This window comes from Dendrobates tinctorius, unplaced genomic scaffold (genome assembly GCF_039654945.1).
Source record: "Dendrobates tinctorius isolate UK_male_01 unplaced genomic scaffold, ASM3965494v1 ptg000256l, whole genome shotgun sequence".
In the NCBI taxonomy this organism is placed as follows: domain Eukaryota; kingdom Metazoa; phylum Chordata; class Amphibia; order Anura; family Dendrobatidae; genus Dendrobates; species Dendrobates tinctorius.
This window is the reverse complement of record NW_027361923.1, coordinates 522964-667142: the sequence shown is the minus strand read 5'-3', so window position 1 is coordinate 667142 and position 144179 is coordinate 522964.

Below are 144179 nucleotides of genomic sequence, written 5' to 3'. Positions count from 1 at the left end.
ATGTGAGAGCCATTTTACTGTGTGAGCGCTATCAAAATGTGTTAGTGGCTGTGGGGAACCATCACACTGTGTGATGGGCTATGGGGGCCACTATAATGGGTGAGGTGCTGTGTGAGGCCACCATAAAGTGTGAGGGGTTGTGGGGGCCATCATACTGAATGAGTGGAAATGGAGCCCTCATTTTGTGTGGAGGGCTGTGGGGGGGGCTTCATTCTGTGAGGGGGCGCTGATACTAATTAAGCGGTTGTGGGGCCATCATACTGAATGGGCTGTGGGGGTCTTCACTTTGAGAGTGGGCTGTTGGTTTCACCATACTAAACGAGGGTTGTTATACTGCGTGGGGATCATCATAATGACAGGACATCATGCTGTGTGGAGGCCATGATACTGTTTATGTATGTAGGAGGTGACCATAACTATATCATGCTATGGGGGAACACTATAGGGGCATCATGCTATGGCGGTATTATATTTTGTTGGTGGCACTGCGGGGACATCACAATGTAAGTGTGAAGTGACTCTGTGGGAGCGATTCACGTGGGAATATCAAAATCCGTGTGTGTGGGGGTAGGGGCATTACTATAAACATGTTTTATAATGGCCATAAAAGGGGTATCGCTGATGAGGACAATAAGGGGCTTCAACTGGAAAATAATTGCTGTTTATGTGTCATAATACATGTTGGGACATTGCCGAATATGTATATGTATGTGTGTGTGTGTTGTGTATAAATATATATTATGTGTATATTTTTATGTAGGTTGTGAGGGAGTGGGGGCAAGTAGAATGGCTGCCTGGAATCATATGATGACACAGTTCCCAGAACACCGCCCCCTATCAGTGGAAATGAGAGAAAATCCAATGATAACACCAAATGTTTTAAGATTTTATCCTCAGCATTAGAATATATGGTTAGATGGATCTTTCTATACAGAATGAGAAGATAAACGAAACTGTAAGAAAAAGATTAAATGTGATATAATGTCATAAGATGAGAATTGGAAATAGGAAAAGCTCAGCCAATCCTCTGTAACCACGGCTGTAATCTTTTACCTGGAAAACTGCCAGGATTTTACTGTGTTTCATTCATGCCTATGTGTGCCGCCATCATTATTAGCTGCTTTATAAGGGGCAGACAATGAGAGAAAAAGTATCGGTTATTGCGCTGCATTGTGACATCATCACTTTCCTTATATGGAAGCGGGCAGTGATGTCACACAGGTGAGTGATGTCACAATAGAGCGGAACCTATAAACACTCCGTCCCATCTCACTGGCTCAGACTTGGTATTTGTTTGTCTCCTGACTGCACTTACCTAGATCTTCTCCTTGTGGATTAGTGATTTTACTTGCGAATTACTTGTGAATTAGCGGATTACGTCTGTATTAGAGAATTACTTCTGGAATTTCCTGAAGATCATTGACTGAGGACTTCTCCATCTGGAGGTAAATCTATTGTGTGCTTTTATTTATGAAACTAGAAGTTTTTGTCTCATTAGATTTCATGTATTCATGAAATTTTTCTCTTATGGAAAAACATAACAATCGCATGAAGGATTGTTCGGGAAAATGAGGAAAAAATTCCCAATGCACTAAAACTGAAAAAAACAAACAAACCTGAAATGTTGCCATTGTGCTTTGGGTTTTAATTTACAGTGTTAATTATTCAGTAAAAATGACCTGGTAATAGTGGAGTACTGGCAATCATGCCTGGTCATGCCAATACTATGGGGCCTGTTGGGTGAGGAGGCCCGGAGAATGTAGAATTAAATAGTGGGGACATTTCTGTAAGCACCATATAGTAGAATTGCTATAAAATGGGCGAGAAAACTAAGGGGCCTTCAACAGGAAAACAACTACTGTTCACTTGTAATACATTCCCTTCCCCTTGTTTTTGAAAGTTGGGGCTCCACCAAAATTTTATATATATATATATATATATATATATATATATATAGACACACACACGTATAAATATGCGTATATACATATAATTTTTTTCTAGGGGGTGAAAGAGTGGGGTCAATTAGAACTTTTGCTATGAGGCCCCAATATGCCATCACTTCTATCATGGAAATGTTATCATCCATCTAATAGACTATATGAGGAGATGAGGTCCTGATGATGGTCGGACTGGAATCAGATGATGACACAATTCCCAGAACTCTGCCCCCATCAGTGAAAATGTGAGAAAATCCAATGACAGCACCAAATGTTTGAAGACTTTATCCTGAACATTAGATTATATAGTTAGATATATCGTTATAGAGAAAATGAGAAGATAGAGAAAACTGTCAGAAAAAGATTAAATTGATATAATGTTATATGATGTGAATTAGAAATAGGAAGAGCTCAGCCAAACCTCTGTAACCACCGGCTGTAATCTGTTACCTGGAAAACTGCCAGGATTTTATTTCATTCATCCCTATTTGAGCCGCCATCATTATCAGCTGATTTATAAGGGGCAGACAGTGAGAGAAAAAGTATTGGTTATTACTCTGCATTGTGACATCATCACTTTCCTTATATGGAAGCTGGCAGTGATGTCACACAGGTGAGTGATGTCACAATAGAGCGGAACCTATAAACACTCCGTCCCATCTCACTGGCTCAGACTTGGTATTTGTTCGTCTCCTGACTGCACTTACCTAGATCTTCTCTTGTGGATTAGCGATTTACTTGCGAATTACTTGTGAATTAGCGGATTACGTCTGGATTATTGTATTAATTCTGGATTACCGTAATATTTCTGGATTTTTCTGGAGATTTTTCTGGAGATCATTGACTGAGGACTTCTCCATCTGGAGGTAAATTTATTGTGGCTGTTATTTATGAAACTAGAAGTTTTCCTCCTGATTATTTTTCTTGTACCTTGGTGTATGGGAAGCGGCCATTGCCCCTAGAGATGAGTAACTCGTCCCGCAAAATCATGGCACAATACAACAGAGAAACCGTTTTCATGAATTTGGTTTTTATTTGCAAATCAGGAAACAAATCCAGTCCTCAGTGATAAAAGTAGGAATCGCCGACAGAAAACCAGGGAGCAAATCTCCATGTCCAGCTATTTACAGGGGGATGAGGGGATATTTGTTTTAGAGATAAATACTAGTAATAATAATGGCAGCCAGCTCTCTACCTGTAAGGGGCATAGCGAGCTGCACCATGGAATATGGCACCATGTAATATGGCTCCAATGTTTTCTCATCCCCTTCAGATCTCCCTCCTGACTCTGTCTGGTCCAGGACCACAGAGGGGACGTCAGTCACCACCTACAGAAGCTGAGAAGGGAACTTCAGCGTGTACAGGACTCAGCCGAGCCGGACATCTTTAGAGTGAGTATAATGGCGGAGGTGCCGGTTTGTGGTGACCGGGTATACCATCGCTGTACACAGCGTCAGACTGGAGCACCTTGGGCTCACCAGAGAAAATCATTCTTGGGGCCCACTTGTATAGCTACATAGAAATATATGCAAGACCAACAATTGTGTGGTAAAACACACTTGTGTTATGGTATAACATAAGGTAGTACATGTCTTAATGATATAGCAGGAGTTGGGGTAGCCCCCCTCATGGAATATAATGTAGCCCCCCTCATAGAATATAATGCAGCCCTCCTCATAAAATATAATGCAACCCCTCTCACAGAATATATTGTAGCTCTCCTCAGAGTAAAATTTAGCCCCATTACAGGGTATAATGCAGCCCCCTATAGTATATAATGTAGCCCCCTCATAGACTATAATGCAGCTACCCATAGAATATAATGTAGATTCCACAGAGAATAATGAAGCCCCCTCATAGGGTATAATGCAGCCCACCATAGAATATATTGCAGCCCGCCATAGAATATAATGTAGCCCCCTCATAGGGTATAATGCAGCCCTATATAGAATATAATGTAGTTTCCACATAGGGTATAATCCAGTCCTACAGTTTTATGGCCACCAGTACCCACTCGTTCCCCTGCTGCTCTAGGATCTGCTCCGTTCTCAGCAGCTACACTGCTGTCTGCCCGACACACATCTTGCGCGATGAAGTGATGTCATTGTGCACTGGCTGTGTCAGAGGCAAAGGGAAATGATGGGGGAGGGAGAATCATCTGACGCCCTCTACTCCATTATTGTTTTCAACTGTATCGACATCTATGATTCTCCTCCATTATTGTTTTCAACTGTATCGGCATCCATGGGCACTGGGGAGACCACCCTGTAGGGGAAGGGGCTGTAAGCCCTGAAACATTTTAGTATTTATTACCCATTATAAATCAGTTTCAAATATTTCTGAAATTTGAGTGAAAGAAGAACAACATCTGTAATGTGAAATATTATATTATTTGCATTTATATTGTAGAAATAATTATCTTTTAATTATAATGAGTATTAATTTCATTGAGAATTTCATGACATTTCCTCAAACATCATATTCCATTTTTGGCAGATTTGCTCTTCTGATTATATGATGAAGCCTTCCAGCATGGCATCCAGCGATCAGGATAAAGGCCTGTTGGCTTCGTTGGACCTGCTCGTTGTCCCACTCCTGGAGGACACTATTCCAGGCATTATCAAATCATATGAGCCTGAAAAAATGAAGACCATGACCAGCATGCTAAAAAATCAACTGCATGATCTGGATGGACAGGATTTGGTGAATGTCCTCCTGTTCTTGTCGACTATAACATCTGCCAGAGCGGACGCTGACAACTTTCTGTCTAATGAGCTCATTGACAAGACCTATCAACACATGCTGAAAGCAGAAAGTGAGAAACATCAGGGAATAACTGGTGCAGCTATGACGCTCCTGGCCAATATTGCTGTGTATCGCTTCAAAGATGTCATGGAGCGCTTGGAAAGTGATGAGGAGCATCCACAGAGCAGTGCGCTGAAGACATTGGATCTCATTTCCACCAAAACCATCACAGGTTGGAAAGAGAGAAGTGCAGCGCAGAATATACTGACAGTGGATGACTTGATTACCCCTACACAACATCAAGCTGGACCACCTGACGGATTTGATTTTTATTATCATCTCCTGCACCCTAGCTATGGGTTCATAAATCACCTGGATAACGCTGATGTCCTCCATGACACAGACACAACCCAGGCTGGGATGTGTCCTTACATTACATGTGTCTTACCTGATGAGGAAAGAAGAAAGATCATCCATTACCTGCTTATAGCAATGAGATCTGCTGTCAGAAAGAGCAGTCTCATCAGTGTCATGTTCCTCTCGGAGCTGTTACTCCATCATCCTGAGCTCCTGGAGGAGAAAATGGCAAAAGATTTAATCTTATTAATGGCTTCAAAGATGGACAGCTCGGACGAACTTGAGGTCAGTCTTGCTTTAGAAGCTATGGGAAATGCCTGTATAGGTGCACCAAGACAGGTGCATCAACTGAAAGACCTCATCTATCGCTGCCTTTACAGTAAACTAGTGGGTCGTCAGAAGCTAAAAGTGGTCATCGAATGCCTAAAAGCAATGTCAAAGTTTGTCACCCTGCTGAAAAGATCAAAACTTGGCAGTAAATTTGAGAGAATTGTCCAGCGTTGTACAGACTACCTAAACCACCCAAACCCGCTGGTTCGGACATACTCCACTTCACTATTTGCAGACCTCGCCAAGAACTGCAACAGGGACAAGAGAGGCTTCAGCCACCATGTCAGGACATTCCTACCTGAGTTACTGATAAAATTACACAGTAAAAACCAGCCGGATAAGGCATCCGGTATTGCAGCGTTGTTGCATTGTCTACCTTACATCGGATATAAGAACGTTCAAGAGCTGTTATGTGCTGATGGCGAAAAAGCCTACAAAATATATGAACAGCTCGGGCAAAAGGAACCTGCCCTTCTTGTGAGGATGATGATCCACAGCACTGAATATATTAAGCCATATCTGGCAGACGAGGTAGACGCTGTCATGATACACCTCACTATGATAAGAGACGCTTTACCTTATGAAGAACTCTATCCGTCAGCATTATCTGACGTGTTTATAGGGTTGAGGAGACTCAATTCTAAGATATATAATCCAGTGGTGCATGAGGCAAGTATCCGCGCCATTGACATCCTGGGCACCAAGTGGAAGAGCATCAGCACTGTTAAAGCAGTGAAAGTTGGAACAGAGAGTTTCCTGATCTATGAAAAAGTGAAAAGAGTGGAAGTAATATTTTACGAGACTTCAGTGTGAAACATCCATCACCAGATGTTACACTAAGGGTCAATGAATGAGACATCCTGAATACACTTAGATAAAACTCTTGACTATTGAAGACCATCTCAAGAACAATCCCCACATACCACAATTTTCTTATGAAAAACTTAAAATAAAGAACATAAAAAGAAAACTTAGGGTGTTTCTCTGCTTATTGTAACTGGATGAAATGTTTCTGGACTGTTCCCATAAGTATTTTGATCATAATCCTCTATATATAGCTATATATCATGATACAGCTCCGTCTTAACATGTCTATGTTTGCTAAGCTCTTAAATGGGCTTTCTAGACTATGATTTTGATGACATAGGTCATCAACATCAGATTAGTCCCGGTCTGACATGCGAAACTCCTAACGATCAGATGTTAGCAGATCCCTCAGTCAGCAGAAAGCACACAGTGCATTGAGCTGGAGCAACATAGCTTACGTGTCATCAGTACTGTGGTTCCTGTATGATCCGCAGTCTGATGTTGGCTGGTAATAACAACTCCTGGTATCTCCTGTCTAGCTGACTGCAGAATTCTGACTCCTTACAGCGTGTGCACTACACACCCTCAGTGCTCTCTAGTGTTGCCGGCGACAGTGGCAATTGGATGTCTTTGGCCTTTCTCAATTCACTTGCACTCAATTGAGTGGATGTGGTTCTAAGTATGCAAATCACATATTTGCGCTCACATGACCACCTGCTCTTGCCGGCGACACCTGATAGCAATGTCCGCATGCCATGCACATGCTGTAAGGATTCTGAAGTCTACAGTCACAAGAGTGATTACAGGAAAGATGTATATCTTTGTACCGTGTTAGCCAGTGGATAGAAAAATATTCAGGATTGAGAGTCCTCAGTAGTTGATACCTTTTAATGGCTAACTGAAAAGATGGTAATACATTGCAAGCTTTCGAGACTACTCAGGTCTCTTCATCAGGCTAGACTAATACAAAATCTGAAGTCACATATTTATGCACAATACAGCCTAGAAAAAATGCAATAGATAAGACAAGTGACGTGAAGCAGAACTATCAATATGGGAGAGGGAGAAACATAAATATAAACATTGGACCAGTTCATAGATAAGGAGTCTGGATGTTTTATGGTCCTCTGATTGGGGTCTAGTTCTGTGTTGCCCCGCAAGGTTTTAAAAGGAAATTCCTTAATTGATGTAAAAAGACATAAGTCCATGCGACACATTCATTCCAGCACTGAGAGTGTCAAAGGTCGTCATAAATTTGTACTCCCAAACTCGTCTCTCTCTCTGAGATGTGAAGTTACCTTTCAATACCAGTAATTTCATATCCATGCTGCTGTGATCAGGGATACAGAAATGTTTTGCCACAGGTAGATCCATTCTTTTTTCTCTTATTGTGTGACGATGAGCATTCATCCTTGTTCTAAGCTTTTGCCCTGTCTCCCCCACATACAGACCCCCAGTTGGACATTTAGTACAAATAATTAAGTACACCACATTAGATGTAATGCAGGTGAAAGTACCTGGGATCTTGTAGTCCTGATGTGAATTGGGGACCTTTATCTTGTCCGTGGTCATTATAAATGGACAGGTTTTACATTTTTTCTGGTTGCAAGGAAAGGTTCCTCCAGCTGTTGGAGAGGACAGGGAGCTTCTGACAATGATGCTTCTTAAATTTGGGGGCTGCCTAAAACACAGAAGTGGGGGGTCTGGAAAAATGGATTTTAATCGGGCATCTTTTTGTAGTAAAGGTTGTAATTTCCGTGCAGCTCCCCTTAGCACCTCCAGATTTGGGTTGTAGGTGACTACTAGAGGCACTCGGTTATTTTCTTCTTTAGCTTTGTAATGTAGCAGGTGATTCCTTGACAATCTGGTGGCTCTTGTAATTTGGTTTTCAATTGTTCTTGGATGGTAACCCTGATTCAAAAAGGTCTTTTTGAGGCGACCAAGGTGTTTGTCTCTATCCATGGGGTTGGAACATATACGATTGTATCTGATGGCTTGGCTATAGATAATAGAGTTCTTTATGTGTTTTGGATGGAAACTGTCCCATATAAGGTATGTTGGACGGTCGATTGGCTTCTGATACAGGGATGTCTCTATTTCATTGTTTTTTAGCTTAATGATGGTGTCCAAAAAATTAATCTCGGTACTGGAGTAGTTGAGTGTTAAATTGATGGTGGGATGAAATTGATTAAACTGTTCGTGGAATGTCTTTGTCACAGGACTTCTGAGAGACTAAGGAACCACCTTTTACATGTCTGCTACAGCATAAGGAGTAAAGTCCAGGGGCAATTTGAAACTCTGAGGAAAACACTTACAGAAAGCACAGAGCAAAAATTACAACAATACTACAACAAACTACGGACCTTTCTGGTTCATAACAAGGAAAAGAAACTACACAGACTGCGTCTCAATTCAGGACTCTATACAAACAGATACAAAACAAATCCAAAACCTGACAACTTGGACAACCACTCCACTCCAGACACAAAAGCATCTAACTGTGTCATCAATCTCTTAGATTATAAACCCAACAAAGTGGAACTGGCCGTGCTTTCTAGAGGACTCTCATTTTGTCCCACTAAGGCCCTAGATAAAACTGAACTCTGCAGTGATATGGAACAGTATTTCAGGAGACTGCGCCTGAGGGAATATTTCAATGATACAGAAGATTCAGAAAACACTCAGACCGAAGGAAAAGGGATCGTAACAACTAGGAAAAGGTCAGACTGGACACCTCCACCTGGACGCAACCCTCATTTGGATAAATATATAGACTCCTTCAGACAGTTGATAAAATCCACAATCATAGACACTAACAGGAGACAAGCATCCAACATCAGTGCCCAGGAGAGAAAGGCCATACAGTCTTTAAAAACCAACAAAGAAATCATCATTAAACCTGCTGACAAGGGAGGTGCAATAGTCATGATGAATACGTCAGACTACATGAAGGAAGCAAACAGGCAACTTATGGACACACGCTACTATAGAAAATTGGAGTCGGATCCTACACAGGACTATTACAAGGAACTAAAGAAGTTGGTTTCTTGTCTGCCTGACCAGTCCATAAGAGCTGGTGATGACCTGATACCAGAGACTCCAAGAATAGGGACATTCTACATGCTTCCCAAAATCCACAAATCTGGAAATCCAGGAAGACCAATTATTTCATGTGTGGGCACCCTCACTGAGCAGGTATCTGGATGGGTAGAGGGTATTCTTAAACCACTGGTGAAGGATACATCCAGCTACATTCAGGACACAACTGACCTATTGAATAAACTAGCAGCAATAGGTCCTCTACCAGAAGGAACCATCCTGGCCACCATGGATGTGGAATCTTTGTACTCTAATATCCCACACCAAGATGGTTTACATGCCTGCAAATTCTTCATGGAAAACACAGGGACTGATGCTGATGCTGTGGTGAAACTTATAAAATTCATCCTCACCCACAATTACTTTGAATTTGACAACAGGATCTATCTACAGGAGACTGGCACAGCTATGGGAAGTAAAATGGCTCCACAGTATGCAAATCTTTTCATGGCCAAGCTTGAAAGCGATTTTTTGTCCTCATGCCCCATCAGGCCCCTGGCCTACTACCGCTTCATTGATGATATTTTAATCATCTGGACGGAGTCTGAGCAACAGCTAAAGACATTCCACGAACAGTTTAATCAATTTCATCCCACCATCAATTTAACACTCAACTACTCCAGTACCGAGATTAATTTTTTGGACACCATCATTAAGCTAAAAAACAATGAAATAGAGACATCCCTGTATCAGAAGCCAATCGACCGTCCAACATACCTTAAATGGGACAGTTTCCATCCAAAACACATAAAGAACTCTATTATCTATAGCCAAGCCATCAGATACAATCGTATATGTTCCAACCCCATGGATAGAGACAAACACCTTGGTCGCCTCAAAAAGACCTTTTTGAATCAGGGTTACCATCCAAGAACAATTGAAAACCAAATTACAAGAGCCACCAGATTGTCAAGGAATCACCTGCTACATTACAAAGCTAAAGAAGAAAATAACCGAGTGCCTCTAGTAGTCACCTACAACCCAAATCTGGAGGTGCTAAGGGGAGCTGCACGGAAATTACAACCTTTACTACAAAAAGATGCCCGATTAAAATCCATTTTTCCAGACCCCCCACTTCTGTGTTTTAGGCAGCCCCCAAATTTAAGAAGCATCATTGTCAGAAGCTCCCTGTCCTCTCCAACAGCTGGAGGAACCTTTCCTTGCAACCAGAAAAAATGTAAAACCTGTCCATTTATAATGACCACGGACAAGATAAAGATCCCCAATTCACATCAGGACTACAAGATCCCAGGTACTTTCACCTGCATTACATCTAATGTGGTGTACTTAATTATTTGTACTAAATGTCCAACTGGGGGTCTGTATGTGGGGGAGACAGGGCAAAAGCTTAGAACAAGGATGAATGCTCATCGTCACACAATAAGAGAAAAAAGAATGGATCTACCTGTGGCAAAACATTTCTGTATCCCTGATCACAGCAGCATGCATATGAAATTACTGGTATTGAAAGGTAACTTCACATCTCAGAGAGAGAGACGAGTTTGGGAGTACAAATTTATGACGACCTTTGACACTCTCAGTGCTGGAATGAATGTGTCGCATGGATTTATGTCTTTTTACATCAATTAAGGAATTTCCTTTTAAAACCTTGCGGGGCAACACAGAACTAGACCCCAATCAGAGGACCATAAAACATCCAGACTCCTTATCTATGAACTGGTCCAATGTTTATATTTATGTTTCTCCCTCTCCCATATTGATAGTTCTGCTTCATGTCACTTGTCTTATCTATTGCATTTTTTCTAGGCTGTATTGTGCATAAATATGTGACTTCAGATTTTGTATTAGTCTAGCCTGATGAAGAGACCTGAGTAGTCTCGAAAGCTTGCAATGTATTACCATCTTTTCAGTTAGCCATTAAAAGGTATCAACTACTGAGGACTCTCAATCCTGAATATTTTTCTAAGAGTGATTACAGTCTTTCATCAGAAGACCGGACAACCACTTTAACAATGGGAAAAGAGATACTAGGAGTTGTTTTGTACTGATGGTAGTTCTAGTGATGTAGTCACGTACTAACGGTGGTTCTGATTATGTATCCGTGTACTGATGGTGGTTGTAGTAAGGTAGTCATATACTGATGGTGGGTGTAGTGATTTAGCTCAGCAAAGATCATGGTTCTGGTGATGTGTTCGTGTACTGATGGTGGTTGTAGTGATGTATTCATGTACTAATTGATGGTTCTGGTGCTGTATTCTCTCATTAAAGATAAAGAAGAAAAAAAATGGTACAGCCAGATCAGTAAAAGATTTGGATATCCAAATTGTCAAAATATAAAACTATTTAGCCCATACGGTAATGAGAAAAACATAAGCATTACAAACCAAACATTTTTTTTTAGCAAAATAAAGAATTCAGGAAAGTTTGGTCCAGCTGTAATGACACTGACCTGTAGAATCATGTCCACGGGTCTCCTTTATCAAATAATGAATAATTTAAAATCAAATATAAAAAAAACTATGATTTAATTGCATTTGTTTACTTCAGATTTATATTGTACTGCAGGGACGAGAGCAATTTCAATTTTCTCCTTAATTAGCAAAAAAGCTAGAATTGGCCCTGGCTGCAGTCACTACTCTGTTGTTACTTAATGTCTTATACTCTAGTCACATCCAGAGCAGCAGTAACCATTCTCCTCCTGTATCAATTTTTATTCTTTTATCACACCCAGAGCTGCAGTCATTTTTCTGTATTAAATCTTGTTTTATACTCTAGTTATATCCAGAGCTGCATTCACTATTCTGCTGTTACATCATGTTTTAAATTTTAGTCCAGACCTGGTCAAAGTGTGACCCATGGACCACATCAGGCTATTTGGTTGTTTCTATCTGGCACATGGAGCGGGACAGCCCAAGGGCAAGAACCTGTGCCATCCCACACCACATGGCCTACCCCTGCCTGGCATTTCAATTTCCCAAGGATGCAGATAGCCATGTGTATACAGTTTGACATTCCATGCAGTATGATTGCCCATAGCTCCCATACAAAGTCTGATGCCACATAGCCCCTATATACAGTATGATGACCCATATCTCTGACCTAGTATGGTACCCCATAGCCTCTATACGTGATATACTTTCCTTTAGTCCCTTATACAAATTATGATGCACCATATCCTCACTTTTCACAGCATGAGGTCCCAAAGCCTCTATGCCGAGTATGATGGCCTCCAAAGTATATTCCTCCATATAATGCCACCACAGCTCCCTCAACTCCTAGGATATCCAAAAAGCTTATACTCACCCAGCCTTGGTTCAATGTCCACTGCAGCCTCCATCTCCCCTTCCAGCTTGTATAATAATGAGCAGAAGCTGCCCGTGCCTGTCAGTGTAACGTGGAGCAAGGAGCAGATGGCTTTCTGCTCCTCAACAGGGTTTAACAGTATCAGTGTCCAAAGGATACTATTAAAAGTGTTGCATGCTAATGCCGTCCACTGACCATTTGGCATTTGTCGGAATTTCCAGTCCAGCCCCGCTACATCACATTAGAATAACTTCTATGCCAGTCTGTTATTTATCAGAGTCATTAACCCCTTTTTGACCTATGACGTGCCGTGTCCATCATAGGTCACCTGCCCCTCTTTGTTGCAGGCTCCAGAGCCTGATCTCATCAGCTGTCATGTGCCCCTAACAGCAGTGGGTGGAATCGCGATCCACTCGCGGCTGTTAACTAGTTAAATGCCACTGTTAATCTCGGCATTTAACTCACGCAAACCGGATGCGTGTCTCAGCTCCGCCCATCTGCGCCCGTGTGACATGACCGTGGGTCACTGAACTGCCATTAGCATTTTTGTTACACATAGCAGTTCTGCAGCCCTGCTATGTGTAACACAAGCTATCAGATGATCGCAGCTTCTAGTCTACCATGGAGACTATTGGAACAAGTAAAAAAAAAAAAATTAAATACTAAAACATTTTTAAAAATGTAAAAATTCAAATCACCCCCATTTGGCCCATTCAAAGTAAAATAAAAAATACACATATTTGGTATCTCAGCATTCAGAATCACCTAATGTATCAAGATATAAAAAGATTTAATCCGAACTGTAAACGGTATAACGAGAAAAAATCTAAAGGCCAGAATTAAGTTTTTTAGTCGCTGCAACATTGCAATAAAATACAATAACGGGTGATCAAAACATCATATCTACCCCAAATAGTGTCCATAAAAGCATCAGGTCGGCACGCAAAACATATGCACTCTCCCAGCTCCAGATCCTGGGAAAAAGGAGACGCTACGGGTCTTGGAAAATGGCGCCATTTCTAAAGAAATTTGACAAACTTTGGATTTTTTTTCACCACTTAAATAAATAATAACCTTTACATGTTTGGTATCTACGAACTTGTAATCACCTGGGGAATGATAATGGCAGTTTTCCTGAAGATAGTAAAAAAAAATCCAAAACACTATTGTGGAATTGCCCTTTTTTGCCATTTCACCGCACTTAGAATTTTTTTCCCCCCATTTTCCAGTGTACAGTCTGGTAAAAGCAATGGTGTTGTTCAAAAGTAAAATTCGTCCCGCAAAAAAAACAAGCCGTCACGTGTCCGTAGCGATGGAAAAATAACAAAGGTTATGGATCTGAGAAGAAGGGGAGCAAAAAATGGAAACGCAAAATCTTAAATATCATTGGTCTTTAAGGGGTTAATATGTATGTGTTTAGGGTTTATTAGTGAATCGCTAATTACTGGAATAACTTACTTTGACTTGTCATTGCTTCATGACTGTAAATTTGTCACAAGAGCACAATTAACATTCACTCGACTTGATACCTTCAGAAAATCTGCAAGAACGGACTTAAGATTGACTGGGCAGCAGTCATAGTTATTCACAGTAGACGTTGTGAGGTAGCGCTGTCATTCAAGTAGGGGATACTCGCTCAGCAGCCACAAAATCAGATACGGCACAGGTTTTCCATAAACTCATAAGAGTCCATGCGGTTTATTCAGCAGCATAAACCCATAGAAGCAACATAAAGTTCATATAACAGCATAGCGTCCATGACAGAGTTCAGCTCTGTAATCCCTGTGGTCACACAGGTTAAACATATACAGGCTTTCTAGCCTTAGCGTTATCTCACCCACGTCAGGGTCACTCATGGTTCCTTTAGCATACTGCAGACGTCCATTCCCTCCAGGGAACTATCAGGCACGTGCAGCCATTACACACAGCGCTCACTGCTGTCAGAAGGCAGCCCCCATCTCTCTCTCAGACAGGGCCTTCCACACTGGACCAACCAGGTCCCAGCATTCACCCCATGTGACCTACCCTGGCCACATTATATGGTTCATAGCCACGCCCACCGGGTCACAAGACTCTGACCTCATCACAGGTCCTTCATGCCTTTACACACTCTTTACAACAGTGCTTTAAACACACCCCCTGGGTGGGTTTGTAGGTAACCAGGCTCGCCCATCTCTCTAGTTACCTGGAGATTCTCCCTTACACATTGAAACAACACCTCAGCAGTATCACTGCTGATCAACACATAAGTCTCATCCCAAAGCCACCCACTTTGAGATACATAACGGCCATTCAGTATTCTGCCATTCATCCTTTCTCCTGGGACATCCACACAGTGCCCCCTAGCGGACTCAGTGGTTACTACACCACAACATAGAGTAAAGTGCTTCATAGATACTTGTGGAGATCTTTGGCCTTTGATTTAAGGTCAGACATCAGTTCTTAAAATATTTCTTAAAAATTGTCATTATGTCTCATATCTGTGCACTTGAATCTGATTTGGCTGAGAGATAAGTAATGGGATGAAACTGAATGGGAGGAGACACAGATTAGATATTAGAAAAAACTTTTTGACAGTTAGAGTGATCAATGAGTGGAACAGGCTGCCACGAGAAGTGGTGAGTTCTCCTTCAATGGAAGTCTTCAAACAGAGGCTGGACAGACATCTGACTGGGATGATTTAGCGAATCCTGCATTGAGCAGGGGGTTGGACCAGATGGCCCAGGAGGTCCCTTCCAACTGTATGATTCTATGATTCTTCTATGAATCTATGATTCTATAATGGACCACTGACTGAGTTTAGACTGTATATAATGTGATCTGCCACTTTACTAGAAAAAACAGCCGTCTAGAAACGTGTGGGATCTAATTTTTTTGATTCTGCTGCCATCAAAACTGCAGCAATTCAGTGTGGCATAAATGTGAAAAAGTGATGACATTGTAGTGCAGGAATATTGGAGATAACGACATTATAGCTACTCGCAATTGCCACAGATTAGATAGAAGCCTCAAGGAAGGACTGCTCTTCATATGTCCATCCACAGATATCAGAGGAGCAGGGTGTACAAAGATAACCTTCCCCGCACCAATATTACACTTATGTCAGTCTGCAGGAAGGAGTCATCCATCCGGTATCTGAGGAGCTAGGGTGCACCAAGAAAGCATTCTCCCACCATTTCTCCACCCTATAAATGTTCAACAAGGGGTCATCCATCCACAGGAATAACAGGAGTTAGAGAGTGCCAAGAAAACAACCCCATCATTATTCTAACCTACTAGCTTGCAGGAACGGGTCATCTATCCACAGGAATCTGAGGAGCTAGGGTGCAATAATAAAACATTCCCCCACCATTACTCCACCATACCAGCCATTGGCAAGGGTTCATCCATCCACCGGTATCATAGGAGCTGCAGGGAGCCGAGACAACATTCTCCACAACAATACTCCATCTGCATGCCAGAAAGGGGTCATCAATCCAAAGGTCTCAGAGGGGTCACAATGTGCCAAGAAAACATTCCATAGCCCATAACAACCAATCAGAATCCAGCTTTCATTTTTTAAGCAGCTCTGGATAAATGAAAATTGTGCTGTGATAGGTTGCTATGGGCAACAAAGATAGTTTTCTTTTAGACTGATGTAATTACTAGGCCCTCACCTCAATTAGATCAGTGACGATACTTATACTCTAAACAAAGTACAATGCAGTGTGAGAGTTTTCATTGAAAAGCAAATCATGAAGAAAGACATAGTATAGCAAATAAAAATATGTGAAATAGACAACATCAGAGGAGAGGATAGCGCCTGCGCCCATCACTAAAACAAAGGGTTCTTCAAAACGTCAAAAGGCAGGATGCCATTTTGCTGGAGTCTTATGAAGGCTGAAAGATATAAAAATGCTAAAATATTATGTACATTTACTATAGACCCTCCGTTCACCTTTCCAGAGAGGCCTTACTGGGCCCTGGCGTAAAAGGGAGGCCGACATGACAGGGTTTTGGGAGGAACATTAAGCGAATAGGAGGATTAGTGACAGGAAGGGTTAAGAAAAGGGGGAAGATAAGGGGCAGCATTTGAGTGGGATGGATGTAGGTGGGGGGATTAATAGGTGAGACCGTTAGTGAAGGGGCAGCCATTTTAGGCACAGCCTAGAGTGAAGCAATCTCCTACCATCCTCCCTTTGTTAATGGGCAATTTTACTAGGGGATTCATTTCTAAAAAAAACCAGTGGCAGTTTTATATTTATTAGTCATTTGGGAAATTTCAAAATCTTTGACGTTGGAGGATGTGGCTAAAGGTGGATCAGTGGGGGCAGGGCCGGCTCCAGGTTTTCGTGGGCCCCAGGTGAAAGACTCTCAGTGGGCTCTTCTAATATATACTTACCTTGTAATGTCTTCACATCATGTTCCGTCCAGATGCCTCCGGATCCCAGAATTCCAATCGGCTTAAGTCCACCGACCGCCATATTGGGACACTCAAGTGATAGGTGTCTCAATTTGGAAACTGCTGGTGGTACCAGCCTCTTGCGCGGTACCATCAGCGGAACACTGTCGCACCACATGCACTGTATACGCCGTATGCACCACACACACACACAGACTCTGTATATGCCACACACACACACTGTATAAGCCGTATGCAGCCTCTTGAGCGGTACCACCAGCGGAACACTGTCGTGAACACACCGCTGCCGGGATCAGCAAGATGATTCACTGATCACTGCCATCTTTGTACAGGAGAAGCGCATGCATAGTGTGGTACAGGTGTTTTATTAGATGGGAGATACATTTCTCCCAGCAGATTAATGTTTGGCCGGGTTTTTCCCTAAAGACAGGACCTGCGATGATGTCATGGTCACGTGATCAGCCCATGTGATGTCTACCTCACTGGTGGGAGGGTTTATGGGCTATGTAATGGAGGTTGGTATATGGCACATGGGGAGTGTGTGTCTGGAAGTTACAGGAACTTGGCTGGACTTAGCCTGAACTTGTATACAGGATCCCCATGCCGCACGACTATGGCAGCAAGACTCTCAACAGCCCTGGGAATGGCACCTGGAGGATGCCACAGGACCTTGCAGCCACTTAGTTAAGCTCGTCCTGTGCAAGGGGTGATTCTGGGACCAGTGGTTCTCCAAGCTGGAGTACATTTATGTCTTTCCCTTATTTTCTGCTAACCTGCTGTTTGCAAAGTGACATTAAACCACTGAAATTAGACTTTAAGCCTGTGTGTTGCCTCGCTACTGCAGCCCTGCCATTACCTACCAGAGTGAATTCCTACAATAGTTTCAATGTGACTGCCACTATCTTTCTGCACAAAGATGGCGGCGGTCTGATTTACTGCACATGGGGGGAGATATTCTCAACGCTGCAAAGCCTGCCCCTATCGTGACATTACCGCCCTCCCCATGCAATAGCAACGGGCCTCCATCTAGTTTTACATAAACTACAATTAATGATGCACAGATATGGCAGAAAAATAAGGGTACATTACAATGCCAAAGATTTCACTCACTTCTTATATTACATGAGTGATATCTATTGTAAATTCTACTTGAGGTCAAATGTCAGTTCTTACAATATTTCTTAACATTGTCATTAAGTCCGATATCTGTGCACTTAAATCTGAATCTGATTATAAATCCCAAGAAGAAAGATTTGCTGACAGATAATGGACCATTGAATTATTTTAGACTGTATTTAACGTGATCTAACACTTTATTAGAAACAGCCGTCTAGAAACATGTTGGATCAAATTATTTTTATGTTCTTCTGCTATCAGAACTGCAACAATTCGGTGTGGCATAAATGTGAAAAGGTGATGAAATTGTTCTGCAGGAATATTGGGGATGGCGACACTATAGCTACTCGCAATTGCCGGAGAAGAGATAGTAACGCTTACATGGTCTGAATACCCTCTTCTACTTTGTCCCCGGATTAATGTCTGGGGATTGCGATGGCCAGATAAGCAATATACACTCACAGTTACGCTACTGGAAGCAAATCATGACTACAAGACTCTTGTGTCACAGTCCATTGTCCTTCTGCCATAGGGTAAATGGCTGCCATGAAGGGATAAAATTGGCTGGCCTCAAGGAAAGACTGCTGTTCATATGTCCATCTACAGGTATTATAGGAGCAGGGTGGGCAAAGATAACCTTCCTTGCACCATTATTACACTTACGCCAGTCTGCAGGAAGGGGTCATCCATCCAGTATCTGAGGAGCTAGGGTGCACCAAGAAAGCATTCATCCAGCATTATTCCATCCCAGGGGTAATCAGGGATAACTACAGTCCTTGGGCAGCTCCCCTGGTGTTAGTCAAAAAGAAAGATGGTACAATGCGCATGTGTGTAGATTACAGACAGCTTAACAAAATTACTCACCAAGATGCATACCCCTTACCTAGCAGAGTCTCTAGCAGCATTAAGATCAGCTAGGTTCTTCTCCACTTTGAGCTTAACCAGTGGGTACTGGCAGGTTCCTGTTGCTGAGGCAGACAAAGAAAAAACTGCATTCACTACTCCTATGGGGCTATGCTAATTTAATTACATGCAGTTCGGATTGAGCAGTGCTCCTGGGACCTTTCAGAGAATTATGGAATGTTGCCTGGGACATATGAACTTTGAGACTGTGCTATTGTACTTGGACGATGTGATTGTATATTTCAGGACCTATGAGGAACATCTGCAACACCTGGCAGAGGTCTGAGAGGCGTTATCCAACTTCGGCTTAAGGGTAAAACCATCTAAGTGTCATATCCTAAAGCCCAAAGTGCAATATTTAGGCCATGTCGTGAGTGCAGAAGGAGGAGCACCTGACCCAGACAAAGTGACTTTCATAAGAGACTGGCAGGTACCCACCAACATCCAAGAGGTCAGACAATTTCTAGGCCTAGTGGGATACTACAGACGCTTTATCAAAGACTTTACTAAATTGGCAGTCCCCCTTCAAGATCTCCTAGTTGGCCAACCCAAAAAGGCCAAAGGCAATAGTCTCCTGATTGAGTGGAATGCTAAGTTGGATGAGTCATTCAACAGCCTTAAGCAAAAACGTACTGGAGAAGAGATCTTAGCGTATCCAGACTACGATCAGCTGTTTATCCTGCACACCGATGCCAGCAATGTTGGGTTAGGAGCCGTCCTATCTCAAGTGCAGCAGGGTAAGGAGAAAGTCATTGCTTATGCCAGTCAGAAGCTTTGTCCTACTGAGAGGAACCCAACCAACTATAGCTCCTTCAAGCTAGAATTCTTGGCTATCGTTTGGGCAGTGACTAGAGGTTAAAGCACTATTTGGCCTCATCTAAATTTACCATCTATACAGACAACAATCCTTTAGCCCATCTGGAGACTGCCAGGCTCGGTTCCCTGGAACAAAGATGGATGGCTCGGTTGTCCAATTATAAGTTCGTCATCAAATACCGAGCTGGCACTAAAAATGCCAATGCCGATGTCTTGTCCCGTATGCCAAATGCTCCTGATCCAGCAGAAGATCTACAAGACCTGGAAGAAATAGAGATGCCGGCGTTCCACTGCCATGGTGCCTCCCAAGACTCAAACCACGTGACAGGGAGTCTTGCCATTAACGAAGTTTCCTTTAATCCACTACCCCACCATGGTTGGGCAGAGACGCAGAGCAGTGACCCGGCTATATGTATGGTCAAAGAACTCCTTAGTGAAGCAGATTCGTCTCCAGCTCCTGATGCGCCTGCAGATGTCCAACAGTTGTGGAAAGAGAGAAAGAAGCTGTTCCTTTTTGAAGGCAAGTTAATCCGAAGAGCTATTAACCCACGTACGCATGAACTGGTATAGCAGATCGTGGTCCCCAAAAAGGACGTGCCCATGGTCTTGGAAGCTTACCATAATCAAGCGGGACACTTTGGTTTGAAAAATCTGGAAGTAGTCATCCGCGACCGCTTCTTCTGGACGGGTATGAGCCGGTCCATTGAATAGTGGTGTAGGAAATGCGGCCCATGTAATCTCAGAAGAAAGATTTCTGCCAATCAAAGGGCCCCTTTGAAGCCCATCATCACTAAACAACCTTTGGAACTGGTGGCCCTAGACCACGTGCAACTAACCCCAAGCCGATCAGGGTATGCCTTAAAAATAGTGGATCACTATTCCCGTTTCCTGGTGGTCTTTCCAGTGAAAGACCAAACAGCAAGAACAGCTGCAAAGGCATTCCAGGAATATTTATGCAGACCCCATGGCTACCCAAATCAAGTGCTGACAGACGGAGGTCCAGCCTTCGAAGCAGAAGTCTTTCAAGAATTTTGCTCCCTCTATGGATGTAAAAAGATCGGAACTACACCATACCACCCACAAGGCAATGGACTTTGCGAAAAACGGAATCATCTGGTGATCAATTTATTGCAGATCCTACCACTAGAAGAAAGGAACCAATGGCCTGAGAAATGACCTGATTTGATTGAAATGTACAATCATATCCCAACCAGTGCAACAGGATATGCCGCAACTTACTTGATGCGTGCACGTCCAGGTAAACTCCCCATCGACCTAGAAATGAGAGTCCTAACTCCTGAAACCATATCCAGCCAATTGGACACGGATTGGAATACAGAAAGGCAACTGCAGTATCAAAAAGTTCAGCAATGTGTAGAGGAAAGTCTTGCTCAAGCTAGGCAAAAACAGGAAAGGAACTTTAATAGACATGCTGTGGCAACCCCCTTACCAACAGGTGAACAAGTGCTGAAGAAAAAGAGAAGAAACCACAAGTGAGATGACCAATGGGAGGCTCAGCCTTACACTATTCAACGTCTAGGTATGACAACAGCAAAGTGTGTACCATCTCCAAAGACTGTGGAAAAACGTGTGCTCCCGTATCCAGAGACAATCCATAATAATAATAATCTTTATTTTTATATAGCGCTAACATATTCCGCAGCGCTTTACAGTTTGCACACATTATTATCACTGTCCCTGATGGGACTCAAAATCTAGATCCCCTATCTTTGGAATGTGGGAGGAAACCGGAGTACCCAGAGGAAACCCAAGCAAACATGGGGAAACATACAAACTCCTTGCAGATGTTGTCCTCCAGTACTGCAAAGCATCAGTGCTATCCACTTAGCCACCGTGCTGCCCTAATCTGAAAGTATGTCCAGCACAGCTGCGTGAAAGAGTTGAGACTGTTGTGAATTCCCTTGCTCGAATTTCTGAGCCGAAGCTCCCTCTGCTCCCTCTGGTGGTTACTGAGAGAAGTGGAGCTGGCCAGGTGGATGGAAGTTCTCCACCTGATGACAATTATTGGGAACCTGGGATTACTGGCTGGGAGCATATAATTGAGCTGGCTGCTCTTGGAGGTTGTTGGTGATTTCCTCTGTGTTCATTTAGAGTTCTTTTGTCCCCTACCTGATCTGCATGGTTCAGCTATGTGATTCTTTTGCTAATCCTTTGCATCAAATCTGGTTGTGTCTTTTTTTGCTTTCTGTTTTGCTGCTAGGGTTCAGCGTGCTCCCTGCTGGGAGCAGCGCTGGTGTTGTGAGCTCATTTTTGGGTTTGCCTCTGGTTTCTGGTGAGGGTTATGGAGCTGGCTGTGCTGACAGAGGAGTAGTGAGTTCTCTATCTGGACTCCCTCTGTTGGTGAAGGGAGGTAATGAAGCTGATCTAAATGGCAGAGACCGGCCACTTGAGGAAGAGGACTGCGATTGGACATCAGGAGTTTTTGATTGGATTTAAGGCAGCCGACTCCCTAGCTTCTTGCTGGTGATTTTTCCTGACTGTGGCTTCTGGTTTCCAGTTTGGTTCTTGCCTTCTTAAAGCTAAGTTTTCTCTGCTATTGTTCATATGAGTTTTTGTCTGGTTTACTTAGTTTTTGTGTTCAGCCAGCCCTGGCTGGGACTGGGCTGAATCCCCATTTTGTCTCTGATCAGTTGATCTCTTTTGCTCTGTCTTCAGAATATACCTGAGTGCAGATATAGGGAATTGAAGTCTAGCGAATTCAGGGCTTTTTTTCTATCAGACGTGTTGGACAGGGTTTTCTGCGTGATTGCAGACAGCAGCTTTTCTTTCCTGTCCTTTCTAGTTAGTGAGGGCCCCATCGTTTGCTCAGCCTATCTTTCTATCTGTGTTTGTGTTTTCATCTTGTTTCACCGACAATACATGTTGGGGGCTGTCTATTGCTTTGGGGTCTGCTCTGGGGCAGTTTAGATTTTCCCTTTCTTTCTTTAGGCTTATTTAGTTCTCCTGCCGTGACGAGGCGTCTAGGACCACCGTAAGCACACTCCACGGCTACTGCTAGTTGTGTGGATAGGATCAGGGGTCTGCAATCCGCTAGTTACCAACCTCTCCGGTTTTCTGGGCTTAGCTTGCTTTTTGTTTTTTCCTCCTCGGTGACTCATTCATAACAGCTGGGTCTTGCTTCATTTGTTCCAGCTTGTTTATTCCCCTGTTATGTTAGTATCTTTTTGCTTTGCTGCCAGTTATACCAGAGTGCTGATCTAGCAGGGTTTTGTCTACGGCGCGACGTCAAGAGTTCTGTAGGCGTAATAAGTTATGCTTTTTTGTGGGGACGCCTGTCATGTTATTTCTGTCTGCCCTAAATGAGAAAAATGTTTTGCTCATGCATTTACGGTGGGCAGTGTACAGCCTAAGTTCCTGTTGGCGGTTACCTTGATCTGCTCCCTTGCTACTTTTTCTGCTAAGGCCTTTGTTGATTCAGGAGCAGCTTTGAATCTGATGGATCTTGACGATGCCAAGCGTTGTGGTTTCCCCATGGTGCCCCTGAGAACCCCTATTCCCTTGAGGGGGATTGATGGTACCCCTTTTGCAGGGAATAAACCTCAGTTTTGAACCCAGGTGGTAATGCGGGTCGCCCCGGACCATCAAGAGAATTGTAAATTTTTGGTGTTGCACAATTTACATGATACTATTGTTCTGGGTTTTCCTTGGTTGCAAACCCATAATCCTATTTTAGATTGGAAATCTCTGTCTGTGGTGAGTTGGGGTTGTCAGTGTGTTCTTGGTGACACTCCTGATTTCTCCACCTCTCCCCAGTCTCAAGACTTTCCTGACTATTTGGCTGATTTTTCTGATGTATTTACAATCAATGATCCGTAGGTCACCGCTTCGGCAAATTATTGGCTGCAGCATTCACACAACCATTTCTGTTGGAAGAAGAAACTATGAGACTGGTGGTGACCAGTCATACTTGGAGAGACCAGTACCACTCATACTTGGAGAGCAATAGTGAGGATCAGTAAATGCATGTACAAGAAGCCACGTACATCTGCTGAAGATATCTCCTTTTAACCTACATAAACTTTTTGTTTAGGCTTCAATCTGTTTCTGGTGGCTGCACATGAGTTTGGCCACTCCTTGGGACTCAATCACTCTCAAGACCGGCAGGCCCTGATGTTTCCAACCTACCGCTATGTAAATACAGACAATTACCGCCTGCCACAAGATGACGTCAATGGAATACAGTCACTGTATGGTCGAAGGCGCAAGTAACTCCTATAGAAAACTGCCAGAATGGATTTTATCCAAGAGCGGAAAAGCTAATTATTGGTATAAACTATAAACGTGCAATAAATATATAAATATAAGATAAGAGTATCTGACAGTACAATATAGATTACAGCAACGTTAGCGTGCCGCATTTGCAATATAACAATACCAATTATACTAATGATTTGTATAAGGTAGATCTCTACTTATGTTGTATCTAGAAGATTTGAAAATGAAGGTTCAACTAATTTGTATCTCATTTGTATTGTCGGCCCAAAAGAAAGATCTTTTATATCAATGATGCCTTGCCGAAAAGGTTATACCAAAACATACCAATGACATGATAAAGTGCTTTCCCTTATTGTCCAGGAACAGAAAAAAACTGTCAACAAAGAGATTTTCAAGAGGTTTTTGGAGCAGTATCTGAACTCCCCAAATCCTCCTCTAAATCTCAAAACACCTCAAAAACAGTGAGTTTCCGTTCGGCTACTGCTTCGAGAACTGAGCAAAAAGACTCAAATAGAAAATAAGAGTTTAGTTCTTCTTACAGGAACAGCAGCACTTTTGTCGTAGGCTGAGACTGATATTGCAGCTCAGTGTAATTCAAGGGATTAAGGATAAATTGCAATACGAGGGACATACCAAGTACACTGGAAAATGCAAACCCCATCTAATTTGTTACAACTAGTGATGAGCGAGTATACTCGCTGCTTGGGTCTCCCCGAGCATGCTCGGGTGTCCTCCAAGTATTTTGGTGTGCTCGGAGATTTAGTTTTCATCGTCTCAGCTGCATGATTTGTGGCTGCTAGACAGCTTGAATACATGTGTGGAATGCCTGCTTGTTAGGGAATTCCCACATGTATTCAGCCTGTCTACAAGTCGCAAATCATGCAGCTGAGACGACGAAAACTAAATCTCCGAGCACGCCAAAATACTCGGAGATCACCCGAGCAACAATGCTACTCGCCCATCACTAGTTACAACTGCTTGAAATGTGAAAAGTAACGCAAGTAAAATTCTAGTGCAAATTAAAAAATATAAATAAAATATATATATATATATTGTGAGGTAGCGCTGTCATTTACTTGGGGAATTCTCGCTTGGCAGCGAACAAAACACATCCGGCAGGGGTTTTCCATCAAACATAGCAGTCCATGCGATTTATTATGCAGCATAAACCGATAGAAGCAATCAGCAAAACTTCACATAAAGAGCAGAGCGTCCATTATAGCTTCCCTCAGTAAACCCAGTGTTCACACAGGTTGCTCAATGTCCAGCATACAGGCTCTCTTAGCCTCATTTATCTCACCCACGTCAGGGTCTCCACATGGTTCCGTCACTCATGCTGCAGACGTCCATATCCCTCCAGGGAACTTTCAGGCTCTGGCAGCCATTACACACAGCCACACACCGGCTGTTAGCCAGGAGACAATCCTGGGCACGGGACCTTCCGCCCTGGCCACATTATATGGTCTACAGCCACGCCCACCAGGTCACGTGACTATGACCTCATCAAAGGTCCTTCACACACTCACATAGCCTTTTACTACAGGCGTTTTCAGACACACCCCTGGGTGGGTTTGTAGGTAACCAGACCCCCCAACTCTCTAGTTACCTGGAGACTTCTCCCTTACATATTAACGCATCTCAGCAAAGACCTTGCTGATCACACATACATAAGTCTCCATCTCAAAACCACCCCCTTTGAGATACCTAACGGCCATTCAATATTCTGCCATTCATCCTTTCTCCTGGGACCTCCGCACAGCGCCTCCTAGCGGACACAATGGTTACTACACCACAACATATATATATGGAAAAATTTAAGCTGGCGCTACTGCCCTTATAACCATGTGTATGGAGTTATGGGGCACTTACAAACCACAAGTCAATGGCTACCTATAGTGCCGCCACAATGACATTTCAGAGCTAATCTACTTTTACTATCTTAAATTCAGAATGGCTTCCTTTATACTAAGAGGAATTTTTTCTGTATCGTGCTTTGGTTTTCTGTGCAAATGCAATAATATAATAAATTGATAAAATATTCCTTTGAAACTCTCGAATCTGTATCTACACTTTAGTACTTCTGTAGGGTCTGACCATCTGGCATGACGTGATGCTTCTGTACGCCGACAGGTTCAAGCGTACCACAACAGTGTTGAGCTTGATAGTCTCCTTTAACCACCCAAGGTGCAGGATGTTCTCGCCACACTGGAAGGCCTAACCTAACCTCACAAGACAAGAGAAGAGATCACATTTTTTATGTGACAGCCTCAGCATTCTCAGAGCCCGCACTACACATAACACAGTGGGGGCGACGTACTGATCCTGTCTATTATTTATACAGTGTAAACTAATGTGCACTAAATGTTTCTGTGATTCATGCTGAATAATATGTAAATTGTCTCTTCAGGGAGGAACAGTACTAGAACTCTAGTCCCATCTAGTCCTCTGCATATTTAATTTCCCAGAGGAGCACGCATGGCTTATAAGTCTGACATTAACCCCACAAATATTATCCCACTTGCCACTGCACCAGGGCAAGTGGGAAAAGCTGAGCAAAGAGCCAGAATTCTGCTTCAGGACCAAGCAGAAACTATCAGAATTTCTCCTAAACGCTACAGAATTGTGAGTGTGACACCGGTGTTCTACTGTGTTAGGGAGTAGAGCAGGATTCTTTAGCTAGGATGCTATAGCAGCATGGCCTGATTATCGGAAGCCAGATAGGAAGTTAGAAGAGAGTAGTTTATAGAAATTTTTTATACTGTCTGTATTGAACTTTGCATTGCCATAGCTGGAGCACAGGTTGTGTAAAACACTCTAGCTACTTCTTCCTGTATCTATTATTGTATTATCATTGCAAGAACCTTTAGTCTTATTTTCTGACATAAAATCATTTGCCTTTTAATAAAGCCGGTGTTTTGCTTCTGCTTCTTCGTCCACTGTACTGTATTTGAATCCTGCCTGGCGGTGTCGTTCAGTCACCGCTACACAGCCTAAGACCAAGATCAGATGGCCGTATTCCATGGTCCTTGTATGGAGCACAAAGCCCAGACTGATCGCCAGCCTCCTGACCTAGACTAAACCTCTTAGGCTGCTTTCACACATCCGTCTTTTTTAATCTGGCACGATGCGGCGAAAAGTGTGAAAATCGGATCCGGAATTGGATCCGTTTTTTTCACATAGAATGTAATGATCGCCGCATCGTGCTGGATAGACATGCGGCGCCTCGGTTTTTTGCCGGATATGGCAAACATGCGCCCTCCGGCGTCTGCAAAAAACGTTGCCTGCAACTTTTTTTGCAGCGCCGGAACGGCTTTTTAAACAGCGCATGCCCGGACACTGTGAGTTTTAACCCCACAAGTGCCCGGTGAATGCGTGTCTCTCTCACTCCTTACCTTTCAGCGGCTTACTCTCTCGTCCCCCGGTGCTGTGCTGCAGCTCCTTTAAATGTTGTCCAAGCCGGTCCGGCTTTTCGCCGCACGCCGCTGGACCCAAGACACCGGATGTGTGAAAGTAGCCTAAGTCATACACGAGACTGAAGAGCTGAGGTCAGGAGATCTGTGGATGATCCGGTTATTATACTCTGTACATGGACTGTGTAATGCTCCTCTCAAAACCTGTGGTGTTATTAGGGGCTATTTTATTTTTCTTCTCATGGGGCAAAGATCTTACAGACAGGTACTTGCTAACTACTTGCCTGTTCTACCCGGCACTGTCTCTGAACATTCACTGGCCGCTCTTGCCAGCAATTCAGCTGCTTCACATAAAAGAGCTGCTCTTTTTCTTCTAGGCTGCTCTTTGGGCGGTGTGTGACCACTGATGTCATGCTGATTAGCAGCCAGCTCCCCACAGTTAGGCCCCGTTTACATGTCTCATATTTCCGGTGCTAAAAAAAAGCACAAGTGAGGTCTGTGGTCTGTATCCATGTGTCAGTGTGACACCATCTGTGTGGCATTCGTATGTCTGTGTGTACATGTCAGTGTGTATACATGTGTACCATCTTGGTGCTGTCCATGTGCTGCCCGTGTGCACCATCAGTGTGACAAATACTGGAATAAAATGAAAACTACAAATGACAAATGTTTAGGTATTAGATATGCAAAGATAAAGATGATAGATAGATAGATAGATAGATAGATAGATAGATAGATAGATAGATAGTGTGACAGGGACACTGGTGTCATACGTGAGGGTAGATATGTGTCACAAAGGTTGCTTTCCTGCATGATGTGGAAGCCATAAGTGTTTTCTCCAGCATGATATGTGCTGAGAGCATTCCAGTAGCTATATGGGTCTGTCTTTCATGGTGGGTAGGTTAGAGATGGGTGGGATGCCTACCCACCATATCTCCACCTGCAGGGTGTGGCTGGAGGGAGTTAAAGGGAATCTGTCACTTATTTTTTGGGCTATGAGATGCGGCCACCGCTATGAGGGGCTTATTTACAGCATTATGTAATGCTGTAGATAAGCCGCCGATGTAACCTGAAAGAGAAGAAAAACGAGTTATATTATACTCACCGAGGGGCGGTCCGGGTCCAGTTTGAGTCCGGAGGGTGTCACGGTCCGGTCCGGCGCCTCCCATATTGTAGCGATGATGTTCTCTTCTTTGCTTCCCAGCACAGGCGCACTGCTTTGCCCTGTTGAGGGCAGAGCAGAGTACTGCAGTGCGCAGGCACTGGACCTCTTCCAGCTACATCGGGGGCTTATCTACAGCGTTACAGAATGCTGTAGATAAGCCCCTGATGGCGGTAGCCATATCTCATAGCCCAAAAAATAGGTGACAGATTCAACTTTAAATGTCCAGCTAGCTTTTTTTCTCGGTCTGTGCTGTGTGGAGGAAAGGAAGCCTCCATATTGAAGCTCCTGAGAGAGCTGCCACATGTGATGTCCCAGAAGTACTGGGCAGGACTGTGTATGAACTGATTACTTTATTTTGAGCCAGAAAAGTGTTTTTCTGTTACCAGTTTGGGTTTTTTGGTTTATGAAGTAATAAACCATCCAGAGACTTTAACCAAACGTGGTGTTTCGGATGCAGGCAACGTTCCAGAACACAGGTAGCAGCGGTAGATAAACCGTGTGTCCTGGGTGATAGTGGCTGCAGGGTTGGAACAGCGGTCGGACAAAATGAAGGACCTACTCAAGCACCTGAACCTGAGCCAACAGCAGCAGCACCAGGTACAGCAGGAGACTAATAAACTCTTGATGTAGCAGATTCAACAACTACAAAGACAGATGGAACTCCTGGTGTGAGATGTCAGCAGCAGAGAAACCGGCCCTCCCCCTCATCAAGGTGATGACTCCTGCATCTGGAAAGCGTTAAGACAAGTCATGTGATAGATGACCCGAGGGGATGCTATAGAGGCATTTTTGACTGTGTTCGAGCTGATGGTGGAGCGTGAGAAGCTACCACCAGAGCAGTGGGCAGATGTACTGGCCACCTATTTGACTGGTGAACACCAGAAGGCCTATTATGATTTGACATTACAGGATGCCAAGTTGGAAACAGCGATATTGGCATGCTCAGGTGTCACTATGTCTGTCGGAGCACTAAGGGTTCATCACTGGCCGTATTATGGTTATAAACCTCCCCACTAACAAATGTTTGACTTGTTGCATTTGGTCCAGAAATGGTTTCAGCCGGAGTCCTCCACTCCAGCCCAGATGATCGAGCAGGTCGAAATATTCACTCCCTCCCCTGGTCGCTGCAGACGTGGGTTGCCCAGGGAGACCCCCGGAATGTGGATGACCTGGTGGGTCTCTTATAAAGGTACCAGGTGGTCAAGAGGTCCCTAAGGAAGCTGGGGGTGGTACATCTCCATACTGGGGTATCCAGCATGACCCCAAGTCCCAAAAGAGTGGTAACAGAGCCACCACTGGGGGGAGTCCAAGGTCCCCAGGAGCCGCTGAGGGGCTACCAAAGCTGCTGGTAAAGACCTGATCTTTTGGTGGTATCACAAACCAGGATACATAGCGGCCTGTTGTCCTATGTCTTCCGAGCAGATGGACTGTAGCCTAAGCAGTCGTTGTTCGTATTATGCCTACCCAGCCTGCAGTGTGGGCTTTCAGCCCAGAGAGGGGCCGCAGTCATGTCCCGTGACCATAAACGGAGTCCTGGTGTTAGGACTCTTGGACTCCGGGAGTTTGGTGACCCTGATAAGGGCCACGCTTCCCCACCAGTTGATCACAGGGACACATGTGGGCATTTGCTGTATCCACGGGGATGCCAAAGACTACCCTGTTGCCAGAGTATAGATTAAAACGAGCCATGCTATGGGGTTCCATGAGGTTGGGGTAGTCAGAGACTTAATACACCCCATGATAATCAGGCGGGACTTCAGCCTGTTCTGGGACTTGTGGGGAAAAGCAGGGGTGCCCAGTGTATCAGGTAGGAGCCAGTGCAACCCTGATGAGTCCCCGTAGCAGTAGAGGATGAAGGAGTTCCCCTTGTGTGTCCTAGCTCGAGATGAGGAAGAACTGGTGACCAGTGAGGCCGAGGTTCCTGAGCTGGGAGTTTCTGGGGAAAATTTCAGGATTGCTCAAATGAGAGATCTTACCCTAAAGGGGGCCTTTGAAAATGTGTCTGTGATTGATGGAGTTACTCAAGAGTCGGGGGCTGACACCCACACTTTGCAGTCAATAGCGAATTGTTGTATCGAGTGACTACACTGAGATAAGGTGAAATAGTGGAGCAGCTGTTGGTTCCAGGGCCATACCAGCGGAAGGTTCTAGACATGGCCCATTGGCATGTTTTGGGGGGACAGCTGGGGGTGGAGAAAATGCAGGAGAGAATATTGCAGAGGTTCTATTACCTGGGATGTTAACAGGAGTTCTTGAATTATTGTAGGTCCTGCCCCACCTGCCAGATAACTGCTCCCTTATCTCACTTTCAAAGTCCTCTGGTCCCGTTACCAGTAACTCAGATCCAACTAGAGCAAATTGCTATGGATCTAGTAGGTCCTTTAGCAGGGGCGTAACTAGAACTGATTGGGCCCTAGAGCAAACTTTTAAACGGGGCCCCCTCAAAAACACACCCCCTTCAAGACATTCCCAGAGGTCCATGCGGCAGGCAGCTCTGCAGAGAGCTAATAGACAGCGAGGGCTCAGGGAAGGGGCAGGACTGAACTAGTCTGAAGCAATACACTCTGTGACTGGCTGCAGGCAGGGAGGCGGGCCCAATATGTGCTTCGCTCCACACAGCAGGCACAGAAATGCAGCGTAGGCTGCGAAATCATAGTGTACATTTTCCGCCGGGGCCCCGGATCCCTTACACTACACGCATTGGGCCGGCGGGCCCCCAAGACAGCGTTGGCCACCCACAGCACCTGCCGGAGCGCCGCAGTAATGTACTTAATTAAATTGCACTACTGGGTAGCACAGGGGCAGACACTGACAGCTTGGGACCCCTGTGTAAGAAATGTGTCTGGACCCCCTCCTTTTATGGCGTCAAAGCTATATATATATATATATATATATATATATTATATAGCCACACACACATACATGTATATATATATATATATATATATATATATATATATATATATATATATTACATAGTCTCCTTTATTATGTAAATTGCTGTCCCTTAGACGGTGCCCTCTCTTATGTACAGTACCGTCCCTTACATATTGAATTATATAGAGCCCTGTTTCTTATTACATACCGTCCTGTCTTGCTAGCTGTATAATGCAATGATGGCTGATGGAGCATGGGAAAGCTTCCTTTATAATGGAGAAGCTTCTGTTTGGAATGTGGATACCGCGTTCAGCCCTGCACACTTGCAACCTACTTGTATAAGCCCCATATTAGCCTTAGGCTGCCGGTCTTACCTGCACACCTGCAAACTACTATTATATGCCCCATACGGGCCTTTTGCTACCAGTCTCAGTACAGACATTTTCTACAGGTATATTTTTACACCGGTCTCAGTACAGACATTTTCTACAGGTATATTTTTACACCGGTCTCAGTACAGACATCTTCCACAGGCAAATTGCTTCAGCAATCCAGCGGCAACCTTTCCTCATTTCCTTATGGAATATATTGCATCCAATTGAATTACCAGCACAGCACACCTTAAGGGTAGCTGGAAGCCTGCTATATGCCTACACCATATTTGGAAGCAGGAACTTACAAAAAAATTATTTTGCTCGTGGATATACGTTTGTTCATACTATATAGACAGCATTTGGACTGACGAAGGCCAAGTGTAGGCCGAAACGTCTTTTTTTAAGACTGCATATAAATAAAAACTTCACTTAAAAAGGACAATTCAGTTAAGGGCCAAGTTACTTTATTATTACCCAGTATCAGTGGGTCAGTGCAACAACAGAGGTAGCAGTGACAGCAGTAGTGGGAACTGGAACTGCAGGAAAAGACACAGCAGTTTAGACTGGCAGGTCGCTCATCATGTGGCATATCATCGCATGGGCTGATGCCCTCAAATCCAGGGCGAAATGGCTGAGGGAACCCCCAAGCGCAGAGATTCTGAACAAGGAGGATGCTGAGGAACCGTTTGATACAGTCCTACCCGGGAACGTGCTGAATAACCAGGAGAGAGGTACAAGGAAAGAGGAGAAGCACTATGCGAAAGCTGATGATGATGCTGTAATGAATATGGATGTGCTGTTTATGAAGAACAGTAAAGTTATGCGTTTAAAAGTTGAAATGGACTGTGTCTCAATTTATGCAACACGGACAGCGGGAGCTTCCAGCTGCTAAGAGGAGACCCCAATGGTGAAGAAAGTGAAGCCACAGGTATGCTGAGTAATGGACATTGTTTCTATGTGACGGGAACCCAGGGCATGAATACACAACCAGCCTCTGTCATGACTATGGCCCTGGCATTCCCATTTCCTAACACTGCAATCGCTTCAGCGGTATCCTAATCCTGAAACCGTGTCAGCGGTACCTGTACCTATACCTGGCCTCTTGTCCTGGGGTGACCAGTCCTGTGCCCACTGTCCCTACTCCTAGTGCAGCCAGCTCCAGAACTGTTCCTGATATCTATGTGTGTGAACAAGAACCTCTCTTCAACATCGAAGTTGTCCGTACAGTCTGGCAGCCTCCGTATCTTGCTAGTCAGTGACCTTGGTCATGTCTCCCCGTCTCAGTGAACCTGGGATAAGCAGCTGCAGTATTGGTGCCTGCCTAGTAGTGGTACTTAATGGCTACCTGCAGCACAGTCTGTCTTCACATCAGGAGCTCCAGAGAACACCAGGTAGCCGCTTAGTTACTGTTAGGAACGGCGACACACTAAATAAAAATATAAATAAAGTGTGTTCGCCGCTCGGGGTCCACCGTGCGATGGATGGAAAAAACGCAGCTAGGTGATGACAGAGCAATATGGCGGTAGTGTGCACAGGGTTTGACGTCACCCAAGTGCACAGAGCAATCTACACTCACTGGCCACTTTATTAGGTACACCATGCTAGTAAGGGGTTGGACCCCCTTTTGCCTTCAGAACTGCCTCAATTCTTCGTGGCAGAGATTCAACAAGGTGCTGGAAGCATTCCTCAGAGATTTTGGACCATATTGACATGATGGCATCACACAGTTGGCGCAGATTTGTCGGCTGCACATCCCTGATGCGAATCTCCCGTTCCACCACATCCCAAAGATGCTCTATTGGATTGAGATCTGGTGACTGAGGAGGCCATTTGAGTACAGTAAACTCATTGTCATGTTCAAGAAACCAACCTGAGATGATTCGAGCTTTATGACATGGCGCATTATCCTGCTGAAAGTAGCCATCAGATGTTGGGTACATTGTGGTCATAAAGGGATGGACATGGTCAGCAACAATACTCAGGTAGGCTGTGGCGTTGCAACGATGCTCAATTGGTACCAAGGGGCCCAAAGAGTGCCCAGAAAAAATTCCCCACACCATGACACCACCACCACCAGCCTGAACCGTTGATACAAGGCAGGATGGATCCATGCTTTCATGTTGTTTACGCCAAATTCTGACCCTACCATCCGAATGTCGCAGCAGAAATCGAGACTCATCAGACCAGGGAACGTTTTTCCAATCTTCTACTGTCCAATTTCGATGAGCTTGTGCAAATTGTAGCCTCAGTTTCCTGTTCTTAGCTGAGAGGAGTGGTACCCAGTGTGGTCTTCTGCTGCTGTAGCCCATCTGCCTCAAAGTTCGACGCACTGTGCGTTCAGAGATGCTCTTCTGCCTACCTTGGTTGTAACGGGTGGCAATTTGAGTCACTGTTGCCTTTCTATCAGCTCGAACCAGTCTGCCCATTCTCCTCTGACCTCTGGCATCAACATGGCATTTCCGGCCTCAGAACTGCCGCTCACTGGATTTTTTTTCTTTTTCGGACCATTCTCTGTAAACCCTAGAGATGGTTGTGCGTGAAAATCCCAGTAGATCAGCAGTTTCTGAAATTCTCAGACCAGCCCTTCTGGCACCAACAATCATGCCACGTTCAAAGGCACTCAAATCACCTTTCTTCCCCATACTGATGCTCGGTTTGAACTGCAGGAGATTGTCTTGACCATGTCTACATGCCTAAATGCACTGAGTTGCCGCCATGTGATTGGCTGATTAGAAATTAAGTCTTAACACACAGTTGGACAGGTGTACCTAATAAAGTGGCCAGTGAGTGTATGTTGAATCACAGAGCTGCAACACCAAAATAAACACAATAAGTCTGAGCCTGTTAATGTCACAGGTACTCAGAGTAACACACGCGGTAATGCGGTCACAGGAGTAGCCCTAGATGGCGGGACTACTTCCGTCTAGACCTATCGTAGCTATTCATGTGTCGAGCGTTGCAACCGCAGACCGAGCGTCGCAACCGCAGACGCCCAAGTAGGCTGCTACTGCAGCGCGGCATGGACAGTGCTGCAGAGTGACACCGCTGAACAGCAGGCGCGATGTCTGACGCTAGCAAGTGTGTCTGGAGCAATGGCGCACTGGTGCTGGTACTGGCTAGATAACTCAATCCCACACACAGTCGTATTATCCAAGGAAAGGGATTTCAAATGAGTCGTTCACCAGATCATGCATCCATCAACATACACACTGCAGCAAGTATGACTATACTAGCGCATGGCGGAACGGCCATGCACACTTTTTATAGCAAGCGGGACCTTATGGAAGTCTCCAGAACTCTGAGCTGAACCAATGGGATTAGGAGCAGGACCTGAGCACCTGACTCCCGAACACCAATGGGGACTCGTTCCACGAGCATGCTCAGAAGATGGAAAGAAGGACTTAGCCTCCGGAGCGAGTTGCTGCAAGGCAATCTCCTCTGCAATATCTTTTGCAGTAGACAATGAGCAGGAGACTGCAGAATGTGAGGGTCTAGATTCCTGCATAGTAAATCTGCCTCCTAACAGTTACGTCCCTTCGTAGGCAGATCCGGCCTTGTGGCACAGTGGGTCCACAAACCATGTGCGCCACCTGCGAGCATGACACTGAGCAAGATAAATGTAATATATACCATTGATGGAGGCTTGCAAAGATGGGAGTGGAGATGCAGGCTTTAAAATGGGTGCTGATGGTAATTCCAGAGGAGGTCTAAGCTGGTTATTGAGTCAGTAGAACATTGGTGACTTTTCTGCCCTCTGCTCCTAAGCACTTGGTGATCCCATTTTGTAGTTATGGGGTCTCCACTTTGTGGCTGAGTTGCTGCGATTCATTTCACTTCTTAATAATATCACTTACAAGTGATTAAGGAAGATTTAAGAAGCAAGAAATGTCATGAATGGACTTGTTACAGCGGTGGCTCCTATTACAGGACCACGCTGGTATCAGGGAGTTATGCACCACCAGCCATTATGTCCCATGTTAATAAAGGTGGAAGGCATGTCGGGGGGCCAGACATTACACACCGGGGAGCTGGATTTTATAAAACCTGAATTCAGTGAAGCTCTGTTGCGCTTCTCTAATGGACCTCAGTCCTGGTTCAAGAAGGATTCTCTACTGTGTTTTCTCAGACTTTTTAAAGCTCTAATTGACTTTACCTTTTCTTTTACCATATGGGAAAGCAGTCTTAACAAAGGTAGTCAAGGGCCAGCACATGCCACTATATGTCTCTACTTTCTGCTTTCATATCTAAATTAATTAAATTAAAATGTAATTTCTTTAGTTTAGTTACTATTGTATTGTGTCTTTATAATGTACTAATTTAGCATTACTGTAATATAGTTTAGAAATGCAGAAGAAAGTGGAAGATGTGTTGTCCATTGTACAGTTTACTTTTATTCCACTAGATGGCAAAATTGTGACTTAAAAGGGCTTTCTTCCAGAATAGAAAAAAAATCACAAAAGGAAATATCATTACAAAGAATATCCTAAATACATTTAAGTAGCAAATCAAAATTGTTTTGTCTTGAGAGGTCATCACTATTGAATTAAAATGGCCGGAAACATATACTATATAAATTAAAACCTACGTGCTAGCTCAGACCCAACGAGTGAGACAAACAATCCCTGCAGTTTATGTAAAATAGTGTAACTTTATTGAAGATAATTAAATAAAATGTCAGTACATGTACAACACATATTCTTGAAAAGTTGGGATGTTGTGTAAAATGTAAAGAAAATAAGAATATAATGATTAAATCTCTTATAGACATATTTTATTCTCAACAGAACATAGGACACAAATCCCAAGGTGGATGTTGGACATTTCTTCATTTCATTTGGAAAAAAAGTACTTATTTGTTAGTGTTGTTTAACATTTTTATAAATGATCTAGATAAGGGAACTGAAGGCAAACTAATCTAATTGTAGACGATGCAAAGCTAGGAGGAATAGGTAACACTAGAGAAGGCAGAGAAAGGATTCAGAAGGATCTATATAAGCTTGAACAATGGGCAGTCACTAACAGAATGGTATCTAACATGGAGAAATGCCAGATTCTACATCTGGGCAAGGAAAGCAAAAATTACATCTATAGAATGGGAGGAATAGAACTAAGCAACAGCACATGTGAAAAAGTCTTGGGTATACTAGTAGATCACAGACTGCACATGAGTCAACAGTGTGATTGTCATGGTCCCCGCTGGTACTTACCAGCACGATCCCGTGCCCGAGCACTTCCCGACTCCTCTGCGCGCCTCCCGGCGCGCTCCTGCTCCCCAGCGCGTACCCGCTCCTGACATCCGGGGCTCCCGGCATGTCGGTCCTGCACGCTTGCGCACTGGCATCTCCTCCGGCGCACAGACTCCTGGGAGCTGTGACCCGGTGGCCCCGCCCCCAACATGGCAGCACCCACCGGGTATTTCTGCGCAGCGTCGGGCCAGGTAAGATGCCTGATTTTCACACGGGGTGGCGCTAGGGTCCTTTGCTAGCGCTCGCCCTGTCCTCAGGCCCCAGTGCTTCTACCTTGTGGTCTCTGTCTGAGCTACTACTGTTTAACTCTTGTGTCCCTGTCCTTCCTGCCTTGCTCTGTGTCCCTGCCATTTCCCCTGCGCCTCACCCTCTTGTCCTGTCACCTCTGGCTGTCAGTCGGGTGGCTCCTGCTGTCCCATGTCTGTGTTGGCACCTGTCCTGCCATCCTGAGTCCTCTGTGTCCTCTGCATTATTACTACCTTCTGCCTCTCCCTTGCAGCCTCCAGCCTCCGTCAGTCCCAGGTGCTCCCGGTCCCGTTTGCCTCCCTTGCTCCGCAATCCCTGAAGTCGTCTGTTCTTTAGCGGCACAGATTCCTCTCCGCTGCCTCTCCAGTGCTTAGCCCTAAGTCACCCCTTTGGCTACAGACATTGCGGTTCCATCTCCATTGGGCCTGCCGCTAGCACTCCCTGAATAGGGGGTGGTTCCACCTGGTCTACTCGCCCTCGGGGGCTCTGGAGCCGTGATCCAGAGGGTCCACTTCGGGGTTACCCCTAGCATCCTACACCGTAACAGTGATGCAGAAACAAAAAAGGCAAACAAAGTTCTAGGATGTATTAAGAGACAAGAATAGAGTCTAGATCACGTAAAGTAATTATCTCCCTCTACTCCTCCTTGGTCAGGCCTCATCTGGAATACTGAGTCCAGTTCTGGTCTCCACCTTTTAAAAAAGACATTGAAAAACTGGAGCAAGTTCAGAGAAGAGCTACCAGGATGGTGAGCTGACTGCAAAGTATTCTCTTTTAGGATCCGTTAGAGGATTTGGGAATGTTTCGCTTGCAAAAAAAAAAGGTTAAGAGGAGACTTAATAGCTGTCTACACATATCTGAAGGGAAGTCGCAGTGATCATCCTTATTCTCATTTGCACATGGAAACATGAGAAGCAATGGAATGAAACTGAAAGGGGGAAGACACACATTATAAAACATTTTTTTTACAGTGAGTGTGATCAATTAGTGGAACAGGCTGCCACAAGAGGTGGTGAGTTTTCCTTGAATGGAAGTCTTCAAACAGAGGCTGGACAAACATCTGTCTGAGCAGGTTTGGTGAATCCTGCATTGAGTATGGGGTTGGACACGATGACCCTGGAGGTCCCTTCCAACTCTAACATTCTATGATTCTATTTTGAAAAACAATGATGACAGCATATAACCTTATCCCAATTTTTTTTTACAAAAACATGGAATAGTAAGTGGTACTAATGAAAAACAATGGAGGGTCAGTTGCAATTTTACTATGAGGAACATTTTTCTGAAATTGATGACCTCTTACCATATGACAGATTGGTGATCTCTGACCATCATTTCTTCTGATAGACTCTGCCTCTCCAACATGTTCTTATTATATACAGCCATGTTACTTAATTGAAAACGGACCCTCCAGTTGTGTATCATTAGTACTGCTTACTTTTCCAGTCTTTTGTTAACCGTATTCCAATTTTTTTATGTGCGGTCTTCAACTTTTACATAAGTTTATTTTTTTAAATGAAATGACGAAAGATCCAACGTTCACCTTTGGATCGGTTTTCTATGTTCTATGGTGAATAAAATATGGGGTAATATGGGGGGGCTGGTGGGAAGAGAACTTAGTGTTTCATGACTCTATGGCTGATTGGAGTGAGAAATTTGTTTTGGTTACGCTACATAGACGATGTGTTCGTCATATGGAGAGGTACCAGAATGGATTTTGATAACTTTGTGAGAGAACTAAATGTTTATCAGCTAGGACTCCATTTCACCCATGAGACCAGTGAATGTGAGCTGGCGTTTCTTGGCATCCTTGTCCAAAAAAGTGAGAATGGTGAATTGACAACTAAAACATATCAGAAGCCCACTGCCACAAATTCCCTTCTAAGGTGGGAATGTAGCCATCCAAAATCCCCGAAGAGAGGCATACCTAAAGGACAATACCTAAGGGTCCGCCGAAATTGCTCTGATATACGCAATTTTAAAGAGCAGGCGGACGATTTAAAAATGAGATTCCTTGAAAGGGGGTATCCAAATAGTGTTTTGAAAGAGGCATATAATACCTCTATGGCCACAAACCGTAAAGATCTATTGAAGCCTACATTGTCCAAAAAGGAAGAGAATGTGACACGTTTTATAAGTTCTCTAACGGGGCAAAAGAGATTAGAAAAATATTTGAACGTGACTGGTCTATTCTACGCATGGACATGGATGTCAGGGAAACAGTGGGCCCCACTCCTCAGATCACCTTCCGCAGGGGTAGATCACTAAGGGACAGGCTTGTTCATAGCCACTTTCAGTCCCAAAAGAACCAAACATGGCTGAGCTCATCACCAGCAGGATGCTTTAGATGTGGCAAGTGCAAATTCTGTGTGCATGTTTCTCCAGGTAAAACCTTTGTGGGTAACAACACTGGAAGGATGTACTCCATTAGACAGTTTATTAACTGCCAGAGTGTGGGTGTTGTGTATAAGGCAACCTGTGAGTGTGGGATGGAGTACGTAGGAAAAACAAAAAGAGAGTTCCGTAGAAGGATAGGAGAACATGTAGGAGATATTGTGAACAGAAGAGACACATCAATAGCCAATCATATCAACAAGTTTCACCAGGGTGATGTCAAGATGATCACGTTCAGAGGGATTGACAGGATTAGTCAACCTGTGAGAGGTGGAAACTGGGACCAGAGGATCCTACAGAAAGAGACTAAATGGATCTTCTGGCTACAGACTGTATATCCAAAGGGCCTTAACGACCAACTTTCCTTTGTTTCCTATATGTAGTGTAGGGACTGTAGGGCTTATAGAGAGGGAGAGCCGCCGCTGAGTGGGGACGCCAATGCGCAGGTTCTAGGGTGCCAATCTTCGCGTGAGGTAGGGTTAGGTAGACTAGGGCCTGTAGGGTATAATTAGGGCATCTATCTCCTTTTCACCCCTCGGTGTTATATTTCCAAGGAAGTGGATGGTACATAAAATTTACCATCACTATAAGAAATGTATATTTATCTTAGATCTATGTCCGACTCCTGTGTATCTAGCTGCTCATGGACTTACATTTATATGATATGAGATTTTTTTGAGACGGGTGTCTCTTTTCTGTATTGACGTACATCTGGGATCTTTCATGATATCCAGGGTATCATAGATATTTCTATGTTTGAATTGGAACCTGCACATAGTTATTGGTAAGAAAATTGTAAGGGTCAATATTTCTGATTTGCTTACAAGTTTGGAGAGAGGCTTCATGGGGAGATAAATCATTGCTGTATATTAATGACTATTTCCCCTGGTTTTAAGCGTCTAGGTGCGGCGCATGCGCTGTATCTAGACGGTGGGTGAAGACATTATGTCTCCTGCGGGAGGCATAAGTTAAATGATGTCAGCGTACCAGCCCCCTCCCACAATAGGAGCAGCGCGATGTTGCGCATGCTCTGTTATGTTTGTCCGCTCACTTCGCGCCGAGTGTTCCACGGGAACGGGCGGTTCAACCACAGTAAGTGATGAGGAGACCGGAAGTGTTTCTTCCGGTAAGCAAGGCGCGATTATATAAATGAATTACGCGCTATTACAATGTTCATACCATGACGGTCTGAGTACAAAACAGCCACTCATGACGCTTGGCTCCTGCAACCCCATGTGACTCCCCTGATGAGTGTAATGAAATGCGTAGGGAGAAGGGGTAGTGCATCTGGCAATATGGGCAGTATATGATTGAAGCCTGAAAACTGGTGGGACCGTTCCTTTTTTATCATGGGGTTGTCTTCTCGTGTTTAACAATCCTTAATTATGGAATGCGGTGTAAGTAGGAGTCTGCACGACAGAAGACACATCCCATAATGTTTATAACATGGCCCGCATGCATATGCTTACCAATGAATCCCTCTGAATTATGAGGGACTAAGCTGATTGTGCTATGGTTTTTGTATATTATAAATGTGAAGTTTCAATATATGGCGGATATATTTCAGTATAGGCATTGGAGGATGATATGCAATACTGGATTACAAGTTAGATTGGTACCGCACTTTATAATTGAATTTGTATTTGTATGCAACATCCCTATATTGGTTGTGATAAGTTTAATACGAAGTGGTTAATAGACCGTTACAACTAGGAGGTACCAAAGGCCTACGGGTAGTTGCAATACATTTGTCTATACAGGTACCGGGATAATTGAGTTTATGGTGTGATTTGACACCTAGTAGATGAAAAGGGCTGATGTTTGGGCATATATGTACTACGCCTATTGGCATATTTCATTATAAGGCACCTGTTCCAACAAGAGGAGAGTATTTGTTGGGTTTGCATTATAGCACATCAACTATTTTATGTGTTGTTTGTTTGTTTGTTTGAGCACCTTGTATTTTATCCTCAAATAATAAAAGTTAGATTTTAAAATATCCGATTGCTACAATACGTATATATAGAGGTGGATATTTCCATTGCTGAGTTTGTGAATATTTAGATACTATGGCAGGGTTCCTTTCAACAGGAATTGACACAAATATTTGGATATCGGAGGCCAGGGAGGTTTTTTCAGATCGTGCGTTTGTACAGAAGAGATACACCCCCTCATACAACGCCGCATTTAAAGAGTTAACAAAGACCTATAAGGACCAGATTGCGTCGTGGTGAGAAGTGCAGAGTTTAGACAATTATATTAGAGCTGGAATAGTCCCAAGGCACCTTAGAATAACTCTTGCACCAGGCTATAGATATAAGAGCCCAGGTTTAATAGCCAAGTGGGAGAAAGAAGCCACTGATAGTTCCATTAGGTTGATGAAACTGTTATTGGAAGAAGAAAAAACTACTCTAAGTAAGCTAAATGACAATTTGAAAGAACAGATTGAGGTCACAAAAAAGTTTGTGAGCGAACCCGATTTTGCAGTGAAAGAGCTGAGCTTACAAAATAGTATTGAGAGATTCCAATACCACTTGAAAGATCGTAAACACAAACTTTTTAATAGAGACTTATTGGAATTCGGAGAGAATAAAGCCTATTCTGTATCTTTGGGTCGCAATTTCAAGGTCCCTGAGACCGATATCTCCTCTTCGGAGGCAGAAGTGTCTGATACAGAGACAAGACCGAGGTATCAGAGAGGGAGAGGTAGAGGGAGAGGTGGTCGGGGAGGTAATAGAGGAGGGAATAAGAGGTCACCACAAAGGGATTTTTTAGATCAAAGTTACCCTCTGAGGAATCGACAAAATACTCACAACGCCCCTTAGAGCCACAGGTCCTCAATCTCTCTAAACGTCCTCTAACGGATACAGAAATGAGTGTTCTAAGTAAAGGATTGTCTTTTGTTCCCACCACGGACTATGATTGTTTTGAAGCAATAAAAGATTTATATTTGTTTGCTCGTAAACTCAAATGGCATAAACATTTTGTTAAAGAGTACAAAAGAACCTCGAACGAATTGGGTATAGATGATAGTCTTTTGGCGGATGTGCGTTTTTTATTCAATCTGGGAGACCTGAATCCCAATGACAAAGGGGATGGTCCCTTTACCACCTTAAAAAATAAAAGCACGAGGATGCCACCAGTAACCGGAGATTTAAACTCTATCAATGTATTCGTTAATTTAGTATCAGAGGAGCTTTTGGAGCTGAAAGGTTCTACCAAGGTTAAATTTCATAATCTCTCAAAAAAGGAAATGAGCAGTCTTAGAGATTTGGAGTCGGACAGCAATATTACGATTAAGCCCTCCGATAAAGGGGGCAATGTAGTGGTCATGGACACTTCATTATATAGGACGATGTGCACCACTATCCTGGAAGACAAAGAAAATTATGAAATACTAACATGTAACCCGACCAGTAAGATTGTAGGTAATCTCACTAGGCTAATTAATGATGGCTTCGATGCAGGGGTGATCGATACAAATGAAAGGGGTTTCCTTATCCCTGCATACCCCGTAATGGCCACATTTTATTGTCTTCCAAAGGTCCATAAAGGGGTAAATCCCCTGAAGGGGAGACCAATTGTGGCAGGTATTGGGAGTGTAACACAGAACCTAGGTCTATACCTAGATCAGGTACTTAGACCTTTTGTTCTTTCCCTTAATTCATATGTACGTGATACCACCGACTTCCTTGGAAAACTGGATGGGATATGCTTAGAAACTGATATGATATTGGGGAGCATAGATGTGGAGGCATTATATTCGTCAATTCCCCATGAAGTGGGTCTGAAAGCGGTTGAAAGCTATTTACAAACTAGGAGTTTACAGTTTCATAGACACAATGAATTTTTGATCAAAGCATCGGATTTTTGTCTTACCAACAATGTTTTCCTGTTTGATAATAAATTCTTCCACCAGCTCAGGGGCACAGCGATGGGGAGCCCATGTGTGCCCACTTATGCAAATTTGCTCCTGGGCTGGTGGGAAGAGAACATAGTGTTTCATGACTCTATGGCTGATTGGAGTGAGAAAATTGTATTTTGGTTACGCTACATAGACGATGTGTTCGTCATATGGAGAGGTACCAGAATGGATTTTGATAACTTTGTGAGAGAACTGAATGTTAATCACCTAGGACTCCATTTCATCTGAACTACAGTAAATGATGAAGTGACTTTCCTTGTCTCCTGCCTTATTACTCCGTGCCTTCTACTTCCATCACAATCTCTGGGGGTCAGCCCTGGTTGGAGAGGGTTAACCATCTGCACTGCCATCACCATCTAGCAATAAACATGCTAGAAAAAGGAGGAAACCACTATGGTTAAATAGAGCTGTAAGGGGCGCAATAAGAGACAAAAAGAAAGCATTTAGAGAATTAAAGCAAGTAGGTAGTGATGAGGCATTAACTAAATACAAAAAATTAAATAAATTCTGTTAAAAGCAAATCAAGACAGCAAAGATTGAGACAGAGAGACTCATTGCCAGAGAAAGTAAAAATAATCGAAAAATATTCTTTAACTACATAAATAGTAAGAAACTAAAAAATGATAGTGTTGGCCCCCTTAAAAATAGCCTGGTTGAAATGGTGTCGGGAAGGAATTTTTTCCCCAATGTGAAGCTTACTGTTTGCCACATGGGGTTTTTTTTGCCTTCCTCTGGATCAACATGTTAGGGCAAGTTAGGATAGGATATGGTTGAACTAGATGGACTTAAAGTCTCCCTTCAACCTTAATAACTATGTTACTATGTAAAAATGTATGTATATAATTTAAAATCAATCAACTTTTCCCAGGATGTTATCAGATCTAAAATATAAAAAAAGGAGCGTACTTGGCATTGTTGCATTCATAATTGTCCAAACTAATGAAATAATATAATATTTATCCATAATGGTGAACTGCAAAAGAAGCAAAAAAAATCAAATAACAGGATTATTGTTTTTTGGTCACTTCAACCAGAAAGGCATATGGATCCCTAGATGGTAAAGACAAAACTACAGTTGGTTTCAGAAAAACCCCAAGCCCTCACATAATTCTATCAACCCAAGACTAAACATTTTAGAGCTCTTGGAAAGCAAGAAGGAAAAATAGAATTGAAGAGAGGCCCAATGGGAATCTGTCACCCAAGGGCATGAGTGGGGTGTGCACCAGTCACCCACACAGTATAAGGACCCCACTGCTTCCCACTCAATATAATGGCCCTCACATCCCCCCTTTCATTATGATGGTGCTCACATCACTTCACACTTTATGAAGGCCCCACACAGCACCTCACATAGTATAGTGGTTGGCATATCCCCTCACGTAGTAGACTAGGCCATTATTTTAAAGTGGGAGGCTGGTGAGGCCTTCATGCTGAGTGGGCAATTATACTGAGTGGGGAGATGTGAGAGCCATTTTACTGTGTGAGCGCTATCAAAATGTGTTAGTGGCTGTGGGGAACCATCACACTGTGTGATGGGCTATGGGGGCCACTATAATGGGTGAGGTGCTGTGTGAGGCCACCATAAAGTGTGAGGGGTTGTGGGGGCCATGATACTGAATGAGTGGAAATGGAGCCCTCATTTTGTGTGGAGGGCTGTGGGGGGGCTTCATTCTGTGAGGGGGCGCTGATACTAATTAAGCGGCTGTGGGGCCATCATACTGAATGGGCTGTGGGGGTCTTCACTTTGAGAGTGGGCTGTTGGTTTCACCATACTAAACGAGGGTTGTTATACTGCGTGGGGATCATCATAATGACAGGACATCATGCTGTGTGGAGGCCATGATACTGTTTATGTATGTAGGAGGCGACCATAACTATATCATGCTATGGGGGAACACTATAGGGGCATCATGCTATGGCGGTATTATAATTTGTTGGTGGCACTGCGGGGACATCGCAATGTAAGAGTGAAGTGACTCTGTTGGAGCGATTCACTGTGGGAATATCAAAATCCGTGTGTGTGGGGGTAGGGGCATTACTATAAACATGTTTTATAATGGCCATAAAAGGGGAATCACTGAAGAGGACAATAAGGGGCTTCAATTGGAAAATAATTGCTGCTTATGTGTCATAATACATGTTGGGACATTGCCAAATATGTATATGTATGTGTGTGTGTTGTGTATAAATATATATTATGTGTATATTTTTATGTAGGGTGTGAGGGAGTGGGGGCAAGTAGAATGGCAGCCTGGAATGATATGATGACACAGTTCCCAGAACACCGCCCCTATCAGTGGAAATGAGAGAAAATCCAATGATAACACCAAATGTTTGAAGATTTTATCCTCAGCATTAGAATATATGGTTAGATGGATCTTTCTATACAGAATGAGAAGATAAACGAAACTGTAAGAAAAAGATTAAATGTGATATAATGTCATAAGATGAGAATTGGAAATAGGAAAAGCTCAGCCAAACCTCTGTAACCACGGCTGTAATCTTATACCTGGAAAACTGCCAGGATTTTACTGTGTTTCATTCATGCCTATGTGTGCCGCCATCATTATTAGCTGCTTTATAAGGGGCAGACAATGAGAGAAAAAGTATCGGTTATTGCGCTGCATTGTGACATCATCACTTTCCTTATATGGAAGCGGGCAGTGATGTCACACAGGTGAGTGATGTCACAATAGAGCGGAACCTATAAACACTCCGTCCCATCTCACTGGCTCAGACTTGGTATTTGTTTGTCTCCTGACTGCACTTACCTAGATCTTCTCTTGTGGATTAGCGATTTACTTGCGAATTACTTGTGAATTAGCGGATTACGTCTGGATTATTGTATTAATTCTGGATTAGCGTAATATTTCTGGATTTTTCTGGAGATTTTTCTGGAGATCACTGACTGAGGACTTCTCCATCTGGAGGTAAATTTATTGTGGCTGTTATTTATGAAACTAGAAGTTTTCCTCCTGATTATTTTTCTTGTACCTTGGTGTATGGGAAGCGGCCATTGCCCCTAGAGATGAGTAACTCGTCCGGCAAAATCATGGCACAATACAACAGAGAAACCGTTTTCATGAATTTGGTTTTTATTTGCAAATCAGGAAACAAATCCAGTCCTCAGTGATAAAAGTAGGAATCGCCGACAGAAAACCAGGGAGCAAATCTCCATGTCCAGCTATTTACAGGGGGATGAGGGGATATTTGTTTTAGAGATAAATACTAGTAATAATAATGGCAGCCAGCTCTCTACCTGTATGGGGCATAGCGAGCTGCACCATGGATTATGGCACCATGTAATATGGCTCCAATGTTTTCTCATCCCCTTCAGATCTCCCTCCTGACTCTGTCTGGTCCAGGACCACAGAGGGGACGTCAGTCACCACCTACAGAAGCTGAGAAGAGAACTTCAGCGTGTACAGGACTCAGCAGAGCCGGACATCTTTAGAGTGAGTATAATGGCGGAGGTGCCGGTTTGTGGTGACCGGGTATACCATCGCTGTACACAGCGTCAGACTGGAGCACCTTGGGCTCACCAGAGAAAATCATTCTTGGGGCCCACTTGTATAGCTACATAGAAATAAATGCAAGACCAACAATTGTGTGGTAAAACACACTTGTGTTATGGTATAACATAAGGTGGTTCTTGTCTTAATGATATAGCAGGAGTTGGGGTAGCCCCCCTCATGGAATATAATGTAGCCACCCTCATAGAATATAATGCAGCCCTCCTCATAGAATATAATGCAACCCCTCTCACGGAATATATTGTAGCCCTCCTCAGAGTAAAATTTAGCCCCATCACAGGGTATAATGCAGCCCCCCATAGTATATAATGTAGCCCCCTCATAGACTATAATGCAGCTACCCATAGAATATAATGTAGATTCCACAGAGAATAATGAAGCCCCCTCATAGCGTATAATGCAGCCTGCCATAGAATATAATGCAGCCCGCCATAGAATATAATGTAGCCCCCTCATAGGGTATAATGCAGCCCTATATAGAATATAATGTAGTTTCCACATAGGGTATAATCCAGTCCTACAGTTTTATGGCCACCAGTACCCACTCGTTCCCCTGCTGCTCTAGGATCTGCTCCGTTCTCAGCAGCTACACTGCTGTCTGCCCGACACACATCTTGCGAGATGAAGTGATGTCATTGTGCACTGGCTGTGTCAGAGGCAAAGGGAAATGATGGGGGAGGGAGAATCATCTGACGCCCTCTACTCCATTATTGTTTTCAACTGTATCGGCATCTATGATTCTCCTCCATTATTGTTTTCAACTGTATCGTCATCCATGGGCATTGGGGAGACCACCCTGTAGGGGAAGGGGCTGTAAGCCCTGAAACATTTTAAAAATTTATTACCCATTATAAATCAGTTTCAAATATTTCTGAAATTTGAGTGAAACAAGAACAACATCTGTAATGTGAAATATTATATTATTTGCATCTATATTGTAGAAATAATTATCTTTTAATTATAATGAGTATTAATTCCATTGACAATTTCATGACATTTCCTCAAACATCATATTCCATTTTTGGCAGATTTGCTCTTCTAATTATATGATGAAGCCTTCCAGCATGGCATCCAGCGATCAGGATAAAGGCCTGTTGGCTTCGTTGGACCTGCTCGTTGTCCCACTCCTGGAGGACACTATTCCAGGCATTATCAAATCATATGAGCCTGAAAAAATGAAGACCATGACCAGCATGCTAATAAATCAACTGCATGATCTGGATGGACAAGATTTGGTGAATGTCATCCTGTTCTTGTCGACCATAACATCTGCCAGAGTGGACGCTGACAACTTTCTGTCTAATGAGCTCATTGATAAGACCTATCAACACATGCTGAAAGCAGAAAGTGAGAAACATCAGGGAATAACTGGTGCAGCTATGACGCTCCTGGCCAATATTGCTGTGTATCGCTTCGAAGATGTCATGGAGCACTTGGAAAGCGATGAGGAGCATCCACAGAGCAGTGCGCTGAAGATATTGGATCTCATTTCCACCAAAACCATCACAGGTTGGAAAGAGAGAAGTGCAGCGCAGAATATACTGACAGGGGATGACTTGATTACCCCTACACAACATCAAGCTGGACCACCTGCTGGCTTTGATTTTTATTATCATCTCCTGCACCCTAGCTATGGGTTCATAAATCACCTGGATAACGCTGATGTCCTCCATGACACAGACACAACCCAGGCTGGGAAGTGTCATTACATTACATGTGTCTTACCTGATGAGGAAAGAAGAAAGATCATCCATTACCTGCTTATAGCAATGAGATCTGCTGTCAGAAAGAGCAGTCTCATCAGTGTCATGTTCCTCTCGGAGCTGTTACTCCATCATCCTGAGCTCCTGGAGGAGAAAATGGCAAAAGATTTAATCTTATTAATGGTTTCAAAGATGGACAGCTCGGACGAACTTGAGGTCAGTCTTGCTTTAGAAGCTATGGGAAATGCCTGTATAGGTGCACCAAGACAGGTGCATCAACTGAAAGACCTCATCTATCGCTGCCTTTACAGTAAACTAGTGGGTCGTCAGAAGCTAAAAGTGGTTATCGAATGCCTAAAAGCAATGTCAAAGTTTGTCACCCTGCTGAAAAGATCAAAACTTGGCAGTAAATTTGAGAGAATTGTCCAGCGTTGTACAGACTACCTAAACCACCCAAACCCACTGGTTCGGACATACTCCACTTCACTATTTGCAGACCTCGCCAAGAACTGCAACAAGGACAAGAGAGGCTTCAGCCGCCACGTCAGGACATTCCTACCTGAGTTACTGATAAAATTACACAGTAAAAACCAGCCGGATAAGGCATCCGGTATTGCAGCCTTGTTGCATTGTCTACCTTACATCGGATATAAGAACGTTCAAGAGCTGTTATGTGCTGATGGCGAAAAAGCCTACAAAATATATGAACAGCTCGGGCAAAAGGAACCTGCCCTTCTTGTGAGGATGATGATGATCCACAGCACTGAATATATTAAGCCATATCTGGCAGACGAGGTAGACGCTGTCATGAAACACCTCACTATGATAAGAGACGCTTTACCTTATGAAGAACTCTATCCGTCAGCATTATCTGACGTGTTTATAGGGTTGAGGAGACTCAATTCTAAGATATATAATCCAGTGGTGCATGAGGCAAGTATCCGCGCCATTGACATCCTGGGCACCAAGTGGAAGAGCATCAGCACTGTTAAAGCAGTGAAAGTTGGAACAGAGAGTTTCCTGATCTATGAAAAAGTGAAGAGAGAAGAAGTAATATTTTACGAGACTTCAGTGTGAAACATCCATCACCAGATGTTGCACCAAGGGTCAATGAATGAGACATCCTGAATACACTTAGATAAGACTCTTGACTATTGAAGACCATCTCAAGAACAATCCCCACATACCACAATTTTCTTATGAAAAACTTAAAATAAAGAACATAAAAAGAAAACTTAGGGTGTTTCTCTGCTTATTGTAACTGGATGAAATGTTTCTGGACTGTTCCCATAAGTATTTTGATCATAATCCTCTATATATAGCTATATATCATGATACAGCTCTGTCTTAACATGTCTATGTTTGCTAAGCTCTTAAATGGGCTTTCTAGACTATGATTTTGATGACATAGGTCATCAACATCAGATTAGTCCCGGTCTGACATGCGAAACTCCTAACGATCAGATGTTAGCAGATCCCTCAGTCAGCAGAAAGCACACAGTGCATTGAGCTGGAGCAACATAGCTTACGTGTCATCAGTACTGTGGTTCCTGTATGATCCGCAGTCTGATGTTGGCTGGTAATAACAACTCCTGGTATCTCCTGTCTAGCTGACTGCAGAATTCTGACTCCTTACAGCGTGTGCACTACACACTCTCAGTGCTCTCCAGTGTTGCCGGCGACAGTGGCAATTGGATGTCTTTGGCCTTTCTCAATTCACTTGCACTCAATTGAGTGGATGTGGTTCTAAGTATGCAAATCACATACTGTATTTGCGCTCACATGACCACCTGCTCTTGCCGGAGACACCTGATAGCAATGTCCGCATGCCATGCACATGCTGTAAGGATTCTGAAGTCTACAGTCACAAGAGTGATTACAGTCTTTCATCAGAAGACCGGACAACCCCTTTAACAATGGGAAAAGAGATACTAGGAGTTGTTTTGTACTGATGGTAGTTCTAGTGATGTAGTCACGTACTAACGGTGGTTCTGATTATGTATCCGTGTACTGATGGTGGTTATAGTAAGGTAATCATATACTGATGGTGGGTGTAGTGATTTAGATCAGCAAAGATCATGGTTCTGGTGATGTGTTCATGTACTGATGGTGGTTGTAGTGATGTATTCATGTACTAATTGATGGTTCTGGTGCTGTATTCTCTCATTAAAGATAAAGAAGAAAAAAAATGGTACAGCCAGATCAGTAAAAGATTTGGATATCCAAATTGTCAAAATATAAAACTATTTAGCCCATATGGTAATGAGAAAAACATAAGCATTACAAACCAAACATTTTTTTTTTTTTAGCAAAATAAAGAATTCAGGAAAGTTTGGTACAGCTGTAATGACACTGACCTGTAGAATCATGTCCACGGGTCTCCTTTATCAAATAATGAATAATTTAAAATCAAATATAAAAAAAACTATGATTTAATTGCATTTGTTTACTTCAGATTTATATTGTACTGCAGGGACAAGAGCAATTTCAATTTTCTCCTTAATTAGCAAAAAAGCTAGAATTGGCCCTGGCTGCAGTCACTACTCTGTTGTTACTTAATGTCTTATACTCTAGTCACATCCAGAGCTGCAGTAACCATTCTTCTGCTGTATCAATTTTTATTCTTTTATCACACCCAGAGCTTCAGTCATTTTTCTGTATTAAATCTTGTTTTAGACTCTAGTTATATCCAGAGCTGCATTCACTATACTGCTGTTACATCATGTTTTAAATTTTAGTCCAGACCTGGTCAAAGTGTGACCCATGGACCACATCAGGCTATTTGGTTGTTTCTATCTGGCACATGGAGCGGGACAGCCAAGGGCAAGAACCTGTGCCATCCCACACCACATGGCCTACCCCTGCCTGGCATTTCAATTTCTCAAGGATGCAGATAGCCATGTGTATACAGTTTGACATTCCATGCAGTATGATTGCCCATAGCTCCCATACAAAGTCTGATGCCACATAGCCCCTATATACAGTATGATGACCCATAGCTCTGACCTAGTATGGTACCCCATAGCCTCTATACGTGATATACTTTCCTTTAGTCCCTTATACAAATTATGATGCATCATATCCTCACTTTTCACAGCATGAGGTCCCAAAGCCTCTATGCCGAGTATGATGGCCTCCAAAGTATATTCCTCCATATAATGCCACCACAGCTCCCTCAACTCCCAGGATATCCAAAAAGCTTATACTCACCTAGCCTTGGTTCATTGTCCACTGCAGCCTCCATCTCCCCTTCCAGCTTGTATAATAAAGAGCAGAAGCTGCCCGTGCCTGTCAGTGTAACTGGTGGAGCAAGGAGCAGATGGCTTTCTGCTCCTCAACAGGGTTTAACAGTATCAGTGTCCAAAGGATACTATTAAAAGTGTTGCATGCTAATGCCGTCCACTGACCATTTGGCATTTGTCGGAATTTCCAGTCCAGCCCCGCTACATCACATTAGAATAACTTCTATGCCAGTCTGTTATTTATCAGAGTCATTAACCCCTTTATGACCTATGACGTGCCGTGTCCATCATAGGTCACCTGCCCCTCTTTGTTGCAGGCTTGCAGGCTCCAGAGCCTGATCTCATCAGCTGTCATGTGCCCCTAACAGCAGTGGGTGGAATCACGATCCACTCACGGCTGTTAACTAGTTAAATGCCGCTGTAATCTCGGCATTTAACTCACGCAAACCGGATGCGTGTCTCAGCTCCGCCCATCTGCACCCGTGTGACATGACCGTGGGTCGCTGAACTGCCATCAGCATTTTTGTTACACATAGCAGTTCTGCAGCCCTGCTATGTGTAACACAAGCTATCAGATGATCGCAGCTTCTAGTCTACCACGGAGACTATTGGAACAAGTAAAAAAAAAAATTAAATATTAAAACATTTTTAAAAATGTAAAAATTCAAATCACCCACATTTGGCCCATTCAAAGTAAAATAAAAAATACACATATTTGGTATCTCAGCATTCAGAATCACCTAATGTATCAAGATATAAAAAAATTTAATCCGAACTGTAAACGGTATAACGAGAAAAAAATCTAAAGGCCAGAATTAAGTTTTTTAGTCGCTGCAACATTGCAATAAAACACAATAACGGGTGATCAAAACATCATATCTACCCCAAATAATGTCCATAAAAGCATCAGGTCGACACGCAAAACATATGCACTCTCCCAGCTCCAGATCCTGGGGAAAAGGAGACGCTACGGGTCTTGGAAAATGGCGCCATTTCTAAAGAAATTTGACAAACGTTGGATTCTTTTTCACCACTTAAATAAATAATAACCTTTACATGTTTGGTATCTACGAACTTGTAATCACCTGGGGAATGATAATGGCAGTTTTCCTGAAGATAGTAAAAAAAAATCCAAAACACTATTGTGGAATTGCCCTTTTTGGCCATTTCACCGCACTTAGAATTTTTTTCCCCCATTTTCCAGTGTACAGTCTGGTAAAAGCAATGGTGTTGTTCAAAAGTAAAATTCGTCCCGCAAAAAAAACAAGCCGTCACGTGTCCGTAGCGATGGAAAAATAACAAAGGTTATGGATCTGAGAAGAAGGGGAGCGAATAATGGAAATGCAAAATCTTAAATATCCTTGGTCTTTAAGGGGTTAATATGTATGTGTTTAGGGTTTATTAGTGAATCGCTAATTACTGGAATAACTTACTTTGACTTGTCATTGCTTCATGACTGTGAATTTGTCACAAGAGCACAATTAACATTCACTCGACTTGATACCTTCAGAAAATCTGCAAGAACGGACTTAAGATTGACTGGGCAGCAGGCATAGTTATTCACAGTAGACGTTGTGAGGTAGCGCTGTCATTCAAGTAGGGGATACTCGCTCAGCAGCCACAAAATCAGATACGGCACAGGTTTTCCATAAACTCATAACAGTCCATGCGGTTTATTCAGCAGCATAAACCCATAGAAGCAACATAAAGTTCATATAACAGCATAGCGTCCATGACAGAGTTCAGCTCTGTAATCCCTGTGGTCACACAGGTTAAACATATACAGGCTTTCTAGCCTCAGCGTTATCTCACCCACGTCAGGGTCACTCATGGTTCCTTTAGCATACTGCAGACGTCCATTCCCTCCAGGGAACTATCAGGCACGTGCAGCCATTACACACAGCGCTCACTGCTGTCAGAAGGCAGCCCCCATCTCTCTCTCAGACAGGGCCTTCCACACTGGACCAACCAGGTCCCAGCATTCACCCCATGTGACCTACCCTGGCCACATTATATGGTTCATAGCCACGCCCACCGGGTCAAAAGACTCTGACCTCATCACAGGTCCTTCATGCCTTTACACACTCTTTACAACAGTGCTTTAAACACACCCCCTGGGTGGGTTTGTAGGTAACCAGGCTCACCCATCTCTCTAGTTACCTGGAGACTTCTCCCTTACACATTGAAACAACACCTCAGCAGTATCACTGCTGATCAACACATAAGTCTCCGTCCCAAAGCCACCCACTTTGAGATACATAACGGCCATTCAGTATTCTGCCATTCATCCTTTCTCCTGGGACATCCACACAGTGCCCCCTAGCGGACTCAGTGGTTACTACACCACATACCTCCCCCCTCTGTTCAAACTTGTGGGGTTGAACACACAACATTACACCAGGGTCTCATGAGCATGTACTCACTACACCTTGCTCCACAGGTCGAGAGAACCATCTCCATCTGTCATGAGGCCTCGTTCCTACGTTAGACTTCCCCTGCCTCCAGCGGTCAGAATATCTGTCATTGTCTTTGACCCTCCAGTCACGGTCTGTCTGCGTCGTCAGACACTGTCTAGTCACCACATTCCTCTCTCTGTTTGTTCCGCTACCCGACCAGCTACCCCGGTTGGTACGGTCATCAGTTTTAGTTGGGCCTACTGTCTGGCCTGAGTCTGACCCATTCAGCGTCTCACAGGAACTAATGTCTCTCAGCCTCGTACGGCCCGTCGAACTGCCACTTGCTGACATTCTTTGGCCATCCGCCCTGTCACTTCTTGGAGTAACCCTTCGGGTCCTTACATCTTGGGTTGAAGGCGGCCGCCACCTGATATTCCGTACTTCTTTATTAATTCGCCGTTGGTCCAGCCTCAACTGCTCAATTTCTTGTAGGTACCCCACTCGATACTCCACGAGCATCCGAAAGTCTCTCAGGCTCTCCGCGGAGCAAACCACCATGATGGGAATCTTACCCACTTCACTGAATACCTGGTCTTCATCATCAGGAGGGATCCTCACCCTCACCACACCGGAGATATTCACAAGGTCTTGCATTACCATCCTGGATCTTCCAATGATTCTTCCAATCAGAGCTTTGGGTACCGGAACTACTTCTTTCCGCAAACCCAGCCGATCCATAGCCTCCCTTGCTAACTCTAGGCGTCGAGCAGCCTTCATGTTACTCCACCTAACCAGCTGTTTGGCGTGGAGACATTGTAGGTGCATCTCTTTCAGGACAGCTACTCGGTTTGATGTACCTTCTCTGGCTGATACTGCCCAGTGCACCTTACATGCTTTGACCACCTCTTTGAAAGCCTCATGCACACCTTCCTCAGCACAGGCTTCTTGCATGTCTTCTGGTACATCAATCACAGACTGGAAGGTCGTGGTCTTGCTCTCTTCCTGACCAGGAGGCTCTGGCTTTACCACGGACTCTTCCCAAACTACAGTTGCCCCTACCGGGTGACTGTCTTCTTCAGTTCTCAGCTCCTCAATCTCACGAGATCTCATCTCTTCACGACCGTCTGCCAAGACGGGCACCGGCAGCTCCGTTCCACCACCAGTCGGACCTGGCCGCTGTTCATCACTGTCCAAGTTCTTCTCCCGCAGAAGACCACTTACAGTTTCTTTGAGCTCTAAGACCTCTTTCTCGAGCTCCTCAACCCTGTGCTCGGCCATTTGTCTCAGGACTTTCCCGTTCGAGATGTCCTTCCACTGTCTCCTTTATCAGCTGTAACTCACGATCCTGTTCTCTTTTGGCCAGCACGTGTCTCACCACTACATCTTTACTTATATTGTCAAAGGGTACCGCTGGGTCAGTCCCACCAGTCGAGTGAACCCTACAGTAACCCTCTGACCGTGTGTCTAGTCCAGTCATCTCATCTCCCAGCCCACTGTCTGTCTTATCACGAGACGTCATGTCCGTAAGTTGAGCAGATGTACTTCTTCTTCCGGTCAGTTCTACCTCTGACCTGTCCACGTCAGCAGCCGTCACTGTCTCAGTGTCTGCTGGCCCCACAGTCGACACGTCTTCATCGTCTGACCATACGTCATCAAATACGACAAAGTTTCGGCCCCTCTCAAAGGTATGAACTAAGTTTGGTGGCATACTACCACCTTGACACTTCCCCTTTGCCATCTCAATCATAACTCTGTCCACCGTATAGTTCACAGTGACCCCATGTTTACAGCGAACCCTGGCGTTCTTCTCGGTTAGAGATAACACGAGAGGAGTTCCTGTCAGAGTCACCTGACTCTCTGAGTCCAGTCTACCAGAGACCCCTTCCCAGTGCAGCATCACGGTACACACCTGTGGCCCGTCATTCTCCAGAAAATCCATACTGCACTCCTCAAAACTCATACAGACACACTGCGGGTCCCCAGACATACCCACTGAGTCAACCAGTGCTGCCATTTCCTGAACCACCCCAATTTGGGTCACCGCCCCCTCCCAGGACTCCACCCCTTTTTAGGTTACCACCCCAATTATTTGAGTCACCACCCCCCTCTGGGACTCCACTTCTTTTTGGGTTACCAACCAAATTAGGGTCACCGCCCCCTTCTGGGACTCCACCCCCTTTTGTGCTGCCACCCAGATTTGGGCCATCGCCCCCCTTCGGGATTTCCCCATATCCGTTATACCGGTCCTCTCAGACTACAGTTCACACAACACAGTTTGTCTTTTTTACGATACCACACAAGTCCCTGTTGGCACCACCACAGCTCCTGCTGTCACCGATCACTGACACCACAACAGTTCCTTCTGGCGCTGCCACAGCTCCTGCTACGCTGTCTTTGTGGACCCGCCGATCCACTGGAAACCGCTTGTCCCCTTCGCAACCCCGCTGAGTTACTGGAAGACGCTTGTCCCCTTCGTAACCCTGCCGAGTTACAGCAAGCCGCTTGTCACCTTCTTGACTCCCACTGAGCCACCACAGGCTGAGTTGAGAAAAGAAGAAAGAAAAAAAATAACACACCACAAAAAACTCACGTGTCTTGACTGTGTGCTATTCAGGACATACCGTCTCTGCCTGAGACCGTCCAACACACAGGGCGCACCGGGTGCTATTCAGGGAGCGGCCCTCCTCCCAGGGTTTCCCAACAGACCGGCCTCACCAGGTCCAGGGGCTCAGCGGGTGCTCTTCAGGACATCCATCTCCTCCTGAGACTGCCCAACACTCACGCCTCACCAGGTCCAAGGTCATACCACGTGTTCCAGGGAGACGATTCTTCTCCTAGAATCTCCCAACACTGACCCCCCAGGACCTTGCTCACTGAACCCTCCATGAACACAGTCTTTATCTTTGTCGGCCACACAGGTCCTCGGATACCTCTTCTCCACAAAGGCACCCTATAGCAATCACCAGTCTCTTTCTCACTGACCCCGGTCAGTACAACACGGTTTTCACGACCGTCACCTGCTGGCCACGCAGGTTCTCGGACCCCTCTACCGCAGAGGTGTCCTATCAGTCTTTTCCACTGACTCCAGTCAGCATATCACGCGGCTTTCCATACCGTCAGCCCTCCTGGCTCAGCGTTGCCCTTAGCAACCAACATTGCAGTCCTTTTCCGTTGCCCCTAGCAACAAGGCTACAAAATTGCCCGCATTCTCCACCAATTGTGAGGTAGCGCTGTCATTGAAGTAGGGGATACTCGCTCAGCAGCTATATAATCAGATCCGGCACAGGTTTTCCATAAACTCATAACAGTCCAAGCGAATTATTCAGCAACATAAACCCATAGAAGCAACATAAAGTTCATAAAACAGCATAGCATCCATGACAGAGTTCAGCTCTGTAATCCCTGTGGTCACACAGGTTAAAAATATACAGGCTTTCTAGCCTTAGCGTTATCTCACCCACGTCAGGGTCACTCATGGCTCCTTTAGCATACTGCAGACGTTCATTCCCTCCAGGGAACTATCAGGCACATGCAGCCATTACACACAGCGTTTACTGCTGTCAAAAGGCAGCCCCCATCTCTCTCTCAGACAGGGCATTCCAATCTGGACCAACCAGGTCCCAGCATTCACCCCATGTGACCTACCCTGGCCACATTATATGGTTCATAGCCATGCCCACCGGGTCACATGACCCTGACCTCATCACAGGTCCTTCAAGCCTTTACACACTCTTTACAACAGTGCTTTAAACACACCCCCTGGGTGGGTTTGTAGGTAACCAGGCCTGCCCATCTCTCTAGTTACCTGGAGACTTCTCCCTTACATATTAACGCATCTCAGCAAAGACCTTGCTGATCACACATACATAAGTCTGCATCTCAAAGCCACCCCGTTTGAGATACCTAATGGCCATTCAATATTCTGCCATTCATCCTTTCTCCTGGGACCTCCACAGAGCGCCTCCTAGCGGACACAATGGTTACTACACCACAATATATATATATGGAAAAATTTAAGCTGGCGCTACTGCCCTTATAACCATGTGTATGGAGTTATGGGGCACTTACAAACCACAAGTCCATGGCTACCTGTAGTACTGTGTTTACTATCTTAAATTCATAATGGCTTCCTTTATACTAAGAGGAATTTTTTCTGTATCGTGCTTTGGTTTTCTGTGCAAATGCAATAATAAAATAAATTGATAAAATATTCCTTTGAAACTCTCGAATCTGTATCTACACTTTAGTACTCCTGTAGGGTCTGACCATCTGGCATGACGTGATGCTTCTGTACGCCGACAGGTCCAAGTGTACCACAACAGTGTTGAGCTTGATAGTCTCCTTTAACCACCCAAGGTGCAGGATGTTCTCGCCACACTGGAAGGCCTAACCTAACCTCACAAGACAAGAGAAGAGATCACATTTTTTATGTGACAGCCTCAGCATTCTCAGAGCCCGCACTACACATAACACAGTGGGGGGGACGTACTGATCCTGTCTATTATTTATACAGTGTAAACTAATGTGCACTAAATGTTTCTGTGATTCATGCTGAATAATATGTAAATTGTCTCTTCAGGTAGGAACAGTACTAGAACTCTAGTCCCATCTAGTCCTCTGCATATTTAATTTCCCAGAGGAGCACGCATGGCTTATAAGTCTGACATTAACCCCACAAATATTATCCCACTTGCCACCGCACCAGGGCAAGTGGGAAAAGCTGAGCAAAGAGCCAGAATTCTACTTCAGGACCAAGCAGAAACTATCAGAATTTCTCCTAAACGCTACAGAATTGTGAGTGTGACACCGGTGTTCAACTGTGTTAGGGAGTAGAGCAGGATTCTTTAGCTAGGATGCTATAGCAGCATGGCCTGATTATCGGAAGCCAGATAGGAAGTTAGAAGAGAGTAGTTTATGGAAATTTTTTATACTGTCTGTATTGAACTTTGCATTGCCATAGCTGGAACACAGGTTGTGTAAAACACTCTAGCTACTTCTTCCTGTATCTATTATTGTATTATCATTGCAAGAACCTTTAGTCTTATTTTCTGACATAAATCATTTGTTTTTTAATAAAGCCGGTGCTTTGCTTCTGCTTCTTCGTCCATTGTACTGTATTTGAATCCTGCCTGGCGGTGTCATTCAGTCACCGCTACACAGCCTAAGACCAAGATCAGATGGCCGTATTCCATGGTCCTTGTATGGAGCACAAAGCCCAGACTGATCGCCAGCCTCCTGACCTAGACTAAACCTCTTAGGCTGCTTTCACATCCGTCTTTTTTAATCCGGCACGATGCGGCGAAAAGTGTGAAAACTAGATCCGGAATTGGACCCGTTTTTTTCACATAGAATGTAATGATCGCCGCATCGTGCCGGAGAGACATGCGGCACCTCCGTTTTTTGCCGGATATGGCAAACATGCACCGTCCGGCATCTGCAAAAAATGTTGCCTGCAACTTTTTTTGCAGCGCCGGAAAGGCTTTTTAAACAGCGCATGCCTGGACACTGAGTTTTAACCCCACAAGTGCCCGGCGAATGCGCGTCTCTCTCTCTCCTTACCTTTCAGCGGCTGACTCTCTCGTCCCCCGGTGCTGTGCTGCAGCTCCTTTAAATGTTGTCCAAGACGGTCCAGCTTTTCGCCACACGCCGCTGGACCCAAGACACCGGATGTGTGAAAGTAGCCTAAGTCATACACGAGGCTGAAGAGCTGAGGTCAGGAGATCTGTGGATGATCCGGATATTATACTCTGTACATGGACTGTGTAATGCTCCTGTCAAAACCTGTGGTGTTATCAGGGGCTATTTTATTTTTCTTCTCATGGGGCTAAGATTTTACAGACAGGTACTTGCTAACTACTTGCCTGTTCTACCCGGCACTGTCTCCGAACATTCACTGACCGCTCTTGCCAGCAATTCAGCTGCTTCACATAACAGAGCTGCTCTTTTTCTTCTAGGCTGTTCTGTGGGCGGTGTGTGACCACTGATGTCATGCTGATTAGCAGCCAGCTCCCCACAGTTAGGCCCCCTTTACATGTCTCATATTTCCGGTGCTAAAAAAAGCACAAGTGAGGTCCGTGGTCTGTATCCATGTGTCAGTGTGACACCATCCGTGTGGCATTCGTATGTCTGTGTGTACATGTCAGTGTGTATACATGTGTACCATCTTGGTGCTGTCCATGTGCTGCCCGTGTACACCATCAGTGTGACAAGTACTGGAATAAAATGAAAACTACAAATGATAAATGTTTAGGTATTAGATATGCAAAGATAGAGAAAGATGACAGATAGATAGATAGATAGATAGATAGATAGATAGATAGATAGTGTGACAGGGACACTGGTGTCATACGTGAGGGTAGATATGTGTCACAAAGGTTGCTTTCCTGCATGATGTGACAGCCATAAGTGTTTTCTCCAGCATGATATGTGCTGAGAGCATTCCAGTAGCTATATGGGTCTGTCTTTCATGGTGGGTAGGTCAGAGATGGGTGGGATGCCTACCCACCATATCTCCACCTGCAGGGTGTGGCTGGAGGGAGTTAAAGGGAATCTGTCACTTATTTTTTGGGCTATGAGATGCGGCCACTGCTATGAGGGGCTTATTTACAGTATTCTGTAATGCTGTAGATAAGCCTCCGATGTAACCTGAAAGAGAAGAAAAACGAGTTATATTATACTCACCCAGGGGAGGTCCGGGTCCAGTTTGAGTCCGGAGGGTGTCACGGTCCGGTCCGGCGCCTCCCATATTGTAGCGATGATGTTCTCTTCTTTGCTTCCCAGCACAGGCCCACTGCTTTGCCCTGTTGAGGGCAGAGCAGAGTACTGCAATGCGCAGGCACTGGACCTCTTCCAGCTACATCGGGGGCTTATCTACAGCGTTACAGAATGCTGTAGATAAGCCCCTGATGGCGGTAGCCATATCTCATAGCCCAAAAAATAGGTGACAGATTCAACTTTAAATGTCCAGCTAGCTTTTTTTCTCGGTCTGTGCTGTGTGGAGGAAAGGAAGCCTCCATATTGAAGCTCCTGAGAGAGCTGCCACATGTGATGTCCCAGAAGTACTGGGCAGGACTGTGTATGAACTGATTACTTTGTTTTGAGCCAGAAAGGTGTTTTTCTGTTACCAGTTTGGGTTTTTTGGTTTATGAAGTAATAAACCATCCAGAGACTTTAACCAAATGTGGTGTTTCGGATGCAGGCAACGTTCCAGAACACAGGTAGCAGCGGTAGATAAACCATGTGTCCTGGGTGATAGTGGCTGCAGGGTTGGAACAGCAGTCGGACAAAATGAAGGACCTACTCAAGCACCTGAACCTGAGCCAACAGCAGCAGCACCAGGTACAGCAGGAGACTAATAAACTCTTGATGTAGCAGATTCAACAACTACAAAGACAGATAGAACTCCTGGTGTGAGATGTCAGCAGCAGAGAAACCGGCCCTCCCCCTCATCAAGGTAATGACTCCTGAGTCTGGAAAGCGTTAAGACAAGTCATGTGATAGATGACCCGAGGGGATGCTATAGAGGCATTTTTGACTGTGTTCGAGCTGGTGGTGGAGCGTGAGAAGCTACCACCAGAGCAGTGGGCAGATGTACTGGCCCCCTATTTGACTGGTGAACACCAGAAGGCCTATTATGATTTGACATTACAGGATGCCAAGTTGGAAACAGCGATATTGGCATGCTCAGGTGTCACTATGTCTGTCGGAGCCCTAAGGGTTCATCACTGGCCGTATTATGGTTATAAACCTCCCCACTAACAAATGTTTGACTTGTTGCATTTGGTCCAGAAATGGTTTCAGCCGGAGTCCTCCACTCCAGCCCAGATGATCGAGCAGGTCGAAATATTCACTCCCTCCCCTGGTCGCTGCAGACGTGGGTTGCCCAGGGAGACCCCCGGAATGTGGATGACCTGGTGGGCCTCGTATAAAGGTACCAGGTGGTCAAGAGGTCCCTAAGGAAGCCGGGGGTGGTACATCTCCATACTGGGGTATCCAGCATGACCCCAAGTCCCAAAAGAGTGGTAACAGAGCCACCACTGGGGGGAGTCCAAGGTCCCCAGGAGCCGCTGAGGGGCTACCAAAGCTGCTGGTAAAGACCTGATCTTCTGGCGGTATCACAGACCAGGATACATAGCGGCCTGTTGTCCTATGTCTTCCGAGCAGATGGACTGTAGCCTAAGCAGTCGTTGTTCGTATTATGCCTACCCAGCCTGCAGTGTGGGCTTTCAGCCTAGAGAGGGGCCGCAGTCATGTCCCGTGACCATAAACGGAGTCCTGGTGTTAGGACTCTTGGACTCCGGGAGTTTGGTGACCCTGATAAGGGCCACGCTTCCCCACCAGTTGATCACAGGGACAAATGTGGTTATTTGCTGTATCCACGGGGATGCCAAAGACTACCCTGTTGCCAGAGTATAGATTAAAACGAGCCTTACTACACCCCATGATAATCAGGCGGGACTTCAGCCTGTTCTGAGACTTGTGGGGAAAAGCAGGGGTGCCCAGTGTATCAGGTAGGAGCCAGTGCAACCCTGATGAGTCCCCGTAGCAGTAGAGGATGAAGGAGTTCCCCTTGTGTGTCCTAGCTCGAGATGAGGAAGAACTGGTGACCAGTGAGGCCGAGGTTCCTGAGCTGGGAGTTTCTGGGGAAAATTTCAGGATTGCTCAAATGAGAGATCTTACCCTAAAGGGGGCCTTTGAAAATGTGTCTGTGATTGATGGGGTTACTCAAGAGTCGGGGGCTGACACCCACACTTTGCAGTCAATAGCGAATTGTTGTATCGAGTGACTACACTGAGATGAGGTGAAATAGTGGAGCAGCTGTTAGTTCCAGGGCCATACCAGCGGAAGGTTCTAGACATGGCCCATTGGCATGTTTTGGGGGAACATCTGGGGGTGGAGAAAACGCAGGAGAGAATATTGCAGAGGTTCTATTGGCTGGGATGTTAACAGGAGTTCTTGAATTATTGTAGGTCCTGCCCCACCTGCCAGATAACTGCTCCCTCATCTCACTTTCAAAGTCCTCTGGTCCCGTTACCAGTAACTCAGATCCAACTAGAGAAAATTGCTATGGATCTAGTAGGTCCTTTAGCAGGGGCGTAACTAGAACTGATTGGGCCCCAGAGCAAACTTTTAAACGGGGTCCCCTCAAAGACACACCCCCTTCAAGACATTCCCAGAGGTCCATGCGGCAGGCAGCTCTGCAGAGCGCTAATAGACAGCGAGGGCTCAGGGAAGGGGCGGGACTGAACTAGTCTGAAGCAATACACTCTGTGACTGGCTGCAGGCAGGGAGGCGGGCCCAATATGTGCTTCGCTCCACACAGCAGGCACAGAAATGCAGCGTAGGCTGCGAAATCATAGTGTACATTTTCCGCCGGGGCCCCGGATCCCCTACACTACACGCATTGGGCCGGCGGGCCCCCAAGACAGCGTTGGCCACCCACAGCACCTGCCGGAGCGCCGCAGTAATGTACTTAATTAAATTGCACTACTGGGTAGCACAGGGGCGGACACTGACAGCTTGGGACCCCTGTGTAAGAAATGTGTCTGGACCCCCCTCCTTTTATGGCGTCAAAGCTATATATATATATATATATATATATATATATATGTATATTATATAGCCACACACACATACATGTATATATACTGTATATATGTATATATATATATTACATAGTCTCCTTTATTATGTAAATTGCTGTCCCTTAGACGGTGCCCTCTCTTATGTACAGTACCGTCCCTTACATATTGAATTATATAGAGCCCTGTTTCTTATTACATACCGTCCTGTCTTGCTAGCTGTATAATGCAATGATGGCTGATGGAGCATGGGAAAGCTTCCTTTATAATGGAGAAGCTTCTGTTTGGAATGTGGATACCGCGTTCAGCCCTGCACACTTGCAACCTACTTCTATAAGCCCCATATTAGCCTTAGGCTGCCGGTCTCACCTGCACACCTGCAAACTACTATTATATGCCCCATACGGGCCTTTTGCTACCAGTCTCAGTACAGACATTTTCTACAGGTATATTTTTACACCGGTCTCAGTACAGACATCTTCCACAGGCAAATTGCTTCAGCAATCCAGCGGTAACCTTTCCTCATTTCCTTATGGAATATATTGCATCCAATTTAATTACCAGCACAGCACACCTTAAGGGTAGCTGGAAGCCTGCTATATGCCTACACCATATTTGGAAGCAGGAACTTACAAAAAAAATATTTTGCTCGTGGATATACGTTTGTTCATACTATATAGACAGCATTCGGACTGACGAAGGCCAAGTGTAGGCCGAAACGTCTTTTTTTAAGACTGCATATAAATAAAAACTTCACTTAAAAAGGACAATTCAGTTGAGGGCCAATTTACTTTATTATTACCCAGTATCAGTGGGTCAGTGCAACAACAGAGGTAGCAGTGACAGCAGTAGTGGGAACTGGAACTGCAGGAAAAGACACAGCAGTTTAGACTGGCAGGTCGCTCATCATGTGGCATATCATCGCATGGGCTGATGCCCTCAAATCCAGGGCGAAATGGCTGAGGGAACCCCCAAGCGCAGAGATTCTGAACAAGGAGGATGCTGAGGAACCGTATGATACAGTCCTACCCGGGAACGTGCTGAATAACCAGGAGGGAGGTACAAGGAAAGAGGAGAAGCACTATGCGAAAGCTGATGTTGATGCTGTAATGAATATGGATGTGCTGTTTATGAAGAACAGTAAAGTTATGCGTTTAAAAGTTGAAATTGACTGTGTCTCAATTTATGCAACACCGGACAGCGGGAGCTTCCAGCTGCTAAGAGGAGACCCCAATGGTGAAGAAAGTGAAGCCACAGGTATGCTGAGTAATGAACATTGTTTCTATGTGACGGGAACCCAGGGCATGAATACACAACCAGCCTCTGTCATGACTATGGCCCTGGCATTCCCTGACACTGCAATCGCTTCAGCGGTATCCTAATCCTGAAACCGTGTCAGCGGTACCTGTACCTATACCTGGCCTCTTGTCCTGGGGTGACCAGTCCTGTGCCCACTGTCCCTACTCCTAGTGCAGCCAGCTCCAGAACTGTTCCTGATATCTATGTGTGTGAACAAGAACCTCTCTTCAACATCGAAGTTGTCCGTACAGTCTGGCAGCCTCCGTATCTTGCTAGTCAGTGACCTTGGTCATGTCTCCCCGTCTCAGTGAACCTGGGATAAGCAGCTGCAGTATTGGTGCCTGCCTAGTAGTGGTACTTAATGGCTACCTGCAGCACAGTCTGTCTTCACATCAGGAGCTCCAGAGAACACCAGGAAGCCACTTAGTTACTGTTAGGAACGGCGACACACGAAATAAAAATATAAATAAAGTGTGTTCGCCGCTCGGGGTCCACCGTGCGATGGATGGAAAAAACGCAGCTAGGTGATGACAGAGCAATATGGTGGTAGTGTGCACAGGGTTTGACGTCACCAAAGTGCACAGAGCAATCTATGTTGAATCACAGAGCTGCAACACCGAAATAAACACAATAAGTCTGAGCCTGTTAATGTCACAGGTACTCAGAGTAACACACGCGGTAATGCGGTCACAGGAGTAGCCCTAGATGGCGGGACTACTTCCGTCTAGACCTATCGTAGCTATTCATGTGTCGAGCGTTGCAACCGCAGACCGAGCGTCGCAACCGCAGACGCCCAAGTAGGCTGCTACTGCAGCGCGGTGTGGACAGTGCTGCAGAGTGACACCGCTGAACAGCAGGCGCGATGTCTGACGCTAGCAAGTGTGTCTGGAGCAATGGCGCGCTGGCGCTGGTACTGGCTAGATAACTCAATCCCACACACAGTCGTATTATCCAAGGAAAGGGATTTCAAATGAGTCATTCACCAGATCATGCATCCATCAACATACACACTGCAGCAAGTATGACTATACTAGCGCATGGCGGAACGGCCATGCACACTTTTTATAGCAAACGGGACCTTATGGAAGTCTCCAGAACTCTGAGCTGAACCAATGTGATTAGGAGCAGGACCTGAGCACCTGACTCCCGAACACCAATGGGGAATCGTTCCACAAGCATGCTCAGAAGATGGAAAGAAGGACTTAGCCTCCGGAGAGAGTTGCTGCAAGGCAATCTCCTCTGCAATATCTTCTGCAGTAGACAATGAGCAGGAGACTGCAGAATGTGAGGGTCTAGATTCCTGCATAGTAAATCTGCCTCCTAACAGTTACGTCCCTTCGTAGGCAGATCCGGCCTTGTGGCACAGTGGGTCCACAAACCATGTGCGCCACCTGCGAGCATGACACTGAGCAAGATAAATGTAATATATACCATTGATGGAGGCTTGCAAAGATGGGAGTGGAGATGCAGGCTTTAAAATGGGTGCTGATGGTAATTCCAGAGGAGGTCTAAGCTGGTTATTGAGTCAATAGAACATTGGTGACTTTTCTGCCCTCTGCTCCTAAGCACTTGGTGATCCCATTTTGTAGTTATGGGGTCTCCACTTTGTGGCTGAGTTGCTGCGATTCATTTCACTTCTTAATAATATCACTTACAAGTGATGAAGGAAGATTTAAGAAGCAAGAAATGTCATGAATGGACTTGTTACACCGGTGGCTCCTATTACAGGACCACGCTGGTATCAGGGAGTTATGCACCGCCAGCCATTATGTCCCATGTTAACAAAGGTGGAAGGCATGTCGGGGGGCCAGACATTACACACCGGGGAGCTGGATTTTATAAAACCTGAATTCAGTGAAGCTGTGTTGCGCTTCTCTAATGGACCTCAGTCCTGGTTCAAGAAGGATTCTCTACTGTGTTTTCTCAGACTTTATAATTGACTTTACCTTTTCTTTTACCGTATGGGAAAGCAGTCTTAACAAAGGTAGTCAAGGGCCAGCACATGCCACTATATGTCTTTACTTTCTGCTTTCATATCTGAATTAATTAAATTAACATGTAATTTCTTTAGTTTAGTTACTATTGTATTGTGTCTTTATAATGTACTAATTTAGCATTACTGTAATATAGTTTAGAAATGCAGAAGAAAGTGGAAGATGTATTGTCCATTGTACAGTTTACTTTTATTCCACTTGATGGCAAAATTGTGACTTAAAAGGGCTTTCTTCCAGAATAGAAAAAAAATCACAAAAGGAAATATCATTACAAAGAATATCCTAAATACATTTAAGTAGCAAATCAAAATTGTTTTGTCTTGAGAGGTCATCACTATTGAATTAAAATGGCCGGAAACATATACTGTATAAATTAAAACCTAAGTGCTAGCTCAGACCCAACGAGTGAGACAAACAATCCCTGCAGTTTATGTAAAATAGTGTAACTTTATTGAAGATAATTAAATAAAATGTCAGTACATGTACAACACATATTCTTGAAAAGTTGGGATGCTATGTAAAATGTAAAGAAAATAAGAATATAATGATTAAATCTCTTATAGACATATTTTATTCTCAACAGAACATAGGACACAAATCCCAAGGTGGATGTTGGACATTTCTTCATTTCATTTGGAAAAAAAGTACTTATTTGTTAGTGTTGTTTAACATGTTTAACATTTTTATAAATGATCTAGATAAGGGAACTGAAGGCAAACTAATCTAATTGTAGACGATGCAAAGCTAGGAGGAATAGGTAACACTAGAGAAGGCAGAGAAAGGATTCAGAAGGATCTATATAAGCTTGAACAATGGGCAGTCACTAACAGAATGGTATCTAACATGGAGAAATGCCAGATTCTACATCTGGGCAAGGAAAGCAAAAATTACATCTATAGAATGGGAGGAATAGAACTAAGCAACAGCACATGTGAAAAAGTCTTGGGTATACTAGTAGATCACAGACTGCACATGAGTCAACAGTGTGATTGTCATGGTCCCCGCTGGTACTTACCAGCACGATCCCGTGCCCGAGCACTTCCCGACTCCTCTGCCAGCCTCCCGGCGCGCTCCTGCTCCCCAGCACGTACCCGCTCCTGACATCCGGGGCTCCCGGCATGTCGGTTCTGCGCGCTTGCGCACTGGCATCTCCTCCGGCGCACAGACTCCTGGGAGCTGTGACCCGGTGGCCCCGCCCCCAACATGGCAGCACCCACCGGGTATTTCTGCGCAGCGTCGGGCCAGGTAAGATGCCTGATTTTCGCACGGGGTGGCGCTAGGGTCCTTTGCTAGTGCTCGCCCTGTCCTCAGGCCCCAGTGCTTCTACCTTGTGGTCTCTGTCTGAGCTACTACTGTTTAACTCTTGTGTCCCTGTCCTTCCTGCCTTGCTCTGTGTCCCTGCCATTTGCCCTGCGTCTCACCCTCTTGTCCTGTCACCTCTGGCTGTCAGTCGGGTGGCTCCTGCTGTCCCATGTCTGTGTTGGCACCTGTCCTGCCATCCTGAGTCCTCTGTGTCCTCTGCATTATTACTACCTTCTGCCTCTCCCTTGCAGCCTCCAGCCTCCGTCAGTCCCAGGTGCTCCCGGTCACGTTTGCCTCCCTTGCTCCGCAATCCCTGAAGTTGTCTGTTCTTTAGCGGCACGGATTCCTCTCCGCTGCCTCTCCAGTGCTTAGCCCTAAGTCACCCCTTTGGCTACAGACGTTGCGGTTCCATCTCCCTTGGGCCTGCCGCTAGCACTCCCTGAATAGGGGGTGGTTCCACCTGGTCTACTCGCCCTCGGGGGCTCTGGAGCCGTGACCCAGAGGGTCCACTTCGGGGTTACCCCTAGCATCCTACACCGTAACAGTGATGCAGAAACAAAAAAGGCAAACAAAGTTCTAGGATGTATTAAGAGACAAGAATAGAGTCTAGATCACGTAAAGTAATTATCTCCCTCTACTCCTCCTTGGTCAGGCCTCATCTGGAATACTGAGTCCAGTTCTGGTCTCCACCTTTTAAAAAAGACATTGAAAAACTGGAGCAAGTTCAGAGAAGAGCTACCAGGATGGTGAGCTGACTGCAAAGTATTCTCTTTTAGGATCCGTTAGAGGATTTGGGAATGTTTCGCTTGCAAAAAAAAAAGGTTAAGAGGAGACTTAATAGCTGTCTACACATATCTGAAGGGAAGTCGCAGTGATCATCCTTATTCTCATTTGCACATGGAAACATGAGAAGCAATGGAATGAAACTGAAAGGGGGAAGACACACATTATAAAACATTTTTTTACAGTGAGGGTGATCAATTAGTGGAACAGGCTGCCACAAGAGGTGGTGAGTTCTCCTTGAATGGAAGTCTTCAAACAGAGGCTGGACAAACATCTGTCTGAGCAGGTTTGGTGAATACTGCATTGAGTATGGGGTTGGACACGATGACCCTGGAGGTCCCTTCCAACTCTAACATTCTATGATTCTATTTTGAAAAACAATGATGACAGCATATAACCTTTTCCCAATATTTTTTACAAAAACATGGAATAGTAAGTGGTACTAATGAAAACAACTGGAGGGTCAGTTGCAATTTTACTATGAGGAACATTTTTCTGAAATTGATGACCTCTTACCATATGACAGATTGGTGATCTCTGACGATCTTTTCTTCTGAGAGACTCTGCCTCTCCAACATGTTCTTATTATATACAGCCATGTTACTTAATTGAAAACGGACCCTCCAGTTGTGTATCATTAGTACTGCTTACTTTTCCAGTCTTTTATAACCGTATTCCAATTTTTTTATGTGCGGTCTTCAACTTTTACATAAGTTTATTTTTTTAAATGAAATGACGAAAGGTCCAACGTTCACCTTTGGATCGGTTTTCTATGTTCTATGGTGAATAAAATATGGGGTAATATGGGGGGGCTGGTGGGAAGAGAACATAGTGTTTCATGACTCTATGGCTGATTGGAGTGAGAAAATTGTATTTTGGTTACGCTACATAGACGATGTGTTCGTCATATGTAGAGGTACCAGAATGGATTTTGATAACTTTGTGAGAGAACTGAATGTTAATCAGCTAGGACTCCATTTCACCCATGAGACCAGTGAATGTGAGCTGGCATTTCTTGGCATCCTTGTCCAAAAAAGTGAGAATGGTGAATTGACAACTAAAACATATCAGAAGCCCACTGCCACAAATTCCCTTCTAAGGTGGGAATGTAGCCATCCAAAATCCCCGAAGAGAGGCATACCTAAAGGACAATACCTAAGGGTCCGACAAAATTGCTCTGATATACGCAATTTTAAAGAGCAGGCGGACGATTTAAAAATGAGATTCCTTGAAAGGGGATATCCAAATAGTGTTTTGAGAGAGGCATATAATACCTCTATGGCCACAAACCGTAAAGATCTATTGAAGCCTACATTGTCCAAAAAGGAAGAGAATGTGACACGTTTTATAACAAAGTTCTCTAACGGGGCAAAAGAGATTAGAAAAATATTTGAACGTCACTGGTCTATTCTACACATGGACATGGATGTCAGGGAAACAGTGGGCCCCACTCCTCAGATCACCTTCCGCAGGGGTAGATCACTAAGGGACAGGCTTGTTCATAGCCACTTTCAGTCCCAAAAGAACCAAACATGGCTGAGCTCATCACCAGCAGGATGCTTTAGATGTGGCCAGTGCAAATTCTGTGTGCATGTTTCTCCTGGTAAAACCTTTGTGGGTAGCAACACTGGAAGGATGTACTCCATTAGACAGTTTATTAACTGCCAGAGGGTGGGTGTTGTGTATAAGGCAACCTGTGAGTGTGGGATGGAGTACGTAGGAAAAGCAAAAAGAGAGTTCCGTAGAAGGATAGGAGAACATGTAGGAGATATTGTGAACAGAAGAGACACATCAATAGCCAATCATATCAACAAGTTTCACCAGGGTGATGTCAAGATGATCATGTTCAGAGGGATTGACAGGATTAGTCAACCTGTGAGAGGTGGAAACTGGGACCAGAGGATCCAACAGAAAGAGACTAAATGGATCTTCTGGCTACAGACTGTATATCCAAAGGGCCTTAACGACCAACTTTCCTTTGTTTCCTATATGTAGTGTAGGGACTGTAGGGCTTATAGAGAGGGAGAGCCGCCGCTGAGTGGGGACGCCAATGCGCAGGTTCTAGGGTGCCAATCTTCGCGTGAGGTAGGGTTAGGTAGACTAGGGCCTGTAGGGTATAATTAGGGCATCTATCTCCTTTTCACCCCTCGGTGTTATATTTCCAAGGAAGTGGATGGTACATAAAATTTACCATCACTATAAGAAATGTATATTTATCTTAGATCTATGTCCGACTCCTGTGTATCTAGCTGCTCATGGACTTACATTTATATGATATGAGATTTTTTTGAGACGGGTGTCTCTTTTCTGTATTGACGTACATCTGGGATCTTTCATGATATCCAGGGTATCATAGATATTTCTTTGTTTGAATTGGAACCTGCACATAGTTATTGGTAAGAAAATTGTAAGGGTCAATATTTCTGATTTGCTTACAAGTTTGGAGAGAGGCTTCATGGGGAGATAAATCATTGCTGTATATTAATGACTATTTCCCCTGGTTTTAAGCGTCTAGGTGCGGCGCATGCGCTGTATCTAGACGGTGGGTGAAGACATTATGTCTCCTGCGGGAGGCATAAATTACATGATGTCAGCGTACCAGCCCACTCCCACAATAGGAGCAGCGCAATGTTGCGCATGCTCTGTTATGTTTGTCCGCTCACTTCGCGCCGAGTGTTCCACGGGAATGGGCGCATGGATGACGTCAGCGGTTCAACCACAGTAAGTGATGAGGAGACCGGAAGTGTTTCTTCCGGTAAGCAAGGCGCGATTATATAAATGAACGACGCACTATTACAATGTTCATACCATGACGGTCTGAGTACAAAACGGCCACTCATGACGCTTGGCTCCTGCAACCCCATGTGACTCCCCTGATGAGTGTAACGAAACGCGTAGGGAGAAGGGGTAGTGCATCTGGCAATATGGGCAGTATATGATTGAAGTCTGAAAACTGGTGAGACCGTTCCTTTTTTATCATGGGGTTGTCTTCTCGTGTTTAACAATCCTTAATTATGGAATGCGGTGTAAGTAGGAGTCTGCACGATAGAAGACACATCCCATAATGTTTATAACATGGCCCGCATGCATATGTTTACCAATGAATCCCTCTGAATTATGAGGGACTAAGCTGATTGTGCTATGGTTTTTGTATATTATAAATGTGAAGTTTCAATATATGGCGGATATATTTCAGTATAGGCATTGGAGGATGATATGCAATACTGGATTAGGGTGGTTTCACATTAGCGCTTTTTAAGAACATGCACGGCCGGGGGTAGCTCCGCCCCCGAGCCGACTCTCTGCAGGGCGTGCCCGCCCCTTGCTTGTATCGCCGCCTCCTAGCGCACAGCGGCGCCTGCGATCGGCGCACCCTATCTTTAGCATAGGGTGCGCAGATCGTGCGCAGGCCGTGCGCTAGTTGCGCTTTGACCTGCGCTGCGCACTTTTGACGGTGCGCCGTGCGAGCCAAAATCCGAAAAGTTTGATTTTGGCGCGCACGGCGCACCGTCAAAAGTGCGCAGCGCAGGTCAATGCGCAACTAGCCCACGGCCTGCGCACGATCTGCGCACCCTATGCTAAAGATAGGGTGCGCCGATCGCAGGCGCCGCTGTGCACTAGGAGGCGGCGATACAAGCAAGGGGCGGGCACGCCGGGAAGAGAGCCGGCTCGGGGGCGGAGCTACCCCCGGCCGTGCGTGCGCTTAAAAAGCGCTAATGTGAAACCACCCTTACAAGTTAGATTGGTACCGCACTTTATAATTGAATTTGTATTTGTATGCAACATCCCTATATTGGTTGTGATAAGTTTAATACGAAGTGGTTAATAGACCGTTACAACTAGGAGGTACCATAGGCCTACGGGTAGTTGCAATACATTTGTCTATACAGGTACCGGGATAATTGAGTTTATGGTGTGATTTGACACCTAGAAGATGAAAAGGGCTGATGTTTGGACATATATGTATTACGCCTATTGGCATATTTCATTATAAGGCACCTGTTCCAACAAGAGGAGAGTATTTGTGGGGTTTGCATTATAGCACATCAACTATTTTATGTGTTGTTTGTTTGTTTGAGCACCTTGTATTTTATCCTCAAATAATAAAAGTTAGATTTTAAAATATCCGATTGCTACAATACGTATATATAGAGGTGGATATTTCCATTGCTGAGTTTGTGAATATTTAGATACTATGGCAGGGTTCCTTTCAACAGGAATTGACACAAATATTTGGATATCGGAGGCCAGGGAGGTTTTTTCAGATCGTGCGTTTGTACAGAAGAGATACACCCCCTCATACAACGCCGCATTTAAAGAGTTAACAAAGACCTATAAGGACCAGATTGCGTCGTGGTGAGAAGTGCAGAGTTTAGACAATTATATTAGAGCTGGAATAGTCCCAAGGCACCTTAGAATAACTCTTGCACCAGGCTATAGATATAAGAGCCCAGGTGTAATAGCCAAGTGGGAGAAAGAAGCCACTGATAGTTCCATTAGGTTGATGAAACTGTTATTGGAAGAAGAAAAAACTACTCTAAGTAAGCTAAATGACAATTCGAAAGAACAGATTGAGGTCACAAAAAAGCTTGAGAGCGAACCCGATTTTGCAGTGAAATAGCTGAGCTTACAAAATAGTATTGAGAGATTCCAATACCACTTGAAAGATCGTAAACACAAACTTTTTAATAGAGACTTATTGGAATTCAGAGAGAATAAAGCCTATTCTGTATCTTTGGGTCGCAATTTCAAGGTCCCTGAGACCGATATCTCCTCTACGGAGGCAGAAGTGTCTGATACAGAGACAAGACTGAGGTATCAGAGAGGGAGAGGTAGAGGGAGAGGTGGTCGGGGAGGTAATAGAGGAGGGAATCAGAGGTCACCACAAAGGGATTTTTTAGATCAAAGTTACCCTCTGAGGAATCGACAAAATACTCACAACGCCCCATAGAACCACAGGTCCTCAATCTCTCTAAACGTCCTCTAATGGATACAGAAATGAGTGTTCTTAGTAAAGGATTGTCTTGTGTTCCCACCACGGACTATGATTGTTTTGAAGCAATAAAAGATTTATATTTGTTTGCTCATAAACTCAAATGGCGTAAACATTTTGTTAAAGAGGACAAAAGAACCTCGAGCGAATTGGGTATAGATGATAGTCTTTTGGCGGATCTGCGTTTTTTATTCAATCTGGGAGACCTGAATCCCAATGACAAAGGGGATGGTCCCTTTACCACCTTAAAAAATAAAAGCACGAGGATGCCACCAGTAACGGGAGATTTAAACTCTATCGATGTATTCGTTAATTTAGTATCAGAGGAGCTTTTGTAGCTGAAAGGTTCTACCAAGGTTAAATTTCATAATCTCTCAAAAAAGGAAATGAGCAGTCTTAGAGATTTGGAGTCGGACAGCAATATTACGATTAAGCCCTCCGATAAAGGGGGCAATGTAGTGGTCATGGACACTTCATTATATAGGACGATGTGCACCACTATCCTGGAAGACAAAGAAAATTATGAAATACTAACATGTAACCCGACCAGTAAGATTGTGGGTAATCTCACTAGGCTAATTAATGATGGCTTCGATGCAGGGGTGATCGATACAAATGAAAGGGGTTTCCTTATCCCTGCATACCCCGTAATGGCCACATTTTATTGTCTTCCAAAGGTCCATAAAGGGGTAAATCCCCTGAAGGGGAGACCAATTGTGGCAGGTATTGGGAGTGTAACACAGAACCTTTTGTTCTTTCCCTTAATTCATATGTACGTGATACCACCGACTTCCTTGGAAAACTGGATGGGATATGCTTAGAAACTGATATGATATTGGGGAGCATAGAAGTGGAGGCATTATATTCGTCAATTCCCCATGAAATGGGTCTGAAAGCGGTTGAAAGCTATTTACAAACTAGGAGTTTACAGTTTCATAGACACAATGAATTTTTGATCAAAGCATTGGATTTTTGTCTTACCAACAATGTTTTCCTGTTTGATAATAAATTCTTCCACCAGCTCAGGGGCACAGCGATGGGGAGCCCATGTGCGCCCACTTATGCAAATTTGCTCCTGGGCTGGTGGGAAGAGAACATAGTGTTTCATGACTCTATGGCTGATTGGAGTGAGAAAATTGTATTTTGGTTACGCTACATAGACGATGTGTTTGTCATATGGAGAGGTACCAGAATGGATTTTGATAACTTTGTGAGAGAACTGAATGTTAATCACCTAGGACTCCATTTCATCTGAACTACAGTAAATGATGAAGTGACTTTCCTTATCTCCTGCCTTATTACTCCGTGCCTTCTACTTCCATCACAATCTCTGGGGGTCAGCCCTGGTTGGAGAGGGTTAACCATCTGCACTGCCATCACCATCTAGCAATAAACATGCTAGAAATAGGAGGAAACCACTATGGTTAAATAGAGCTGTAAGGGGCGCAATAAGAGACAAAAAGAAAGCATTTAGAGAATTAAAGCAAGTAGGTAGTGATGAGGCATTAAATAAATACAAAAAATTAAATAAATTCTGTTAAAAGCAAATCAAGACAGCAAAGATTGAGACAGAGAGACTCATTGCCAGAGAAAGTAAAAATAATCGAAAAATATTCTTTAACTACATAAATAGTAAGAAACTAAAAAATGATAGTGTTGGTCCCCTTAAAAATAGTCTGGTTAAAATGGTGGATGAGGATGAGGAAAAAGCCAATATGCTAAATGACTTTATTTCAACAGTATGTACACAAGAAAATCCCATGACGGATAACATGATCAGTGATAAAAATTCTCCATTAAATGTCGCCTGCTTAACCTAGCAGGAAGTACGGTGGCATCTAAAAATCACTAAAATTGGCAAATCCCCGGGCCCGGATGGGATACACCCCCGAGTACTGCTGGAATTAAGTACAGTCATAGATAGACCATTATTTTTAATCTTTAAAGATTCCATAATAACAGGGTCTGTACCACAGGACTGGCGTATGGCAAATGTGGTGCCAATATTCAAAAAGGGGACAAAAACTGAACTTGGAAATAATAGGCTAGTAAGTTTAAGCTCAACTGTGGGTAAAATCCTGGAGGGTTTTCTAAGAGATAATATACTGGAGTATCTGATGAAGAATAACCTCATGATCCAATATCAACATGGGTTTACAAGGGACTGTTCCTGTCAGACTAATCTGATAAGCTTTTATGAAGAGATAAGTTCTGGACTGGACCAGGGGAATGCAGTGGACGTGGTGTACATTGACTTTTCTAAAGCTTTTGATACGGTGCCACACAAAAGGTTGATACATAAAATGAGAACAATGGGGATAGGGAAAAATATGTGTAAGTGGGTTAAGAGCTGGCTCAGGGACTGGAAACAAAGGGTGGTTATTAATGGGGCACACTCAGACTGGGTCACGGTTAGCAGTGGGGTACCACAGGGGTCAGTATTGGGCCCACTTCTTTTTAACATATTTATGAATGACCTTGTAGGGGGCATAGAGAGTAGAATTTCAATATTTGCAGATGACACTAAACTCTGCAGGGTAATCAATACAGAGGAGGACAATTTTATATTACAGGATGATTTATGTAAACTAGAAGCTTGGGCTGATAAATGGGAAATGAGTTTTAATAGGGATTAATGTAAGGTCATGCACTTGGGTAGAACAAACAAGATGTATAATTATGTGCTTAATTGTAAAACACTGGGCAAAACTGTCACTGAAAAAGACCTGGGTGTATGGGTGGATGACAAACTCACATTTAGTGGCCAGTGTCAGGCAGCTGCTGCAAAGGCAAATAAAATAATGGGATGCATTAAAAGAGGCATAGATGCTCATGAGGAGAACATAATTTTACCTCTATATAAGTCACTAGTGCGACCGCACTTAGAATACTGTGTACAGTTCTGGTCTCCGATGTATAAGAAAGACATAGCTGAACTGGAGCGGGTGCAGAGAAGAGCGACTAAGGTTATTAGCGCACTGGGGGGTCTGCAATACCAAAATAGGTTATTACACTTGGGGTTATTTAGTTTGGAAAATCTAAGGCTTCGGGGTGATCTTATTACAATGTATAAATATATGCGGGGACAGAACAAAGACCTTTCTAATGATCTTTTTACTCTTAGACCTGTGACGGGGACAAGGGGGCATCCTCTACGTCTGGAGGAAAGAAGGTTTAAGCATACTCACAGACGCGGATTCTTTACTGTTGGAGCAGTGAGACTATGGAACTCTCTGCCATATGATGTTGTAATGAGTGATTCCCTACTAAAATTTAAGAAGGGACTTGATGCCTTTCTGGAAAAGTATAATATTACAGGGTATATACACTAGTTTCCTTAATATTATGTTGATGCAGGGAGCTAGTCTGATTGCTGTATGTGGAGTCGGGAAGGAATTTTTTCCTCAATGTGATGCTTACTGTTTATCACACTGGGGTTTTTTTTTGCCTTCCTCTGGATCAACATGTTAGGGCAAGTTAGGATAGGATATGGGTTGAACTAGATGGACTTAAAGTCTCCCTTCAACCTTAATAACTATGTTACTATGTAAAAATGTATGCATATAATTTAAAATCAATCAACTTTTCCCGGGATGTTATCAGATCTAAAATATAAAAAAATGAGCGTACTTGGCATTGTTGCATTCATAATTGTCCAAACTAATGAAATATTATAATATTTATCCATAATGGTGAACTGCAAAAGAAGCAAAAAAAATCAAATAACAGGATTATTGTTTTTTGGTCACTTCAACCAGAAAGGCATATGTATCCCAAGATGGTAAAGACAAAACTACAGTAGGTTTCAGAAAAACCCTAAGCCCTCACATAATTCTATCAACCCAAGACTAAACATTTTAGAGCTCTTGGAAAGCAAGAAGGAAAAATAGAATTGAAGAGAGGCCCAATGGGAATCTGTCACCCAAGGGCATGAGTGGGGTGTGCACCAGTCACCCACACAGTGTGAGGACCCCACTGCTTCCCACTCAATATAATGGCCCTCACATCCCCCTTTCATTATGATGGTGCCCACATCACTTCACACTTTATGAAGGCCCCACACAGCACCTCACATAGTATAGTGGTTGGCATATCCCCTCACGTAGTAGACTAGGCCATTATTTTAAAGTGGGAGGCTGGTGAGGCCTTCATGCTGAGTGGGCCATTATACTGAGTGGGGAGATGTGAGAGCCATTTTACTGTGTGAGCGCTATCAAAATGTGTTAGTGGCTGTGGGGAACCATCACACTGTGTGATGGGCTATGGGGGCCACTATAATGGGTGAGGTGCTGTGTGAGGCCACCATAAAGTGTGAGGGGTTGTGGGGGCCATCATACTGAATGAGTGGAAATGGAGCCCTCATTTTGTGTGGAGGGCTGTGGGGGGGGGCTTCATTCTGTGAGGGGGCGCTGATACTAATTAAGCGGTTGTGGGGCCATCATACTGAATGGGCTGTGGGGGTCTTCACTTTGAGAGTGGGCTGTTGGTTTCACCATACTAAACGAGGGTTGTTATACTGCGTGGGGATCATCATAATGACAGGACATCATGCTGTGTGGAGGCCATGATACTGTTTATGTATGGAGGAGGCGACCATAACTATATCATGCTATGGGGGAACACTATAGGGGCATCATGCTATGGCGGTATTATATTTTGTTGGTGGCACTGCGGGGACATCACAATGTAAGTGTGAAGTGACTCTGTGGGAGCGATTCACTGTGGGAATATCAAAATCCGTGTGTGTGGGGGTAGGGGCATTACTATAAACATGTTTTATAATGGCCATAAAAGGGGTATCGCTGATGAGGACAATAAGGGGCTTCAATTGGAAAATAATTGCTGTTTATGTGTCATAATACATGTTGGGACATTGCCGAATATGTATATGTATGTGTGTGTGTTGTGTATAAATATATATTATGTGTATATTTTTATGTAGGGTGTGAGGGAGTGGGGGCAAGTAGAATGGCTGCCTGGAATCATATGATGACACAGTTCCCAGAACACCGCCCCTATCAGTGGAAATGAGAGAAAATCCAATGATAACACCAAATGTTTTAAGATTTTATCCTCAGCATTAGAATATATGGTTAGATGGATCTTTCTATACAGAATGAGAAGATAAACGAAACTGTAAGAAAAAGATTAAATGTGATATAATGTCATAAGATGAGAATTGGAAATAGGAAAAGCTCAGCCAAACCTCTGTAACCACGGCTGTAATCTTTTACCTGGAAAACTGCCAGGATTTTACTGTGTTTCATTCATGCCTATGTGTGCCGCCATCATTATTAGCTGCTTTATAAGGGGCAGACAATGAGAGAAAAAGTATCGGTTATTGCGCTGCATTGTGACATCATCACTTTCCTTATATGGAAGCTGGAAGTGATGTCACACAGGTGAGTGATGTCACAATAGAGCGGAACCTATAAACACTCCGTCCCATCTCACTGGCTCAGACTTGGTATTTGTTTGTCTCCTGACTGCACTTACCTAGATCTTCTCCTTGTGGATTAGTGATTTTACTTGCGAATTACTTGTGAATTAGCGGATTACGTCTGTATTAGTGGATTACTTCTGGAATTTCCTGAAGATCATTGACTGAGGACTTCTCCATCTGGAGGTAAATCTATTGTGTGATTTTATTTATGAAACTGGAAGTTTTTGTCTCATTAGATTTCATGTATTCATGAAATTTTTCTCTTATGGAAAAACATAACAATCGCATGAAGGATTGTTCGGGAAAATGAGGAAAAAATTCCCAATGCACTAAAACTAAAAAAAACAAACAAACCTGAAATGTTGCCATTGTGCTTTGGGTTTTAATTTACAGTGTTAATTATTCAGTAAAAATGACCTGGTAATAGTGGAGTACTGGCAATCATGCCTGGTCATGTCAATACTATGGGGCCTGATGGGTGAGGGGGCCCGGAGAATGTAGAATTAAATAGTGGGGACATTTCTGTAAGCACCATATAGTAGAATTGCTATAAAATGGGCGAGAAAACTAAGGGGCCTTCAACAGGAAAACAACTACTGTTCACTTGTTATAATACATGCCCTTCCCCTTGTTTTTGAAGGTTGGGGCTCCACCAAAATTATATATATATATATATATATATATATATATATATATATATATATATATAGACACACACACGTATAAATATGCGTATATACATATAATTTTTTTCTAGGGGGTGAAAGAGTGGGGTCAATTAGAACTTTTGCTATGAGGCCCCAATATGCCATCACTTCTATCATGGAAATGTTATCATCCATCTAATAGACTGTATGAGGAGATGAGGTCCTGGTGATGGTCGGACTGGAATCAGATGATGACACAATTCCCAGAACTCTGCCCCCATCAGTGAAAATGTGAGAAAATCCAATGACAGCACCAAATGTTTGAAGACTTTATCCTGAACATTAGATTATATAGTTAGATGTATCGTTATAGAGAAAATGAGAAGATAGAGAAAACTGTCAGAAAAAGATTAAATTGATATAATGTTATATGATGTGAATTAGAAATAGGAAAAGCTCAGCCAAACCTCTGTAACCACCGGCTGTAATCTGTTACCTGGAAAACTGCCAGGATTTTATTTCATTCATTCCTATTTGTACCGCCATCATTATCAGCTGATTTATAAGGGGCAGACAGTGAGAGAAAAAGTATTGGTTATTACTCTGCATTGTGACATCATCACTTTCCTTATATGGAAGCTGGTAGTGATGTCACACAGGTGAGTGATGTCACAATAGAGCGGAACCTATAAACACTCCGTCCCATCTCACTGGCTTAGACTTGGTATTTGTTTGTCTCCTGACTGCACTTACCTAGATCTTCTCCTTGTGGATTAGCGATTTACTTGCGAATTACTTGTGAATTAGCGGATTACGTCTGGATTATTGTATTAATTCTGGATTAGCGTGATATTTCTGGATTTTTCTGGAGATTTTTCTGGAGATCACTGACTGAGGACTTCTCCATCTGGAGGTAAATTTATTGTGGCTGTTATTTATGAAACTAGAAGTTTTCCTCCTGATTATTTTTCTTGTACCTTGGTGTATGGGAAGCGGCCATTGCCCCTAGAGATGAGTAACTCGTCCGGCAAAATCATGGCACAATACAACAGAGAAACCGTTTTCATGAATTTGGTTTTTATTTGCAAATCAGGAAACAAATCCAGTTCTCAGTGATAAAAGTAGGAATCGCCGACAGAAAACCAGGGAGCAAATCTCCATGTCCAGCTATTTACAGGGGGATGAGGGGATATTTGTTTTAGAGATAAATACTAGTAATAATAATGGCAGCCAGCTCTCTACCTGTATGGGGCATAGCGAGCTGCACCATGGATTATGGCACCATGTAACATGGCTCCAATGTTTTCTCATCCCCTTCAGATCTCCCTCCTGACTCTGTCTGGTCCAGGACCACAGAGGGGACGTCAGTCACCACCTACAGAAGCTGAGAAGAGAACTTCAGCGTGTACAGGACTCAGCCGAGCCGGACATCTTTAGAGTGAGTATAATGGCGGAGGTGCCGGTTTGTGGTGACCGGGTATACCATCGCTGTACACAGCGTCAGACTGGAGCACCTTGGGCTCACCAGAGAAAATCATTCTTGGGGCCCACTTGTATAGCTACATAGAAATATATGCAAGACCAACAATTGTGTGGTAAAACACACTTGTGTTATGGTATAACATAAGGTAGTACATGTCTTAATGATATAGCAGGAGTTGGGGTAGCCCCCCTCATGGAATATAATGTAGCCCCCCTCATAGAATATAATGCAGCCCTCCTCATAGAATATAATGCAACCCCTCTCACAGAATATATTGTAGCTCTCCTCAGAGTAAAATTTAGCCCCATCACAGGGTATAATGCAGCCCCCTATAGTATATAATGTAGCCCCCTCATAGACTATAATGCAGCTACCCATAGAATATAATGTAGATTCCACAGAGAATAATGAAGCCCCCTCATAGGGTATAATGCAGCCCGCCATAGAATATATTGCAGCCCGCCATAGAATATAATGTAGCCCCCTCATAGGGTATAATGCAGCCCTATATAGAATATAATGTAGTTTCCACATAGGGTATAATCCAGTCCTACAGTTTTATGGCCACCAGTACCCACTCGTTCCCCTGCTGCTCTAGGATCTGCTCCGTTCTCAGCAGCTACACTGCTGTCTGCCCGACACACATCTTGCGCGATGAAGTGATGTCATTGTGCACTGGCTGTGTCAGAGGCAAAGGGAAATGATGGGGGAGGGAGAATCATCTGACGCCCTCTACTCCATTATTGTTTTCAACTGTATAGGCATCTATGACTCTCCTCCATTATTGTTTTCAACTGTATCGGCATCCATGGGCACTGGGGAGACCACCCTGTAGGGGAAGGGGATGTAAGCCCTGAAACATTTTAGTATTTATTACCCATTATAAATCAGTTTCAAATATTTCTGAAATTTGAGTGAAAGAAGAACAACATCTGTAATGTGAAATATTATATTATTTGCATTTATATTGTAGAAATAATTATCTTTTAATTATAATGAGTATTAATTCCATTGAGAATTTCATGACATTTCCTCAAACATCATATTCCATTTTTGGCAGATTTGCTCTTCTGATTATATGATGAAGCCTTCCAGCATGGCATCCAGCGATCAGGCTAAAGGCCTGTTGGCTTCGTTGGACCTGCTCGTTGTCCCACTCCTGGAGGACACTATTCCAGGCATTATCAAATCATATGAGCCTGAAAAAATGAAGACCATGACCAGCATGCTAATAAATCAACTGCATGATCTGGATGGACAGGATTTGGTGAATGTCCTCCTGTTCTTGTCGACTATAACATCTGCCAGAGCGGACGCTGACAACTTTCTGTCTAATGAGCTCATTGACAAGACCTATCAACACATGCTGAAAGCAGAAAGTGAGAAACATCAGGGAATAACTGGTGCAGCTATGACGCTCCTGGCCAATATTGCTGTGTATCGCTTCGAAGATGTCATGGAGCGCTTGGAAAGTGATGAGGAGCATCCACAGAGCAGTGCGCTGAAGACATTGGATCTCATTTCCACCAAAACCATCACAGGTTGGAAAGAGAGAAGTGCAGCGCAGAATATACTGACAGTGGATGACTTGATTACCCCTACACAACATCAAGCTGGACCACCTGACGGATTTGATTTTTATTATCATCTCCTGCACCCTAGCTATGGGTTCATAAATCACCTGGATAACGCTGATGTCCTCCATGACACAGACACAACCCAGGCTGGGATGTGTCCTTACATTACATGTGTCTTACCTGATGAGGAAAGAAGAAAGATCATCCATTACCTGCTTATAGCAATGAGATCTGCTGTCAGAAAGAGCAGTCTCATCAGTGTCATGTTCCTCTCGGAGCTGTTACTCCATCATCCTGAGCTCCTGGAGGAGAAAATGGCAAAAGATTTAATCTTATTAATGGCTTCAAAGATGGACAGCTCGGACGAACTTGAGGTCAGTCTTGCTTTAGAAGCTATGGGAAATGCCTGTATAGGTGCACCAAGACAGGTGCATCAACTGAAAGACCTCATCTATCGCTGCCTTTACAGTAAACTAGTGGGTCGTCAGAAGCTAAAAGTGGTCATCGAATGCCTAAAAGCAATGTCAAAGTTTGTCACCCTGCTGAAAAGATCAAAACTTGGCAGTAAATTTGAGAGAATTGTCCAGCGTTGTACAGACTACCTAAACCACCCAAACCCGCTGGTTCGGACATACTCCACTTCACTATTTGCAGACCTCGCCAAGAACTGCAACAGGGACAAGAGAGGCTTCAGCCACCATGTCAGGACATTCCTACCTGAGTTACTGATAAAATTACACAGTAAAAACCAGCCGGATAAGGCATCCGGTATTGCAGCCTTGTTGCATTGTCTACCTTACATCGGATATAAGAACGTTCAAGAGCTGTTATGTGCTGATGGCGAAAAAGCCTACAAAATATATGAACAGCTCGGGCAAAAGGAACCTGCCCTTCTTGTGAGGATGATGATCCACAGCACTGAATATATTAAGCCATATCTGGCAGACGAGGTAGACGCTGTCATGAAACACCTCACTATGATAAGAGACGCTTTACCTTATGAAGAACTCTATCCGTCAGCATTATCTGACGTGTTTATAGGGTTGAGGAGACTCAATTCTAAGATATATAATCCAGTGGTGCATGAGGCAAGTATCCGCGCCATTGACATCCTGGGCACCAAGTGGAAGAGCATCAGCACTGTTAAAGCAGTGAAAGTTGGAACAGAGAGTTTCCTGATCTATAAAAAAGTGAAAAGAGTGGAAGTAATATTTTACGAGACTTCAGTGTGAAACATCCATCACCAGATGTTACACTAAGGGTCAATGAATGAGACATCCTGAATACACTTAGATAAAACTCTTGACTATTGAAGACCATCTCAAGAACAATCCCCACATACCACAATTTTCTTATGAAAAACTTAAAATAAAGAACATAAAAAGAAAACTTAGGGTGTTTCTCTGCTTATTGTAACTGGATGAAATGTTTCTGGACTGTTCCCATAAGTATTTTGATCATAATCCTCTATATATAGCTATATATCATGATACAGCTCCGTCTTAACATGTCTATGTTTGCTAAGCTCTTAAATGGGCTTTCTAGACTATGATTTTGATGACATAGGTCATCAACATCAGATTAGTCCCGGTCTGACATGCGAAACTCCTAACGATCAGATGTTAGCAGATCCCTCAGTCAGCAGAAAGCACACAGTGCATTGAGCTGGAGCAACATAGCTTACGTGTCATCAGTACTGTGGTTCCTGTATGATCCGCAGTCTGATGTTGGCTGGTAATAACAACTCCTGGTATCTCCTGTCTAGCTGACTGCAGAATTCTGACTCCTTACAGCGTGTGCACTACACACCCTCAGTGCTCTCTAGTGTTGCCGGCGACAGTGGCAATTGGATGTCTTTGGCCTTTCTCAATTCACTTGCACTCAATTGAGTGGATGTGGTTCTAAGTATGCAAATCACATATTTGCGCTCACATGACCACCTGCTCTTGCCGGCGACACCTGATAGCAATGTCCGCATGCCATGCACATGCTGTAAGGATTCTGAAGTCTACAGTCACAAGAGTGATTACAGGAAAGATGTATATCTTTGTACCGTGTTAGCCAGTGGATAGAAAAATATTCAGGATTGAGAGTCCTCAGTAGTTGATACCTTTTAATGGCTAACTGAAAAGATGGTAATACATTGCAAGCTTTCGAGACTACTCAGGTCTCTTCATCAGGCTAGACTAATACAACATCTGAAGTCACATATTTATGCACAATACAGCCTAGAAAAAATGCAATAGATAAGACAAGTGACGTGAAGCAGAACTATCAATATGGGAGAGGGAGAAACATAAATATAAACATTGGACCAGTTCATAGATAAGGAGTCTGGATGTTTTATGGTCCTCTGATTGGGGTCTAGTTCTGTGTTGCCCCGCAAGGTTTTAAAAGGAAATTCCTTAATTGATGTAAAAAGACATAAATCCATGCGACACATTCATTCCAGCACTGAGAGTGTCAAAGGTCGTCATAAATTTGTACTCCCAAACTCATCTCTCTCTCTGAGATGTGAAGTTACCTTTCAATACCAGTAATTTCATATCCATGCTGCTGTGATCAGGGATACAGAAATGTTTTGCCACAGGTAGATCCATTCTTTTTTCTCTTATTGTGTGACGATGAGCATTCATCCTTGTTCTAAGCTTTTGCCCTGTCTCCCCCACATACAGACCCCCAGTTGGACATTTAGTACAAATAATTAAGTACACCACATTAGATGTAATGCAGGTGAAAGTACCTGGGATCTTGTAGTCCTGATGTGAATTGGGGATCTTTATCTTGTCCGTGGTCATTATAAATGGACAGGTTTTACATTTTTTCTGGTTGCAAGGAAAGGTTCCTCCAGCTGTTGGAGAGGACAGGGAGCTTCTGACAATGATGCTTCTTAAATTTGGGGGCTGCCTAAAACACAGAAGTGGGGGGTCTGGAAAAATGGATTTTAATCGGGCATCTTTTTGTAAGTAAAGGTTGTAATTTCCGTGCAGCTCCCCTTAGCACCTCCAGATTTGGGTTGTAGGTGACTACTAGAGGCACTCGGTTATTTTCTTCTTTAGCTTTGTAATGTAGCAGGTGATTCCTTGACAATCTGGTGGCTCTTGTAATTTGGTTTTCAATTGTTCTTGGATGGTAGCCCTGATTCAAAAAGGTCTTTTTGAGGCGACCAAGGTGTTTGTCTCTATCCATGGGGTTGGAACATATACGATTGTATCTGATGGCTTGGCTATAGATAATAGAGTTCTTTATGTGTTTTGGATGGAAACTGTCCCATATAAGGTATGTTGGACGGTCGATTGGCTTCTGATACAGGGATGTCTCTATTTCATTGTTTTTTAGCTTAATGATGGTGTCCAAAAAATTAATCTCGGTACTGGAGTAGTTGAGTGTTAAATTGATGGTGGGATGAAATTGATTAAACTGTTCGTGGAATGTCTTTGTCACAGGACTTCTGAGAGACTAAGGAACCACCTTTTACATGTCTGCTACAGCATAAGGAGTAAAGTCCAGGGGCAATTTGAAACTCTGAGGAAAACACTTACAGAAAGCACAGAGCAAAAATTACAACAATACTACAACAAACTACGGACCTTTCTGGTTCATAACAAGGAAAAGAAACTACACAGACTGCGTCTCAATTCAGGACTCTATACAAACAGATACAAAACAAATCCAAAACCTGACAACTTGGACAACCACTCCACTCCAGACACAAAAGCATCTAACTGTGTCATCAATCTCTCAGATTATAAACCCAACAAAGTGGAACTGGCCGTGCTTTCTAGAGGACTCTCATTTTGTCCCACTAAGGCCCTAGATAAAACTGAACTCTGCAGTGATATGGAACAGTATTTCAGGAGACTGCGCCTGAGGGAATATTTCAATGATACAGAAGATTCAGAAAACACTCAGACCGAAGGAAAAGGGATCGTAACAACTAGGAAAAGGTCAGACTGGACACCTCCACCTGGACGCAACCCTCATTTGGATAAATATATAGACTCCTTCAGACAGTTGATAAAATCCACAATCATAGACACTAACAGGAGACAAGCATCCAACATCAGTGCCCAGGAGAGAAAGGCCATACAGTCTTTAAAAACCAACAAAGAAATCATCATTAAACCTGCTGACAAGGGAGGTGCAATAGTCATGATGAATACGTCAGACTACATGAAGGAAGCAAACAGGCAACTTATGGACACACGCTACTATAGAAAATTGGAGTCGGATCCTACACAGGACTATTACAAGGAACTAAAGAAGTTGGTTTCTTGTCTGCCTGACCAGTCCATAAGAGCTGGCGATGACCTGATACCAGAGACTCCAAGAATAGGGACATTCTACATGCTTCCCAAAATCCACAAATCTGGAAATCCAGGAAGACCAATTATTTCATGTGTGGGCACCCTCACTGAGCAGGTATCTGGATGGGTAGAGGGTATTCTTAAACCACTGGTGAAGTATACATCCAGCTACATTCAGGACACAACTGACCTATTGAATAAACTAGCAGCAATAGGTCCTCTACCAGAAGGAACCATCCTGGCCACCATGGATGTGGAATCTTTGTACTCTAATATCCCACACCAAGATGGTTTACATGCCTGCAAATTCTTCATGGAAAACACAGGGACTGATGCTGATGCTGTGGTGAAACTTATAAAATTCATCCTCACCCACAATTACTTTGAATTTGACAACAGGATCTATCTACAGGAGACTGGCACAGCTATGGGAAGTAAAATGGCTCCACAGTATGCAAATCTTTTCATGGCCAAGCTTGAAAGCGATTTTTTGTCCTCATGCCCCATCAGGCCCCTGGCCTACTACCGCTTCATTGATGATATTTTAATCATCTGGACGGAGTCTGAGCAACAGCTAAAGACATTCCACGAACAGTTTAATCAATTTCATCCCACCATCAATTTAACACTCAACTACTCCAGTACCGAGATTAATTTTTTGGACACCATCATTAAGCTAAAAAACAATGAAATAGAGACATCCCTGTATCAGAAGCCAATTGACCGTCCAACATACCTTAAATGGGACAGTTTCCATCCAAAACACATAAAGAACTCTATTATCTATAGCCAAGCCATCAGATACAATCGTATATGTTCCAACCCCATGGATAGAGACAAACACCTTGGTCGCCTCAAAAAGACCTTTTTGAATCAGGGTTACCATCCAAGAACAATTGAAAACCAAATTACAAGAGCCACCAGATTGTCAAGGAATCACCTGCTACATTACAAAGCTAAAGAAGAAAATAACCGAGTGCCTCTAGTAGTCACCTACAACCCAAATCTGGAGGTGCTAAGGGGAGCTGCACGGAAATTACAACCTTTACTACAAAAAGATGCCCGATTAAAATCCATTTTTCCAGACCCCCCACTTCTGTGTTTTAGGCAGCCCCCAAATTTAAGAAGCATCATTGTCAGAAGCTCCCTGTCCTCTCCAACAGCTGGAGGAACCTTTCCTTGCAACCAGAAAAAATGTAAAACCTGTCCATTTATAATGACCACGGACAAGATAAAGATCCCCAATTCACATCAGGACTACAAGATCCCAGGTACTTTCACCTGCATTACATCTAATGTGGTGTACTTAATTATTTGTACTAAATGTCCAACTGGGGGTCTGTATGTGGGGGAGACAGGGCAAAAGCTTAGAACAAGGATGAATGCTCATCGTCACACAATAAGAGAAAAAAGAATGTATCTACCTGTGGCAAAACATTTCTGTATCACTGTTCACAGCAGCATGGATATGAAATTACTGGTATTGAAAGGTAACTTCACATCTCAGAGAGAGAGACGAGTTTGGGAGTACAAATTTATGACGACCTTTGACACTCTCAGTGCTGGAATGAATGTGTCGCATGGATTTATGTCTTTTTACATCAATTAAGGAATTTCCTTTTAAAACCTTGCGGGGCAACACAGAACTAGACCCCAATCAGAGGACCATAAAACATCCAGACTCCTTATCTATGAACTGGTCCAATGTTTATATTTATGTTTCTCCCTCTCCCATATTGATAGTTCTGCTTCATGTCACTTGCCTTTTCTATTGCATTTTTTCTAGGCTGTATTGTGCATAAATATGTGACTTCAGATGTTGTATTAGTCTAGCCTGATGAAGAGACCTGAGTAGTCTCGAAAGCTTGCAATGTATTACCATCTTTTCAGTTAGCCATTAAAAGGTATCAACTACTGAGGACTCTCAATCCTGAATATTTTTCTAAGAGTGATTACAGTCTTTCATCAGAAGACCAGACAACCCCTTTAACAATGGGAAAAGAGATACTAGGAGTTGTTTTGTACTGATGGTAGTTCTAGTGATGTAGTCACGTACTAACGGTGGTTCTGATTATGTATCCGTGTACTGATGGTGGTTGTAGTAAGGTAGTCATATACTGATGGTGGGTGTAGTGATTTAGCTCAGCAAAGATCATGGTTCTGGTGATGTGTTCGTGTACTGATGGTGGTTGTAGTGATGTATTCATGTACTAATTGATGGTTCTGGTGCTGTATTCTCTCATTAAAGATAAAGAAGAAAAAAAATGGTACAGCCAGATCAGTAAAAGATTTGGATATCCAAATTGTCAAAATATAAAACTATTTAGCCCATACGGTAATGAGAAAAACATAAGCATTACAAACCAAACATTTTTTTTTTTTTAGCAAAATAAAGAATTCAGGAAAGTTTGGTCCAGCTGTAATGACACTGACCTGTAGAATCATGTCCACGGGTCTCCTTTATCAAATAATGAATAATTTAAAATCAAATATAAAAAAAACTATGATTTAATTGCATTTGCTTACTTCAGATTTATATTGTACTGCAGGGACGAGAGCAATTTCAATTTTCTCCTTAATTAGCAAAAAAGCTAGAATTGGCCCTGGCTGCAGTCACTACTCTGTTGTTACTTAATGTCTTATACTCTAGTCACATCCAGAGCAGCAGTAACCATTCTCCTGCTGTATCAATTTTTATTCTTTTATCACACCCAGAGCTGCAGTCATTTTTCTGTATTAAATCTTGTTTTATACTCTAGTTATATCCAGAGCTGCATTCACTATTCTGCTGTTACATCATGTTTTAAATTTTAGTCCAGACCTGGTCAAAGTGTGACCCATGGACCACATCAGGCTATTTGGTTGTTTCTATCTGGCACATGGAGCGGGACAGCCCAAGGGCAAGAACCTGTGCCATCCCACACCACATGGCCTACCCCTGCCTGGCATTTCAATTTCCCAAGGATGCAGATAGCCATGTGTATACAGTTTGACATTCCATGCAGTATGATTGCCCATAGCTCCCATACAAAGTCTGATGCCACATAGCCCCTATATACAGTATGATGACCCATAGCTCTGACCTAGTATGGTACCCCATAGCCTCTATACGTGATATACTTTCCTTTAGTCCCTTATACAAATTATGATGCACCATATCCTCACTTTTCACAGCATGAGGTCCCAAAGCCTCTATGCCGAGTATGATGGCCTCCAAAGTATATTCCTCCATATAATGCCACCACAGCTCCCTCAACTCCTAGGATATCCAAAAAGCTTATACTCACCCAGCCTTGGTTCAATGTCCACTGCAGCCTCCATCTCCTCTTCCAGCTGGTATAATAAGGAGCAGAAGCTGCCCGTGCCTGTCAGTGTAACGTGGAGCAAGGAGCAGATGGCTTTCTGCTCCTCAACAGGGTTTAACAGTATCAGTGTCCAAAGGATACTATTAAAAGTGTTGCATGCTAATGCCGTCCACTGACCATTTGGCATTTGTCGGAATTTCCAGTCCAGCCCCGCTACATCACATTAGAATAACTTCTATGCCAGTCTGTTATTTATCAGAGTCATTAACCCCTTTTTGACCTATGACGTGCCGTGTCCATCATAGGTCACCTGCCCCTCTTTGTTGCAGGCTCCAGAGCCTGATCTCATCAGCTGTCATGTGCCCCTAACAGCAGTGGGTGGAATCGCGATCCACTCGCGGCTGTTAACTAGTTAAATGCCACTGTTAATCTCGGCATTTAACTCACGCAAACCGGATGCGTGTCTCAGCTCCGCCCATCTGCGCCCGTGTGACATGACCGTGGGTCGCTGAACTGCCATCAGCATTTTTGTTACACATAGCAGTTCTGCAGCCCTGCTATGTGTAACACAAGCTATCAGATGATCGCAGCTTCTAGTCTACCATGGAGACTATTGGAACAAGTAAAAAAAAAAAAATTAAATACTAAAACATTTTTAAAAATGTAAAAATTCAAATCACCCCCATTTGGCCCTTTCAAAGTAAAATAAAAAATACACATATTTGGTATCTCAGCATTCAGAATCACCTAATGTATCAAGATATAAAAAGATTTAATCCGAACTGTAAACGGTATAACGAGAAAAAATCTAAAGGCCAGAATTAAGTTTTTTAGTCGCTGCAACATTGCAATAAAATACAATAACGGGTGATCAAAACATCATGTCTACCCCAAATAGTGTCCATAAAAGCATCAGGTCGGCACGCAAAACATATGCACTCTCCCAGCTCCAGATCCTGGGAAAAAGGAGACACTACGGGTCTTGGAAAATGGCGCCATTTCTAAAGAAATTTGACAAACTTTGGATTTTTTTTCACCACTTAAATAAATAATAACCTTTACATGTTTGGTATCTACGAACTTGTAATCACCTGGGGAATGATAATGGCAGTTTTCCTGAAGATAGTAAAAAAAAATCCAAAACACTATTGTGGAATTGCCCTTTTTTGCCATTTCACCGCACTTAGAATTTTTTTCCCCCCATTTTCCAGTGTACAGTCTGGTAAAAGCAATGGTGTTGTTCAAAAGTAAAATTCGTCCCGCAAAAAAAACAAGCCGTCACGTGTCCGTAGCGATGGAAAAATAACAAAGGTTATGGATCTGAGAAGAAGGGGAGCAAAAAATGGAAACGCAAAATCTTAAATATCATTGGTCTTTAAGGGGTTAATATGTATGTGTTTAGGGTTTATTAGTGAATCGCTAATTACTGGAATAACTTACTTTGACTTGTCATTGCTTCATGACTGTAAATTTGTCACAAGAGCACAATTAACATTCACTCGACTTGATACCTTCAGAAAATCTGCAAGAACGGACTTAAGATTGACTGGGCAGCAGTCATAGTTATTCACAGTAGACGTTGTGAGGTAGCGCTGTCATTCAAGTAGGGGATACTCGCTCAGCAGCCACAAAATCAGATCCGGCACAGGTTTTCCATAAAATCATAAGAGTCCATGCGGTTTATTCAGCAGCATAAACCCATAGAAGCAACATAAAGTTCATATAACAGCATAGCGTCCATGACAGAGTTCAGCTCTGTAATCCCTGTGGTCACACAGGTTAAACATATACAGGCTTTCTAGCCTCAGCGTTATCTCACCCACGTCAGGGTCACTCATGGTTCCTTTAGCATACTGCAGACGTCCATTCCCTCCAGGGAACTATCAGGCACGTGCAGCCATTACACACAGCGCTCACTGCTGTCAGAAGGCAGCCCCCATCTCTCTCTCAGACAGGGCCTTCCACACTGGACCAACCAGGTCCCAGCATTCACCCCATGTGACCTACCCTGGCCACATTATATGGTTCATAGCCACGCCCACCGGGTCACAAGACTCTGACCTCATCACAGGTCCTTCATGCCTTTACACACTCTTTACAACAGTGCTTTAAACACACCCCCTGGGTGGGTTTGTAGGTAACCAGGCTCGCCCATCTCTCTAGTTACCTGGAGATTCTCCCTTACACATTGAAACAACACCTCAGCAGTATCACTGCTGATCAACACATAAGTCTCATCCCAAAGCCACCCACTTTGAGATACATAACGGCCATTCAGTATTCTGCCATTCATCCTTTCTCCTGGGACATCCACACAGTGCCCCCTAGCGGACTCAGTGGTTACTACACCACAACATAGAGTAAAGTGCTTCATAGATACTTGTGGAGATCTTTGGCCTTTGAGTTAAGGTCAGACATCAGTTCTTAAAATATTTCTTAAAAATTGTCATTATGTCTCATATCTGTGCACTTGAATCTGATTTGGCTGAGAGATAAGCAATGGGATGAAACTGAATGGGAGGAGACACAGATTAGATATTAGAAAAAACTTTTTGACAGTTAGAGTGATCAATGAGTGGAACAGGCTGCCACGAGAAGTGGTGAGTTCTCCTTCAATGGAAGTCTTCAAACAGAGGCTGGACAGACATCTGACTGGGATGATTTAGCGAATCCTGCTTTGAGCAGGGGGTTGGACCAGATGGCCCAGGAGGTCCCTTCCAACTGTATGATTCTATGATTCTTCTATGAATCTATGATTCTATAATGGACCACTGACTGAGTTTAGACTGTATATAATGTGATCTGCCACTTTACTAGAAAAAACAGCCGTCTAGAAACGTGTGGGATCTAATTTTTTTGATTCTGCTGCCATCAAAACTGCAGCAATTCAGTGTGGCACAAATGTGAAAAAGTGATGACATTGTAGTGCAGGAATATTGGAGATAACGACACTATAGCTACTCGCAATTGCCACAGATTAGATAGAAGCCTCAAGGAAGGACTGCTCTTCATATGTCCATCCACAGGTATCAGAGGAGCAGGGTGTACAAAGATAACCTTCCCCGCACCAATATTACACTTATGTCAGTCTGCAGGAAGGAGTCATCCATCCGGTATCTGAGGAGCTAGGGTGCACCAAGAAAGCATTCTCCCACCATTTCTCCACCCTATAAATGTTCAACAAGGGGTCATCCATCCACAGGAATAACAGGAGTTAGAGAGTGCCAAGAAAACAACCCCATCATTATTCTAACCTACTAGCTTGCAGGAACAGGTCATCTATCCACAGGAATCTGAGGAGCTAGGGTGCAATAATAAAACATTCCCCCACCATTACTCCACCATACCAGCCATCGGCAAGGGTTCATCCTTCAACGGGTATCGTAGGAGCTGCAGGGAGCCGAGACAACATTCTCCACAACAATACTCCATCTGCATGGCAGAAAGGGGTCATCAATCCAAAGGTCTCAGAGGGGTCACAATGTGCCAAGAAAACATTCCATAGCCCATAACAACCAATCAGAATCCAGCTTTCATTTTTTAAGCAGCTCTGGATAAATGAAAATTGTGCTGTGATAGGTTGCTATGGGCAACAAAGATAGTTTTCTTTTAGACTGATGTAATTACTAGGCCCTCACCTCAATTAGATCAGTGACGATACTTATACTCTAAACAAAGTACAATGCAGTGTGAGAGTTTCAATTGAAAAGCAAATCATGGAGAAAGACATAGTATAGCAAATAAAAATATGTGCGATAGACAACATCAGAGGAGAGGATAGCGCCTGCGCCCATCACTAAAACAAAGGGTTCTTCAAAACGTCAAAAGGCAGGACGCCATTTTGCTGGAATCTTATGAAGGCTGAAAGATATAAAAATGCTAAAATATTATGTACATTTACTATAGACCCTCCGTTCACCTTTCCAGAGAGGCCTTACTGGGCCCTGGCGTAAAAGGGAGGCCGACATGACAGGGTTTTGGGAGGAACATTAAGCGAATAGGAGGATTAGTGACAGGAAGGGTTAAGAAAAGGGGGAAGATAAGGGGCAGCATCAGAGTGGGATGGATGTAGGTGGGGGGATTAATAGGTGAGACCGTTAGTGAAGGGGCAGCCATTTTAGGCACAGCCTAGAGTGAAGCAATCTCCTACCATCCTCCCTTTGTTAATGGGCAATTTTACTAGGGGATTCATTTCTAAAAAAAAACCAGTGGCCGTTTTATATTTATTGGTCATTTGGGAAATTTCAAAATCTTTGACGTTGGAGGATGTGGCTAAAGGTGGATCAGTGGGGGCAGGGCCGGCTCCAGGTTTTCGTGGGCCCCAGGTGAAAGACTCTCAGTGGGCTCTTCTAATATATACTTACCTTGTAATGTCTTCACATCATGTTCCGTCCAGATGCCTCCGGATCCCAGAATTCCAATCGGCTTAAGTCCACCGACCGCCATATTGGGACAGTCAAGTGATAGGTGTCTCAATTTGGAAACTGCTGGTGGTACCAGCCTCTTGCGCGGTACCATAAGCGGAACACTGTCGCACCACATGCACTGTATACGTCGTGCGCATCACACACACAAATACTTACTGTATACGCCGTATGCACCACACACACAGACTCTGTATATGCTATACGTCACACACTCACACTGTATATGCCGTATGCAGCCTCTTGAGCGGTACCACCAGCGGAACACTGTCGCACCACAAGCACTGTATACGTCGTGCGTATCACACACACAAACACTGTATACGCCGTATGCACCACACACACACACAGACTCTGTATATGCCACACACACACACTGTATAAGCCGTATGCAGCCTCTTGAGCGGTACCACCAGCGGAACACTGTCGTGAACACACCGCTGCCGGGATCAGCAAGATGATTCACTGATTGCTGCCATCTTTGTACAGGAGAAGCGCATGCATAGTGTGGTACAGGTGTTTTATTAGATGGGAGATACATTTCTCCCAGCAGATTAATGTTTGGCCGGGTTTTTCCCTAAAGACAGGACCTGCGATGATGTCATGGTCACGTGATCAGCCCATGTGATGTCTACCTCACTGGTGGGAGGGTTTATGGGCTATGTAATGGAGGTTGGTATATGGCACATGGGGAGTGTGTGTCTGGAAGTTACAGGAACTTGGCTGGACTTAGCCTAAACTTGTATACAGGATCCCCGTGCTGCACGACTATGGCAGCAAGACTCTCAACAGCCCTGGGAATGGCACCTGGCGGATGCCACAGGACCTTGCAGCCGCTTAGTTAAGCTCGTCCTGTGCAAGGGGTGATTCTGGGACCAGTGGTTCTCCAAGCTGAAGTACATTTATGTCTTTCCCTTATTTTCTGCTAACCTGCTGTTTGCAAAGTGACATTAAACCACTGAAATTAGACTTTAAGCCTGTGTGTTGCCTCGCTACTGCAGCCCTGCCATTATCTACCAGAGTGAATTCCTACAATAGTTTTAATGTGACTGCCACTATCTTTCTGCACAAAGATGGCGGCGGTCTGATTTACTGCACATGGGGGGAGATATTCTCAACGCTGCAAAGCCTGCCCCTATCGTGACATTACCGCCCTCCCCATGCAATAGCAACGGGCCTCCATCTAGTTTTACATAAACTACAATTAATGATGCACAGATATGGCAGAAAAATAAGGGTACATTACAATGCCAAAGATTTCACTCACTTCTTATATTACATGAGTGATATCTATTGTAAATTCTACTTGAGGTCAAATGTCAGTTCTTACAATATTTCTTAACATTGTCATTAAGTCCGATATCTGTGCACTTAAATCTGAATCTGATTATAAATCCCAAGAAGAAAGATTTGCTGACAGATAATGGACCATTGAATTATTTTAGACTGTATTTAACGTGATCTAACACTTTATTGGAAACAGCCATCTAGAAACATGTTGGATCAAATTATTTTTATGTTCTTCTGCCATCAGAACTGCAACAATTCGGTGTGGCATAAATGTGAAAAGGTGATGAAATTGTTCTGCAGCAATATTGGGGATGGCGACACTATAGCTACTCGCAATTGCCGGAGAAGAGATAGTAACGCTTACATGGTCTGAATACCCTCTTCTACTTTGTCCCCGGATTAATGTCTGGGGATTGCGATGGCCAGATAAGCAATATACACTCACAGTTACGCTACTGGAAGCAAATCATGACTACAAGACTCTTGTGTCACAGTCCATTGTCCTTCTGCCATAGGGTAAATGGCTGCCATGAAGGGATAAAATTGGCTGGCCTCAAGGAAAGACTGCTGTTCATATGTCCATCTACAGGTATTATAGGAGCAGGGTGGGCAAAGATAACCTTCCTTGCACCATTATTACACTTACGCCAGTCTGCAGGAAGGGGTCATCCATCCAGTATCTGAGGAGCTAGGGTGCACCAAGAAAGCATTCATCCAGCATTATTCCATCCAAGGGGTAATCAGGGATAGCTACAGTCCTTGGGCAGCTCCCCTGGTGTTAGTCAAAAAGAAAGTTGGTACAATGTGCATGTGTGTAGATTACAGACAGCTTAACAAAATTACTCACCAAGATGCATACCCCTTACCTCGCAGAGTCTCTAGCAGCATTAAGATCAGCTAGGTTCTTCTCCACTTTGAGCTTAACCAGTGGGTACTGGCAGGTTCCTGTTGCTGAGGCAGACAAAGAAAAAACTGCGTTCACTACTCCTATGGGGCTATGCTAATTTAATTACATGCAGTTCGGATTGAGCAGTGCTCCTGGGACCTTTCAGAGAATTATGGAATGTTGCCTGGGACATATGAACTTTGAGACTGTGCTATTGTACTTGGACGATGTGATTGTATATTTCAGGACCTATGAGGAACATCTGCAACACCTGGCAGAGGTCTGAGAGGCGTTATCCAACTTCGGCTTAAGGGTAAAACCATCTAAGTGTCATATCCTAAAGCCCAAAGTGCAATATTTAGGCCATGTCGTGAGTGCAGAAGGAGGAGCACCTGACCCAGACAAAGTGACTTTCATAAGAGACTGGCAGGTACCCACCAACATCCAAGAGGTCAGACAATTTCTAGGCCTAGTGGGATACTACAGACGCTTTATCAAAGACTTTACTAAATTGGCAGTCCCCCTTCAAGATCTCCTAGTTGGCCAACCCAAAAAGGCCAAAGGCAAGAGTCTCCTGATTGAGTGGAATGCTAAGTTGGATGAGTCATTCAACAGCCTTAAGCAAAAACGTACTGGAGAAGAGATCTTAGCGTATCCAGACTACGATCAGCTGTTTATCCTGCACACCGATGCCAGCAATGTTGGGTTAGGAGCCGTCCTATCTCAAGTGCAGCAGGGTAAGGAGAAAGTCATTGCTTATGCCAGTCAGAAGCTTTGTCCTACTGAGAGGAACCCAACCAACTATAGCTCCTTCAAGCTAGAATTCTTGGCTATCGTTTGGGCAGTGACTAGAGGTTAAAGCACTATTTGGCCTCATCTAAATTTACCATCTATACAGACAACAATCCTTTAGCCCATCTGAAGACTGCCAGGCTCGGTTCCCTGGAACAAAGATGGATGGCTCGGTTGTCCAATTATAAGTTCGTCATCAAATACCGAGCTGGCACTAAAAATGCCAATGCCGATGTCTTGTCCCGTATGCCAAATGCTCCTGATCCAGCAGAAGATCTACAAGACCTGGAAGAAATAGAGATGCCGGCGTTCCACTGCCACGGTGCCTCCCAAGACTCAAACCACGTGACAGGGAGTCTTGCCATTAACGAAGTTTCCTTTAATCCACTACCCCACCATGGTTGGGCAGAGACGCAGAGCAGTGACCCGGCTATATGTATGGTCAAAGAACTCCTTAGTGAAGCAGATTCGTCTCCAGCTCCTGATGCGCCTGCAGATGTCCAACAGTTGTGGAAAGAGAGAAAGAAGCTGTTCCTTTTTGAAGGCAAGTTAATCCGAAGAGCTATTAACCCACGTGCGCATGAACTGGTATAGCAGATCGTGGTCCCCAAAAAGGACGTGCCCATGGTCTTGGAAGCTTACCATAATCAAGCGGGACACTTTGGTTTGAAAAATCTGGAAGTAGTCATCCGCGACCGCTTCTTCTGGACGGGTATGAGCCGGTCCATTGAATAGTGGTGTAGGAAATGCGGCCCATGTAATCTCAGAAGAAAGATTTCTGCCAATCAAAGGGCCCCTTTGAAGCCCATCATCACTAAACAACCTTTGGAACTGGTGGCCCTAGACCACGTGCAACTAACCCCAAGCCGATCAGGGTATGCCTTAAAAATAGTGGATCACTATTCCCGTTTCCTGGTGGTCTTTCCAGTGAAAGACCAAACAGCAAGAACAGCTGCAAAGGCATTCCAGGAATATTTATGCAGACCCCATGGCTACCCAAATCAAGTGCTGACAGACGGAGGTCCAGCCTTCGAAGCAGAAGTCTTTCAAGAATTTTGCTCCCTCTATGGATGTAAAAAGATCGGAACTACACCATACCACCCACAAGGCAATGGACTTTGCGAAAAACGGAATCATCTGGTGATCAATTTATTGCAGATCCTACCACTAGAAGAAAGGAACCAATGGCCTGAGAAATGACCTGATTTGATTGAAATGTACAATCATATCCCAACCAGTGCAACAGGATATGCCGCAACTTACTTGATGCGTGCACGTCCAGGTAAACTCCCCATCGACCTAGAAATGAGAGTCCTAACTCCTGAAACCATATCCAGCCAATTGGACACGGATTGGAATACAGAAAGGCAACTGCAGTATCAAAAAGTTCAGCAATGTGTAGAGGAAAGTCTTGCTCAAGCTAGGCAAAAACAGGAAAGGAACTTTAATAGACATGCTGTGGCAACCCCCTTACCAACAGGTGAACAAGTGCTGAAGAAAAAGAGAAGAAACCACAAGTGAGATGACCAATGGGAGGCTCAGCCTTACACTATTCAACCGTCTAGGTATGACAACAGCAAAGTGTGTACCATCTCCAAAGACTGTGGAAAAACGTGTGCTCCCGTATCCAGAGACAATCCATAATAATAATAATCTTTATTTTTATATAGCGCTAACATATTCCGCAGCGCTTTACAGTTTGCACACATTATTATCACTGTCCCTGATGGGACTCAAAATCTAGATCCCCTATCTTTGGAATGTGGGAGGAAATCGGAGTACCCAGAGGAAACCCACGCAAACATGGGGAAACATACAAACTCCTTGCAGATGTTGTCCTCCAGTACTGCAAAGCATCAGTGCTATCCACTTAGCCACCGTGCTGCCCTAATCTGAAAGTATGTCCAGCACAGCTGCGTGAAAGAGTTGAGACTGTTGTGAATTCCCTTGCTCGAATTTCTGAGCCGAAGCTCCCTCTGCTCCCTCTGGTGGTTACTGAGAGAAGTGGAGCTGGCCAGGTGGATGGAAGTTCTCCACCTGACGACAATTATTGGGAACCTGGGATTACTGGCTGGGAGCATATAATTGAGCTGGCTGCTCTTGGAGGTTGTTGGTGATTTCCTCTGTGTTCATTTAGAGTTCTTTTGTCCCCTACCTGATCTGCATGGTTCAGCTATGTGATTCTTTTGCTAATCCTTTGCATCAAATCTGGTTGTGTCTTTTTTTGCTTTCTGTTTTGCTGCTAGGGTTCAGCGTGCTCCCTGCTGGGAGCAGCGCTGGTGTTGTGAGCTCATTTTCGGGTTTGCCTCTGGTTTCTGGTGAGGGTTATGGAGCTGGCTGTGCTGACAGAGGAGTAGTGAGTTCTCTATCTGGACTCCCTCTGTTGGTGAAGGGAGGTAATGAAGCTGATCTAAATGGCAGAGACCGGCCACTTGAGGAAGAGGACTGCGATTGGACATCAGGAGTTTTTGATTGGATTTAAGGCAGCCGACTCCCTAGCTTCTTGCTGGTGATTTTTCCTGACTGTGGCTTCTGGTTTCCAGTTTGGTTCTTGCCTTCTTAAAGCTAAGTTTTCTCTGCTATTGTTCATATGAGTTTTTGTCTGGTTTACTTAGTTTTTGTGTTCAGCCAGCCCTGGCTGGGACTGGGCTGAATCCCCATTTTGTCTCTGATCAGTTGATCTCTTTTGCTCTGTCTTCAGAATATACCTGAGTGCTGATATAGGGAATTGAAGTCTAGCGAATTCAGGGCTTTTTTTCTATCAGACGTGTTGGACAGGGTTTTCTGCGTGATTGCAGACAGCAGCTTTTCTTTCCTGTCCTTGCTAGTTAGTGAGGGCCCCATCGTTTGCTCAGCCTATCTTTCTATCTGTGTTTGTGTTTTCATCTTGTTTCACCGACAATACATGTTGGGGGCTGTCTATTGCTTTGGGGTCTCCTCTGGGGCAGTTTAGATTTTCCCTTTCTTTCTTTAGGCTTATTTAGTTCTCCGGCCGTGACGAGGCGTCTAGGACCACCGTAAGCACACTCCACGGCTACTGCTAGTTGTGTGGATAGGATCAGGGGTCTGCAATCCGCTGGTTACCAACCTCTCCGGTTTTCTGGGCTTAGCTTGCTTTTTGTTTTTTCCTCCTCGGTGACTCATTCATAACAGCTGGGTCTTGCTTCATTTGTTCCAGCTTGTTTATTCCCCTGTTATGTTAGTATCTTTTTGCTTTGCTGCCAGTTATACCAGAGTGCTGATCTAGCAGGGTTTTGTCTACGGCGCGACGTCAAGAGTTCTGTAGGCGTAATAAGTTATGCTTTTTTGTGGGGACGCCTGTCATGTTATTTCTGTCTGCCCTAAATGAGAAAAATGTTTTGCTCATGCATTTACGGTGGGCAGTGTACAGCCTAAGTTCCTGTTGGCGGTTACCTTGATCTGCTCCCTTGCTACTTTTTCTGCTAAGGCCTTTGTTGATTCAGGAGCAGCTTTGAATCTGATGGATCTTGACGATGCCAAGCGTTGTGGTTTCCCCATGGTGCCCCTGAGAACCCCTATTCCCTTGAGGGGGATTGATGGTACCCCTTTTGCAGGGAATAAACCTCAGTTTTGAACCCAGGTGGTAATGCGGGTCGCCCCGGACCATCAAGAGAATTGTAAATTTTTGGTGTTGCACAATTTACATGATACTATTGTTCTGGGTTTTCCTTGGTTGCAAACCCATAATCCTATTTTAGATTGGAAATCTCTGTCTGTGGTGAGTTGGGGTTGTCAGTGTGTTCTTGGTGACACTCCTGATTTCTCCACCTCTCCCCAGTCTCAAGACTTTCCTGACTATTTGGCTGATTTTTCTGATGTATTTACAATCAATGATCCGTAGGTCACCGCTTCGGCAAATTATTGGCTGCAGCATTCACACAACCATTTCTGTTGGAAGAAGAAACTATGAGACTGGTGGTGACCAGTCATACTTGGAGAGACCAGTACCACTCATACTTGGAGAGCAATAGTGAGGATCAGTAAATGCACATACAAGAAGCCACGTACATCTGCTGAATATATCTCCTTTTAACCTACATAAACTTTTTGTTTAGGCTTCAATCTGTTTCTGGTGGCTGCACATGAGTTTGGCCATTCCTTGGGACTCAATCACTCTCAAGACCGGCAGGCCCTGATGTTTCCAACCTACCACTATGTAAATACAGACAATTACCGCCTGCCACAAGATGACGTCAATGGAATACAGTCACTGTATGGTCGAAGGCGCAAGTAACTCCTATAGAAACCTGCCAGAATGGATTTTATCCAAGAGCGGAAAAGCTAATTATTGGTATAAACTATAAACGTGCAATAAATATATAAATATAAGATAAGAGTATCTGACAGTAAAATATAGATTACAGCAACGTTAGTGTGCCGCATTTGCAATATAACAATACCAATTGTACTAATGATTTGTATAAGGTAGATCTCTACTTATGTTGTATCTAGAAGATTTGAAAATGAAGGTTCAACTAATTTGTATCTCATTTGTATTGTCGGCCCAAAAGAAATATCTTTTATATCAATGATGCCTTGCCGAAAAGGTTATACCAAAATATACCAATGACATGATCAAGTGCTTTCCCTTATTGTCCAGGAACAGAAAAAAACTGTCAACATAGAGATTTTCAAGAGGTTTTTGGAGCAGTATCTGAACTCCCCAAATCCTCCTCTAAATCTCAAAACACCTCAAAAACGGTGAGTTTCCGTTCGGCTACTGCTTCGAGAACTGAGCAAAAAGACTCAAATAGAAAATAAGAGTTTAGTTCTCCTTACAGGAACAGCAGCACTTTTGTCGTAGGCTGAGACTGATATTGCAGCTCAGTGTAATTCAAGGGATTAAGGATGAATTGCAATACGAGGGACATACCAAGTACACTGGAAAATGCAAACCCCATCTAATTTGTTACAACTAGTGATGAGCGAGTATACTCGCTGCTTGGGTCTCCCCGAGCATGCTCGGGTGTCCTCCAAATATTTTGGTGTGCTCGGAGATTTAGTTTTCATCGTCTCAGCTGCATGATTTGTGGCTGCTAGACAGCTTGAATACATGTGTGGAATGCCTGCTTGTTAGGGAATTCCCACATGTATTCAGCCTGTCTACAAGCCGCAAATCATGCAGCTGAGACGACGAAAACTAAATCTCCGAGCACGCCAAAATACTCGGAGATCACCCGAGCAACAATGCTACTCGCCCATCACTAGTTACAACTGCTTGAAATGTGAAAAGTAACGCAAGTAAAATTCTAGTGCAAATTAAAAAATATAAATAAAATATATATATATATATTGTGAGGTAGCGCTGTCATTTACTTGGGGAATTCTCGCTTGGCAGCGAACAAAACACATCCGGCAGGGGTTTTCCATCAAACATAGCAGTCCATGCGGTTTATCATGCAGCATAAACCGATAGAAGCAATCAGCAAAACTTCACATAAAGAGCAGAGCGTCCATTATAGCTTCCCTCAGTAAACCCAGTGTTCACACAGGTTGCTCAATGTCCAGCATACAGGCTCTCTTAGCCTCATTTATCTCACCCACGTCAGGGTCTCCACATGGTTCCGTCACTCATGCTGCAGACGTCCATATCCCTCCAGGGAACTTTCAGGCTCTGGCAGCCATTACACACAGCCACACACCGGCTGTTAGCCAGGAGACAATCCTGGGCACGGGACCTTCCGCCCTGGCCACATTATATGGTCTACAGCCACGCCCACCAGGTCACGTGACTATGACCTCATCAAAGGTCCTTCACAGACTCACATAGCCTTTTACTACAGGCGTTTTCAGACACACCCCTGGGTGGGTTTGTAGGTAACCAGACCCCCCAACTCTCTAGTTACCTGGAGACTTCTCCCTTACATATTAACGCATCTCAGCAAAGACCTTGCTGATCACACATACATAAGTCTCCATCTCAAAACCACCCCCTTTGAGATACCTAACGGCCATTCAATATTCTGCCATTCATCCTTTCTCCTGGGACCTCCGCACAGCGCCTCCTAGCGGACACAATGGTTACTACACCACAACATATATATATGGAAAAATTTAAGCTGGCGCTACTGCCCTTATAACCATGTGTATGGAGTTATGGGGCACTTACAAACCACATGTCAATGGCTACCTGTAGTGCCGCCACAATGACATTTCAGAGCTAATCTACTTTTACTATCTTAAATTCAGAATGGCTTCCTTTATACTAAGAGGAATTTTTTCTGTAACGTGCTTTGGTTTTCTGTGCAAATGCAATAATATAATAAATTGATAAAATATTCCTTTGAAACTCTCGAATCTGTATCTACACTTTAGTACTCCTGGGTCTGACCATCTGGCATGACGTGATGCTTCTGTACGCCGGCAGGTCCAAGTGTACCACAACAGTGTTGAGCTTGATAGTCTCCTTTAACCACCCAAGGTGCAGGATGTTCTCGCCACACTGGAAGGCCTAACCTAACCTCACAAGACAAGAGAAGAGATCACATTTTTTATGTGACAGCCTCAGCATTCTCAGAGCCCGCACTACACATAACACAGTGGGGGCGACGTACTGATCCTGTCTATTATTTATACAGTGTAAACTAATGAGCACTAAATGTTTCTGTGATTCATGCTGAATAATATGTAAATTGTCTCTTCAGGGAGGAACAGTACTAGAACTCTAGTCCCATCTAGTCCTCTGCATATTTAATTTCCCAGAGGAGCACGCATGGCTTATAAGTCTGACATTAACCCCACAAATATTATCCCACTTGCCACTGCACCAGGGCAAGTGGGAAAAGCTGAGCAAAGAGCCAGAATTCTACTTCAGGACCAAGCAGAAACTATCAGAATTTCTCCTAAACGCTACAGAATTGTGAGTGTGACACCGGTGTTCTACTGTGTTAGGGAGTAGAGCAGGATTCTTTAGCTAGGATGCTATAGCAGCATGGCCTGATTATCGGAAGCCAGATAGGAAGTTAGAAGAGAGTAGTTTATAGAAATTTTTTATACTGTCTGTATTGAACTTTGCATTGCCATAGCTGGAACACAGGTTGTGTAAAACACTCTAACTACTTCTTCCTGTATCTATTATTGTATTATCATTGCAGGAACCTTTAGTATTATTTTCTGACATAAAATCATTTGCCTTTTAATAAAGCCGGTGTTTTGCTTCTGCTTCTTCGTCCACTGTACTGTATTTGAATCCTGCCTGGCGGTGTCGTTCAGTCACCGCTACACAGCCTAAGACCAAGATCAGATGGCTGTATTCCATGGTCCTTGTATGGAGCACAAAGCCCAGGCTGATCGCCAGCCTCCTGACCTAGACTAAACCTCTTAGGCTGCTTTCACACATCCGTCTTTTTTAATCTGGCACGATGCGGCGAAAAGTGTGAAAATCGGATCCGGAATTGGATCCGTTTTTTTTCACATAGAATGTAATGATCGCCGCATCGTGCCGGATAGACATGCGGCGCCTCGGTTTTTTGCCGGATATGGCAAACATGCGCTGTCCGGCGTCTGCAAAAAACGTTGCCTGCAACTTTTTTTGCAGCGCCGGAACGACTTTTTAAACAGCGCATGCCCGGACACTGTGAGTTTTAACCCCACAAGTGCCCGGTGAATGCGTGTCTCTCTCTCTCCTTACCTTTCAGCGGCTTACTCTCTCGTCCCCCGGTGCTGTGCTGCAGCTCCTTTAAATGTTGTCCAAGCCGGTCCGGCTTTTCGCCGCACGCCGCTGGACCCAAGACACCGGATGTGTGAAAGTAGCCTAAGTCATACACGAGACTGAAGAGCTGAGGTCAGGAGATCTGTGGATGATCTGGTTATTATACTCTGTACATGGACTGTGTAATGCTCCTCTCAAAACCTGTGGTGTTATCAGGGGCTATTTTATTTTTCTTCTCATGGGGGCAAAGATCTTACAGACAGGTACTTGCTAACTACTTGCCTGTTCTACCCGGCACTGTCTCTGAACATTCACTGACCGCTCTTGCCAGCAATTCAGCTGCTTCACATAAAAGAGCTGCTCTTTTTCTTCTAGGCTGCTCTTTGGGCGGTGTGTGACCACTGATGTCATGCTGATTAGCAGCCAGCTCCCCACAGTTAGGCCCCGTTTACATGTCTCATATTTCCGGTGCTAAAAAAAAGCACAAGTGAGGTCTGTGGTCTGTATCCATGTGTCAGTGTGACACCATCTGTGTGGCATTCGTATGTCTGTGTGTACATGTCAGTGTGTATACATGTGTACCATCTTGGTGCTGTCCATGTGCTGCCCGTGTGCACCATCAGTGTGACAAATACTGGAATAAAATGAAAACTACAAATGACAAATGTTTAGGTATTAGATATGCAAAGATAAAGATGATAGATAGATAGATAGATAGATAGATAGATAGATAGTGTGACAGGGACACTGGTGTCATACGTGAGGGTAGATATGTGTCACAAAGGTTGCTTTCCTGCATGATGTGAAAGCAATAAGTGTTTTCTCCAGCATGATATGTGCTGAGAGCATTCCAGTAGCTATATGGGTCTGTCTTTCATGGTGGGTAGGTTAGAGATGGGTGGGATGCCTACCCACCATATCTCCACCTGCAGGGTGTGGCTGGAGGGAGTTAAAGGGAATCTGTCACTTATTTTTTGGGCTATGAGATGCGGCCACCGCTATGAGGGGCTTATTTACAGCATTATGTAATGCTGTAGATAAGCCGCCGATGTAACCTGAAAGAGAAGAAAAACGAGTTATATTATACTCACCGAGGGGCGGTCCGGGTCCAGTTTGAGTCCGGAGGGTGTCACGGTCCGGTCCGGCGCCTCCCATATTGTAGCGATGATGTTCTCTTCTTTGCTTCCCAGCACAGGCGCACTGCTTTGCCCTGTTGAGGGCAGAGCAGAGTACTGCAGTGCGCAGGCACTGGACCTCTTCCAGCTACATCGGGGGCTTATCTACAGCGTTACAGAATGCTGTAGATAAGCCCCTGATGGCGGTAGCCATATCTCATAGCCCAAAAAATAGGTGACAGATTCAACTTTAAATGTCCAGCTAGCTTTTTTTCTCGGTCTGTGCTGTGTGGAGGAAAGGAAGCCTCCATATTGAAGCTCCTGAGAGAGCTGCCACATGTGATGTCCCAGAAGTACTGGGCAGGACTGTGTATGAACTGATTACTTTATTTTGAGCCAGAAAGGTGTTTTTCTGTTACCAGTTTGGGTTTTTTGGTTTATGAAGTAATAAACCATCCAGAGACTTTAACCAAACGTGGTGTTTCGGATGCAGGCAACGTTCCAGAACACAGGTAGCAGCGGTAGATAAACCGTGTGTCCTGGGTGATAGTGGCTGCAGGGTTGGAACAGCAGTCGGACAAAATGAAGGACCTACTCAAGCACCTGAACCTGAGCCAACAGCAGCAGCACCAGGTACAGCAGGAGACTAATAAACTCTTGATGTAGCAGATTCAACAACTACAAAGACAGATGGAACTCCTGGTGTGAGATGTCAGCAGCAGAGAAACCGGCCCTCCCCCTCATCAAGGTGATGACTCCTGCATCTGGAAAGCGTTTAGACAAGTCATGTGATAGATGACCCGAGGGGATGCTATAGAGGCATTTTTGACTGTGTTCGAGCTGATGGTGGAGCGTGAGAAGCTACCACCAGAGCAGTGGGCAGATGTACTGGCCCCCTATTTGACTGGTGAACACCAGAAGGCCTATTATGATTTGACATTACAGGATGCCAAGTTGGAAACAGCGATATTGGCATGCTCAGGTGTCACTATGTCTGTCGGAGCACTAAGGGTTCATCACTGGCCGTATTATGGTTATAAACCTCCCCACTAACAAATGTTTGACTTGTTGCATTTGGTCCAGAAATGGTTTCAGCCGGAGTCCTCCACTCCAGCCCAGATGATCGAGCAGGTCGAAATATTCACTCCCTCCCCTGGTCGCTGCAGACGTGGGTTGCCCAGGGAGACCCCCGGAATGTGGATGACCTGGTGGGCCTCTTATAAAGGTACCAGGTGGTCAAGAGGTCCCTAAGGAAGCTGGGGGTGGTACATCTCCATACTGGGGTATCCAGCATGACCCCAAGTCCCAAAAGAGTGGTAACAGAGCCACCACTGGGGGGAGTCCAAGGTCCCCAGGAGCCGCTGAGGGGCTACCAAAGCTGCTGGTAAAGACCTGATCTTTTGGCGGTATCACAAACCAGGATACATAGCGGCCTGTTGTCCTATGTCTTCCGAGCAGATGGACTGTAGCCTAAGCAGTCGTTGTTCGTATTATGCCTACCCAGCCTGCAGTGTGGGCTTTCAGCCCAGAGAGGGGCCGCAGTCATGTCCCGTGACCATAAACGGAGTCCTGGTGTTAGGACTCTTGGACTCCGGGAGTTTGGTGACCCTGATAAGGGCCACGCTTCCCCACCAGTTGATCACAGGGACACATGTGGGCATTTGCTGTATCCACGGGGATGCCAAAGACTACCCTGTTGCCAGAGTATAGATTAAAACGAGCCATGCTATGGGGTTCCATGAGGTTGGGGTAGTCAGAGACTTACTACACCCCATGATAATCAGGCGGGACTTCAGCCTGTTCTGGGACTTGTGGGGAAAAGCAGGGGTGCCCAGTGTATCAGGTAGGAGCCAGTGCAACCCTGATGAGTCCCCGTAGCAGTAGAGGATGAAGGAGTTCCCCTTGTGTGTCCTAGCTCGAGATGAGGAAGAACTGGTGACCAGTGACTGGTTCCTGAGCTGGGAGTTTCTGGGGAAAATTTCAGGATTGCTCAAATGAGAGATCTTACCCTAAAGGGGGCCTTTGAAAATGTGTCTGTGATTGATGGGGTTACTCAAGAGTCGGGGGCTGACACCCACACTTTGCAGTCAATAGCGAATTGTTGTATCGAGTGACTACACTGAGATAAGGTGAAATAGTGGAGCAGCTGTTGGTTCCAGGGCCATACCAGCGGAAGGTTCTAGACATGGCCCATTGGCATGTTTTGGGGGGACATCTGGGGGTGGAGAAAATGCAGGAGAGAATATTGCAGAGGTTCTATTACCTGGGATGTTAACAGGAGTTCTTGAATTATTGTAGGTCCTGCCCCACCTGCCAGATAACTGCTCCCTCATCTCACTTTCAAAGTCCTCTGGTCCCGTTACCAGTAACTCAGATCCAACTAGAGCAAATTGCTATGGATCTAGTAGGTCCTTTAGCAGGGGCGTAACTAGAACTGATTGGGCCCTAGAGCAAACTTTTAAACGGGGCCCCCTCAAAAACACACCCCCTTCAAGACATTCCCAGAGGTCCATGCGGCAGGCAGCTCTGCAGAGAGCTAATAGACAGCGAGGGCTCAGGGAAGGGGCAGGACTGAACTAGTCTGAAGCAATACACTCTGTGACTGGCTGCAGGCAGGGAGTCGGGCCCAATATGTGCTTCGCTCCACACAGCAGGCACAGAAATGCAGCGTAGGCTGCGAAATCATAGTGTACATTTTCCGCCGGGGCCCCGGATCCCTTACACTACACGCATTGGGCCGGCGGGCCCCCAAGACAGCGTTGGCCACCCACAGCACCTGCCGGAGCGCCGCAGTAATGTACTTAATTAAATTGCACTACTGGGTAGCACAGGGGCAGACACTGACAGCTTGGGACCCCTGTGTAAGAAATGTGTCTGGACCCCCCTCCTTTTATGGCGTCAAAGCTATATTATATATATATATATATATATATATTATATAGCCACACACACATACATGTATATATATATATATATATATATATATTACATAGTCTCCTTTATTATGTAAATTGCTGTCCCTTAGACGGTGCCCTCTCTTATGTACAGTACCGTCCCTTACATATTGAATTATATAGAGCCCTGTTTCTTATTACATACCGTCCTGTCTTGCTAGCTGTATAATGCAATGATGGCTGATGGAGCATGGGAAAGCTTCCTTTATAATGGAGAAGCTTCTGTTTGGAATGTGGATACCGCGTTCAGCCCTGCACACTTGCAACCTACTTCTATAAGCCCCATATTAGCCTTAGGCTGCCGGTCTCACCTGCACACCTGCAAACTACTATTATATGCCCCATACGGGCCTTTTGCTACCAGTCTCAGTACAGACATTTTCTACAGGTATATTTTTACACCGGTCTCAGTACAGACATTTTCTACAGGTATATTTTTACACCGGTCTCAGTACAGACATCTTCCACAGGCAAATTGCTTCAGCAATCCAGCGGTAACCTTTCCTCATTTCCTTATGGAATATATTGCATCCAATTGAATTACCAGCACAGCACACCTTAAGGGTAGCTGGAAGCCTGCTATATGCCTACACCATATTTGGAAGCAGGAACTTACAAAAAAATTATTTTGCTCGTGGATATACGTTTGTTCATACTATATAGACAGCATTTGGACTGACGAAGGCCAAGTGTAGGCCGAAACGTCTTTTTTTAAGACTGCATATAAATAAAAACTTCACTTAAAAAGGACAATTCAGTTGAGGGCCAAGTTACTTTATTATTACCCAGTATCAGTGGGTCAGTGCAACAACAGAGGTAGCAGTGACAGCAGTAGTGGGAACTGGAACTGCAGGAAAAGACACAGCAGTTTAGACTGGCAGGTCGCTCATCATGTGGCATATCATCGCATGGGCTGATGCCCTCAAATCCAGGGCGAAATGGCTGAGGGAACCCCCAAGCGCAGAGATTCTGAACAAGGAGGATGCTGAGGAACCGTATGATACAGTCCTACCCGGGAACGTGCTGAATAACCAGGAGAGAGGTACAAGGAAAGAGGAGAAGCACTATGCGAAAGCTGATGATGATGCTGTAATGAATATGGATGTGCTGTTTATGAAGAACAGTAAAGTTATGCGTTTAAAAGTTGAAATGGACTGTGTCTCAATTTATGCAACACGGACAGCGGGAGCTTCCAGCTGCTAAGAGGAGACCCCAATGGTGAAGAAAGTGAAGCCACAGGTATGCTGAGTAATGGACATTGTTTCTATGTGACGGGAACCCAGGGCATGAATACACAACCAGCCTCTGTCATGACTATGGCCCTGGCATTCCCATTTCCTAACACTGCAATCGCTTCAGCGGTATCCTAATCCTGAAACCGTGTCAGCGGTACCTGTACCTATACCTGGCCTCTTGTCCTGGGGTGACCAGTCCTGTGCCCACTGTCCCTACTCCTAGTGCAGCCAGCTCCAGAACTGTTCCTGATATCTATGTGTGTGAACAAGAACCTCTCTTCAACATCGAAGTTGTCCGTACAGTCTGGCAGCCTCCGTATCTTGCTAGTCAGTGACCTTGGTCATGTCTCCCCGTCTCAGTGAACCTGGGATAAGCAGCTGCAGTATTGGTGCCTGCCTAGTAGTGGTACTTAATGGCTACCTGCAGCACAGTCTGTCTTCACATCAGGAGCTCCAGAGAACACCAGGAAGCCGCTTAGTTACTGTTAGGAACGGCGACACACTAAATAAAAATATAAATAAAGTGTGTTCGCCGCTCGGGGTCCACCGTGCGATGGATGGAAAAAACGCAGCTAGGTGATGACAGAGCAATATGGCGGTAGTGTGCACAGGGTTTGACGTCACCCAAGTGCACAGAGCAATCTATGTTGAATCACAGAGCTGCAACACCGAAATAAACACAATAAGTCTGAGCCTGTTAATGTCACAGGTACTCAGAGTAACACACGCGGTAATGCGGTCACAGGAGTAGCCCTAGATGGCGGGACTACTTCCGTCTAGACCTATCGTAGCTATTCGTGTGTCGAGCGTCGCAACCGCAGACCGAGCGTCGCAACCGCAGACGCCCAAGTAGGCTGCTACTGCAGCGCGGCGTGGACAGTGCTGCAGAGTGACACCGCTGAACAGCAGGCGCGATGTCTGACGCTAGCAAGTGTGTCTGGAGCAATGGCGCGCTGGCGCTGGTACTGGCTAGATAACTCAATCCCACACACAGTCGTATTATCCAAGGAAAGGGATTTCAAATGAGTCGTTCACCAGATCATGCATCCATCAACATACACACTGCAGCAAGTATGACTATACTAGCACATGGCGGAACGGCCATGCACACTTTTTATAGCAAGCGGGACCTTATGGAAGTCTCCAGAACTCTGAGCTGAACCAATGGGATTAGGAGCAGGACCTGAGCACCTGACTCCCGAACACCAATGGGGACTCGTTCCACGAGCATGCTCAGAAGATGGAAAGAAGGACTTAGCCTCCGGAGAGAGTTGCTGCAAGGCAATCTCCTCTGCAATATCTTTTGCAGTAGACAATGAGCAGGAGACTGCAGAATGTGAGGGTCTAGATTCCTGCATAGTAAATCTGCCTCCTAACAGTTACGTCCCTTCGTAGGCAGATCCGGCCTTGTGGCACAGTGGGTCCACAAACCATGTGCGCCACCTGCGAGCATGACACTGAGCAAGATAAATGTAATATATACCATTGATGGAGGCTTGCAAAGATGGGAGTGGAGATGCAGGCTTTAAAATGGGTGCTGATGGTAATTCCAGAGGAGGTCTAAGCTGGTTATTGAGTCAGTAGAACATTGGTGACTTTTCTGCCCTCTGCTCCTAAGCACTTGGTGATCCCATTTTGTAGTTATGGGGTCTCCACTTTGTGGCTGAGTTGCTGCGATTCATTTCACTTCTTAATAATATCACTTACAAGTGATGAAGGAAGATTTAAGAAGCAAGAAATGTCATGAATGGACTTGTTACACCGGTGGCTCCTATTACAGGACCACGCTGGTATCAGGGAGTTATGCACCACCAGCCATTATGTCCCATGTTAATAAAGGTGGAAGGCATGTCGGGGGGCCAGACATTACACACCGGAGAACTGGATTTTATAAAACCTGAATTCAGTGAAGCTCTGTTGCGCTTCTCTAATGGACCTCAGTCCTGGTTCAAGAAGGATTCTCTACTGTGTTTTCTCAGACTTTTTAAAGCTCTAATTGACTTTACCTTTTCTTTTACCATATGGGAAAGCAGTCTTAACAAAGGTAGTCAAGGGCCAGCACATGCCACTATATGTCTCTACTTTCTGCTTTCATATCTAAATTAATTAAATTAACATGTAATTTCTTTAGTTTAGTTACTATTGTATTGTGTCATTATAATGTACTAATTTAGCATTACTGTAATATAGTTTAGAAATGCAGAAGAAAGTGGAAGATGTATTGTCCATTGTACAGTTTACTTTTATTCCACTAGATGGCAAAATTGTGACTTAAAAGGGCTTTCTTCCAGAATAGAAAAAAAATCACAAAAGGAAATATCATTACAAAAAATATCCTAAATACATTTAAGTAGCAAATCAAAATTGTTTTGTCTTGAGAGGTAATCACTATTGAATTAAAATGGCCGGAAACATATACTATATAAATTAAAACCTACGTGCTAGCTCAGACCCAACGAGTGAGACAAACAATCCCTGCAGTTTATGTAAAATAGTGTAACTTTATTGAAGATAATTAAATAAAATGTCAGTACATGTACAACACATATTCTTGAAAAGTTGGGATGTTGTGTAAAATGTAAAGAAAATAAGAATATAATGATTAAATCTCTTATAGACATATTTTATTCTCAACAGAACATAGGACACAAATCCCAAGGTGGATGTTGGACATTTCTTCATTTCATTTGGAAAAAAAGTACTTATTTGTTAGTGTTGTTTAAGATTTTTATAAATGATCTAGATAAGGGAACTGAAGGCAAACTAATCTAATTGTAGACGATGCAAAGCTAGGAGGAATAGGTAACACTAGAGAAGGCAGAGAAAGGATTCAGAAGGATCTATATAAGCTTGAACAATGGGCAGTCACTAACAGAATGGTATCTAACATGGAGAAATGCCAGATTCTACATCTGGGCAAGGAAAGCAAAAATTACATCTATAGAATGGGAGGAATAGAACTAAGCAACAGCACATGTGAAAAAGTCTTGGGTATACTAGTAGATCACAGACTGCACATGAGTCACAAGTGTGATTGTCATGGTCCCCGCTGGTACTTACCAGCACGATCCCGTGCCCGAGCACTTCCCGACTCCTCTGCGCGCCTCCCGGCGCGCTCCTGCTCCCCAGCGCGTACCCGCTCCTGACATCCGGGGCTCCCGGCATGTCGGTCCTGCACGCTTGCGCACTGGCATCTCCTCCGGCGCACAGACTCCTGGGAGCTGTGACCCGGTGGCCCCGCCCCCAACATGGCAGCACCCACCGGGTATTTCTGCGCAGCGTCGGGCCAGGTAAGATGCCTGATTTTCGCACGGGGTGGCGCTAGGGTCCTTTGCTAGCGCTCGCCCTGTCCTCAGGCCCCAGTGCTTCTACCTTGTGGTCTCTGTCTGAGCTACTACTGTTTAACTCTTGTGTCCCTGTCCTTCCTGCCTTGCTCTGTGTCCCTGCCATTTCCCCTGTGCCTCACCCTCTTGTCCTGTCACCTCTGGCTGTCAGTCGGGTGGCTCCTGCTGTCCCATGTCTGTGTTGGCACCTGTCCTGCCATCCTGAGTCCTCTGTGTCCTCTGCATTATTACTACCTTCTGCCTCTCCCTTGCAGCCTCCAGCCTCCGTCAGTCCCAGGTGCTCCCGGTCCCGTTTGCCTCCCTTGCTCCGCAATCCCTGAAGTTGTCTGTTCTTTAGCGGCACAGATTCCTCTCCGCTGCCTCTCCAGTGCTTAGCCCTAAGTCACCCCTTTGGCTACAGACATTGCGGTTCCATCTCCATTGGGCCTGCCGCTAGCACTCCCTGAATAGGGGGTGGTTCCACCTGGTCTACTCGCCCTCGGGGGCTCTGGAGCCGTGATCCAGAGGGTCCACTTCGGGGTTACCCCTAGCATCCTACACCGTAACAGTGATGCAGAAACAAAAAAGGCAAACAAAGTTCTAGGATGTATTAAGAGACAAGAATAGAGTCTAGATCACATAAAGTAATTATCTCCCTCTACTCCTCCTTGGTCAGGCCTCATCTGGAATACTGAGTCCAGTTCTGGTCTCCACCTTTTAAAAAAGACATTGAAAAACTGGAGCAAGTTCAGAGAAGAGCTACCAGGATGGTGAGCTGACTGCAAAGTATTCTCTTTTAGGATCCGTTAGAGGATTTGGGAATGTTTCGCTTGCAAAAAAAAAAGGTTAAGAGGAGACTTAATAGCTGTCTACACATATCTGAAGGGAAGTCGCAGTGATCATCCTTATTCTCATTTGCACATGGAAACATGAGAAGCAATGGAATGAAACTGAAAGGGGGAAGACACACATTATAAAACATTTTTTTACAGTGAGGGTGATCAATTAGTGGAACAGGCTGCCACAAGAGGTGGTGAGTTTTCCTTGAATGGAAGTCTTCAAACAGAGGCTGGACAAACATCTGTCTGAGCAGGTTTGGTGAATCCTGCATTGAGTATGGGGTTGGACACGATGACCCTGGAGGTCCCTTCCAACTCTAACATTCTATGATTCTATTTTGAAAAACAATGATGACAGCATATAACCTTATCCCAATTTTTTTTTACAAAAACATGGAATAGTAAGTGGTACTAATGAAAAACAATGGAGGGTCAGTTGCAATTTTACTATGAGGAACATTTTTCTGAAATTGATGACCTCTTACCATACGACAGATTGGTGATCTCTGACGATCTTTTCTTCTGAGAGACTCTGCCTCTCCAACATGTTCTTATTATATGCAGCCATGTTACTTAATTGAAAACGGACCCTCCAGTTGTGTATCATTAGTACTGCTTACTTTTCCAGTCTTTTGTTAACCGTATTCCAATTTTTTTATGTGCGGTCTTCAACTTTTACATAAGTTTATTTTTTTAAATGAAATGACGAAAGGTCCAACGTTCACCTTTGGATCGGTTTTCTATGTTCTATGGTGAATAAAATATGGGGTAATATGGGGGGGCTGGTGGGAAGAGAACTTAGTGTTTCATGACACTATGGCTGATTGGAGTGAGAAAATTGTATTTTGGTTACGCTACATAGACGATGTGTTCGTCATATGGAGAGGTACCAGAATGGATTTTGATAACTTTGTGAGAGAACTAAATGTTTATCAGCTAGGACTCCATTTCACCCATGAGACCAGTGAATGTGAGCTGGCGTTTCTTGGCATCCTTGTCCAAAAAAGTGAGAATGGTGAATTGACAACTAAAACATATCAGAAGCCCACTGCCACAAATTCCCTTCTAAGGTGGGAATGTAGCCATCCAAAATCCCCGAAGAGAGGCATACCTAAAGGACAATACCTAAGGGTCCGCCGAAATTGCTCTGATATACGCAATTTTAAAGAGCAGGCGGACGATTTAAAAATGAGATTCCTTGAAAGGGGGTATCCAAATAGTGTTTTGAAAGAGGCATATAATACCTCTATGGCCACAAACCGTAAAGATCTATTGAAGCCTACATTGTCCAAAAAGGAAGAGAATGTGACACGTTTTATAAGTTCTCTAACGGGGCAAAAGAGATTAGAAAAATATTTGAACGTGACTGGTCTATTCTCCACATGGACATGGATGTCAGGGAAACAGTGGGCCCCACTCCTCAGATCACCTTCCGCAGGGGTAGATCACTAAGGGACAGGCTTGTTCATAGCCACTTTCAGTCCCAAAAGAACCAAACATGGCTGAGCTCATCACCAGCAGGATGCTTTAGATGTGGCAAGTGCAAATTCTGTGTGCATGTTTCTCCTGGTAAAACCTTTGTGGGTAACAACACTGGAAGGATGTACTCCATTAGACAGTTTATTAACTGCCAGAGGGTGGGTGTTGTGTATAAGGCAACCTGTGAGTGTGGGATGGAGTACGTAGGAAAAACAAAAAGAGAGTTCCGTAGAAGGATAGGAGAACATGTAGGAGATATTGTGAACAGAAGAGACACATCAATAGCCAATCATATCAACAAGTTTCACCAGGGTGATGTCAAGATGATCACGTTCAGAGGGATTGACAGGATTAGTCAACCTGTGAGAGGTGGAAACTGGGACCAGAGGATCCAACAGAAAGAGACTAAATGGATCTTCTGGCTACAGACTGTATATCCAAAGGGCCTTAACGACCAACTTTCCTTTGTTTCCTATATGTAGTGTAGGGACTGTAGGGCTTATAGAGAGGGAGAGCCGCCGCTGAGTGGGGACGCCAATGCGCAGGTTCTAGGGTGCCAATCTTCGCGTGAGGTAGGGTTAGGTAGACTAGGGCCTGTAGGGTATAATTAGGGCATCTATCTCCTTTTCACCCCTCGGTGTTATATTTCCAAGGAAGTGGATGGTACATAAAATTTACCATCACTATAAGAAATGTATATTTATCTTAGATCTATGTCCGACTCCTGTGTATCTAGCTGCTCATGGACTTACATTTATATGATATGAGATTTTTTGAGACGGGTGTCTCTTTTCTGTATTGACGTACATCTGGGATCTTTCATGATATCCAGGGTATCATAGATATTTCTATGTTTGAATTGGAACCTGCACATAGTTATTGGTAAGAAAATTGTAAGGGTCAATATTTCTGATTTGCTTACAAGTTTGGAGAGAGGCTTCATGGGGAGATAAATCATTGCTGTATATTAATGACTATTTCCCCTGGTTTTAAGCGTCTAGGTGCGGCGCATGCGCTGTATCTAGACGGTGGGTGAAGACATTATGTCTCCTGCGGGAGGCATAAATTACATGATGTCAGCGTACCAGCCCCCTCCCACAATAGGAGCAGCGCGATGTTGCGCATGCTCTGTTATGTTTGCTCACTTCGCGCCGAGTGTTCCACGGGAACGGGCGGTTCAACCACAGTAAGTGATGAGGAGACCGGAAGTGTTTCTTCCGGTAAGCAAGGCGCGATTATATAAATAAACTACGCGCTATTACAATGTTCATACCATGACGGTCTGAGTACAAAACAGCCACTCATGACGCTTGGCTCCTGCAACCCCATGTGACTCCCCTGATGAGTGTAACGAAATGCGTAGGGAGAAGGGGTAGTGCATCTGGCAATATTGGCAGTATATGATTGAAGCCTGAAAACTGGTGGGACCGTTCCTTTTTTATCATGGGGTTGTCTTCTCGTGTTTAACAATCCTTAATTATGGAATGCGGTGTAAGTAGGAGTCTGCACGACAGAAGACACATCCCATAATGTTTATAACATGGCCCGCATGCATATGTTTACCAATGAATCCCTCTGAATTATGAGGGACTAAGCTGATTGTGCTATGGTTTTTGTATATTATAAATGTGAAGTTTCAATATATGGCGGATATATTTCAGTATAGGCATTGGAGGATGATATGCAATACTGGATTACAAGTTAGATTGGTACCGCACTTTATAATTGAATTTGTATTTGTATGCAACATCCCTATATTGGTTGTGATAAGTTTAATACGAAGTGGTTAATAGACCGTTACAACTAGGAGGTACCAAAGGCCTACGGGTAGTTGCAATACATTTGTCTATACAGGTACCGGGATAATTGAGTTTATGGTGTGATTTGACACCTAGAAGATGAAAAGGGCTGATGTTTGGGCATATATGTACTACGCCTATTGGCATATTTCATTATAAGGCACCTGTTCCAACAAGAGGAGAGTATTTGTGGGGTTTGCATTATAGCACATCAACTATTTTATGTGTTGTTTGTTTGTTTGTTTGAGCACCTTGTATTTTATCCTCAAATAATAAAAGTTAGATTTTAAAATATCCGATTGCTACAATACGTATATATAGAGGTGGATATTTCCATTGCTGAGTTTGTGAATATTTAGATACTATGGCAGGGTTCCTTTCAACAGGAATTGACACAAATATTTGGATATCGGAGGCCAGGAAGGTTTTTTCAGATTGTGCGTTTGTACAGAAGAGATACACCCCCTCATACAACGCCGCATTTAAAGAGTTAACAAAGACCTATAAGGACCAGATTGCGTCGTGGTGAGAAGTGCAGAGTTTAGACAATTATATTAGAGCTGGAATAGTCCCAAGGCACCTTAGAATAACTCTTGCACCAGGCTATAGATATAAGAGCCCAGGTTTAATAGCCAAGTGGGAGAAAGAAGCCACTGATAGTTCCACTAGGTTGATGAAACTGTTATTGGAAGAAGAAAAAACTACTCTAAGTAAGCTAAATGACAATTTGAAAGAACAGATTGAGGTCACAAAAAAGTTTGTGAGCGAACCCGATTTTGCAGTGAAAGAGCTGAGCTTACAAAATAGTATTGAGAGATTCCAATACCACTTGAAAGATCGTAAACACAAACTTTTTAATAGAGACTTATTGGAATTCGGAGAGAATAAAGCCTATTCTGTATCTTTGGGTCGCAATTTCAAGGTCCCTGAGACCGATATCTCCTCTTCGGAGGCAGAAGTGTCTGATACAGAGACAAGACCGAGGTATCAGAGAGGGAGAGGTAGAGGGAGAGGTGGTCGGGGAGGTAATAGAGGAGGGAATAAGAGGTCACCACAAAGGGATTTTTTAGATCAAAGTTACCCTCTGAGGAATCGACAATATACTCACAACGCCCCTTAGAGCCACAGGTCCTCAATCTCTCTAAACGTCCTCTAACGGATACAGAAATGAGTGTTCTTAGTAAAGGATTGTCTTTTGTTCCCACCACGGACTATGATTGTTTTGAAGCAATAAAAGATTTATATTTGTTTGCTCGTAAACTCAAATGGCATAAACATTTTGTTAAAGAGTACAAAAGAACCTCGAACGAATTGGGTATAGATGATAGTCTTTTGGCGGATGTGCGTTTTTTATTCAATCTGGGAGACCTGAATCCCAATGACAAAGGGGATGGTCCCTTTACCACCTTAAAAAATAAAAGCACGAGGATGCCACCAGTAACAGGAGATTTAAACTCTATCAATGTATTCGTTAATTTAGTATCAGAGGAGCTTTTGGAGCTGAAAGGTTCTACCAAGGTTAAATTTCATAATCTCTCAAAAAAGGAAATAAGCAGTCTTAGAGATTTGGAGTCGTACAGCAATATTACGATTAAGCCCTCCGATAAAGGGGGCAATGTAGTGGTCATGGACACTTCATTATATAGGACGATGTGCACCACTATCCTGGAAGACAAAGAAAATTATGAAATACTAACATGTAACCCGACCAGTAAGATTGTAGGTAATCTCACTAGGCTAATTAATGATGGCTTCGATGCAGGGGTGATCGATACAAATGAAAGGGGTTTCCTTATCCCTGCATACCCCGTAATGGCCACATTTTATTGTCTTCCAAAGGTCCATAAAGGGGTAAATCCCCTGAAGGGGAGACCAATTGTGGCAGGTATTGGGAGTGTAACACAGAACCTAGGTCTATACCTAGATCAGGTACTTAGACCTTTTGTTCTTTCCCTTAATTCATATGTACGTGATACCACCGACTTCCTTGGAAAACTGGATGGGATATGCTTAGAAACTGATATGATATTGGGGAGCATAGATGTGGAGGCATTATATTCGTCAATTCCCCATGAAGTGGGTCTGAAAGCGGTTGAAAGCTATTTACAAACTAGGGGTTTACAGTTTCATAGACACAATGAATTTTTGATCAAAGCATCGGATTTTTGTCTTACCAACAATGTTTTCCTGTTTGATAATAAATTCTTCCACCAGCTCAGGGTCACAGCGATGGGGAGCCCATGTGCGCCCACTTATGCAAATTTGCTCCTGGGCTGGTGGGAAGAGAACATAGTGTTTCATGACTCTATGGCTGATTGGAGTGAGAAAATTGTATTTTGGTTACGCTACATAGACGATGTGTTCGTCATATGGAGAGGTACCAGAATGGATTTTGATAACTTTGTGAGAGAACTGAATGTTAATCACCTAGGACTCCATTTCATCTGAACTACAGTAAATGATGAAGTGACTTTCCTTGTCTCCTGCCTTATTACTCCGTGCCTTCTACTTCCATCACAATCTCTGGGGGTCAGCCCTGGTTGGAGAGGGTTAACCATCTGCACTGCCATCACCATCTAGCAATAAACATGCTAGAAAAAGGAGGAAACCACTATGGTTAAATAGAGCTGTAAGGGGCGCAATAAGAGACAAAAAGAAAGCATTTAGAGAATTAAAGCAAGTAGGTAGTGATGAGGCATTAACTAAATACAAAAAATTAAATAAATTCTGTTAAAAGCAAATCAAGACAGCAAAGATTGAGACAGAGAGACTCATTGCCAGAGAAAGTAAAAATAACCGAAAAATATTCTTTAACTACTTAAATAGTAAGAAACTAAAAAATGATAGTGTTGGTCCCCTTAAAAATAGTCTGGTTGAAATGGTGTCGGGAAGGAATTTTTTCCCCAATGTGAAGCTTACTGTTTGCCACATGGGGTTTTTTTTGCCTTCCTCTGGATCAACATGTTAGGGCAAGTTAGGATAGGATATGGGTTGAACTAGATGGACTTAAAGTCTCCCTTCAACCTTAATAACTATGTTACTATGTAAAAATGTATGTATATAATTTAAAATCAATCAACTTTTCCCAGGATGTTATCAGATCTAAAATATAAAAAAATGAGCGTACTTGGCATTGTTGCATTCATAATTGTCCAAACTAATGAAATAATATAATATTTATCCATAATGGTGAACTGCAAAAGAAGCAAAAAAAATCAAATAACAGGATTATTGTTTTTTGGTCACTTCGACCAGAAAGGCATATGGATCCCAAGATGGTAAAGACAAAACTACAGTTGGTTTCAGAAAAACCCCAAGCCCTCACATAATTCTATCAACCCAAGACTAAACATTTTAGAGCTCTTGGAAAGCAAGAAGGAAAAATAGAATTGAAGAGAGGCCCAATGGGAATCTGTCACCCAAGGGCATGAGTGGGGTGTGCACCAGTCACCCACACAGTATAAGGACCCCACTGCTTCCCACTCAATATAATGGCCCTCACATCCCCCCTTTCATTATGATGGTGCTCACATCACTTCACACTTTATGAAGGCCCCACACAGCACCTCACATAGTATAGTGGTTGGCATATCCCCTCACGTAGTAGACTAGGCCATTATTTTAAAGTGGGAGGCTGGTGAGGCCTTCATGCTGAGTGGGCAATTATACTGAGTGGGGAGATGTGAGAGCCATTTTACTGTGTGAGCGCTATCAAAATGTGTTAGTGGCTGTGGGGAACCATCACACTGTGTGATGGGCTATGGGGGCCACTATAATGGGTGAGGTGCTGTGTGAGGCCACCATAAAGTGTGAGGGGTTGTGGGGGCCATCATACTGAATGAGTGGAAATGGAGCCCTCATTTTGTGTGGAGGGCTATGGGGGGGCTTCATTCTGTGAGGGGGCGCTGATACTAATTAAGCGGCTGTGGGGCCATCATACTGAATGGGCTGTGGGGGTCTTCACTTTGAGAGTGGGCTGTTGGTTTCACCATACTAAACGAGGGTTGTTATACTGCGTGGGGATCATCATAATGACAGGACATCATGCTGTGTGGAGGCCATGATACTGTTTATGTATGTAGGAGGCGACCATAACTATATCATGCTATGGCGGTATTATAATTTGTTGGTGGCACTGCGGGGACATCACAATGTAAGTGTGAAGTGACTCTGTTGGAGCGATTCACTGTGGGAATATCAAAATCCGTGTGTGTGGGGGTAGGGGCATTACTATAAACATGTTTTATAATGGCCATAAAAGGGGAATCACTGAAGAGGACAATAAGGGGCTTCAATTGGAAAATAATTGCTGCTTATGTGTCATAATACATGTTGGGACATTGCCGAATATGTATATGTATGTGTGTGTGTTGTGTATAAATATATATTATGTGTATATTTTTATGTAGGGTGTGAGGGAGTGGGGGCAAGTAGAATGGCTGCCTGGAATCATATGATGACACAGTTCCCAGAACACCGCCCCTATCAGTGGAAATGAGAGAAAATCCAATGATAACACCAAATGTTTGAAGATTTTATCCTCAGCATTAGAATATATGGTTAGATGGATCTTTCTATACAGAATGAGAAGATAAACGAAACTGTAAGAAAAAGATTAAATGTGATATAATGTCATAAGATGAGAATTGGAAATAGGAAAAGCTCAGCCAAACCTCTGTAACCACGGCTGTAATCTTTTACCTGGAAAACTGCCAGGATTTTACTGTGTTTCATTCATGCCTATGTGTGCCGCCATCATTATTAGCTGCTTTATAAGGGGCAGACAATGAGAGAAAAAGTATCGGTTATTGCGCTGCATTGTGACATCATCACTTTCCTTATATGGAAGCGGGCAGTGATGTCACACAGGTGAGTGATGTCACAATAGAGCGGAACCTATAAACACTCCGTCCCATCTCACTGGCTCAGACTTGGTATTTGTTTGTCTCCTGACTGCACTTACCTAGATCTTCTCCTTGTGGATTAGTGATTTTACTTGCGAATTACTTGTGAATTAGCGGATTACGTCTGTATTAGTGGATTACTTCTGGAATTTCCTGAAGATCATTGACTGAGGACTTCTCCATCTGGAGGTAAATCTATTGTGTGATTTTATTTATGAAACTAGAAGTTTTTGTCTCATTAGATTTCATGTATTCATGAAATTTTTCTCTAATGGAAAAACATAACAATCGCATGAAGGATTGTTCGGGAAAATGAGGAAAAAATTCCCAATGCACTAAAACTAAAAAAAACAAACAAACCTGAAATGTTGCCATTGTGCTTTGGGTTTTAATTTACAGTGTTAATTATTCAGTAAAAATGACCTGGTAATAGTGGAGTACTGGCAATCATGCCTGGTCATGCCAATACTATGGGGCCTGATTGGTGAGGGGGCCCGGAGAATGTAGAATTAAATAGTGGGGACATTTCTGTAAGCACCATATACTAGAATTGCTATAAAATGGGCGAGAAAACTAAGGGGCCTTCAACAGGAAAACAACTACTGTTCACTTGTTATAATACATGCCCTTCCCCTTGTTTTTGAAGGTTGGGGCTCCACCAAAATTTTATATATATATATCTGTCTGTGTACATACACATATAATATATATAGACACACACACGTATAAATATGCGTATATACATATAATTTTTTTCTAGGGGGTTAAAGGGTGGGGTCAATTAGAACTTTTGCTATGAGGCCCCAATATGCCATCACTTCTATCACGGAAATGTTATCATCCATCTAATAGACTGTATGAGGAGATGAGGTCCTGGTGATGGTCGGACTGGAATCAGATGATGACACAATTCCCAGAACTCTGCCACCATCAGTGAAAATGTGAGAAAATCCAATGACAGCACCAAATGTTTGAAGACTTTATCCTGAACATTAGATTATATAGTTAGATGTATCGTTATAGAGAAAATGAGAAGATAGAGAAAACTGTCAGAAAAAGATTAAATTTGATATAATGTTATATGATGTGAATTAGAAATAGGAAAAGCTCAGCCAAACCTCTGTAACCACCGGCTGTAATCTGTTACCTGGAAAACTGCCAGGATTTTATTTCATTCATCCCTATTTGTACCACCATCATTATCAGCTGATTTATAAGGGGCAGACAGTGAGAGAAAAAGTATTGGTTATTACTCTGCATTGTGACATCATCACTTTCCTTATATGGAAGCTGGCAGTGATGTCACACAAGTGAGTGATGTCACAATAGACCGGAACCTATAAACACTCCGTCCCATCTCACTGGCTCAGACTTGGTATTTGTTTGTCTCCTGACTGCACTTACCTAGATCTTCTCCTTGTGGATTAGCGATTTACTTGCGAATTACTTGTGAATTAGCGGATTACGTCTGGATTATTGTATTAATTCTGGATTAGCGTAATATTTCTGGATTTTTCTGGAGATTTTTCTGGAGATCACTGACTGAGGACTTCTCCATCTGGAGGTAAATTTATTGTGGCTGTTATTTATGAAACTAGAAGTTTTCCTCCTGATTATTTTTCTTGTACCTTGGTGTATGGGAAGCGGCCATTACCCCTAGAGATGAGTAACTCGTCCGGCAAAATCATGGCACAATACAACAGATAAACCGTTTTCATGAATTTGGTTTTTATTTGCAAATCAGGAAACAAATCCAGTCCTCAGTGATAAAAGTAGGAATCGCCGACAGAAAACCAGGGAGCAAATCTCCATGTCCAGCTATTTACAGGGGGATGAGGGGATATTTGTTTTAGAGATAAATACTAGTAATAATAATGGCAGCCAGCTCTCTACCTGTATGGGGCATAGCGAGCTGCACCATGGATTATGGCACCAAGTAATATGGCTCCAATGTTTTCTCATCCCCTTCAGATCTCCCTCCTGACTCTGTCTGGTCCAGGACCACAGAGGGGACGTCAGTCACCACCTACAGAAGCTGAGAAGAGAACATCAGCGTGTACAGGACTCAGCAGAGCCGGACATCTTTAGAGTGAGTATAATGGCGGAGGTGCCGGTTTGTGGTGACCGGGTATACCATCGCTGTACACAGCGTCAGACTGGAGCACCTTGGGCTCACCAGAGAAAATCATTCTTGGGGCCCACTTGTATAGCTACATAGAAATAAATGCAAGACCAACAATTGTGTGGTAAAACACACTTGTGTTATGGTATAACATAAGGTAGTACATGTCTTAATGATATAGCAGGAGTTGGGGTAGCCCCCCTCATGGAATATAATGTAGCCACCCTCATAGAATATAATGCAGCCCTCCTCATAGAATATAATGCAACCCCTCTCACAGAATATATTGTAGCTCTCCTCAGAGTAAAATGTAGCCCCATCACAGGGTATAATGCAGCCCCCCATAGTATATAATGTAGCCCCCTCATAGACTATAATGCAGCTACCCATAGAATATAATGTAGATTCCACAGAGAATAATGAAGCCCCCTCATAGCGTATAATGCAGCCTGCCATAGAATATAATGTAGTTTCCACATAGGGTATAATCCAGTCCTACAGTTTTATGGCCACCAGTACCCACTCGTTCCCCTGCTGCTCTAGGATCTGCTCCGTTCTCAGCAGCTACACTGCTGTCTGCCCGACACACATCTTGCGCGATGAAGTGATGTCATTGTGCACTGGCTGTGTCAGAGGCAAAGGGAAATAATGGGGGAGGGAGAATCATCTGACGCGCTGTACTCCATTATTGTTTTCAACTGTATCGGCATCTATGATTCTCCTCCATTATTGTTTTCAACTGTATCGGCATCCATGGGCACTGGGGAGACCACCCTGTAGGGGAAGGGGCTGTAAGCCCTGAAACATTTTAAAAATTTATTACCCATTATAAATCAGTTTCAAATATTTCTGAAATTTGAGTGAAACAAGAACAACATCTGTAATGTGAAATATTATATTATTTGCATTTATATTGTAGAAATAATTATCTTTTAATTATAATGAGTATTAATTCCATTGACAATTTCATGATATTTTCTCAAACATCATATTCCATTTTTGGCAGATTTGCTCTTCTAATTATATGATGAAGCCTTCCAGCATGGCATCCAGCGATCAGGATAAAGGCCTGTTGGCTTCGTTGGACCTGCTCGTTGTCCCACTCCTGGAGGACACTATTCCAGGCATTATCAAATCATATGAGCCTGAAAAAATGAAGACCATGACCAGCATGCTAATAAATCAACTGCATGATCTGGATGGACAAGATTTGGTGAATGTCATCCTGTTCTTGTCTACCATAACATCTGCCAGAGTGGACGCTGACAACTTTCTGTCTAATGAGCTCATTGATAAGACCTATCAACACATGCTGAAAGCAGAAAGTGAGAAACATCAGGGAATAACTGGTGCAGCTATGACGCTCCTGGCCAATATTGCTGTGCATCGCTTCGAAGATGTCATGGAGCGCTTGGAAAGCGATGAGGAGCATCCGCAGAGCAGTGCGCTGAAGATATTGGATCTCATTTCCACCAAAACCATCACAGGTTGGAAAGAGAGAAGTGCAGCGCAGAATATACTGACAGGGGATGACTTGATTACCCCTACACAACATCAAGCTGGACCACCTACTGGCTTTGATTTTTATTATCATCTCCTGCACCCTAGCTATGGGTTCATAAATCACCTGGATAACGCTGATGTCCTCCATGACACAGACACAACCCAGGCTGGGAAGTGTCATTACATTACATGTGTCTTACCTGATGAGGAAAGAAGAAAGATCATCCATTACCTGCTTATAGCAATGAGATCTGCTGTCAGAAAGAGCAGTCTCATCAGTGTCATGTTCCTCTCGGAGCTGTTACTCCATCATCCTGAGCTCCTGGAGGAGAAAATGGCAAAAGATTTAATCTTATTAATGGCTTCAAAGATGGACAGCTCGGACGAACTTGAGGTCAGTCTTGCTTTAGAAGCTATGGGAAATGCCTGTATAGGTGCACCAAGACAGGTGCATCAACTGAAAGACCTCATCTATCGCTGCCTTTACAGTAAACTAGTGGGTCGTCAGAAGCTAAAAGTGGTTATCGAATGCCTAAAAGCAATGTCAAAGTTTGTCACCCTGCTGAAAAGATCAAAACTTGGCAGTAAATTTGAGAGAATTGTCCAGCGTTGTACAGACTACCTAAACCACCCAAACCCACTGGTTCGGAAATACTCCACTTCACTATTTGCAGACCTCGCCAAGAACTGCAACAAGGACAAGAGAGGCTTCAGCCGCCACGTCAGGACATTCCTACCTGAGTTACTGATAAAGTTACACAGTAAAAACCAGCCGGATAAGGCATCCGGTATTGCAGCCTTGCTGCATTGTCTACCTTACATCGGATATAAGAACGTTCAAGAGCTGTTATGTGCTGATGGCGAAAAAGCCTACAAAATATATGAACAGCTCGGGCAAAAGGAACCTGCCCTTCTTGTGAGGATGATGATCCACAGCACTGAATATATTAAGCCATATCTGGCAGACGAGGTAGACGCTGTCATGAAACACCTCACTATGATAAGAGACGCTTTACCTTATGAAGAACTCTATCCGTCAGCATTATCTGACGTGTTTATAGGGTTGAGGAGACTCAATTCTAAGATATATAATCCAGTGGTGCATGAGGCAAGTATCCGCGCCATTGACATCCTGGGCACCAAGTGGAAGAGCATCAGAACTGTTAAAGCAGTGAAAGTTGGAACAGAGAGTTTCCTGATCTATGAAAAAGTGAAAAGAGTGGAAGTAATATTTTACGAGACTTCAGTGTGAAACATCCATCACCAGATGTTACACTAAGGGTCAATGAACGAGACATCCTGAATACACTTAGATAAAACTCTTGACTATTGAAGACCATCTCAAGAACAATCCCCACATACCCCAATTTTCTTATGAAAAACTTAAAATAAAGAACATAAAAAGAAAACGTTTCTCTGCTTATTGTAACTGGATAAAATGTTTCTGGACTGTTCCCATAAGTATTTTGATCATAATCCTCTATATATAGCTATATATCATGATACAGCTCCGTCTTAACATGTCTATGTTTGCTAAGCTCTTAAATGGGCTTTCTAGACTATGATTTTGATGACATAGGTCATCAACATCAGATTAGTCCCGGTCTGACATGCGAAACTCCTAACGATCAGATGTTAGCAGATCCCTCAGTCAGCAGAAAGCACACAGTGCATTGAGCTGGAGCAACATAGCTTACGTGTCATCAGTACTGTGGTTCCTGTATGATCCGCAGTCTGATGTTGGCTGGTAATAACAACTCCTGGTATCTCCTGTCTAGCTGACTGCAGAATTCTGACTCCTTACAGCTTGTGCACTACACACTCTCAGTGCTCTCTAGTGTTGCCGGCGACAGTGGCAATTGGATGTCTTTGGCCTTTCTCAATTCACTTGCACTCAATTGAGTGGATGTGGTTCTAAGTATGCAAATCACATATTTGCGCTCACATGACCACCTGCTCTTGCCGGCGACACCTGATAGCAATGTCCGCATGCCATGCACATGCTGTAAGGATTCTGAAGTCTACAGTCACAAGAGTGATTACAGTCTTTCATCAGAAGACCGGACAACCCCTTTAACAATGGGAAAAGAGATACTAGGAGTTGTTTTGTACTGATGGTAGTTCTAGTGATGTAGTCACGTACTAACGATGGTTCTGATTATGTATCCGTGTACTGATGGTGGTTATAGTAAGGTAGTCATATACTGATGGTGGGTGTAGTGATTTAGCTCAGCAAAGATCATGGTTCTGGTGATGTGTTCATGTACTGATGGTGGTTGTAGTGATGTATTCATGTACTAATTGATGGTTCTGGTGCTGTATTCTCTCATTAAAGATAAAGAAGAAAAAAAATGGTACAGCCAGATCAGTAAAAGATTTGGATATCCAAATTGTCAAAATATAAAACTATTTAGCCCATACGGTAATGAGAAAAACATAAGCATTACAAACCAAACATTTTTTTTTTTTTAGCAAAATAAAGAATTCAGGAAAGTTTGGTACAGCTGTAATGACACTGACCTGTAGAATCATGTCCACGGGTCTCCTTTATCAAATAATGAATAATTTAAAATCAAATATAAAAAAAAGTATGATTTAATTGCATTTGTTTACTTCAGATTTATATTGTACTGCAGGGACGAGAGCAATTTCAATTTTCTCCTTAATTAGCAAAAAAGCTAGAATTGGCCCTGGCTGCAGTCACTACTCTGCTGTTACTTAATGTCTTATACTCTAGTCACATCCAGAGCAGCAGTAACCATTCTCCTGCTGTATCAATTTTTATTCTTTTATCACACCCAGAGCTGCAGTCATTTTTCTGTATTAAATCTTGTTTTATACTCTAGTTATATCCAGAGCTGCATTCACTATTCTGCTGTTACATCATGTTTTAAATTTTAGTCCAGACCTGGTCAAAGTGTGACCCATGGACCACATCAGGCTATTTGGTTGTTTCTATCTGGCACATGGAGCGGGCCAGCCTAAGGGCAAGAACCTGTGCCATCCCACACCACATGGCCTACCCCTGCCTGGCATTTCAATTTCCCAAGGATGCAGATAGCCATGTGTATACAGTTTGACATTCCATGCAGTATGATTGCCCATAGCTCCCATACAAAGTCTGATGCCACATAGCCCCTATATACAGTATGATGACCCATAGCTCTGACCTAGTATGGTACCCCATAGCCTCTATACGTGATATACTTTCCTTTAGTCCCTTATACAAATTATGATGCACTATATCCTCACTTTTCACAGCATGAGGTCCCAAAGCCTCTATGCCGAGTATGATGGCCTCCAAAGTATATTCCTTCATATAATGCCACCACAGCTCCCTCAACTCCCAGGATATCCAAAAAGCTTATACTCACCTAGCCTTGGTTCAATGTCCACTGCAGCCTCCATCTCCTCTTCCAGCTGGTATAATAAGGAGCAGAAGCTGCCCGTGCCTGTCAGTGTAACGTGGAGCAAGGAGCAGATGGCTTTCTGCTCCTCAACAGGGTTTAACAGTATCAGTGTCCAAAGGATACTATTAAAAGTGTTGCATGCTAATGCCGTCCACTGACCATTTGGCATTTGTCGGAATTTCCAGTCCAGCCCCGCTACATCACATTAGAATAACTTCTATGCCAGTCTGTTATTTATCAGAGTCATTAACCCCTTTTTGACCTATGACGTGCCGTGTCCATCATAGGTCACCTGCCCCTCTTTGTTGCAGGCTCCAGAGCCTGATCTCATCAGCTGTCATGTGCCCCTAACAGCAGTGGGTGGAATCGCGATCCACTCGCGGCTGTTAACTAGTTAAATGCCACTGTTAATCTCGGCATTTAACTCACGCAAACCGGATGCGTGTCTCAGCTCCGCCCATCTGCGCCCGTGTGACATGACCGTGGGTCGCTGAACTGCCATCAGCATTTTTGTTACACATAGCAGTTCTGCAGCCCTGCTATGTGTAACACAAGATATCAGATGATCGCAGCTTCTAGTCTACCATGGAGACTATTGGAACAAGCAAAAAAAAAAAAATTAAATACTAAAACATTTTTAAAAATGTAAAAATTCAAATCACCCCCATTTGGCCCATTCAAAGTAAAATAAAAAATACACATATTTGGTATCTCAGCATTCAGAATCACCTAATGTATCAAGATATAAAAAGATTTAATCCGAACTGTAAACGGTATAACGAGAAAAAATCTAAAGGCCAGAATTAAGTTTTTTAGTCGCTGCAACATTGCAATAAAATACAATAACGGGTGATCAAAACATCATATCTACCCCAAATAGTGTCCATAAAAGCATCAGGTCGGCACGCAAAACATATGCACTCTCCCAGCTCCAGATCCTGGGAAAAAGGAGACGCTACGGGTCTTGGAAAATGGCGCCATTTCTAAAGAAATTTGACAAACTTTGGATTTTTTTTCACCACTTAAATAAATAATAACCTTTACATGTTTGTTATCTACGAACTTGTAATCACCTGGGGAATGATAATGGCAGTTTTCCTGAAGATAGTAAAAAAAAATCCAAAACACTATTGTGGAATTGTCCTTTTTTGCCATTTCACCGCACTTAGAATTTTTTTCCCCCCATTTTCCAGTGTACAGTCTGGTAAAAGCAATGGTGTTGTTCAAAAGTAAAATTCGTCCCGCAAAAAAAACAAGCCGTCACGTGTCCGTAGCGATGGAAAAATAACAAAGGTTATGGATCTGAGAAGAAGGGAAGCGAAAAATGGAAACGCAAAATCTTAAATATCATTGGTCTTTAAGGGGTTAATATGTATGTGTTTAGGGTTTATTAGTGAATCGCTAATTACTGGAATAACTTACTTTGACTTGTCATTGCTTCATGACTGTAAATTTGTCACAAGAGCACAATTAACATTCACTCGACTTGATACCTTCAGAAAATCTGCAAGAACGGACTTAAGATTGACTGGGCAGCAGTCATAGTTATTCACAGTAGACGTTGTGAGGTAGCGCTGTCATTCAAGTAAGGGATACTCGCTCAGCAGCCACAAAATCAGATCCGGCACAGGTTTTCCATAAACTCATAACAGTCCATGCGGTTTATTCAGCAGCATAAACCCATAGAAGCAACATAAAGATCATATAACAGCATAGCGTCCATGACAGAGTTCAGCTCTGTAATCCCTGTGGTCACACAGGTTAAACATATACAGGCTTTCTAGCCTCAGCGTTATCTCACCCACATCAGGGTCACTCATGGTTCCTTTAGCATACTGCAGACGTCCATTCCCTCCAGGGAACTATCAGGCACGTGCAGCCATTACACACAGCGCTCACTGCTGTCAGAAGGCAGCCCCCATCTCTCTCTCAGACAGGGCCTTCCACACTGGACCAACCAGGTCCCAGCATTCACCCCATGTGACCTACCCTGGCCACATTACATGGTTCATAGCCACGCCCACCGGGTCACAAGACTCTGACCTCATCACAGGTCCTTCATGCCTTTACACACTCTTTACAACAGTGCTTTAAACACACCCCCTGGGTGGGTTTGTAGGTAACCAGGCTCGCCCATCTCTGTAGTTACCTGGAGATTTCTCCCTTACACATTGAAACAACACCTCAGCAGTATCACTGCTGATCAACACATAAGTCTCATCCCAAAGCCACCCACTTTGAGATACATAATGGCCATTCAGTATTCTGCCATTCATCCTTTCTCCTGGGACATCCACACAGTGCCCCCTAGCGGACTCAGTGGTTACTACACCACAACATAGAGTAAAGTGCTTCATAGATACTTGTGGAGTTCTTTGGCCTTTGAGTTAAGGTCAGACATCAGTTCTTAAAATATTTCTTAAAAATTGTCATTATGTCTCATATCTGTGCACTTGAATCTGATTTGGCTGAGAGATAAGCAATGGGATGAAACTGAATGGGAGGAGACACAGATTAGATATTAGAAAAAACTCTTTGACAGTTAGAGTGATCAATGAGTGGAACAGGCTGCCACGAGAAGTGGCGAGTTCTCCTTCAATGGAAGTCTTCAAACAGAGGCTGGACAGACATCTGACTGGGATGATTTAGCGAATCCTGCTTTGAGCAGGGGGTTGGACCAGATGGCCCAGGAGGTCCCTTCCAACTGTATGATTCTATGATTCTTCTATGAATCTATGATTCTATAATGGACCAGTGACTGAGTTTAGACTGTATATAATGTGATCTGCCACTTTACTAGAAAAAACAGCTGTCTAGAAACGTGTTGGATCTATTTTTTTTGGTTCTGCTGCCATCAAAACTGCAGCAATTCAGTGTGGCATAAATGTGAAAAAGTGATGACATTGTAGTGCAGGAATATTGGAGATAACGACACTATAGCTACTCGCAATTGTCACAAATTAGATAGAAGCCTCAAGGAAGGACTGCTCTTCATATGTCCATCCACAGGTATCAGAGGAGCAGGGTGTACAAAGATAACCTTCCCCGCACCAATATTACACTTATGTCAGTCTGCAGGAAGGAGTCATCCATCCGATATCTGAGGAGCTAGGGTGCACCAAGAAAGCATTCTCCCACCATTTCTCCACCCTATAAATGTTCAACAAGGGGTCATCCATCCACAGGAATAACAGGAGTTAGAGAGTGCCAAGAAAACAACCCCATCATTATTCTAACCTACTAGCTTGCAGGAACAGGTCATCTATCCACAGGAATCTGAGGAGCTAGGGTGCAATAATAAAACATTCCCCCACCATTACTCCACCATACCAGCCATCAGCAAGGGTTCATCCATCCACCGGTATCATAGGAGCTGCAGGGAGCTGAGACAACATTCTCCACAACAATACTCCATCTGCATGGCAGAAAGGGGTCATCAATCCAAAGGTCTCAGAGGGGTCACAATGTGCCAAGAAAACATTCCATAGCCCATAACAACCAATCAGAATCCAGCTTTCATTTTTTAAGCAGCTCTGGATAAATGAAAATTGTGCTGTGATAGGTTGCTATGGGCAACAAAGATAGTTTTCTTTTAGACTGATGTAATTACTAGGCCCTCACCTCAATTAGATCAGTGACGATACTTATACTCTAAACAAAGTACAATGCAGTGTGAGAGTTTTCATTGAAAAGCAAATCATGGAGAAAGACATAGTATAGCAAATAAAAATATGTGCGATAGACAACATCAGAGGAGAGGATAGCGCCTGCGCCCATCACTAAAACAAAGGGTTCTTCGGAACATCAAAAGGCAGGACGCCATTTTGCTGGAATCTTATGAAGGCTGAAAGATATAAAAATGCTAAAATATTATGTACATTTACTTTAGACCCTCCGTTCACCTTTCCAGAGAGGCCTTACTGGGCCCTGGTGTAAAAGGGAGGCCGACATGACAGGGTTTTGGGAGGAACATTAAGCGAATAGGAGGATTAGTGACAGGAAGGGTTAAGAAAAGGGGGAAGATAAGGGGCAGCATCTGAGTGGGATGGATGTAGGTGGGGGGATTAATAGGTGAGACCGTTAGTGAAGGGGCAGCCATTTTAGGCACAGCCTAGAGTGAAGCAATCTCCTACCATCCTCCCTTTGTTAATGGGCAATTTTACTAGGGGATTCATTTCTAAAAAAAACCAGTGGCAGTTTTATATTTATTGTTCATTTGGGAAATTTCAAAATCTTTGACGTTGGAGGATGTGGCTAAAGGTGGATCAGTGGGGGCAGGGCCGGCTCCAGGTTTTCGTGGGCCCCAGGTGAAAGACTCTCAGTGGGCTCTTCTAATATATACTTACCTTGTAATGTCTTCACATCATGTTCCGTCCAGATGTCTCCGGATCCCAGAATTCCAATCGGCTTAAGTCCACCGACCGCCATATTGGGACACTCAAGTGATAGGTGTCTCAATTTGGAAACTGCTGGTGGTACCAGCCTCTTGCGCGGTACCATAAGCGGAACACTGTTGCACCACACGCATTGTATACGTCGTGCGCATCACACACACAAATACTTACTGTATACGCCGTATGCACCACACACACAGACTCTGTATATGCTATACGCCACACACACACACTGTATACGCCGTATGCAGCCTCTTGAGCCGTACCACCAGCGGAACACTGTCGTGAACACACCGCTGCCGGGTTCAGCAAGATGATTCACTGATCGCTGCCATCTTTGTACAGGAGAAGCGCATGCATAGTGTGGTACAGGTGTTTTATTAGATGGGAGATACGTTTCTCCCAGCAGATTAATGTTTGGCCGGGTTTTTCCCTAAAGACAGGACCTGCGATGATGTCATGGTCACGTGATCAGCCCATGTGATGTCTACCTCACTGGTGGGAGGGTTTATGGGCTATGTAATGGAGGTTGGTATATGGCACATGGGGAGTGTGTGTCTGGAAGTTACAGGAACTTGGCTGGACTTAGCCTGAACTTGTATACAGGATCCCCGTGCTGCACGACTATGGCAGCAAGACTCTCAACAGCCCTGGGAATGGCACCTGGAGGATGCCACAGGACCTTGCAGCCACTTAGTTAAGCTCGTCCTGTGCAAGGGGTGATTCTGGGACCAGTGGTTCTCCAAGCTGGAGTACATTTATGTCTTTCCCTTATTTTCTGCTAACCTGCTGTTTGCAAAGTGACATTAAACCACTGAAATTAGACTTTAAGCCTGTGTGTTGCCTCGCTACTGCAGCCCTGCCATTACCTACCAGAGTGAATTCCTACAATAGTTTCAATGTGACTGCCACTATCTTTCTGCACAAAGATGGCGGCGGTCTGATTTACTGCACATGGGGGGAGATATTCTCAACGCTGCAAAGCCTGCCCCTATCGTGACATTACCGCCCTCCCCATGCAATAGCAACGGGCCTCCATCTAGTTTTACATAAACTACAATTAATGATGCACAGATATGGCAGAAAAATAAGGGTACATTACAATGCCAAAGATTTCACTCACTTCTTATATTACATGAGTGATATCTATTGTAAATTCTACTTGAGGTCAAATGTCAGTTCTTACAATATTTCTTAACATTGTCATTAAGTCCGATATCTGTGCACTTAAATCTGAATCTGATTATAAATCCCAAGAAGAAAGATTTGCTGACAGATAATGGACCATTGAATTATTTTAGACTGTATTTAACGTGATCTGACACTTTATTAGAAACAGCCGTCTAGAAACATGTTGGATCAAATTATTTTTATGTTCTTCTGCCATCAGAACTGCAACAATTCGGTGTGGCATAAATGTGAAAAGGTGATGAAATTGTTCTGCAGGAATATTGGGGATGGCGACACTATAGCTACTCGCAATTGCCGGAGAAGAGATAGTAACGCTTACATGGTCTGAATACCCTCTTCTACTTTGTCCCCGGATTAATGTCTGGGGATTGCGATGGCCAGATAAGCAATATACACTCACAGTTACGCTACTGGAAGCAAATCATGACTACAAGACTCTTGTGTCACAGTCCATTGTCCTTCTGCCATAGGGTAAATGGCTGCCATGAAGGGATAAAATTGGCTGGCCTCAAGGAAAGACTGCTGTTCATATGTCCATCTACAGGTATTATAGGAGCAGGGTGGGCAAAGATAACCTTCCTTGCACCATTATTACACTTACGCCAGTCTGCAGGAAGGGGTCATCCATCCAGTATCTGAGGAGCTAGGGTGCACCAAGAAAGCATTCATCCAGCATTATTCCATCCAAGGGGTAATCAGGGATAGCTACAGTCCTTGGGCAGCTCCCCTGGTGTTAGTCAAAAAGAAAGATGGTACAATGCGCATGTGTGTAGATTACAGACAGCTTAACAAAATTACTCACCAAGATGCATACCCCTTACCTCGCAGAGTCTCTAGCAGCATTAAGATCAGCTAGGTTCTTCTCCACTTTGAGCTTAACCAGTGGGTACTGGCAGGTTCCTGTTGCTGAGGCAGACAAAGAAAAAACTGCGTTCACTACTCCTATGGGGCTATGCTAATTTAATTACATGCAGTTCGGATTGAGCAGTGCTCCTGGGACCTTTCAGAGAATTATGGAATGTTGCCTGGGACATATGAACTTTGAGACTGTGCTATTGTACTTGGACGATGTGATTGTATATTTCAGGACCTATGAGGAACATCTGCAACACCTGGCAGAGGTCTGAGAGGCGTTATCCAACTTCGGCTTAAGGGTAAAACCATCTAAGTGTCATCTCCTAAAGCCCAAAGTGCAATATTTAGGCCATGTCGTGAGTGCAGAAAGAGGAGCACCTGACCCAGACAAAGTGACTTTCATAAGAGACTGGCAGGTACCCACCAACATCCAAGAGGTCAGACAATTTCTAGGCCTAGTGGGATACTACAGACGCTTTATCAAAGACTTTACTAAATTGGCAGGCCCCCTTCAAGATCTCCTAGTTGGCCAACCCAAAAAGGCCAGAGGCAAGAGTCTCCTGATTGAGTGGAATGCTAAGTTGGATGAGTCATTCAACAGCCTTAAGCAAAAACTTACTGGAGAAGAGATCTTAGCGTATCCAGACTACGATCAGCTGTTTATCCTGCACACCGATGCCAGCAATGTTGAGTTAGGAGCCGTCCTATCTCAAGTGCAGCAGGGTAAGGAGAAAGTCATTGCTTATGCCAGTCAGAAGCTTTGTCCTACTGAGAGGAACCCAACCAACTATAGCTCCTTCAAGCTAGAATTCTTGGCTATCGTTTGGGCAGTGACTAGAGGTTAAAGCACTATTTGGCCTCATCTAAATTTACCATCTATACAGACAACAATCCTTTAGCCCATCTGGAGACTGCCAGGCTCGGTTCCCTGGAACAAAGATGGATGGCTCGGTTGTCCAATTATAAGTTCGTCATCATATACCGAGCTGGCACTAAAAATGCCAATGCCGATGTCTTGTCCCGTATGCCAAATGCTCCTGATCCAGCAGAAGATCTACAAGACCTGGAAGAAAATAAAGACCACTGATACACACTCATTACTCATGTAGATAGATAAATCTTCATTGAGGATATATAAGTAACTACGGAAACTCCACTATAATATAGATCCTAAAAAGACATGGAGATACGAACCGCAAATATAGTAAAAAAGTCACTTTATTGTAACAAACACTTTAGACAAAAATGTACAAAAATACAGACAACAAACAAGTTGCTCAAACAGGGCTCATATATGGTAACCGCTGCTAACACCCTATGTATAGCAGAATGGGTAGTATAAAATGAAGCAAAGAATCTCAAAGAGAGCCACTAGTTTCATAGTGTACAGGCCCTCACTAAGAGAAAAAACAGAGCTACCACACTCAAAATAGAGGAATTCAGAATGAATGGATAAGTATCCATCCAAATTAGTAACAACACAATCCAATCTATCATAGCCCCCCGAGGAAGCCCATGCGAAACGCGCGTCGGGGCTGCTCTTTTTAGTGCCGCGTTCACCTGCAGATACTTATGGGTATGTTGTTTGACTCTTTGGATTGTGTTGTTACTAATTTGGATGGATACTTATCCATTCATTCTGAATTCCTCTATTTTGAGTGTGGTAGCTCTGTTTTTTCTCTTAGTGAGGGCCTGTACACTATGAAACTAGTGGCTCTCTTTGAGATTCTTTGCTTCATTTTATACTACCCATTCTGCTATACATAGGGTGTTAGCAGCGGTTACCATATATGAGCCCTGTTTGAGCAACTTGTTTGTTGTCTGTATTTTTGTACATTTTTGTCTAAAGTGTTTGTTACAATAAAGTGACTTTTTTACTATATTTGCGGTTCGTATCTCCATGTCTTTTTAGGATCTATAAGACCTGGAAGAAATAGAGATGCCGGCGTTCCACTGCCACGGTGCCTCCCAAGACTCAAACCACTTGACAGGGAGTCTTGCCATTAACGAAGTTTCCTTTAATCCACTACCCCACCATGGTTGGGCAGAGACGCAGAGCAGTGACCCGGCTATATGTATGGTCAAAGAAATCCTTAGTGAAGCAGATTCGTCTCCAGCTCCTGATGCGCCTGCAGATGTCCAACAGTTGTGGAAAGAGAGAAAGAAGCTGTTCCTTTTTGAAGGCAAGTTAATCCGAAGAGCTATTAACCCACGTACGCATGAACTGGTATAGCAGATCGTGGTCCCCAAAAAGGACGTGCCCATGGTCTTGGAAGCTTACCATAATCAAGCGGGACACTTTGGTTTGAAAAATCTGGAAGTAGTCATCCGCGACCGCTTCTTCTGGACAGGTATGAGCCGGTCCATTGAATAGTGGTGTAGGAAATGCGGCCCATGTAATCTCAGAAGAAAGATTTCTGCCAATCAAAGGGCCCCTTTGAAGGCCATCATCACTAAACAACCTTTGGAACTGGTGGCCCTAGACCAAGTGCAACTAACCCCAAGCCGATCTGGGTATGCCTTAAAAATAGTGGATCACTATTCCCGTTTCCTGGTGGTCTTTCCAGTGAAAGACCAAACAGCAAGAACAGCTGCAAAAGCATTCCAGGAATATTTATGCAGACCCCATGGCTACCCAAATCAAGTGCTGACAGACGGAGATCAAGCCTTTGAAGCAGAAGTCTTTCAAGAATTTTGCTCTCTCTATGGATGTAAAAAGATCGGAACTACACCATACCACCCACAAGGCAATGGACTTTGCGAAAAACTGAATCATCTGGTGATCAATTTATTGCAGATCCTACCACTAGAAGAAAGGAACCAATGGCCTGAGAAATGACCTGATTTGATTGAAATGTACAATCATATCCCAACCAGTGCAACAGGATATGCCGCAACTTGCTTGATGCGTGCACGTCCAGGTAAACTCCCCATCGACCTAGAAATGAGAGTCCTAACTCCTGAAACCATATCCAGCCAATTGGACACGGATTGGAATACAGAAAGGCAACTGCAGTATCAAAAAGTTCAGCAATGTGTAGAGGAAAGTCTTGCTCAAGCTAGGCAAAAACAGGAAAGGAACTTTAATAGACATGCTGTGGCAACCCCCTTACCAACAGGTGAACAAGTGCTGAAGAAAAAGAGAAGAAACCACAAGTTAGATGACCAATGGGAGGCTCAGCCTTACACTATTCAACCGTCTAGCTATGACAACAGCAAAGTGTGTACCATCTCCAAAGACTGGAAAAACGTGTGCCCCCGTATCCAGAGACAATCCATAATAATAATAATCTTTATTTTTATATAGCGCTAACATATTCCGTAGCGCTTTACAGTTTGCACACATTATTATCACTGTCCCTGATGGGACTCAAAATCTAAATTCCCTATCTTTGGAATGTGGGAGGAAACCGGAGTACCCAGAGGAAAACCACGCAAACATGGGGAAACATACAAACTCCTTGCAGATGTTGTCCTTGGTGGGATTTGAACCCAGGACTCCAGTACTGCAAAGCATCAGTGCTATCCACTTAGCCACTGTGCTGCCCTAATCTGAAAGTATGTCCAGCACAGCTGCGTGAAAGAGTTGAGACTGTTGTGAATTCCCTTGCTCGAATTTCTGAGCCGAAGCTCCCTCTGGTGGTTACTGAGAGAAGTGGAGCTGGCCTGGTGGATGGAAGTTCTCCACCTGACGACAATTATTGGGAACCTGGGATTACTGGCTGGGAGCATATAATTGAGCTGGCTGCTCTTGGAGGTTGCTGGTGATTTCCTCTGTGTTCATTTAGAGTTCTTTTGTCCCCTACCTGATCTGCATGGTTCAGCTATGTGATTCTTTTGCTAATCCTTTGCATCAAATCTGGTTGTGTCTTTTTTTGCTTTCTGTTTTGCTGCTAGGGTTCAGCGTGCTCCCTGCTGGGAGCAGCGCTGGTGTTGTGAGCTCATTTTCGGGTTTGCCTCTGGTTTCTGGTGAGGGTTATGGAGCTGGCTGTGCTGACAGAGGAGTAGTGAGTTCTCTATCTGGACTCCCTCTGTTGGTGAAGGGAAGTAATGAAGCTGATCTAAATGGCAGAGACCGGCCACTTGAGGAAGAGGACTGCGATTGGACATCAGGAGTTTTTGATTGGATTTAAGGCAGCCGACTCCCTAGTTTCTTGCTGGTGATTTTTCCTGACTGTGGCTTCTGGTTTCCAGTTTGGTTCTTGCCTTCTTAAAGCTAAGTTTTCTCTGCTATTGTTCATATGAGTTTTTGTCTGGTTTACTTAGTTTTTGTGTTCAGCCAGTCCTGGCTGGGACTGGGCTGAATCCCCATTTTGTCTCTGATCAGTTGATCTCTTTTGCTCTGTCTTCAGAATATACCTGAGTGCTGATATAGGGAATTGAAGTCTAGCGACTTCAGGGCTTTTTTTCTATCAGACGTGTTGGACAGGGTTTTCTGCGTGATTGCAGACAGCAGCTTTTCTTTCCTGTCCTTTCTAGTTAGTGAGGGCCCCATTGTTTGCTCAGCCTATCTTTCTATCTGTGTTTGTGTTTTCATCTTGTTTCACCGACAATACATGTTGGGGGCTGTCTATTGCTTTGGGGTCTGCTCTGGGGCAGTTTAGATTTTCCCTTTCTTTAGGCTTATTTAGTTCTCCGGCCGTGACGAGGCGTCTAGGACCACCGTAAGCACACTCCACGGCTACTGCTAGTTGTGTGGATAGGATCAGGGGTCTGCAATCCGCTAGTTACCAACCTCTCCGGTTTTCTGGGCTTAGCTTGCTTTTTGTTTTTTCCTCCTCTGTGACTCATTCATAACAGCTGGGTCTTGCTTCATTTGTTCCAGCTTGTTTATTCCCCTGTTATGTTAGTATCTTTTTGCTTTGCTGCCAGTTATACCAGAGTGCTGATCTAGCGGGGTTTTGTCTACGGCGCGACGTCAAGAGTTAAGTAGGCGTAATAAGTTATGCTTTTTTGTGGGGACGCCTGTCATGTTATTTCTGTCTGCCCTAAATGAGAAAAATGTTTTGCTCATGCATTTACGGTGGGCAGTGTACAGCCTAAGTTCCTGTTGGCGGTTACCTTGATCTGCTCCCTTACTACTTTTTCTGCTAAGGCCTTTGTTGATTCAGGACCAGGTTTGAATCTGATGGATCTTGACTATGCCAAGCGTTGTGGTTTCCCCATGGTGCCCCTGAGAACCCCTATTCCCTTGAGGGGGATTGATGGTACCCCTTTTGCAGGGAATAAACCTCAGTTTTGAACCCAGGTGGTAATGCGGGTCGCCCCGGACCATCAAGAGAATTGTAAATTTTTGGTGTTGCACAATTTACATGATACTATTGTTCTGGGTTTTCCTTGGTTGCAAACCCATAATCCTATTTTAGATTGGAAATCTCTGTCTGTGGTGAGTTGGGGTTGTCAGTGTGTTCTTGGTGACACTCCTGATTTCTCCACCTCTCCCCAGTCTCAAGACTTTCCTGACTATTTGGCTGATTTTTCTGATGTATTTACAATCAATGATCCGTAGGTCACCGCTTCGGCAAATTATTGGCTGCAGCATTCACACAACCATTTCTGTTGGAAGAAGAAACTATGAGACTGGTGGTGACCAGTCATACTTGGAGAGACCAGTACCACTCATACTTGGAGAGCAATAGTGAGGATCAGTAAATGCATGTACAAGAAGCCACGTACATCTGCTGAATATATCTCCTTTTAACCTACATAAACTTTTTGTTTAGGCTTCAATCTGTTTCTGGTGGCTGCACATGAGTTTGGCCATTCCTTGGGACTCAATCACTCTCAAGACCGGCAGGCCCTGATGTTTCCAACCTACCGCTATGTAAATACAGACAATTACCGCCTGCCACAAGATGACGTCAATGGAATACAGTCACTGTATGGTCGAAGGCGCAAGTAACTCCTATAGAAACCTGCCAGAATGGATTTTATCCAAGAGCGGAAAAGCTAATTATTGGTATAAACTATAAACGTGCAATAAATATATAAATATAAGATAAGAGTATCTGACAGTACAATATAGATTACAGCAACGTTAGCGTGCCGCATTTGCAATATAACAATACCAATTGTACTAATGATTTGTATAAGGTAGATCTCTACTTATGTTGTATCTAGAAGATTTGAAAATGAAGGTTCAACTAATTTGTATCTCATTTGTATTGTCGGCCCAAAAGAAAGATCTTTTATATCAATGATGCCTTGCCGAAAAGGTTATACCAAAATATACCAATGACATGATAAAGTGCTTTCCCTTATTGTCCAGGAACAGAAAAAACTGTCAACAAAGAGATTTTCAAGAGGTTTTTGGAGCAGTATCTGAACTCCCCAAATCCTCCTCTAAATCTCAAAACACCTTTTTGAGTTTCCGTTCGGCTACTGCTTCGAGAACTGAGCAAAAAGACAAATAGAAAATAAGAGTTTAGTTCTCTTTACAGGAACAGCAGCACTTTTGTTGTAGGCTGAGACTGATATTGCAGCTCAGTGTAATTCAAGGGATTAAGGATGAATTGCAATACGAGGGACATACCAAGTACACTGGAAAATGCAAACCCCATCTAATTTGTTACAACTAGTGATGAGCGAGTATACTCGCTGCTTGGGTCTCCCCGAGCATGCTCGGGTGTCCTCCAAGTATTTTGGTGTGCTCGGAGATTTAGTTTTCATCGTCTCAGCTGCATGATTTGTGGCTGCTAGACAGCTTGAATACATGTGTGGAATGCCTGCTTGTTAGGGAATTCCCACATGTA